At 46.0% G+C, this 144,179-nt stretch overlaps 1 protein-coding gene across 2 annotated transcripts; it reads left to right on the forward strand.

Annotated features, from left to right (window-relative positions):
• The first annotated feature begins 8,684 nt into the window (after positions 1–8,684).
• On the forward strand, positions 8,685–120,705 carry LOC137323067 (uncharacterized). 2 transcript variants are annotated; one of them, XM_067986467.1, is made up of 9 exons: positions 8,685–8,766; positions 8,894–8,976; positions 25,045–25,347; positions 26,825–27,088; positions 59,911–60,055; positions 65,540–65,706; positions 93,860–93,938; positions 117,372–117,405; positions 119,821–120,705. In XM_067986467.1, the coding sequence occupies exons 1-9, from the start codon at positions 8,762–8,764 to the stop codon at positions 120,097–120,099; spliced, it is 1,359 nt and encodes a 452-aa protein (XP_067842568.1). In that variant the 5' UTR covers positions 8,685–8,761; the 3' UTR covers positions 120,100–120,705. The 2 variants fall into 2 exon arrangements, with proteins under 2 accessions (XP_067842568.1, XP_067842569.1); XM_067986468.1 differs by lacking the exon at positions 26,825–27,088.
• Positions 120,706–144,179: the final 23,474 nt, after the last annotated feature.

Consider the following 144,179-nt stretch of genomic DNA (forward strand, 5'->3'; position numbering starts at 1 on the left):
CTCATTATTTCATGCTGTGGAACAGGGTCCGTGTGATGGCTGCTTTTATCCTGAAGGACAGAGCAGCTGTCTCTGGATTTAAAGTAACGTCTAAAACTTAAAAATGTTTAAATGTAATTTTCACCTTTAGAAAAAGGCAGCTACTTGTCTAAAGCACGTTAATTCAATAAAATAATTATGTAGAAATTACAACATGGAAACAGGCCGTTTGGCCCAACTGAACATGAGCAGCAGTCCTAATCTCATGTAACCACCCTGTTGCCATATCCCTTTATCTCCTTTTCCTTCAACCACCTGTCTAACCCGTTCTAAATCATTGACGTGGGAGGTGAATCTCCCCAGGGGTTCTGCTACTCTGCCGCCAAATCTTTCCTGGAAGTTCAGCGGAATCCCCATTTACGTGTGTAACAGGGTTTCTGTCGAACTTCTGCCAAAGTTAACAGCGGCAAAATGGAACAAGTCCCTCGAAAATTTACCGACCGGTCTCTGCTACAAAAACTACGCATTCCACAGCCTCATAACCCTCTGTGAAAAAAAGTTTCTACATTTTAGATTTTACTTCAAATCCAGAAACAGGGCAGCTGTTTAAATCTAATTTTCACTTTTAGAAAAAGACAGCTACTTGTGTAAACTCTTAAATGTGATTTCCTGTAATAAGTAAGGTGGAAGGATCAGCTTGAAAAACTGCAGGGATAGCTTTTGTAAACATCTCAAGTCGAAGCTGACCTACATGCATTGAGATCTAATGTGGTTGATGAGCTCTTACTGAGGTGCTCTAAAATGTGCTGTGGAGTGAGCTACAACTTATGCATCATTAATATGCAGCAGTCTGATTTTATTCATCTGCTTTGCTTTGGTCATGTTATCCCTGTGACAGGGCGATGACATCTAAGAGAAGCCTAGATTTTTCAATATTGGCACACAGTTGGCTCTGGAATGGCTTTTGGTTTTGGACAGACTCAATGGAAGTCAATCTTCTGGAGGTTAGCTCAGTTATATACAGGTAAATTTTCACCTTCACCGCCTGGACAGTAATGTGGCGAAGCAGATCGCCCGCCCTTTGTAGAACCCGCCTGACTTCAATGGGATGAGAATCAGTCGGGTTCTGTAACGGGCGGGTGGGCAATCCGCTCTACCACATTAACGCCCAGGCAGTGATGGTGAAAATTTACCCCACAGCTTTAAGTATGGATTTGAACAGGTGTAGGGGAGCACACTGGAGATGGGAATGGAAAACTGCATGTAAATGAAATTTAAAGGGAAAGAGACAATTTAAGGGGATTGTCAGAACAAGGTGAAAAAATTTTGAAAGATTTTGTAAAGGCTCTGACGGCATCTCAGCTCATTAGTCTCTCCGTGAAGGCTAAAGAGGAGGACTAAAATATAAGGAAAATGGAGCTCAAGCTCAAGGCATGAGTGTAGGCAAGTGTCAAAGTCATCCAGGACCCACCCCGTTTGACGTGGGTTGAGAGGACAGTAGTCCTAACTGCCAGGTTACTGCACTCTCCCCACACGACAGCTTTGCAGCATGCCTGGCAAGGAGGTGGAGCCAAGTTTCAGGCCAGAGCTGACCATTACTATCACTGGATGTGCCAGCCCGATGTGACAAGTGTGTAGCAGACGGAATAGCGCTGCATCTGGCTCTGCTCTGACTCTGATAATAAGCCTATTAGAAGAGGAAATGAAAGGTCATATGAAGTTTGTAATTTAAGCTATTGGTATACTCAACGGCCCCGACTTTAACTGCCCCCGTCCCGTGGAAATCGGTCAGGGCGGCAGTTAAAATAATACGAGACATTGACACCGTCCGAGATCGCTTCCTTCCCAGCATGTTGCTATGTTAACCTGTTCTTCTGAGCAGGACACCAAGCTCCTGATTTAAATATACAGATCAGATCCGATGATGTCATCAGGATCAACCTGAGGCCTGAGCAAGGAGGGGGTGGAGGGCAGTGTCGGCTCCCCCATCAGGCAAACCTCTCAGGAGCTGGATCCTGGGCCAGAAGGTAAGTTTTAAAGTTATATTTTGGGTTTCCTTGTGGGCTAGGAGGGGTCCGGGCCTCACGAGGAAGCTTTGCACCTCACCTGGGCTACCCCCATCCCAATCGTGGCCAGATCCACACCCCCGTCTCCTGATTGTTTCCACAGCCTTCTCCCTTCTCCCGTGCCCTTCCACATGCCTCGCTTCCCCCCTGATCATGGCCAGAGGCTTCCCCATTCCCAATAACTGCTGGGGATCATTTGCACAGGTCTCCGGTTGCAGCCTTCTGCTGCAAATTCCAGCTCCCACCCGCTGGCCAGGTAGTCAATCTGGTTGTGTGATGGGTGGGAGTCTGCAAACTTCTTTTTAATTAGGCCCTGCCTCTAAGATCTTGCTACCGGCACCCCTGCACCTTTCTCGCTACCCCGTTAATATCAAGGCCTACATGTCTTCAGTTGTATTGGAGGCAGAGAATATGATTCTGAAGTCTTAACGCGCATCAAGGTAGATAAATCTCCGGGACCTGATGAAATGTATCCCAGGACGTTATGGGAGGTTAGGGAGGAAATTGCGGGTCCCCTAGCAGAGATATTTGAATCATCCACCGCTACAGGTGAGGTGCCTGAAGATTGGAGGGTAGCAAATGTTGTGCCTTTGTTTAAGAAGGGCGGCAGGGAAAAGCCTGGGAACTACAGACCAGTGAGCCTGACATCTGTAGTGGGTAAGTTGTTAGAGGGTATTCTGAGGGACAGGATCTACAGACATTTGGAGAGGCAGGGACTGATTTGGAACAGTCAGCATGGTTTTGTGAGAGGAAAATCATGTCTCACGAATTTGATTGAGTTTTTTTAAGGGGTAACCAAGAAGATAGATGAGGGCTGTGCAGTAGACGTGGCCTACATGGACTTCAGCAAAGCATTTGACAAGGTACCGCATGGTAGGTTGTTACATAAGGTTAAATCTCATGGGATCCAAGGTGAGGTAGCCAATTGGATACAAAATTGGCTTGACGACAGAAGACAGAGGGTGGTTGTAGAGGGTTGTTTTTCAAACTGGATGCCTGTGTCCAGCGGTGTGCCTCAGGGATCGGTGCTGGGTCCGCTGTTATTTGTTATTTATATTAATGATTTGGATGAGAATTTAGGAGGCATGGTTAGTAAGTTTGCAGATGACACCAAGATTGGTGGCATTGTGGAAGTGAAGAAGGTTATCTAGGATTGCAACGGGATCTTGATCAATTGGGCCAGTGGGCCGATGAATGGCAGATGGAGTTTAATTTAGATAAATGTGAGGTGATGCATTTTGGTAGATCGAATCGGGCCAGGACCTACTCCGTTAATGGTAGGGCGTTGGGGAGAGTTATAGAACAAAGAGATCTAGGAGTACAGATTCATAGCTCCTTGAAAGTGGAGTCACAGGTGGATAGGGTGGTGAAGAAGGCATTCGGCATGCTTGGTTTCATTGGTCAGAACATTGAATGCAGGAGTTGGGATGTCTTGTTGAAGTTGTACAGGGCATTGGTGAGGCCACACTTGGAGTACTGTGTACAGTTCTGGTCACCCTATTATAGAAAGGATATTATTAAACTAGAAAGAGTGCAGAAAAGATTTACTAGGATGCTACCGGGACTTGATGGTTTGACTTACAGGGAGAGGTTAGACAGACTGGGACTTTTTTCCCTGGAGAGTAGGAGGTTAAGGAGTGATCTTATAGAAGTCTATAAAATCATGAGGGGCATAGATAAGGTCGATAGTCAAAATCATTTCCCAAAGGTAGGGGAGTCTATAACGAGGGGGCATAGATTTAAGGTGGGAGGGGAGAGATACAAAAGGGTCCAGAGGGGCAATTTTTTCACTCAAAGGATGGTGAGTGTCTGGAACGAGCTGCCAGAGGCAGTAGTAGAGGCGGGTACAATTTTGTCTTTTAAAAAGCATTTGGACAGTTACATGGGTAAGATGGGTATAGAGGGATATGGGCCAAGTGCAGGCAATTGGGACTAGCTTAGTGGTATAAACTGGGCGACATGGACATGTTGGGCCGAAGGGCCTGTTTCCATGTTGTAACTTCTATGATTCTATGATTCTATGAATGCGGATGGTATTTAACTTCTTATGTATTGTGATGGAATCACTAGAACTGGATAAAAATGTATACTCAGAACAATAATCTTTGAAACTGGGCATGATTTTAAATAATAATATGCATGCCACCTCAGCTCAGTTGGTGACACTCTTGTTTTGGTTTCAAGCCATAGTCCAGTTTATAATTCAGGATAACATTCAGTGCAATAGTGATGGAATGCTATATTGTTGGAGATGCTAACCTGTGGATAAGATATTAAACGAACACCCAACATCTGTTTCAGGCGGGATGTTAGAAATTTCTTGACAATATTTGAAGAGGCATCAGCCAACATTCCTCCCTAACCAACATCACTAAAACAGATTAACTGGCTATTCATCTAACTGCCATTGATGGGACCTTGCAGCTTGTAGAATGCTGTAGGGTTTGGCTCCAAAACAAAATATGTGAAGTACTTTGGGATGTTTCTGAGAGATGCGATAAGGTGCTAAATACATGCAAGTCTTGTTCTTTTCTACAATTGTAAACAATTTTACAACACCAAGTTATAGTCCAGCAATTTTATTTTAAATTCACAAGCTTTCGGAGGCTTCCTCCTTCCTCAGGTGAACGATTTGGAAATGAAATCCTCGAAATGAAATCGCATTTATAATTCACAGAACAATGCTCGGTGATTACAGACAGTTTTTTCAACTGCCCGTTGCCAAGGCAATCAGTGTGCAGACAGACAGGTGTTACCTGCCAGGTCTCACAGAATATACAAATCACCAAAAAAAACAACAAACAAAAAAAAAACAGAGATAGAGAGGTAGAAACATAGAAAAGACAGCAACTGACCCGTTATATTAAAAACAGATAACATTTGTTCGCTGGTGGGGTAACGTGTAGCGTGACATGAACCCAAGATCCCGGTTGAGGCCGTCCTCATGGGTGCGGAACTTGGCTATCAATTTCTGCTCGACGATTTTGCGTTGTCGTGTGTCTCGAAGGCTGCCTTGGAGTACGCTTACCCGAAGGTCGGTGGATGAATGTCCATGACTGCTGAAGTGTTCCCCGACTGGGAGGGAACCCTCCTGTTTGGCGATTGTTGCGCGGTGTCCGTTCATCCGTTGTCGCAGCGTCTGCATGGTCTCGCCAATGTACCATGCTCTGGGGCATCCTTTCCTGCAACGTATGAGGTAGACAACGTTGGCCGAGTCACAGGAGTATGAACCATGTACCTGGTGGGTGGTGTCCTCTCGTGTGATGGTGGTATCTGTGTCGATGATCTGGCATGTCTTGCAGAGGTTACCGTGGCAGGGTTGTGTGGTGTCGTGGACGCTGTTCTCTTGAAAGCTAGGTAATTTGCTGCGAACGATGGTCTGTTTGAGGTTGGGTGGCTGTTTAAAGGCGAGTAGTGGAGGTGTGGGGATGGCCATAGCGAGGTGTTCGTCGTCATTGATGACATGTTGAAGGCTGCGGAGAACATGGCGTAGTTTCTCCGCTCCGGGGAAGTACTGGACGACAAAGGGTACTCTGTTGGTTGCGTCCCGTGTTAGTCTCCTGAGGAGGTCTATGCGATTTTTTGCTGTGGCCCGTCGGAACTGTCGATCGATGAGTCGAGCGTCATATCCCGTTCTTACTAGGGTGTCTTTCAGCGTCTGTAGGTGTCCATCGCGTTCCTCCTCGTCTGAGCAGACCCTGTGTATTCGCAGGGCCTGTCCATAGGGGATGGCCTCTTTGACGTGGTTAGGGTGGAAGCTGGAAAAGTGGAGCATCGTGAGGTTGTCTGTGGGCTTGTGGTGGAGTGAGGTGCTGAGGTGCCCGTCTTTGATGGAGATTCGTGTGTCCAAGAAAGAAACTGATTCTGAGGAGTAGTCCATGGTGAGCTTGATGGTGGGATGGAACTTTTTGATGTTATCGTGTAGTCTCTTTAGTGATTCCTTGCCGTGGGTCCATAGAAAGAAAATGTCGTCGATATATCTGGTGTATAGTGTTGGTTGGAGGTCTTGTGCAGTGAAGAAGTCCTGCTCAAACTTGTGCATGAAAATGTTGGCGTACTGGGGTGCGAATTTGGTCCCCATGGCTGTTCCGTGTGTTTGGGTAAAGAACTGGTTATCGAAGGTGAAGACATTGTGATCCAGGATGAAGCGGATGAGTTGTAGGATGGCGTCCGGAGATTGGCTGTTGAGTATTGATGCTGTCGCAGCGATGCCGTCATCGTGGGGGATACTGGTGTATAGTGCCGAGACGTCCATCGTGGTGAGAAGTGTTCCTGGTTCAACTGGTCCGTGGGTACTGAGTTTTTGTAGGAAGTCTGTAGTGTCGCGACAGAAGCTGGGGGTTCCCTGTACGATGGGTTTCAGGATGCCCTCGATGTATCCAGAGAGGTTCTCACACAGGGTTCCGTTGCCTGATACGATAGGACGTCCGGGTGTGTTGGCTTTGTGTATCTTTGGGAGGCAGTAGAAGTCTCCCACGCGGGGAGTATGTGGGATGAGAGTGCGTAGGATGCTTTGAAGGTCTGGATCGAAGGTCTTGATCAGTTTGTTGAGCTGGTGGGTGTGTTCTTTGGTCGGATCTGCGGGTAACCGTCTGTAGTGTTCCTGGTTGTCCAGTTGTCGGTATGCTTCTTTGCAATAGTCCGTTCTGTTCTGTATGACTGTGGCTCCTCCTTTGTCCGCTGGTTTGATGACGATGTTGCGGTTGGTCTTGAGAGTTCATCACCGGCATCTCCACATCTTTTCTACAATGTAATACATGCCAATTTTTACAATTGCACGCTAGCATTGCATATCTGAAAATCACAGGCTCACTCCTTATGATTTTCTTACCATTAATTTTAGTGGACGGGAAAGCATCGAGAGTGTGCCTGCAATTTCATAATATATGCTCCCAGTGGGCGAGACTCCCTGCCTGCCATGTGCAACCATACAAATGGCCCTTATAGATGAATTATCCTGCATTATAATACATGTTTTATGAATTTGTTTTTTGAAAATTGCATTCAGATTTGATGTGTTATTGTTCTGAAAATATTCTTCAGAACATAGGAACAAAGGAACATGCAGCACTGAAATAGACTGCAATCCAGCTGGCTCATCATGAAAAAGTGTACATTTATGCTAAACCTTTGTAAATCACTGGTTAGGCCTCAGTTGGAGTACTGTGTCCAATTCTGGGCACCACACTTTCGGAAGGATGTCAAGGCCTTGGAGAGGATGTAGAGGAGATTTATTAGAATGGTGTCAAGGATGAGGGACTTCAGTTACGTGGAGAGACTGGAGAAGCTGGGGTTATTCTCCTTCGAGCAGAAAAGGTTAAGGGGAGATTTAATAGAGGTGTTCAAAATTATGAGGGGTTTTAATAGAGTACATAGGGAGAAATTGTTTCCAGTGGCAGATGGGTCAGTAACCAGAGGGCACAGATTTAAGATAATTGGCAAAAGAACTAGAGGGGAGATGAGGAGAATTTTTTTTACACAGCGAGTTGTTATGATCTGGAATGCACTGCCTGAAAGGGTGGTGAAGGCTGATTCAGTAGTAACTTTCAAAAGGGAATTGCATAAATACTTGAAATGAAAAAAATTGCAAGGCACTAGGGAAAGAGCAGGGGAGTGGAACTAATTGGATAGCTCTTTTAAAGAGCTGGCACAGGCACAATGGGTCGAATGGCCTCCTTCTATGCTGTACGATTCTATGATTCTATGATTTCAATTACTTATTCCCTCAGATATCTATCCAATCTTTCCTTAACTTTTTCTACACTATCTGCACCACTATCCATTCTACACGTTCACCACTCTCTGTTTAAAGATTAAAAATAAAACAGAAAATATTGGAGACACACAGAAACTCTGGCAGGATTTGAAAGAGGGAGACGGGTTAACATTTCAGGTACAGCTTTTCATCATCCCTTATTTCTATGTCAAACAATTACATTTCTGTGAAACTCAGGAGCCTATTGCAGAAGAGTTGTTAAAGTAGGTGCTGACTATAGAGGAATAATGCAAGTTTAATTAATCATTGGGGGGCAGAACTTGCTACCGAAATAACGGAGAGCTCAATAGAACTCTCCATTTTTAATGACGAATCGAAGGAGCAAGTTACCGCATTTGCTCATGGCCAGTAAAATGCGGAAGTCGTGAACTTGCTCCTATCGGTTCACCAGCGATTTGACAGTTGTGAATTAAAGGGCAATCACATGCTACAATCATAGAAATCACTGAAAAATCACCAACTTGCTCATCTGCCCAGCTGGAATGTAACTAATTATGCCACCAAAACGTATGCTGAAAAATACCAGGTGTAAACTACTTTCTAAAAGCACGATCACTCTTAAAGACTGCCAAACAACTAAAAATTAAATTTTAAAAATATGGGGTCTCATATTACTCCTTATTTTATTATTTTTTGGTCATTTAAAAAAAAATTAAAAATTAAAAAGTTTTTTTTTTACTTTTCACTTCTGTCTCGTTAATTTAATTCAATTACTTATTTGGCTTTTTATATATATAAAAAAATTATTTACAATGACTTGCAGAATATTACTTTAAATGAATGAAGCCTGCTTGTGGGCATGACTTCTCTTCCTGACAGATTCTGTGGGCGTGCCTTCTATTCTCACAGACATTTCCCTTGCAAATCAACCCACGCTGTTCAGAGGCTGGGTTGATCTCGTACATTTTTTAAAAACTGCATAATCACACAAGCCGACGCCATGCAGTAAGTACATTCGTAAATTTAATTCACAGGAGCTGCAGTGATCATTGCCATGCCGCTCTGCACAATTTCCGGCCCTTGGTTTTCTAACACCTGCCACTCAATTGCTTCCTTTCTGATCAAAACACAGATTGTATTCAGCTGTACGTATGACTGCTCAGAAAATGGAGGTTGTATTCTATCTGCTTATATGTCAGTTCCTCAGCACAAATGGTAAGTTTCCAAACATGCTTTGTTTCTAACAATTGTAAACAATTTTACAACACCAAGTTATAGTCCAGCAATTTTATTTTAAATTCACAAGCTTTCGGAGGCTTCCTCCTTCCTCAGGTGAACGTTTGTTAGAAATGCTTGTTTCTAACACTTAAAGCATTCAGATAGAAAAGAGAGAAAAGTTTTCTGGCTACGTCAATGGGCAGTTCAACTCTTTCATCTGAACAAGTTGGTTTGAACAAACTCTGCTGTAAACTAGTTGCACAGCTAAATTTACTTATCGTTTGAACAAAAAGCATTTCACAACCGACTGGTAATTTGTGAACGGAATGTATGCAATATGCTAATTATTTTTACATTGCCCTAAAATTCTTATTAGCAGTTACCAGACAGCAAACAAATTCAGAGACCTGTTTATAGCAATCAGACTCAATACTGTTCTGACAGCATCTGCCTGAGTAGAAGTAGACGGTTGGATGGTTGGAGGGACTATTCCATTCAAAAAGGAAAACCAAAGATGGCATTAGGATTAAATTCCTCTTTGTCGTACTTTTAACCAAAGGATCAATGTGAGATTAAAACAGAAAATTCTGTTTTGTACTTATACCGGCCGATCTTTTGACTAAAGTTACTGAATTGGAGACACACAGAGACTCTGGCAGGATTTGAAAGCGGGAGACGGGTTAACATTTCAGGTACAGCTTTTCATCATCCCTTATTTTTATGTCAAACAATTACATTTCTGTGAAACTCAGGAGGCTATTGCAGAAGAGTTGTTAAAGTAGGTGCTGACTATAGAGGAATAATGCAAGTTCAATTAATCATTTGGTTTTCTAACATCTGCCACCCAATTTTTTTTTTTTTATTCGTTCATGTGATGTGGGCGTCGCTGGCAAGGCCAGCATTTATTGCCCATCCCTAATTGCCCTTGAGAAGGTGATGGTGAGCCGCCTTCTTGAACAACCGAGTGGCTTGCTAGGCCATTTCAGAGGGCGATTAAGAATCAATCACATTGCTATGGGTCTGGAGTCACATATAGGCCAGACCGGGTAAGGACGGCAGGTTTCCTTCCCTAAAGGACATTAGTGAACCGGATGGGTTTTTATGACAATCCGGTAGTTTCATCGCCACCATTACTGATACTAGTTTTTTTTTAATTCCAGATTTTTATTGCTTCCTTTCTGATCAGAATAGAGATTATATTTTGTTCCTGAACTGATTCTCATCAGGAAGAAGTCCATGAATGTTTTCATTTATTTTGTTGTTAAGGATAGCACATCTTTTACAGGATTTTGTCTTCTTTTTTGGGTCCACTTCTATGTGCTATCCTACACTGAGAAGATGTTGACCTCCATTAGTCCTAATGGTTGTGTAACCCCAATGTTCTGTTTGGCCCTGAGCTGATGTCCTTTCCATTGTCAAGATCACCTATTTCCAACTGCGCAACATTTCCTGCCTCCACTCTTACCTCGCCCCACCCCTGCTGAAATCCTCATCCAAGTTTTTGTCACTTCCGAGCTCAACTTCCCCCATCTTCTCCTTGATAGTCTCCCACATTCCAATTCGTCCATACCTCCACTGATCTCATCCGATCCTGAACCAAGTCCTGTTCTTCTATTACTACAGTCTTCACTAAACGTTATTGGCTTCCTTTCTCCAGATGCATTAAACTCAAAATACTTGTCCTCAATTACAAAGCCTTCCATAGTCTCACCACATTCTACCTCTGCAATTTGCTCCAGTCACAGTTACCAGCACATACCCTCTGCTCTTCGAAATCTGACCTTCCTTGTATCCCACCTCTTCATTCAACCACTGGTCGTTTAGCCTCCAGCCATCTAGGCACATCACTGTAGAAGTCTCTCCCTAAACCCTTTTGCCTTGCTACCCTTCTCCCCATCATCAAAAGCCCCACAAAACCTACTTCTTCAACCATGTCTTCAACCAGCTCCCTTAACTCTTATTCTACAATTGTTTGACATCTGTTCTGCTTCTCTGAAGTGCTCTGGTGCTTTCATTATCTGAAAGGTACTGTATAAATACAAGCTGTAATTGGTCACTACTCACTGGGGGTAATTTTAACTTTTGGTTATAGTGTAAAAAGGGCGATATCGAATCGGCCACCTGTTATACATCTCTCTTGATTTTTGTTTCTATGTTTTATATTATCATCAAAAGTTACAATTACCCACACTGTGTGAGAGCCAAATTAGGTCACTGTCCCTTTGATTAACCCTTTTACAGTCGGGGAGGGGGTAGGGGAGGGAGAGGCAGTTGTCTGCACTCCTGAGATTAATGTTGAGAATAGTGGGCACAACTTCAGTGCTAGCATGTTTTTTGACATGGCATGGCATGGCACAATGTGCCATTCTTGATGTGGTGCAACGTGCTATGGTGTGACATGGTGTGGCGTGACTTGCCGTGGTGTGATGTTTTGTGGCATGCCAAGGTTCTGACATGTTAAATAAAATACATCTGTTTAGCAATGTTTGTTTGCTTGTTTGGCAATGATTGGTAGACCAGTTGCTTGGGAATGTTTAACAGACAGCAATCCAGCAATTGTTAAGTTCACTGGGTTTTAAATCTGACTTCTTGATTATCTATTTGCAAAATTCTCCATTCAGCACTCAAGAACACTTTATTTTACATGTCATGGAATAAACGAGAAATGCAAACAGGATGCTATTTCAGTCATTTAATCACGCTGCAACTGAGTAATATTTATCTACTTGTAGAATCTTTTCAAGGGGCGCCCACTTAATTTGATTAAGTCACAGTTTAGATAGAGCTGCACAGATTGTGCTATTTGGAATAATTGTCATTTGAGTGCTGGTTGATTTTAGTCCTCCCTAATGCATTTGTATTTTTATTGTAAATGCCTTTATAATGGGGTTGGTAAGAAGTTTGTTGTTCATTTGTTTGTTGAATAACATCTGATATTTTCAGCACTGCTGTGTTGTTTCCTGTTGGTTAGATACGTGTAACTTTGCTGCAGTGTGGAAATACTCTTCCAGTACTGCTTTATTTTTGCTTCCAAATATCTGGGGGTAAATTTTAACCCCGTGAACGGGTGGATTGGGGGTAGGTGGAAAGGTAAAAATCGTAAAAAAGTAAAACTGGCCTCCAAACCCGCCACTTCCGGTTTTAATGGAGGTGGGTCGAGGAGCGGGTCACCAACCCGTTCTCAGGAGGCGGGTCGATCAGTAAAATCATGCCTCCATTTCAATAGGTTTTTTATTTTTATCTCTTGGGGGCTGGGATTCCTGAGCCTTCTGCTTCATGCCACCTAAGAGGAGGCGAGAAGGCCCGGGTCAACAGGTAAGTGCTTTTATTGCACTGCTTGTGGGCCAGGATGACCAGGAATATTTCATCCAGGCCCAACAAGCTTACTTGCCACAATCGGCCGACCCCTCTCCCCCCCAATATCCGACCCCCCCCCCCCCCCCATGATATCTGATCCCCTCCATGATCTCCGACTTCCCCACGATCTCCAACACCCTTCCCATGATCTCCGACCCCCCCCCCCCCGATGACCGACCCTCTGATGACGGACCTCCCTGATGACTCCCAACATCTCCCCCGATGACCGACCTACCCTCCCCCCCAATGACCGAAGTTCCCCCTCCCCCCCACTCTAAGACTTACCTGCTAGCATCCACTCCCTGGCTGCTCTCCCATCCGACTGACAGCCAGCCTGTCAATCTGGCTGGCTGATGGGCAGAAAACACACAGAAAAGAATTGAAATTGCGTCAAAATCGTAAGGATATCTGGGAAACCCATATTTCCGGGTATCTGGACCATCTGAAGAATGGGAGATTGTATGGAGAATTGAAGAGAGAAGTACAAGACAGAGTGGTATGGAGAGGGGAGAATTGAGCCAGGAACTTTCTTAGGCAGACCACTGATGGTGATGAATCCCAATCAAACCATTGCTCTCTCTTGATTTGACACATTCATAAAAGCAGAAATGCTTCATCAATGACAGGGCTACCTTTTAGATGGAGCCACTGGTAAAAGGTTACCAGACTCAGAGACAAGACTGCATAGTAATCATTCTAGTCATAAGATTTATAAGCACTGTCCAAGGTGAGATGCAGATACTGCTGTCAGCCCCATGTCGTTAAGACTAAGTGCAGTCCTCTGTGTCTGTTAAGTGTGTTTACAGTATACACTCTGACAGCCAAATGGGTCAATTATTGTTCCCATAATGAAAATTCATGCTTTTCAAATCAAATTATATCATCTGAAAACACAGAATGATGCAATTAGTTCTGACATTGTTTGTGAATAATAAATATTGCCTTGAGTTCTATGCTGTTTCAGAATCATAGAATGTTTACAGCACAGAAGAGGGCCATTCGGCCCATCAAGCCTGTGCTGGCTCTTTGTAAGAGCAATCCAGTTAGTCCCATTCCCCCGCTCTTTCCCCGTAATTCTGCAAATTTATTCCCTTCAAGTATTTATCCAATTCCTATTTGAAAGCCACGATTGAATCTCCTTCCACCACCCTTTCAGGCAGTGCATTCCAGATCATAACTACTCGATGCCAAAAAAAGTTTTTCCTCACATCGCCTTTGATTGTTTTGCCAATCACCTTAAATCTGTGTCCTCTGGTTCTCAACCCTTCCGCCAATGGGAAGAGTTTCTCTTTATTTATTTTATTCAAAGCCTTCATGATTTTGAACACTTCTATCAAATCTCCTCTCAACCTTCTCTGCTGTAAGGAGAACAACCTTAACTTCTCTAGTCTATCCAAGTAACTGAAGTCCCTCATCCCTGGAACCATTCTAGTAAATCTTTTCTGCATCCTCTCTAAGGCCTTGACATCCTTCCTAAAATGCAGTGCCCAGAATTGAGGCCGAACCAGAGTTTTATAAAGGTTCAACATAACATCCTTGCTTTTATACTCTATGCCTCTATTTATAAAGCCCAGGATGCCGTATGGTTTTTTAACCGCTTTCTCAACCTGTCCTGCCACCTTCAAAGATTTGTGCACATACACCCGCAGGTCTCTTTGTTCTTGCACCCCTTTAGAATTGTACCATTTAGTTTATATTGCCTCTCCTCATTTTTCCTGCCAAAGTGTATTATTTCACAATTCTTGGCGTTAAATTTCATCTGCCATGTGTCCACCCATTCCACCAGGCTGCCAATGTCATCTTGAAGTCTATTACTATCCTCTTCACTGTTTACTACACTTCCAAGTTTTGTGTCATCTGCAAATTTTGAAATTGTGCCCTGTACACCCAAATAAAAGTCATTAATATAAATCAAAGAAAGCAGTGGTCCTAGTACTGACCCCTGGGGAACACCACTGTATGCCTTCCTCCAGGCTGAAAAATAACCATTCACGACTATTTTGTTTCCTATCACTTAGCTAATTTTGTATCCATGCTGCCACTGCCCCTTTTATTCCATGGACTTCAATTTTGCTGACAAGCCTATTATGTGGCACTTTATCAAATGCCTTTTGAAAGTCCATATACACAACATCAACTGCACTGCCCTCATCAATCCTCTCTGTACTTCATCAAGAAACTCAATCAAGTTAGTTAAATATGATTTGCCTTTAACAAATCATTGCTGGCTTTCCTTTATTAATCCACATTTGTCCAAATGACTGTTAATTTTGTCCCGGATTATCGTTTCTAAAAGCTTCCCCCCCACCGAGGTTAAACTGACTGGCCCGTAGTTGCTGGTTTTATCCTTACACCCTTTTTTGAACAAGAGTGTTACATTTACAATTCTCCAGTCCTCTGGCACCACCCCCATATCTAAGGAGGATTGGAAGATTATGGCCAGCACCTCTGCAATTTCTACCCTTACTTCCCTCGGCAACCTAGGATGCATCCCATCCAGACCGGGTGACTTATCTACTTTAAGTACAGCCAGCCTTTCTAGTACCTCCTCTTTATCAATTTTTAGCCCATCCAATATCTCCTCTTTTACTGTGAATTTGGCAGCATCTTCCTTGGTAAAGACTGATGCAAAGTACTTATTTAGTACCTCAACCATGTCCTCTGCCTCCATGCATGGATCTCCATTTTGGTCCCAAATTGGCCCCACCCATCCTCTTACTACCTGTTTACTATTTATATGACTATAGAAGATTTTTGGATTCCCTTTTATGTTAGCAGCCAGTCTATTCTCATATTCTCTCTTTGCCCCTCTTATTTCCTTTTTCACTTCTCCTCTGTATTTTCTATATTCAGCCTGGTTCTCACATGTATTATCAACCTGACAGCTATCATATGCTTTTACTGCTTCATCTTACTCTCTATCTCTTTCATCATCTAGGGTGCTCTGACTTTGGTTGCCCTACCTTTCTCCCTTGTGGGAATGTACCTAGATTGTACCCGAACCATCTCCTCTTTAAAGGCCGCTCATTGTTCGATTACAGTTTTGCCTGCCAATCTTTGATTCCACTTTACCCAGGCCAGATCCGTTCTCAACCCATTGAAATTGGCCCTCCTTCATTTACTCTAGATTGCTTCTTGACCTTTTTCATAACTAATCTAAACCTTATGATATTATGATCACTGTTCCCTAAATGTTTCCCTACTGACACTTGCTCCACTTGACCCACTTCAATCCCCAAACCAGATCCTGCAATGCCTCCTTCATCGTTGGGTTGGAAACATACTGATCAAGAAAGTTCTCTTGAACACACTTCAGAAGTTCCTCCCCTCTCTGCCCTTTACACTATTACTATCCCAGTCTATGTTAGGATAATTGAAATCCCCCATTATCATTACTATATAGTTCTTACACCTCTCTGTAATTTCCCTGCAAATTTGCTCCTCAACATCCTTCCCACCAGTTGGTGGCTTATAGAATACACCCAGTACTGTAATGGCACCTCTATTCTTGCTGAACTTTTAAAAAATTTGTTCATGGGATGTGGGCGTCACTGGCGAGGCCAGTGGTTGAGGTCGTGGGTTTGGAAGGTGCTGTCGAAGAAGCCTTGGTGAGTTGCTGCAGTGCATCCTGTGGATGGTACACACTGCAGCCCGGTGCGCCGGTGGTGGAGGGAGTGAATGTTTAGGGTGGTGGATGGGGTGCCAATCAAGCGGGCTGCTTTGTCCTGGATGGTGTCGAGCTTCTTGAGTGTTGTTGGAGCTGCACTCATCCAGGCAAGTGGAGAGTATTCCATCACACTCCTGACTTGTGCCTTGTAGATGGTGGAAAGGCTTTGGGGAGTCAGGAGGTGAGTCACTCGCCACAGAATACCCAGCCTCTGACCTGCTCTTGTAGCCACAGTATTTATATGGCTGGTCCAGTTATGTTTCTGGTCAATGGTGACCCCCAGGATGATGATGGTGGGGGATTCGGCAATGGTAATGCTGGTGAATGTCAAAGGGAGGTGGTTAGACTCTCTCTTGTTGGAGATGGTCATTGCCTGGCACTTGGCTGGCACGAATGTTACTTGCCACTTATCAGCCCAAGCCTGGATGTTGTCCAGGTCTTGCTGCATGTGGGCTCGGACTACTTCATTATCTGAGGGGTTGCGAATGGAACTCAACACTGTGCAATCATCAACAAACATCCCCATTTCTGACCTTATGATGGAGGGAAGGTCATTGATGAAGCAGCTGAAGATAGTTGGGCCTAGGACACTGCCCTGAGGAATTCCTGCAGCAATGCCCTGGGGCTCTAACCAAATAGATTCTGTCTTTGACCCCTCAAGGACTTGCTCTCTCTCCACACTGCAATATTCTCCTTAATCAATACTGCTACCCCCCTCCTTTTATTCCTTCCCCATTTTCCTGAACACCTTTTATCCAGGAATATTTAATACTCAATCCTGTCCTTTTTTGAGCCAGCTTTCCGTTATCACAACTATATCATATTCCCATGTGGCTATTTGCGCCTGCAGCTCACCAACCTTATTTACCATGCTTGGTGCATTTACACACATGCACTCTAAACCTTTTTTAGTCTTTCTCATATTCTATTAGTCTGATCCCACCTAATATTGTACTCTTTCTTACTCTAGTATTATCTGTCTCTCCCATTCGTTTGTGCACCTTGTTTCTCTTTTCTAATGCTATATCCTGGTGTCCATCCCCCTGCCAAATTAGCTTAAAGCCTCCTCCACAGCACAAGAGAACCTCCCTGCGAGGAGATTTTTTCCAGTTCTGTTGAGGTGCTACCCATTTCTCTTGAACAGGTCCCTCCTGCCCCAGAACTGGTCCCAGTGCCCCAAGAATCTGAAGCCCTCCCTCTTGCACCATGTCTCTAGCCACGCATTAACCTGCCTTATCTTTCTATTTCTGTACTCACTAGTACGTGGCACTGGGAGTAATCCAGAGATTACTACCTTTGTGGACCTGTTTTTTAACTTCCTCCCTCGCTCCTGAAACTCTAACCGCAGGACCTCATCCCTTTCCTTTCCTATGTTGTTGGTACCCACATGAACTGCAACTTCTGGCTGTTCCCATTCCCCCCACTGAATGTTTTGCACCCGCCCCGTGATATTCTTTACCCTGGCACCAGGGAGGCAACACACCATGCGGGGCTCACATCAGCGGTCACAGAAACACCTGTCTGCCCCCCGACAATCGAATCTCGTTTGACTACTGCATTTCTACACTTCACTGTGCCCCCCCACCCCGCCCCGTGCAGTCCTTTGCCCCATGGTGCCATGATCAGGACTGCATTCCTTCAAGGTATCATCACCCTCACTGGTATTCCATGCTAAATACTGGTTTGAGAGTGCCACACACCCAGAAAATTCCTTCACTGCCTGCCTCTTCCTACCCTTTCGGATGGCCACCCATTTGCTATCCTGAACTCTCTGAGGCTGCGGGGTGACCACCTCCTGGAACGTTCGATCCATGAAACTTTCAGCCTCCCTTGTGCTCTGCAGTGTGTCCAGCCGCCCCTCAAGCTCAGATACTCTCAGCTTGAACTCGAGCAACTGGAAGGCATTTCCTGCACGTGTGGCCCTCCATGAAGCGATCTGAAATTTCCACATGGCTCAGGAATTGCAGGCAATGGGTCTCAGCTGCCTGTCCGTTTTATTTAAGAACATAACAACATAAGAAATAGGAGCAGGAGTAGGCCAATCGGCCCCTTGAGCCTGCTCCGCCATTCAATAAGATCATGGCTGATCTGATCCTAACCTCAAATCTAAATTCATGTCCAATTTCCTGCCCGCTCCCCGTAACCCCTAATTCCCTTTACTTCCAGGAAACTGTCTATTTCTGTTTTAAATTTATTTAATGATGTAGATTCCACAGCTTCCTGGGGCAGCAAATTCCACAGACCTACTACCCTCTGATTGAAGAAGTTTCTCCTCATCTCAGTTTTGAAAGAGCAGCCCCTTATTCTAAGATTATGCCCCCTAGTTCTAGTTTCACCCATCCTTGGGAACATCCTTACCGCATCCACCCGATCAAGCCCCTTCACAATCTTATATGTTTCAATAAGATCGCCTCTCATTCTTCTGAACTCCAATGAGTAGAGTCCCAATCTACTCAACCTCTCCTCATATGTCCACCCCCTCATCCCTGGGATTAACCGAGTGAACCTTCTTTGTACTGCCTCGAGAGCAAATATGTCTTTTCTAATCTTTAGAAACCTTTTTTTCCTAAACTCCCTTTAGACACTTGATGATTTACTTACTGTTTACTTACCCCAATTAACCTACTCTTTTATTCCGGGTCTCTCAGAACTTCCCCTGTCAGTTCACTGTGACATCATGGTGATATCACTCTCTCTGTTCTTGGGGCTCCTCCCCTGGTGCTCAGCACTGCTTCTCTCAACTAAATAATCGATTTCTATATAGATAATTATTTTATAATCTGTTTTGTTTTTTTTTGCTTTTTAAAAAAAAATAGCACCTCTTTCCTCCTCTGCACCTAATTCCCACTCTCTCCAAATTTTCAAGTTTCCATTCGGTTCACCATCCACTCTGTTCATGATGTCCGCTCTGTTTACTGTGAGCATCGCAATGCATAACATTCTGCCCTGTTGCAATGGTCACCGACTTAGCATGCTGTTTACGATTATCGATAATCTTTGATCATTGATTCATTATACAGTATGATGCAAGTGAAGGTCAGGGATAAGTCCTTGTAACTGTTGGTTACTTACTGATATAAACCTGTAACAGTTTTGAATAGGTGTAATTTTTACATTGGGTAAAAGGCTGCACTAAAAACTGAAAGCTCAGTATGTAGAGATGTGAAATAAGGTAGTGATTTTCATAATTGACAGCTCCCAAAGCTGAGCTTCACAAATAGGTGCAAGGAAATGGGTGCCAAGCCAGGAAGTGAGAGATTAGGAGGGGTGACTGAAAGCTTGATCAAAGAAATGGGTTTTGACAAATTTTTAAAGGTGGGAGAGAGGTAGAGAACTTCAGAGAGGGACATCAAGAGAGCAAAATCAAGGAGGGTGAAAGTTGTGTCACCAATGGTGGGGCAAAGGGAGAGGGAATGAGTAGGGGACTGGAGTCAGAAGAACAGAATGTTTGGGAGGAGATATAGGGCTGAGGAGATGGCAGAGGGATGGTGGAGCATATTGTACATTTGAACATGGAGATCACCAGTCCAATGACTCGTAAAATTTACTCCTACATCTGCTGCAGTGCAAACTTATGCCCCATGTTTGCATTCTTTTTCCTTCTTGGTGAATTTTTTCACTTCCTCTCTCCTCCCCAGTCTTGAGGGTGCTTGCTGTATGGTGGGTTATGGCTCCATGGGAACTGTGTGTCCTCCAGCACTTCATCCAAGTAGCCTTTATGCACATGTGAGCCTTGATGATGGGGGTCAATACTCACTTCAACCAAAGAGTAGAGGAGGTGTCACAATTGGGCCTGATCCCGTCCTAACCTGACATACACCCAAGTACGTTTCCAGCAGGGATCACTAGATAGCGATCAGAAGTGAGAACCCTGGACAACTTTTATTCCTTCAAAAGGTGCTGACCTCAACGGTAGCATCTGTACTGTCATCCTGGCTGAGATCAACTATCATCATCTCCATCGGTCGACTATCGTTGGAGCTCCTGTCAGTATCCTCCAAACCCAGTCATTCAACATTCAACTGGCCTTTATATCTAGAGGACTAGAGTACAAGGGGGAAGAAGTTATGCTGCAGCTATACAAAACCCTGGTTAGACCGCACCTGGAGTACTGTGAGCAGTTCTGGGCACCGCACCTTCGGAAGGACATATTGGCCTTGGAGGGAGTGCAGCGTAGGTTTACTAGAATGATACCCGGACTTCAAGGGTTAAGTTACGAGGAGAGATTACACAAATTGGGGTTGTATTCTCTAGAGTTTCGAAGGTTAAGGGGTGATCTGATCGAAGTTTATAAGATATTAAGGGGAACAGATAGGGTGGATAGAGAGAAACTATTTCCGCTGGTTGGGGATTTTAGGAGTAGGGGGCACAGTCTGAAAAATTAGAGCCAGACCTTTCAGGAGCATGATTAGAAAACATTTCTACACACAAAGGGTGGTAGAAGTTTGGAACTCTTCTGCAAACGGCAATTGATACTAGCTCAATTACTAAATTTAAATCTGAGATAGATAGCTTTTTGGCAACCAAAGGTATTAAGGGATATGGGCCAAAGGCAGGTATATGGAGTTAGATCACAGATCAGCCGTGATCTTATCAAATGGCGGAGCAGGCACGAGGGGCTGAATGGCCTACTCCTGTTCCTATATTCCTATGTCTTAACATACATGATGGTAATTCTTCTATAAGAATTTCTGTACTTAATTCTCAGCCAACCTCTCTTTTTGTTTACATGTTTTGATTCCCAGAATAAAAGATCCACTTCCTCAGCACTCACTGTCTAACATGGGGAGCCGAGGTTTAAATTGTAATTTAATAGTCTTGAATACTTCTAATGTTAATGTGTACACGTTTGATTTCAAACCTGACAATATGCATGCATTATACCAGGGTACAATGCTCCTTTAGCTACTTTACATAAAGAGATCATTTCTTACAACAATCTATTGCAATTTCTATAATACCTTTACCGTAAAGAAACTTCCCAACCCAAATTGGCATAAGGAAACAGACGCTCAGCCAGGAAAGGAGGAATTAGGATGGGTGAGTGAAAGCTTGGTCGAAGAAATTGATCTTAAGAAGGTTTATACAGGTGTTGAGGGAGTTAGAGAGGTAGAGAGATCTAGGGAGGAAGTTCCAAAGAGTAGGATTGAGGTAGCTGAAGATCCCTGCCACCAATTTAGGGGCAGAGAGAGGGAGAATGCACAAGAGGCTGGATTCAGAGGAATGGGGTGTTCATAGGTCTGAGCAGATTGCACAGAGAGGGTGGAGTGAATCCATAGAGGGATTTAAAGATAAGACCAAGGATTTTAAATGTAATGCTTTGAGTGACTGGGAGCCAATGTAGGTCAGCAAGGGTGGCCGATGGTCTTAATGCAGGACAGGACATGAGTGGTAGAGAATTAATCTACTGTTAAAGAATTTTCTTAGTTTCATTGTTGAAGACGCAGTACTATAAGCCAAGAAGTTCTTACTATCAAAATTAACCTTCCGGAATCAACATTGATTTCAATAACTTCAGATCATAATGACTGCTCCCATTTTTTCGGTCAGCTAGTGCTGGGAATGGTTCTGCTTCTGCCATTTACAGTTAGTCCGGATCAATCTTTTGTTTCTTTACTTGTCCCATTTCCACCCTCCTTGCCTTGCACCATCAACCCTTTTGTCATTTAATCACTCGTGGCCTCCACCCTATCACAGACCTTCCCTTTTGTTCATTCCTTACCTCCCCCCTTTCCCTGGCTCTGTACTTGCTCAAATACTTTAGGGAAGGAAGCCTGCTGCCCTTACCCGGTCTGGCCCATATGTGACTCCAGACCCACAGCAATGTGGTTGATTCTTAATTGCCCTCTGAAATGGCCTAGCAAGCCACTCAGTTGTAAAATCTCGCTACGAAAAGTCATAATAAGAATAAAACCGGACGGACCACCCGACATCGGACCACTAGGCACCGGACACGACAACGGCAAAACACCAAGCCCAGTCGACCCTGCAAGGTCCTCCTTACTAACATCTGGGGACTTGTGCCAAAATTGGGAGAGCTGTCCCACAGACTAGTCAAGCAACAGCTTGACATAGCCATACTCACAGAATCATATCTTTCAGCCAACGTCCCAGACTCTTCCATCACCATCCCTGGGTATGTCCTGTCCCACCGGCAGGACAGACCCACCAGAGGTGGCGGTACAGTGATATACAGTCAGGAGGGAGTGGCCCTGGGAGTCCTCAACATTGACTCTGGACCCCATGAAATCTCATGGCATCAGGTCAAACATGGGCAAGGAAACCTCCTGCTGATTACCACCTACCGTCCGCCCTCAGCTGATGAATCAGTCCTCCTCCATGTTGAGCACCACTTGGAGGAAGCACTGAGGGTAGCAAGGGCACAAAATGTACTCTGGGTGGGGGACTTCAATGTCCATCACCAAGAGTGGCTCGGTAGCACCACTACTGACCGAGCTGGCCGAGTCCTGAAGGACATAGCTGCTAGACTGGGCCTGCGGCAGGTGGTGAGCGAACCAACACGAGGGAAAAACTTACTTGACCTCGTCCTCACCAATCTACCTGTCGCAAATGCATCTGTCCATGACAGTATTGGTAGGAGTGACCACCGCACAGTCCTCGTGGAGATGAAGTCCCGTCTTCGCACTGAGGACACCATCCAACGTGTCGTGTGGCACTACCACCGTGCTAAATGGGATAGAATCAGAACAGATCTAGCAGCTCAAAACTGGGCATCCATGAGGCGCTGTGGGCCATCAGCAGCAGCAGCAGAATTGTATTCCAGCACAATCTGTAACCTCATGGCCCGGCATATTCCTCACTCTACCATTACCAACAAGCCAGGGGATCAACCCTGGTTCAATGAGGAGTGTAGAAGAGCATGCCAGGAGCAGCACCAGGCGTACCTAAAAATGAGGTGCCAACCTGGTGAAGCTACAACTCAGGACTACATGCATGCTAAACAGCGGAAGCAACATGCTATAGACAGAGCTAAGCGATTCCACAACCAACGGATCAGATCAAAGCTCTGCAGTCCTGCCACATCCAGTCGTGAATGGTGGTGGACAATTAAACAACTAACGGGAGGAGGAGGCTCTGCAAACATCCCCATTCTCAATGATGGCGGAGTCCAGCATGTGAGTGCAAAAGACAAGGCTGAAGCGTTTGCAACCATCTTCAGCCAGAAGTGCCGAGTGGATGATCCATCTCAGCCTCCTCCCGATATCCCCACCATCACGGAAGCCAGTCTTCGGCCAATTCGATTCACTCCACGTGATATCAAGAAACGGCTGAGTGCACTGGATACAGCAAAGGCTATGGGCCCTGACAACATCCCAGCTGTAGTGCTGAAGACTTGTGCTCCAGAACTAGCTGCGCCTCTAGCCAAGCTGTTCCAGTACAGCTACAACACTGGCATCTACCCGACAATGTGGAAAATTGCCCAGGTATGTCCTGTCCACAAAAAGCAGGACAAATCCAATCCGTCCAATTACCGCCCCTTCAGTCTACTCTCAATCATCAGCAAAGTGATGGAAGGTGTCGTCGACAGTGCTATCAAGCAGCACTTACTCACTAATAACCTGCTCACCGATGCTCAGTTTGGGTTCCGCCAGGACCACTCGGCTCCAGACCTCATTACAGCCTTGGTCCAAACATGGACAAAAGAGCTGAATTCCAGAGGTGAGGTGAGAGTGACTGCCCTTGACATCAAGGCAGCATTTGACCGAGTGTGGCACCAAGGAGCCCTAGTAAAATTGAAGTCAATGGGAATCAGGGGGAAAACTCTCCAGTGGCTGGAGTCATACCTAGCACAAAGGAAAATGGTAGTGGTTGTTGGAGGCCAATCATCTCAGCCCCAGGACATTGCTGCAGGAGTTCCTCAGGGCAGTGTCCTAGGCCCAACTATCTTCAGCTGCTTCATCAATGACCTTCCCTCCATCATAAGGTCAGAAATGGGGATGTTCACTGATGACTGCACAGTGTTCAGTTCCATTCGCAACCCCTCAGATAATGAAGCAGTCCGAGCCTGCATGCAGCAAGACCTGGACAACATCCAGGCTTGGGCTCATAAGTGGCAAGTAACATTCGCACCAGATAAGTGCCAGGCAATGACCATCTCCAACAAGTGAGAGTCTAACCACCTCCCCTTGACATTCAACGTCATTACCATCGCCGAATCCCCCACCATCAACATCCTGGGGGTCACCATTGACCAGAAACTTAACTGGACCAGCCATATAAATACTGTGGCTACGAGAGCAGGTCAGAGGCTGGGTATTCTGCGGCGAGTGACTCACCTCCTGACTCCCCAAAGCCTTTCCACCATCTACAAGGCACAAGTCAGGAGTGTGATGGAATACTCTCCACTTGCCTGGATGAGTTCAGCTCCAACAACACTCAAGAAGCTCGACACCATCCAAGATAAAGCAGCCCGCTTTATTGGCACCCCATCCACCACCCTAAACATTCACTCCCTTCACCACCGGAGCACAGTGGCTGCAGTGTGCACCATCCACAGGATGCACTGCAGCAACTCGCCAAGGCTTCTTCGACAGCACCTCCCAAACCCGCGACCTCTACCACCTAGAAGGACAAGAGCAGCAGGCGCATGGGAACAACACCACCTGCACGTTCCCCTCCAAGTCACACACCATCCCGACTTGGAAATATATCGCCGTTCCTTCATTGTCGCTGGGTCAAAATCCTGGAACTCCCTTCCTAACAGCACTGTGGGAGAACCGTCACCACACGGACTGCAGCGGTTCAAGAAGGCGGCTCACCACCACCTTCTCGAGGGCAATTAGGGATGGGCAATAAATGCCGGCCTTGCCAGCGACGCCCACATCCCGTGAACGAATAAAAAAAAAACTTTAACATCTTCCAGTTCTGACGAAAGGTCTTCGACCAGAAATGTTCACTCTGTTTCTTTCTCCACAGATGCTGCCTGACTTGCTGAGATCTTCTCCAGCATTTTCTGTTTTTATTTATTATATTTACATGACTTTAAGATTTTTGGTATTAATGTTAAATTATTTCTGCAGGGAAACAAACGCATAAAAATCTTCGACCTGGACTTGGAAATGGTGTGGGCTCAGGTTGTGAATTAACTGAAAAATCAGCAATCAGGCAGCCTCGATGGCAGGTGGAACACAAGGGAACGGTGCATTTCCTTGGTGTAATCTTAAATGACAGCACTTTAGAAAATGCTACCTGTTTGAAACTCATCAATGCCTCATTAACCAACAGAGCCAGTAATAACCAGCTTTCTGCTGAAAAGCCAAACACACGTGTATTTACAAACTCCTGCGCAACCACAGAAAAGCGAGTAATGCTGACAGTTCTGAGTAAGTTGACTGTAATAAAACTTTTCATTACCCCTTGTCATTGTATTATGTTAGGCGGTGAGAAGATAAGACTTTTGAGTGGTTTTCAAACAATGGGCCAGAAATCATGCAGAGCGGCGAGGCAACGCTCACCGCAGCTCCTGCAAATTAAATTAACGAAAATATTTACTGCGGGCTCTGTGATGTTGAATTGTTTGAATTTGAACTTCAAAAAATGTGCGTTATCAACCCAGCCACTGAGCAGCGTGAGTTGCTGCATGGCTGGAGAGGTTTGTGAGGAGAAGATACGCCCACAAAATCTGTCAGGAAGGGAAGTCATGCCCATGGATTTAGGCTGCATTGCTCAAGCAGGCGAGCAGACTTCATTCATTTAAAGTTAGTATTCTGTATGTCATTGTAAATAAAAACTTTTTTTAATAAAAAGCCAAAGAAATAATTGAATTAAATTAAAGAGAAAGAAGGGAAAAGTAAAAAAAAATTTTTTAATTTAAAAAAGTGTTTTTAATGACCAAAACTATTAAAATATGGAGTAATGAGACTCCACATTTTTAAAAGTTAATTTTTAGTTGTTTGACAGACATTAAGACTATTAAAACTTAGTTTAGACCTAGTATTTTTAAGCGTACCTGTTTGGTGATGTAATTAATTTCCAGCTAGGCAGATAAGCAAGTTTGCACTTTGTCAATGATTTCTCTGATTGCAGCGTGCGATGGCCCTTTAACTCGAAGCTGTCATATCGCCGGTGAACCACTAGGAGCAAGTTCCGGATTTTCACGTTTCGCTGCGAATGTGCAAACGTGGGAACTTGTTCCTTCGATTCATCACTAAAAATGGATTGAGCTCCTCTGTTATTTTGGGAGCAATTTCTGGCCCAATATCTTGAATATTGACTGGCCCATTGAGCCTAACTTCATGTCCATTTATGATTATTGAGGGTGATAATGGAAGCGTCATGGCTGCGATAACCTGACCTTAAACTTCTTAAAGCACACTACAAGCAATACTTGGAGTTATGGGTTTGCTGTGAGCCATTTTCACTCTACATCAACATTTTTAGGAAGTTTGGTCCACTTATAAATTCTTTGCAAGTAGTAAGCAGGGGCCTGAAGGATTGGGAGCCTTCTGGGCTTCAGTAGCATAATCCAGTGTATAATGCTCATGGCAGGACTTTATTTGCTGGTCATCTTCCTCGCTATGTAAACCATGGCCTAGCTGTATCATAAAAAATCTTCTAAATATTTTTAAGTTTAGAGAAGACAATCAGTGTGCATATTCCTGGATAGTATGATTTTGTCAAGATAAATCAGATCACTGAAAATGTGCATTTAAATGGATTTTAAGATGCTTAGAAATTAAGAAATACTATTGTCAGAAAATTGAATCCAATGATGTAATGAGATGCTTAATCCCTGAATGATATTGCAGTCTTCATTTGTTCTAAATGGCAAATAATGTCCTAATTTGTTGCCCTCTCTAGTCCCTCCTGTTATTACTACAAAACATCACAGTGGCTTTAAAGATTACCTTGTGTGCAGAGCTGCTAACGGTGGCCTAGTACCCAATATTGTATGGGTGCCATCAAACAGCTCAATGAGAGGAAGAAATAGGGCCAAACATCAAAATGCAACCAGAACTGTTACCAGCAACTACAAGCCAACACAACTTCGAAACAGCTCGGAGAACGTAACCTCTCTGAAAAATCATCCAACCCTTTCTGCACCAATGGAACTGTTTGTAAGATGTAAGTATGTATTTTTAAAATCTGTTACCTTTTATTGTATGGTAGGATGGGAGGGCTTTAGATAGCAGTCTGGCTGAGAAATGTGCAAACTCACCATCCGTATCAATCGGCTGGCTGGACCGTGTGATTCTAACCTCACATCAAAGTAATGTGATCATTGACTTCATTGCTCTGTAGCAACCTGCACAGCTGCCACAATTATTTACTGCCACAACACCAAAAAGAACAAACACTTTTGTTTAAAATTATTATCTTATTTTAATTGTCAGTCGAGGCTCAGTGGTGGCACTCTCGCCTTTGAGTCAGGAGGTTGTGGGTTCAAGTCCTACTCCAGAGACTTGAGCACAGAATCTAGGCTGGCACTTCAGTTCAGTACTGAGGGAGATCTATACTGTCAGATGAAACTTTAAACTGAGGTCCTGACTGTCCTCTCAGGTGGAAGTAAAAGATCCCATGGCATTATTTTGAAGGAGAGCTGGGGAGTTCTCCCCGGTCGGTCCTGGGCAATATTTATCCCTCAACCAGCAACACTAAAAACAGATTATTTGGCCATTATCATGTTGCTGTTTGTGAGACCTTGCTGTGCGCAAATTGGCCGCCGCATTTCCTACATTACAGCAGTGACTACACTTCAAAAGTACTTCATTGGCTGTAAAGTGCTTTGGGATGTGCTGAGGTCATGGAAGGTGCTTTATAATTGCTAGTCATTCTTTCATTTTCTTTTATACTTTGTTGAAAGCATTTCTTCAAACTCCACTACTACAAAGAAATTTTAAACTGAAATATATCCAATTAAAAGCCTTTTTCTGGTTTGCAGAGTGTCACAAAGGCATTGTGTATGTCACACTTACCTGATTGGCTCAAATGGCCAATATCTGTTCAATTAATCATGCTGATTTGCTCAAATATAGACAGGGAGGAAAGGCTGACTGGTGGACAGGTGTGAAAGTTACCAGTCACAAGACACCAAACCACACATAACCAACCCATAGTTGTTCTTTGGATGTGGCAAAGCAGTAATTATTACCCATCCCTAGTTGCCATGAGGGAATTGAGAATCAAGGACATAGAATGGGATTAGAGTCATGTTAGGCCAGTAAGGGTGGCAGGTTCCCTTCCATAGTCATTTTCTGGTGCTAGCCTACAAATGACCAGATTTCTTGAATTCACCTTCACAACCTACCATAGTGGGATTTGAAGTCATGGGAGTAAATTTTAACCCCACGAATGGGTGGGTGGGAAGGTAAAAAAATCATAAAAATGTAAAACCTCGCCTCCAATGTGCCCACTTCCAGTTATAACGGAGGTGGGTTGAGGGGCGGGCGATCAACCCGCTCTCAAGTGACATCTTTTAAGGAGGCTGTGGTCCTCCGTTTTGACAGGTTATTTATTTTTAACTCCTGGGGGCCAGGATTCCCAGGCCTTCCACTTCACGCCACGTAAGAGGAGGCGAAAAGACTCAGTCAGCAGGTAAGTGCCTTTATTGCACTGCTTGTGGGCCAGGAGGAGCAGGAGTGTTTCCTCCAGGCTGAATAAGCCTACCTGTCGTGATCCCACACATGCGATCTTCCAATCCCCTCCCCATGTCCGACCCTCCCCACCAAATCTCCAAACACCCCACGATCTCCAACCCCCCGATGTCTGGCCACCCCCCCCCCCCCCGATATCCGACCCTCCGTGACCGAGCCCCTGATGACCCCCCAATGACCACTGATCCCAATGACTCCCCGATGACCCCATACCCGATCTGCCTGGTGACCAACCACCAGATGGCTGACCTCCAAATGACTGACCCCCATGATGACTCGGGAATCGGAAGTACAATTTGAAAATTTGTGGATGACACCAAATTACGGGGCATAGTTAATACTAAAGAAGAATGCGCCAAAATACATGAAGACATTATTAAACTTGCAGAATGGGCATGTAATTGGCAGATAAATTTCAATATAAATAAGTATGAGGTGGTGCATTTTGGTAGGAAGAATAAGGAGACCATGTAGTTCTTGGAAAATAAAAGTCTAAATGGGGTAGGGATATAGAGATACAGATGCACAAATCACTAAAAGGAGCGACGCAGGTTAATAAGGCCATAAGAAAATCAAACAAAGCACTGGAATTCATTTCTATAGAATTGAAAAGCAGAGAAGTTAGAGTATGGAGAAGGTGCAAAAAAGCATGATACGAGAACTGAGAGGTTATACCTATCAGGAAAGATTGAACAGGCTGGAGCTCTTTGGTCTCAAAAAGTGGAGGCTGAGGGGTGACCTGATAGAGGTCTTTAAGATTATGAAGGGGTGTGTTAGGGTAGAGGTAGAGAAGATGTTTCCACTTGTGGGGGAGACTAAAACGAGGGGCCATAAATATAAGATAGTCACTAATAAATCCAATAGGGAATTCAGGAGAAACTTTTCTACCCAGAGAGTGGTTAGAACGTGGAGCTCGCTACCAGAAGGCAAATAGCATAGGGGTATTTAAGGGGAAGCTAGATAAACAATTGAGGGAGAAAGGAATAGAAGGATATGCTGATAGAGTTAGATGAAGAGGGGTGGGAGGAAGCTCGTGTGGAGCATAAATACCGGCAGAGACTGGTTGGGCTGAATGGCCAGTTTCTATGCTGTATATTCTATGTAATTCTATGTAATAGGAACATCGGAACAGGAGGAGGCCATTCAGCCCCTCATGCCTGCTCTGCCATTTGATAAGATCATGGCTGATCTGTGATCTAACTCCATATACCTGCCTTTGGCCCATATCCCTTAATACCTTTGGTTGCCAAAAAGCTATCTATCTCAGATTTAAATTTAGCAATTGAGCTAGTATCAATTGCCGTTTGCGGAAGAGAGTTCCAAACTTCTACCACCCTTTGTGTGTAGAAATGTTTTCTAATCTTGCTCCTGAAAGGTCTGGCTCTAATTTTTAGACTGTGCCCCCGACTCCTAAAATCCCCAACCAGCGGAAATAGTTTCTCTCTATCCACCCTATCTGTTCCCCTTAATATCTTATAAACTTCGATCAGATCACCTCTTAACCTTCGAAACTCTAGAGAATACAACCCCAATTTGTGTAATCTCTCCTCGTAACTTAACCCTTGAAGTCCGGGTATCATTCTAGTAAACCTACGCTGCACTCCCTCCAAGGCCAATATGTCCTTCCAAAGGTGCGGTGCCCAGAACTGCTCACAGTACTCCAGGTGCGGTCTAACCAGGGTTTTGTATAGCTGCAGCATAACTTCTGCCCCCTTGTATTCTATTCCTCTAGATATAAAGGCCAACATTCCATTAGCCTTATTGATTATTTTCTGCACCTGTTCATGACACTTCAATGATCTATGTACATGAACCCCTAAGTCCCTTTGGACATCCACTGTTTTTAACTTTTTACCATTTAGAAAGTACCCTGTTCTATCCTTTTTTGATCCAAAGTGGATGACCTCACATTTGTCTACATTGAATTCCATTTGCCACAGTTTTGCCCATTCACCTAATCTATCAATATTGCTTTGTAATTTTATGTTTTCATCTACACTGCCAATTTTATGTTTTCATCTACACTACAATGCCACCAATCTTTGTGTCATCAGCAAACTTAGATATGAAACTTTCTATGTCTTCATCTAAGTCGTTAATAAATATTGTGAATAGTTGAGGCCCAAGACAGATCCCTGCGGGACTCCACTAGTCACATCCTGCCAATGTGAGTACCTACCCATTATCCCTACTCTCTGTCGCCTTTCGCTCAGCCAACTTCCTAACCAAGTCCGTACTTTTCCCTCGATTCCATCTTATCTAACAGTCTCTTATGTGGGACCTTATCAAATGCCTTCTGGAAGTCCATATAAATAACATCCATTGACATTCCCCTGTCCACTACTTTAGTCACCTCTTCAAAAAATTCAATCAGGTTTGTCAGGCACGACCTACCTTTCACAAATCCATGCTGGCTCTCTCTGATTAACTGAAAATTCTCGAGGTGTTCAGTCACCCTATCCTTAATTATAGACTCCAGCATTTTCCCCACAACAAATGTCCATAGTTCCCCGCTTTTCCTCTCTCTCCTTTCTTAAAAAGCGGAGTATCATGTGCAATTTTCCAATCTAGAGGGACAGTTCCTGAATCTAGAGAACTTTGAAAAATTATAGTTAGGACATCTTCAATGTGCTCAACTACTTCCTTTAAAACCCTGGGATGGAAACCATCTGGTCCTGGGGATTTGTCATTCTTTAGTGCTATTATTTTCTTCATTACTGTTGCTTTACTTATGTTAATTTTATCAAGTCCCTGTCCCTGATTCAATATTAGTTTTCTTGGGATTTCCATGTGGTCAATGCGTTCACACAGAGATGTACCATCATATTAAACAGACACCATGCATTTTAGAGTGTTTCAGCATCTTCATACTGAAGGAGCTTATACAAATAGTTTTGATAAGACTATTCACAAATTTTACTGAGGATGCCATGTTACCAATCTACCAGGCCAGGAGACAAATCTAAGGGAGCCTACTAGCATTCAATTGACCAGATGGTACCACAGGGATCGGTGCTGGGTCCCTTGCTGTTTGTGGTCTACATTAATGACTTGGATATGAATGTAAAAGGTATGATCAGTAAGTTCGCTGATGATACAAAAATTGGTAGGGTGGTAAATAGCGAGGAGGATAGCCTCAGTCTGCAGGACGATATAGATGGGTTGGTCAGATGGGTGGAACAGTGGCAAATGGAATTTAACCCGGAAAAGTGCGAGGTGATGCACTTTGGAGGGACTAACAAGGCAAGGGAATACACAATGAATGGGAGGACCCTAGGCAAGACAGAGGGTCAGAGGGATCTTGGTGTGCAAGTTCACAGATCCCTGAAGGCGGCGGAACAGGTAGATAAGGTGGTAAAGAAGGCATATGGGATACTTGCCTTTATTAGCCGAGGCATAGAATATAAGAGCAAGGAGGTTATGATGGAGCTGTATAAAACACTGGTTAGGCCACAGCTGGAGTACTGTGTGCAGTTCTGGTCGCCACACTACAGGAAGGATGTGATCGCTTTGGAGAGGGTGCACAGGAGATTCACCAGGATGTTACCAGGGCTGGAGCGCTTCAGCTATGAAGAGAGACTGGGAAGATTGGGTTTGTTTTCCTTGGAGCAGAGGAGGCTGAGGGGGGACATGATTGAGGTGTACAAAATTATGAGGGGCACAGATAGGATGGATACTAAGGAGCTTTTTCCCTTTGTTGAGGGTTCTATAACAAGGGGACATAGATTCAAGGTAAAAGGCGGGAGGTTTAGAGGGGATTTGAGAAAGAACTTTTTCACCCAGAGGGTGGTTGGAGTCTGGAACTCACTGCCTGAAAGGGTTGTGGAGGCAGGAACCCTCACAACATTCAAGAAGCATTTGGATGAGCACTTGAAATGCCATAGCATACAAGGCTATGGACCAAATGCTGGAATATGGGATTAGATTAGACAGGGCTTGATGGCCGGCGCGGACACGATGGGCCGAAGGGCCTCTATCCGTGCTGTATAACTCTATGACTCTATGGACTAAGAAATGATTTTAATGTTGATTGTGTAGTGTGCATTGGAACAGGAAACAGCAAACATCTACACAATGAAGTGCACTTGTCAAAGTAGATTGGAGTGTAATTACTGATCCAGTAAAAATGAAACTGATATCTAAAAAGGTCATCAAATATTAAGAGGAGGCAGTGATCTGTGAATGGTGTCCAACTACGGATGAATGGTCGAGATGAGCAGTAAAGGCAGATGAATGTTTTTGAGTATGCTTGATAGCACAAAACTGCTCGTAATTCAAAGCAAATTGACACAAATTAATTTAATTTCTTCTGTATCTCGCACAGAAGAAATGAAATACATAAATTGGAAGTCTCATACAGAAAGGTTTATGTGAAAGATTCATTCACAGCTTATCGCTCCAAAAACATAGCTAGGATCCGGTGTTGTCATTTATCTCGAATAGTGCAGTGTATCGGGCAATGTTCAAGTATTTGCTTTGGCTCTCCACATTCACATCTTGGATCGTTTCTCAGCTTCCACTTGGTTATATTGTCACCAGTCTTTGCCACCCCAGCTCTCGCTCAATTTCGGGTACACCACTTCTTTCTGGAGGGAATTGTTCTGAAGAAATCTAGTTCTGCAAGATCATTAGCATTTACTGCCATTTTATTACTCTGTAACCTTTCACAGTGGTATTTTGAGGTAAGGGATTTTCAGAGTCAAAGCTCTATGTAAGAGATAGTAAATCACACTGGTGCTGTGGGGTAATCTTTAAAGTGAGACTAAGGCAGAAGGAGGAGTAGAAGGACCTTTACACCACACATAATCTGTACATGTGATATCACTCACCTTGAAGAACTTAAAACTCATAAAAATTTGACATGAAGCATGGGAAATAGATCCCCTAGCCATGGTATATGAAACGTCATTCAATTAAGAAAAGGTCACAAACCAACAACAGCAGTTCGTACAAAGACTAATGCCTGAAGGTATGGGAACCAATATAGACTGTACTGGGCCCTGACTTCCTCTTGGGTTTTGGGATGAGGCGCAGATACTCAAATTTTATTAAATCAGTGCTGATGACGTTACTATCTCCTACAACTGGCATTCCTCTGGTGGCACATCAACGGCAGGCAGCCCTCATATAAACATGGGCTCTATCATTTCAGTGTCCACCAACTCTAAATGGGTAAGCTGAAAGTTGCAAATAAATTTGCTCTGCTGCCTTTGGGCATTGATTTAGCTGATTTTGGCAAATTCTGCTATTGCCCAAGGTGCGTTCTGTGGGCAGGAGAGTTAAGGAAGTCCTGGAGATTTCTTTCAGACCACTATCCTCTTGCATTATGGAGGCTCCATTTAGAGTACCTTTATACTTGGCCGATTTGAAGGAAGAGGAGCATGATGAACAGCAGGCCATTTTGGAAGCCAGGAAGGTGAGGCATCATTGGAGGATGAGGGGACCTATCCTGTCTTACCTAGAAGGACAAATTTATCACCCCGCAGGACTATTTTTAACTGACAGAAGATCAATACCTTTGAAGACCTGTTTCCTCAGGAAGATGGTCCAAGAACTCTGTGAGCTGTTGCAGGAGAACCTGCAGTCATGCGGAGAGATGGGTACAGTGCTGCCAATGCCAGTCAAAGTCCTGCTCCCTTAATTATTTGTGCTTTGGGTCTCTACACTGGGGACATTAGTGACATCAGTCAGTCAGTAGTGCATCATTGCATTCAACAATTGACTGATGCCTTGTTCAAAAGATCCAATAATCACATTAAGTTCCCCCGGACTATAGGGAGCAACAGATTTGAGCCCTGAGCTTCTTCAGAGTGACAGAATTCCCCAAAGTCCAGCGGTATTATCGATATCACCAATGTAGTCCTTTTTGTTCCATGAACCACAAGGACATCTATTCATCAACGTCCAGCTTGTATGTGTTCATCTGCACTGCGTCATGCAAGTCACTGACAAATTCCAAGGCAGCACTCATAATACCTTCATGTACGGGGAGTCTGTGCTGATGTCAAGCAAGTGGAGGGCTAGCACCTGGGGGATCAAATACACCCACTGTAGCTTTGGCATCCTCCAGCAGTGCTTCCAATGCCTTGACAGATCGGGGGCATCCTACAGTACAACCCAGCAAAAGTTTCCTGGATCACCCTGATGTGCTACATTCTCCACAACCTGAGTGGTACTTGCCTGGAAGAGCTGCAGCAGAGACCTCAGAAGAACAACTGTAAAAAGATGGTAGAATAGGTTGAAGGAGCACCACAAGGATCTTTGAGGGCTGGCTGAGACATTCAATAGGTCCTGATTCAAGGCATTTTCTCCTGAGCAACACCACAACCCTTTCTTTCCCCCACCAAATAAAGTCTTCCCCCATCCCTTCAATAAAAGCGAAACCTCAACAGATCCCACTACACCTTCCTTCTTTTCCACCAATGCCATTCTGACCATGTCCTAACCCCTCACTTCTGGTATGAAACTCTGCTAACTCAGCTAGTGATGCACACAAATCATTTATTAATGAAAATGTAAAAGTGTTTCTGTACCTACCGTCTGCCACCACGGTTCTTCCCTTTCCTAATACTTGGCTCATGCTGTGCTTGGTTCCCTATTCTAGTGATTCTTCGTGGGATTCCACTAGTGGGGAGGGGATGGGTGGAGTACTGTGGAAGTGTTGCCATTTGGAGAGACAGCAACAACACCCATTGGTAGCACCAGCTGGCCCTTGCTGTAAGCCTCCATGTCACTTGTGCCTGTTGATCTGTGGGTGAAAAGACTCCATTGCAGAGCCTGTTCCAATCCGTTACCTCATTTGGGTAATCTCTTCAACTATGCTGCCCAGATCAGATTCCATGACTTGACTGAGCCATGCATGAGGTGGGCTGTAAACTCCTCTGCACTTGCTGTCATGGGTCAAAGGCTCCTTGGCACATCCCCCTAGTGATTCCATCAACTTCTCATAGAATTATAGAAAGATACAGCACAGAAGGAAGCCATCTTGCCTCTATGAAAGAGCTATCCAATTAGTCCCACTCCCCAGCTCTTTCCCAATAGCCCTGCAAATTTCTCCTTTTCAAGTATGTATTCAATTCCCTTTTGAAAGTTACTATTGAATCTACTTCCACCATACTTTCAGGCAGTGCATTCCAAATCATAACAACTCATTGAGTAAAAAAAATCTTCTCCTCATCTCCCCTCTGGCTTTTTTGCCAATTATCTTAAATCTGTGTCCTCTGGTTAATGACCCTCCTGCCAGTGGAAACAGTTTCTCCATATCTACTCTATCAAATCCCCTCATTATTTTGAACACCTCTGTTAAATCTCCCCTTAACCGTCTCTGCTCTCACGGGGAGGTTCACTAGTGCTGTGGGGGAGGGTTTAAACTAATTTGGCAGGGGGATGGGCACCAGGATGTAGCATTAAAATGGAGAAACAAGGTGCACAAAGGATTGGGAGAGACAGATCGCACTAGAGTAAAAAATAGTACAGTAATAGGTGGGATCAGACTAAGATAGAATATGAGAAAGTCTAAGATAGGTTTAGAGTGTATGTGTGTAAATGCATGAAGTGTGGTAAATAAGGTTGGTGAGCTGCAGGTGCAAATAGCCACATGGGAATATGGTGTAATGGCAATAATGGACATCTGGATCAAAAAAAGGCAGAATTGGGTATTAAATATTCCTGGAAACAAGGGGCTTGATTTTAAATGTAAATTGTGGGGGCGGGGGGGAGGGGGGGGCTGCGAAAATTGCAGAAATACAAAGTGGGTTCGGAAGCCGGCTCCAACCCGCCAACTTCCGAGTTCCCCACAGATGCACCTGTGTGCGGCGGGCGTCCCGAATCCGGAAGACCGGCGGGATGATAGTTAAAGAACCAAATGTACCTCATTGAGGTACTTAAGGAACTTTACTTGTGAAATATTAGGTAGTTAGAACGATTTTTAACTAACCTGGGCGGCTTGCCCAACACTTCTGATTCACGCCTGGTGAAACCAGACGTGAAGGGCCGGATCAGATAGAAAGAAACTAAATAAATTAAATAACATTGCACAAAGTGCTTTCCGGGTTTCGAGCCCGGCAGCCAGCCTTATTGACAGGCCGGCTGCCAACAGGAGCTACAACGTGACGTGGGAGAGAAAGAGAGAGAGCAAGACATCATCCAGTGCTAGAACAGAAGATCAGGGGTCGGGGGGGGGAGAGAATGGAAGATCGGGGGGAGAGTGGAAGATCGGGGGGAGAGTGGAAGATCGGGGGGAGAGTGGAAGATCGGGGGGAGAGTGGAAGATCGGGGGGAGAGTGGAAGATCGGCGGGGGGGGGGGGGGGGAACCTACCTTTCCACCCTGCTCCGATGTCCAATGCCTCCCTCTCCGATCTCCCCCTCTTCCCCCCGCCGAATGTCCCCTCTGATCTTCCACTTTCCCCCCCCAGATTTTCCACTCTCCCCCCCCCGCCCCCGATCTTCCGCACTCCCCCCCCCGAATGTCCCCACCGATCTTCCACTCCCCCCCCGATCTTCCGCTCTCCCCCCCGAATGTCCCCACCGATCTTCCACTCCCCCCCCCGATCTTCCACTCTCCCCCCCCCCCCCCCCGAATGTCCCCACCGATCTTCCACTCTCCTCCTGATCTTCCACTTTCCCCCCCAGATCTTCCACTCTCCCCCACCCCCCCCCCGAATGTCCCCACCGATCATCCACTCTCCTCCTGATCTTCCACTTCCCCCCCCAGATCTTCCACTCTCCCCCCCCCACGATCTTCCACTCTCCCCCCCACCGAATGTCCCCCACCGATCTTCCACTTCCCCCCCCAGATCTTCCACTCCCCCCCCCCGATCTTCCACTCTCCCCCCCCCCCCCCCCCCACCGAATGTCCCCACCGATCTTCCACTTCCCCCCCCAGATCTTCCACTCCCCCCCCCCCCCGATCTTCCACTCTCCCCCCCCCCCCCCACCGAATGTCCCTACCGATCTTCCACTCTCCCCCTGATCTTCCATTCTCCCCCCCCACCCCCGATCTTCTGTTCTAGCACCGGATGATGTCTTGCTCTCTCTCTTTCTCTCCCACCTCGTGTTGTAGCTCCTGTTGGCAGCCGGCCTGTCAATAAGGCTGGCTGCCGGGCTCGAAACCCGGAAGAACTTTAATCACTATCAATTACATTGCGATCGCGTTAGAAATGGTAAGTTTTGTTTTATCGGGTTTGCCACACGCACCTTCAACACCCCCCCTCCCCCAGGCTGCCAACCCACCATTTCAAAATTGAGCCCAAGATGTTCAGGAAAAAAAAGGGAAGGAAAAAAAGGAGGGAGGTGGTGGCAGTATTGATTAAGGAGAATATTGCAGTGCTGGAGAGAGAGGATGTCATTGAGGGGTCAAGCACAGTATCTATTTCGTTAGAGTTAAGAAACAATAGAGGTGCCATTACACTACTGGGTGTATTCTATAGGCCACCAGTGGGAAGGATATAGAGGAGCAAATTTGCAGGGAAATTACAGAGAGGTGCAAGATCTATGGAGCCGTGATAATGGGGGACTTCAACTATCGTAATATAGACTGGGATAGTAATAGCGTAAGGCAAAGAGGGGGAGGAATTTCTGAAGTGTGTTCAGCAGAATTTTCTTGATCAGTAAGTTTCCGGCCCAACGAGGAAGGAGGGATTGATGGATTTGGTTCTGGGGAAAGAGGTGGGTCAAGTGGAGTAAGTGTCAGTGGGGGAACATTTAGGGAACAGTGATCATAGTATTATAAGGTTTAGATTAGTTGTGGAAAAGCACAAGGAGCAATCTAGAGTAAAAATATTTAATTGGAGGAGGGCAAATTTCAATGGATTGAAAACGGATCCGACCAGGCAAAACTGTAATTGAACAATGGGCAGTCTTTAAAGAGGAGATGGTTTGGGAACGGTCGAGGCACATTCCCACGAGGGGGCAAGGTAGGGCAACTAAAGCCAGAGCTCCCCGGATGACAAAAGAGATAGTGAGTAAGATTAAGCACAGAAAAGGGGCATAAGACAGATGTCAGGTTGATAATACAAGTGAGAACCAGGCTGAACATAGAAAGTTCAGAGGGGAAGTGAAAAAGGAAATAAGGGGGACAAAGAGAGAGTATGAGAATAGATTAGCGGGCAACATAAAAGGGAATCCAAAAGTCTTCTATAGGTATATAAATAGCAAACGGATAGTAAGAGGAGGGGTGGGGCCGATTAGGGACCAAAAAGGTGAACCACGCATGGAGGCAGAGGGCATGGCCGAGGTACTAAATGAGTACATTGCATCTGTCTTTACTAAGGAAGAATATGCTGCCAAAGTCACAGTAAAAGAGGAGATATTTGAGATACTGGATGGGCTAAGAATTGATAGAGGAGGTACTAGAAAGACTGGCTGTACTTAAAGTAGATAAGTCACCTGGTTCAGATGGGATGCATCCTATGTTGCTGAGGGAAGTAAGGGTGGAAATTGCAGAGGTGCTGACCATAATCTTCCAATCCTCCTTTGATATGGGGGGTGGTGCCAGAGGACTGGAGAATTGCAAATGTTACACCCTTGTTCAAAAAGGGTGTAAGGATAAACCCGGCAACTACAGACCACAGACCAGTCAGTTTAACCTTGGAGGTGGGGAAGCTTTTAGAAAAGATAATCCAGGACAAAATTAATAGTCATTTGGACATGTGTGGATTAATAAAGGAAAGCCAGCACTGATTTGTTAAAGGCAAATCGTGTTTAGCTAACTTGATTGAGTTTTTTGATGAGGTAACAGAGAAAGTTGATGAGGGCATTGCGATTGATGTTGTGCATATGGACTTTCAAAAGGCTTTTGATACAATGGCACATAATAGGCTTGTCAGCCCATTGGATAAAAGCGGCAATGGCAGCATGAATACAAAATTGGCTAAGTGACAGGAAACAGAGAGTAGTGGTGAACAGTTGATTTTCAGACTGGAGGAAGGTATACAGTGGTATTCCCCAGGGGTCCGTACTCAGACCACTGCTTTTTTAGATATATATTAATGACTTGGACTTGGGTGTAAGGGGCACAATTTCAAAATTTGCAGATGACACAAAACTTGGAAGTGTAGTGAACAGTGAGGTGGATGGTAATAGACTTCAAAGAGGACATAGACTAGCTGGTGGAATAGGTGGACACATGGCAGATGACATTTAATGCAGAGAAATGCAAAGTGATACATTTTGTCAGGAATAATGAGGAGAGGCAATATAAACTAAATGTTACCTAAAGGGTGTGCAGGAACAGAGAGACCTGGGGGTTTCTGTGTGCAAATCTTTGAAGGTGGCACGACAGTTTGAGAAAGCGGTTAAAAAAGCATACAGGATCCTGGGCTTTTTAAATAGAGTACAAAAGCAAGGAGATTATGTTGAAACTTTATAAAACACTGGTTCAACCACATTGGAGTATTGTGTCCAATTCTGGGCACCCACTTTAGGAAGGATGTGAAGGCCTTAGAGAGGATGCAGACAAGATTTATTAGAATGGTTCTAGGGTTGAGGGACTTCAGTTATGTGGATAGACCGGAGAAGCTGGGCTTGTTCTACATAGAGCAGAGAAGGTTGAGTGAAGATTTGATAGAGGAGTCCAAAATCATGAAGGGTTTAGATAAAGTAAATAAAGAGAAACTGTTTCCATTGGCGGCAGTGTCGAGAACCAAAGGATTTAAGATGATTGGCAAAAGAACCAAAGGCGACATGAGGAAAAACTTTATTATACACTGAGTAGTTGTGATCTCGAATGTGCTGCCTGAAAGGTTGGTGGAAGCAAATTGAATCGTGGCTTTCAAAAAGGAATTGGATAAATACTTGAAGGGAAAAAATTTGCAGGGCTACGGGGAAAGAGCGGGGGAATGGGACAAAGAGCCGGCATGGGCTCGATAGGCTGAATGGCCTCCTGTGCTCTAGCCAGTGTTGGCTCCCCCATCAGACACAATCTACTGATTGTGCCTGATCCTGGCCGGATCCTGGGCCCAGAAGGTAAGTCTTAAATTTATTTTTCAAATTTCCTTGTGGGTCAGGAGGCTCCTCCAGGTCTCACAAGGAAGTCTTGTGCCTCCCTTGCACTGCGCTACCCTGATCTCCAGATCGTGGCCTGACCTCTTGGCCTCGCCCACCTCCTCCCGATTGCAGCCCTAAGATTTGAAATGCTCCCCCATTCCCAATCCTTGCCAGGCTCCCTCTCCCCTCCGATCGTGGCCAGATCTGTCCTCCCCACAATCACGGATAGACCCCCCTCCCTTTGATCACAGCCAGACGCCCCCCTCCCCTTGATCGCAGCGAGGTGTCCCCCTTCCCAATCATGGTCAGCCCCCCTCTCCCCCTCATCATGGCCAGACACCCCCTCCCCTCGATCGCGGCCAGACTCCCCCTCCCCCGGATTGCGGCCAGATGCTCCCCTTTCACAGACCCCCACCACCCCCCAATTGCAGCCAGAGCACCCTTCCCTCAGATCGTAGCCAGACCCCCACCACCCCCAATCATAGCCAGAACACCCCTCCCTCGGATCGCGGCCAGGCCCCCCACTAGCTGACGGCTGCGACCTTCTGCCACTTCTCTGTGCTCCCGCCTGCCGACTAGGCTGTCAATCTGGTCGGCTGTTGGGCGGGAGTCTTCAGCACATTATTTAAATGAGGTCCTGCCGTTAAGATCGGTAGGGCCTCCATATCCCTGGCCTTGCTGGGTTTTTCCCGTGCTCCCCCTTCCCTGCCTCCTCATTAATGTCGGGCCCATTATTTCAGGGACGAATGTGTCAATCTAAAGAAGAGGCTCCCTAGAGCGATGGTGGAATCAGTTAGTAGTAATTCATTCAAATGCAAATTAAACAGATTACTTTGAGAGAATATAATTTTGGGATGCATGACAAATGGTAAGTATGGCATGTTTGGGAGAAACGGGTGACTTTGGACTTATGTTCTACAAGCTCTCCACCACTTGGATTTTCCTCACCTCACATCTGGGTCTGTTGTAGACTAATTGATAGAGATTGATTGCTACAATTAGACAACAACTCCATCATCGTGTATCAGGCGACTACCAGGATGGCAGAAGGTAAACTAGATGTACCTTGGTTTTTTATTAATCTAGCAATTCCTATGTTCCTGAGTCCTGGTTCTTGCCAGAGTGAGATTCCATGATGCTGGACCAGGTGAAGTGCTGGGTGACTGCTCATGGGAAGGCCTTGCTTCATCCGCAGAGGCAGAAAGAAGAGAAGTAACTGAGACTAAATTTGTACGGAGCTGCCCTGGGCAGGTGGCTGGCATGTTACTGGACGTGTACATCATCTTTTGTGTCAGTATTTGTGGGAGATTATACGATTTAGAGTGAAGGAGACATCTATTATCATAACAACACTGTGCTGGGGCATGAATTCCTGTTTCCCAATATCCAGCCACCTCCTGCAACCTCTGGCCCTGAATTTGCAGGGCTCACTCCTCAAGTAGGGTGAGGTCACAAATTAAAATTTGGCCTGCTCTAATTGCAGACACTTCTCTTCTGTTGTGGGCTGCCTTCTCCTGGAAGGGAAGAATCAGGGATAGAGAAGATTGCAATGTGTGCTTGGAATCTGCCCAGCCTCATGTATGAAGATTGACTGCATAAGGATACTAAACATTGATGTCTAGCATATAGGTAAGGAATCTTACAACACCAGGTTATAGTCCAACAATTTTATTTTAAAATCACAAGCTTTCGGAGATTATCTCCTTCGTCAGGTGAGTGAGTGAAAGGTTCTCAAATCGCATATCTTATATTAGGCTGGGACACCATCACACCAATCAAAGGTGTCGTTGGTGTTCAGACAGGTTAGCCACGGAAAACAGTAGGTCCCAGTATGCTGAATACACATTGTGTCAAATTACACAGACAGAGAGAAAGAGACCCGAAAGGCAGAGAGAGAGAGAGAGAGAGAGAATATTAAAAACGGATAACTTTTTTTTCCCTTGCTGGTGGGGTTACGTGCAGCATGACATGAACCCAAGATCCCGGTTGAGGCCGTCCTCATGGGTGCGGAACTTGGCTATCAATTTCTGCTCGACGATTTTGCGTTGTCGTGTGTCTCGAAGGCCGCCTCATACGTTGCAGGAAAGGATGCCCCGGAGCATGGTACATTGGCGAGACCATGCAGACACTGCGACAACGGATGAACGGACACCGCGCAACAATTGCCAGACAGGAGGGTTCCCTCCCAGTCGGGGAACACTTCAGCAGTCAAGGACATTCAGCCACCGATCTTCGGGTAAGCGTTCTCCAAGGCGGCCTTCGAGACACACGACAACGCAAAATCGTCGAGCAGAAATTGATAGCCAAGTTCCGCACCCATGAGGACGGCCTCAACCGGGATCTTGGGTTCATGTCACGCTGCACGTAACCCCACCAGCAAGGGAAAAAAAAGTTATCTGTTTTTAATATTCTCTCTCTCTCTCTCTCTCTCTGCCTTTCGGGTCTCTTTCTCTCTGTCTGTGTAATTTGACACAATGTGTATTCAGCATACTGGGACCTACTGTTTTCCGTGGCTAACCTGTCTGAATACCAACGACACCTTTGATTGGTGTGATGGTGTCCCAGCCTAATATAAGATATGCGATTTGAGAACCTTTCACTCACTCACCTGACGAAGGAGATAATCTCCAAAAGCTTGTGATTTTAAAATAAAATTGTTGGACTATAACCTGGTGTTGTGAGATTCCTTACATTTGTCTACCCCAGTCCATCACCGGCATCTCCACATCATAGCATTTAGGTGATTCGCATGGAAAGCTCACCAATGGGATGCTTGTGCTGAAGGGAGGAGTGTTGGGCAAGGTATTTGATAAAGTACCATGTAAGAGACTTGTTCGCCAAATTAAAGTGCATGGGATTAAAGGGACAGTGGCAGTGTGGATACAAAATTGGCTAAGGGACAGAAAGCAGAGAGCAGTGGTGATCGGTTGTTTTTCAGACTGGAGGGAAGTATACATTGGTCTTCCCCACGTCTCAATATTAGGACCACTGCTTTTTTTGATATGTATTAATGACCTGGACTTGGGTATAGAGGGATATTTTCAAAGTTTGCAGATGACTCAAAACTTGAAAATATAGTAAACACTTTGGAGGATAGTGATGGACTTTAGGAGGACATAGACAGACTGGTGAAATGGGCAGACACATAGCAGATGAAATTTAACGCAGAGAATTGTGAAGTGATGTATTTTGGTAGGAAGAATGAGGAGAGGCAATATAAACTAAATGGTACAATTTAAAAGGGGGTGCACATAAACAAATCTTTGAAGGTGACAGGACAAGTTAAAAAAGCATACGGGATTGTGGGCTTTATTAATAGAGGCATAGAGTACAAAAGCAAGGAAGTTATGCTAAACCTTTATAAAACACTGGTTAGGCCTCAGCTGGAATATTGTGTTCAATTCTGGTCATCACACTTTAGGAAGGATGTCATGGCCTTAGAGAGAGTGCAGAAGAGATTTATTAGAATGGTACCAGGGATGAAGGATTTCAGTTATGTGGTGAGATTGGGGAAGCTGGGATTCTTCTCCTTCGAACAGGGAAGGTTAAGGGGAGATTTAATAGAGGTGTTCAAAATGATGAATGGTTTTGATAGAGTAAATAAGGAGAATCCGTTTCCAGTGGCAGAAGGGTCGGTAACCAGAGGACACAGATTTAAGGTGATTGGCAAAAGAGCCAGGGGCGACATGAGGAAACATTTTTTAACGCAGCGAGTTGTAATGATCTGGAATACACTGACTAAAAGGGTGGTGGAAGCAGATTCAAAAGTAACTTTCAAAAGGGAATAGGATAAATACTTGAAGGAAATAATTAACTGGGCTATGAGGAAAGAGCTGGGGAATGGGACTAATTGGATAGCTCTTTCGAAGAGCCGGCACAGCCACGATAGGCCGAATGGCCTCCTCCTATGTTGTACTTACTATGATACTATGATACTATGACGTACTACTGTGCCCCTCCTGGTGAGGCCATTGAGTATTTTTCTGCACTGGAACCAGGTCCTCTACATAGTGCAGCTGGAAATGATTCTGTTGGCAGCCTACTACCATGCTCTTTGGGCTACAGCTTTGTTGCATCTTGGCCATGATGAGGAAAGAGGATAGTCTAACTCTCCTGAACTCCTTGCAGCAACATCTCTATGGAGTTGACTTCAAAGGAGGGTACCCTGCTTCTTCCTGCACTGCAGTCAAATATGAAAGGCTTTCTCAACAAGAAACCAAGAGTTAAGGTAACCAGATGATGTATGACCAAGCTATGAGATGCCCAAAGACAACCCAAGGAATAAATGCAACCTGACCTCAGCCCAAAAAATAATCCCATTGCTGCAAGACATAAACGCAGAGCAAATAATGGCAGAACAAAAAAGTCAGTTGCCAGGCTCAAAGCTACTGCCTCTGAATTTCTTTCCAGTAGAAGGACACCAAGCCTGCCTTGCGCATACTGACTACACGGCTTCAGACGGAAAGCGTGAATGCACTGGGGAAGGTCCAGGCAGACAACACTTCCTGTGTCCTCTGCTTGCTCTTCGCATGTCTGAGAGCAAATTGGCCCAATTGATTCTTTGATAGGATGAGGATAAATTCACCAAAGATATCATCTTAAGAAGCCATTCAATTACTAGCAACTTACATTTTCACTGCTGTATGGGAGAATTGATATATAGTTAGCATATTCAAGGTTTTATGGAGAAACAGATATCATTTGAGGTAAATATTTGTCCTGGTCCCAACACACAAAGCCAGGAATGTTGAAGACAGAAATTTTTCCCAATACTTTGTTGACTATGTCATGTGATGAAGTTAGGTTGCCAAGGGGACTCTGTCTTCCACAACTGCTTATCTCACAGCAGTTCATTAACCGAACGCTTGAAGGATTTCTCAATGAACCTTGCAGAGAAAATCCAAAAGAGGAAGAGAAGTTCTTCCATTGAACGACTTTACCACTTGTTCAATTGAGATATTGTAAACTCCTGACTGGGTGAAATGAACAGACCGGTAGCCTGGAAATAATTGAGGTCAAATTACAACCATTCTTGAGCTAAGTTTCTTCAGGCCTTTTCTGCGCCAGGTAAAAAAAATTGTCTGTCATCTGATTTATACTCTATCTCCAACAGAGCTTGTATGTGACCTGTGGTGGTCTTAAATATATGAAACATATCTGAAGCAATGAAGGTTAACAAGAAGCTTCAGCTACCTGTCCAATGTAAGAGTGAGTAATTATCAGAATAAAATTTGCAATGAAAGCTAATTTATTTTTAATTAATATTTTATTGAGCTTCAAAACCAAAATGGATTCAGTGGAAAATAAATTGCAACAATCAAATGGTACTAAAATCCAGCAGGGAAATAAAACAGTAGAGAGATGTAGAATGCCCTGTAACTATAGTACTTTACAACTATAGAGACAGACATGTAAAAGCCAAATTTAAATATCAAACTGCAGCTATTTAAGGCCACAAAATTTCTCATATGTTACAGTTATTCCATGAACAAAATCATCTTTGCCTCTGTGATATAAATTTAACGCACAAGGTCATTTCTAGTGATTAAAGCCCAAAAGATAGAAAACAAAAAAAAATAATGCCTTGGTGTCAAATAACCCACAGGAAATTCTAATTTATATTTCAACAAGATAGAAAAACAAACTTAATTGTATCAGGGAGCGAGGCACTTTGCTCCCGAAGGAATACTGAAGTTTTCAGGAGTTCTGGATAACAGAAATATTTGATTTCTGGGAAGGCTGGGAAAAAAGCATTGTTGATCTACAAGAACTGCCTGTGCAATCCTGAGCTACATAACAGAGACTAAATTCAAGAAGTCCACAGCAAAGTAAATGTCTGAGGCTGTTGATCACCACCTCATATAAAGAAAGTCTGAAATTACCCCGTTTGGGGGTTAAATTTGTGACCTAGTGGTCCCAGCACAGAGCTTCATACAATAGAAGCACACTGAGAATTTGGGCCTGGATGTCAGCACTAATGGGAGGCCGCAAATCAGGCACACTAAATATGATTCCTGATTCTCGGATTTCAGAGCCTTGTCTTACATAATTTACCCTCCAGTGTGTAACTTAATATTATTAGGAACATAGGAACAGGAATGGGCTATTTAGTCCCTTGAGCCTGTTCGCCATTCAATTAGATTATTGCTGATCTGTATCTTAACTCCATCTAACTGCCTTGGCACTGGAACTCTTAATACCCTTGCCTAACAAAAAATTATCAATCTCAGTTTTAAAATTTTCAATTGACCTAGCCTCAAGGTCTAGTCAAACCTAGTCTATGCAACCTGTCCTCATAATTTAACCCTTTTAGCCCAGGTATCATTCTGGTGAATATGCGGTGCACCCATTCCAAGGCCAATATATCATTCCTGAAGTGTGGTACCCAGAACTGATGCAGTACTCTAAATGGAGTCTAATCAGACCTTTATATAACTGTAACATAACTTCCACCCATGGAATACTGTGCACAGTTCTGGTCTCCATATTATAAAAAGGATATAGAGGCATTGGAGAAGGTACATAAAATGATTCACAAGCTTGATATCAGAACTGTGAGGATATCCTTATCAGGAAAGACTGAACAGGCTGGGGTTCTTTTCTCTAGAGAAAAGAAGGCTGAGGGGTGACTTGGTAGAGGTCTTTAAGATAATGAAAGGGTTTGCTAGGGTAGATGTAGAGAAAATGTTTCTACTTGTGGGGGAGTCCAAAACTAGAGGTCATCAATATGAAATAGTCACTAATAAATCCAGTAGGGAACTCAGGAGAAACTTCTTTACCCAAAGAGTGGTAAGAATGTGGAATGCGCTGCCACAAGGAATAGTTGAGGCAAATGCATCTTTCTCCACACCTTATGCACGAAGGGGCAGTCGACCAGGAGGTGGATGACGGTCTCATCCCCTTTGCAGCCTCGAGGGCAGCTCGCAGTGGCGCTGAGATTCCGTGCCTGTAGGAAAGACTGTACTGGGAGGGCCCTTCTCATCACCATCCAAGCTACATCCTGGTGCCTGTTGGTCAGTTCCGGCGACAAGGCAGTCTGCCAAATGGCTTTGACTGTCCGGTTGGGGGACTGCCTGATCGGATCCACCTTCTCCCTTCCCTGCAGGACACCCAGAATGTTCTGCACCGACCACTGTCTGATGGCCTTGTGGTCGAAAAGGTTCCTTTTCAGGAACTTTTCCATCTGGGGAAGGTGGTGGGGTACAGTCCAGCTGGACGGCACGTCCTGCATCTGCTCAGGCACCTCTCCACTCTCAGAAAGCCAAGGCCAGCTGCTCAATATGGACCCAAAACTCTGCTCTATCACTGTGTGGCACTGCATGCTTGTGTTGTAGTGAGCTGTGTCATAGGACTACCTAAAAATGTTTCCAGTTGCCCTGGTCATACATTTCTTCTGTTAAAAGCAAGTTCTTTCTTACTTAAAAGTTCTTTTAGTCTCATTCATACTATGTATAAGGTTTCTTTCATGCTTATTAAAAGGAATTATGTTTATGACATGGCCATGAGATGACCAAAGACTAGAAAGATCCCTCAAGAGCATCACATAAAATCCAGGGTATTATTCTATTGCATTTAGGCTGAATTTTAGTTCTGTACAGAAGTGATTCTATTTGGCATCATGAAAGGCAGTTTTGTGGTGCTGAATTTATATTTAAATTCAAAAAATTGATAGCAAAGCAGCAGGGGGTGAAATGGTTGCCCAGCGCACAGGAAAGTTAACAAGGTCATTTCCTTAATGGTCACGGAGTTCGCACAAAGCAATCAAAATGCTGAAGCTTATGGGAATGCTTTTGGAAACTCCCAACCCACAGGGGATGGGGGGAGGCTCTGTAAGTATCAGTGCTTCTTCATGAAAATTTACCACCTTGTAGTGCTCCAAGTTAGTGGAATGGATGGTGTGATGTCTAAACTTCTGCAATAATTCATGGTGGGACATCATTAATATGACAAGAAACATCACTCACTGCCACAAATTGGCAGGGTCAGTCACTTCAGGTACAGATCACAAAATCACATGTATGCTGCAGACCATTTTGTAAGCACAGTGCAGCCTCATTGGAATGGCTGCAAGATATAGGCCCCAGTTATAATGCAACCTGCCTGATGGGAATGGGGCAGATGAGTGGTTAAAATCACAACAATCGAATTATTGCCCCGTTCCTGCCAGAAACCACCAACCGCCATTTTAACTCCAGAGCTGACTTGGATCAGAAACGCACCCGCCAGAAAGAAGCGGGTGCCTCATCAATAAATTCAAATAGTGGTCAGTTGGAACCCATGTTAACTAGGTGGGTCACAAGTCCCATCCTGTGGCAAACCAGTTAGCTAAAGCTTAGTGGCGATGCCTTCACAAACTGACCAATATGAGCTGTGGCCCGATTTTAACTCCAGCTAGTTTTCAGTGTGACTTAGAAACTCACCCACTGCTCCAGAAATGAAGCCCAGGGTATTTTAATTCCTGAGCCTCATTTAAATCCCATCGGCCGTCTTCCCAAAGTCGGTGGGAAGTGGCAGAGCATCGCATGGCCTGGTGGCCGCCTGCCAAGACCAAGTAAGTAGTGGCATCGGCTATCGATGCCATCCTGTGGTGGTGTGTGATTGGGAGGGGGGTGGGTCCTTGTTTTGGCCTTCTTCTGCCCCCGATCCGCTTCCCTGCTGTTTGGCCTGGCGGGAAACTCACCACAGCTTCCTGCTCAGGCCGCTGAGTTAAATTACAGCTGGGTCCTGGTGATGTAATCAGACCCCAATCTGCATATTTAAAGAAGGACACCATCGGCTTTGGACCGCCTGCTTAGCTGTCCAAAAGCTCTTCCAAAGAGAGAGCACAGGCACGATGGGACGAATGGGGAAAGAGCATGGGAATCGGACTAAGGGGATAGCTCTTTCAGAGAGAGAGCTTCGGTGTCATGTGCTGAATCCTCCTATGCTGCACACCTCCACGATTGTAGAAGCCTACACTTTCAGAATACATACCAACAGCAAGAAACCTCACCTACTGCCTGTATCAGAAAACCACAGCTAATAGATCCACGGCTTTCCAACATGTGCTAGCAGCGGGGATGGCATTGTATCTATCCCAATATAGGAACATTAGAATTGCTAGACAAAAAAAGACCAAGGTCCATCTAGTTCACCTTTTACCATCCTGGCAGTAGCATGAAGCAATGATAATGGAGTATTTCAACCTTCCTTTTGAAGGCGGCTTAAACTGGTGGTGTCATTACTTTCCCCAGGGTCTTTTGTGAATTTATACTGTCAGGAAACTTCACAAAGGCTGATTTAGAAAATATGACCGTAGAGAAGCATAGTCGTCACAACAACAACAACAACAACAATTTGAATTTCTATAGCGCCTTTAGCATAATAAAATGTCCAAGGTACTTCACAGGAGTGTTATCAAAGAAAATTTGACACCAAGCCACATAAGGAGGTATTAGGGCAGGTGAGCAAAAGCTTGGTCAAAGGGGTAGGTTTTAAGGAGTGTCTTAAAGGAGGAGAGAGAAATAGAGAGGCGGAGAGGTTTAGGGAGGGAATTCCAGAACTTAGGACCCACGCATCCGAAGGCAAGGCAGCAAATGGTGGAGCGATTAAAATCAGGGATGCGCAAGGGGCAAGAATTGGAGGAGTGCAGAGATCTCTGAGGTATGTAGGGCTGAAGGAGGTTACAGAGATAGGAAGGGGTGAGGCCATGGGGGGATTTGAAAACAAGGATGAGAATTTTAAAATTGAGGCATCCGGGACCGGGAGCCAGTGTAGGTCAGTGAGCACAGGGGTGATGGGTGAACGGGACTTGGTGCGAGTTAGGTTACGGGCAGCAGAGTTTTGGATGAGCTCAAGTTTATGGAGGGTGGAAGATGGGAAGCCAGCCAGGAAAACATTGGAATAGTCCAGTCTGGAGGTAACAAAGGCATGGATGAGGGTTTCAGCAGCAGATGAACTGAGGCAGAGGCGGAGATGGGCGATGTTATAAAGGTGGAAGTAGGCGGTCTTGGTGATGGAGAGGATATGTGTTCAGAAGCTCATCTCAGGTTCAAGTAGAACGCCACGGTTACAAAAGGTCTGGTTTAGCCTCAGACAGTGGTCAGGGAGAGAGATATAGTCGGCGGCTAGGGAATGGAGTTTGCGGCGGGGTCCAAAGACAATGGCTTCGGTCTTCCCAATATTTAGTTGGAGGAAATTTTTGCTCATCCAGTACTGGATGTCGGACAAGTAATGTGACAAATGAGAGACAGTGTAGGGGTCAAGGAAGGTGGTTGTGAGGTAGAGCTGGGTGTCGTCAGCATACACGTGGAATTTGATGTGTTTTCGGATGCTGTCACCAAGAGTAGCATGTAGATGAGAAATATGAGGGGCCAAGGATAGATCCTTGGGGGACTCCAGAGGTAACAGTGTGGGAGCGGGAAGAGTGGCCATTGCAGGTGATTCTCTGGCTACGACTGGATGGATAAGAACGGAACCAATCGAGCTCAATCCCTGGACGACGGAGGAGAGGCATTGGAGGAGGATGGTGTGGTCAACCGTGTCAAAAGCTGCAGACAGGTTGAGAAGAACAGAAAATGGAAAGCTGATCTGGAACTGTGAATGGTTGAAGTTCTGAAGGTGCAGATGACAATGAATGAGCGAGAAGCTCTGTACACAGCCTGTAGATTATATATACTTTTTTATTTATTCATGGGATGTGGGCGTCGTTGGCAAGGCCAGCATTTATTGCCCTTGAGAAGGTGGTGGTGAGCCACCTTCTTCAACCGCTGCAGTCCATGTGGTGAAGGTTCTCCCACTGTGCTGTTAGGTGGGGAGTTCCAGGATTTTGACCCAGCGATGATGAAGGAATTGCGATATATTTCCAAGTCAGGATGGTATGTGACTTGGAAGGGAACGTGCAGGTGGTGTTGTTCCCATGTACCTGCTGCCCTTGTCCTTCTAGGTGGTAGAGGTCATGAGTTTGGGAGGTGCTGTCGAAGAAGCCTTGGCGAGTTGCTGCAGTGCATCCTGTAGATGGTACACACTGCAGCCACAGTGCACCGGTGGTGAAGGGAGTGAATGTTTAAGGTGGTGGATGGGGTACCAATCAAGCGGGCTGCTTTGCCCTGGATGGTGTCGAGTCTCTTGAGTGTTGTTGGAGCTGCACTCATCCAGGCAAGTGGAAAGTATTCCATCACACTCCTGACTTGTGCCTTGTAGATGGTGGAAAGGCTTTGGGGAGTCAAGAGGTGAGTCACTCACAGCAGAATACCTAGCCTCTGACCTGCTCTTGTAGCCACAGTATTTATTTGGCTGGTCCAGTTTAGTTTCTGGTCAATGGTGACCCCCAGGTTGTTGATGGTAATGCCGTTGGATGTCAAGGGGAGGTGGTTAGACTCTCTCTTGTTGGAGATGGTCATTGCCTGGCACTTGTCTGGCGCGAATGTTACTTACCACTTATCAGCACAAGCCTGGATGTTGTCCAGGTCTTGCTGCATGTGGGCACGGACTGCTTCATTATCTGAGGGGTTGTGAATGGAACCGAACACTGAGCAATCATCAGCGAACATCCCCACTTCTGACTTTATGATGGAGGGAAGGTCATTGATGAAGCTGCTGAAGATGGTTGGGCCTAGGACACTGCCCTGAGGAACTCCTGCAGCAATGTATTGGGACCAGGGATCGTTGGCCTCCAATAACCACTACCATCTTCCTTTGTGCTAGGTATGACTCCAGCCACTGGAGAGATTTCCCCTGACTCCCATTGACTTCAGTTCTATTAGGGCTCCTTGATGCCACATTCAGTCAAATGCTGCCTTGATGTCAAGGGCAGTCACTCTCACCTCACCTCTGGAATTCAGCTCTTTTTTTTCCATGTTTGGACCAAGGCTGTAATGAGGTCTGGAGGCGAGTGGTCCTGGCGGAACCCAAACTGAGCATTGGTGAGCTGGTTATTAGTGAGTAAGTGCCTCTTGATAGCACTTATTTGCCGCAGTAAACATCAAATGTTTGCAGCAAGATTTGACACAGGTGAGGTCATCTTAAAGTACACACAAATGGTTCAATATAGTTGGCCCCTAAAGAGATAATAGTGTCTAGCGTCAGAATCAGTTCTTGTTTAGCTTTGTGCGTCAGAGCTTTTTGACCATGTATCATTGTGAGTTATGTAAGATAGTTACAGATTTTTAATCCTTTAAGTTTTCTGATTATTTTTGCAGACAAATTCATTTGAAAAGCAGGCCATCTTTGGTGAATCGTGTTTTGGTTGTTATTAGAATTTTAGTGACAGAAATTATAGGGACAGATTTCTGTATGTCAGTAATATCTCAGACAGCAGAACGAGTGGAAACTGCCATGCTGCTTACGTCCACGTGTTCATCTGCTGGAGACAGAGGTTACAGATTTACCACACCTGCCAAAGCTATCGGAATATAACACCAATTCATTGAGTGAGGATGTTCCTGTTAAGGACACCACATAGCAGGGGCCTGTAGAGCTGTTGTCTTTAAGCCCAGCTAACAACAGGCGCTAAAAAAAAAGTAGTTGCATTTATAAACTGTCTTTCACAACCTCAGAATATCTCAAAGTGCTTCACAGCCAATGAAGTGTAGTCACTATAATAATGTACGGTAACATGCAGTCAATTTGCAAACAGCAAGGTCCCACAAACAGCAATGAGATTAACAACTGGATAATCTGCTTTAGTGGTGTGGATTGAGGGATAAATATTGGCCTGGACATCAGCAGAACTCCCTTGCTCTTCAAATAGTGCTGTGGGATCTTTTACATCCACCTGGGAGGGCAAACAGGGTCTCTGTTTAATGTTTCATCCAAAAGATAGCACCTCCCTCAGTACTGCACTGAAGTATCAGCCTAGATAATGTGTTGAAGTCTCTGGAGTGGGGCATGAACCCCCGACCACCTGACTTAGAGGCAAAAGAGGCACTGAGCCAAGGTTGACAACTGCTAAGGGTGTGAAATTTTCACTGAGCTCAGTAGCAGCACAGCGTAAATGACATTTGTCCTGTGTCAGCTGCCATCATCCTTTCAGATGATGAGTGGAACAAATGGAAAGTTCATAGAAGTCTTATTACTGCCCATCTCTTTAAAGGAGTCTCCTACAGCAACTGGAATTACATTGTAGAGCAAGTCAAAAGTACTCATCTATCAGAACAATCCAGCACCCAGAGCAAATGTTGACAACAACAATGGCTTACATTTCTATATCGATCCTCACCTACAGAGAGATGTCTCAGAAGGGCAGGGGAGTGCATTTCAGGGGAGAAAGGGAAAAGTAGGGTTAGGGAGCAAAGCAGATAAGAGAAGGGTTTTTAGAAGGCAGGGAGGGAGGTGGCAAGGTTGAGGGAGGGAGTTCTAGAATTTGGGGGAATGGAGTGGCTAAAAGATGTGCTATTGTTAGTGGAAAGGAGGGAACAGGGAATGAATAGAAACGTAGAAAATAGGAGCAAGAGTAGCCTGCTCCACCATTCAAAATGATAATGGCTGATCGTCTAACTCAGTACCCTGTTCCCGCTTTTTCCCTATATCACTTGATGCCTTTAGCATTAAGAAATATATCTATCTCCTTCTTGAATACATCTAATGACTTGGCCTCCACTGCCTTCTGTGGTAGAGAATTCCACAGGTTCACCACCCCCTGAGTGAAGACATTTCTCCTCATCTCCGTTCTAAATCGCATACCCCGTATCCTGAGACTGTGACCCCTGGTTATGGACTCCCCAGCCATCGGGAACATCCTCCCTGCATCTAGACTGTCTAGTCCTGTTAGATATGTTTTGATGAGATCACCTCTCATTCTTCTAAACTCTAGTGAATATAGGCCTAGTCGACCCAATCTCTCCTCAGACATCAGTCCTGCCATCCAAGGAATCAGCCTGGTAAACCTTTGTTGCACTCCCTCCATGGCAAGGATATCCGTCCTCAGATAAGGAGACCAAGAATAACTAGCTGGCATTGGTAGAGGAGTCCTAGGCCCAACCATCTTCAGCTGCTTCATCAATGACCTTCCCTCCATCATAAGGTCAGAAATGGGGATGTTCGCTGATGACTGCACAGTGTTCAGTTCCATTCGCAACCCCTCAGATAATGAAGCAGTCCGAGCCCGCATGCAGCAAGACCTGGACAACATCCAGGCTTGGGCTCATAAGTGGCAAGTAACATTCGCGCCAGATAAGTGACAGGCAATGACCATCTCCAACAAGAGAAAGTCTAACCACCTCCTCTTGACATTCAACGGCATTACCATCGCCGAATCCCCCACCATCAACATCCTGGGGGTCACCATTGACCAGAAACTGAACTGGACCAGCCATATAAATACTGTGGCTACGAGAGCAGGTCAGAGGCTGGGTGTTCTGCGGCGAGTGACTCACCTCCTGACTCCCCAAAGCCTTTCCACCATCTACAAGGCACAAGTCAGGAGTGTGATGGAATACTCTCCACTTGCCTGGATGAGTGCAGCTCCAACAACACTCAAGAAGCTCGACACCATCCAAGATAAAGCAGCCCGCTTGATTGGCACCCCATCCATCACCCTAAACATTCACTCCCTTCACCACCGGCGCACTGTGGCTGCAGTGTGTACCATCCACAGGATGCACTGCAGCAACTCGCCAAGGCTTCTTCGACAGCACCTCCCAAACCCGTGACCTCTACCACCTAGAAGGACAAGAGCAGCAGGCACATGGGAACAACACCACCTGCACGTTCCCCTCCAAGTCACACACCATCCCGACTTGGAAATATATCGCCGTTCCTTCATCGTCGCTGGGTCAAAATCCTGGAACTCCCTTCCTAACAGCACTGTGGGAGAACCGTCACCACACGGACTGCAGCGGTTCAAGAAGGCGGCTCACCACCACCTTCTCGAGGGCAATTAGGGATGGGCAATAAATGCTGGCCTCGCCAGCGACGCCCATATCCCGTGAACGAATAAAAAAAAAAAGAATGTGCACAAAGAGATACAGTCGGAGGCATGTCAGGTCTTTCCCCAAAGGTCAATAGTGAACTAGTTGGGTTATTGCAACATGGTGAGAGTGCAGGAGCCTCAGTCCTTGCACTTGTCCAATAGATTCGAAGTTCTTGCAACACTTGTGGACAAGTGCGGGGACTGTGGGGAGGACGAGCAAACTGACCACGGCGCTGTGGTACAGGAAGCCGTTCAAGTGGGGGGAGTAAAAAGGAAGGTGGTTGTTGTAGGCGACAGTATCGTTAGGGTGATAGATACTGTTCTGTACAGCCAGGAACTATAGTCCTGAAGGCAATGTTGCCTACTTGGTGCCAGGGTTAAGGACATCTCCTCTGGGCTGGAGAAGAACTTGGAGTGGGAGGGGGAGGATCCAGTTGTCGTGGTCCACGTAGGTACCAACGACATAGGTAGGACTAAGAAAAAGGTTCTGCTGACAGAGTTTGAGCAGCTAGGGACTAAATTAAAAAAGCAGAACCACAAAGGTAATAATCTCTGGATGATTACCTGAGCCACGAGCAAATTGGCACAGGGTCAATAGGATCAGAGAGATGAATGTGTGGCTCAAAGATTGGTGTGGGAGAAGTGGGTTTCGATTCGTGGGGCACTGACACCAGTACTGGTGAAAGATGGAGCTGTTCCATTGGGACAGACTACACCTGAACCATGCTGGGACCAGAGTTCTAGCGAATCGAATAACTAGGGAGGTAGATAGGGCTTTAAACTAAATGGTGGGGGGGGGGGGGTGGGGAGGGACTCGGTGGAGAGAAATCCGCAAGAGTAAATTTGCAAGGATCATAAAAGTGGACTGTAAAAGCTTCAACAGGTTTGTAAAAAAAAAGATTAGTGAAGACAAATGTAGGTCCCTTACAGTCAGAAATGGGAGAATTTCTAATGGGGAGCAAGGAAATGCTAAAGAGAAAAGACAAGGAAGCAGTACAGGAAAGTGACTGGGGTAAGGATAACCAGATTGTGTCAAGAAGGGACAGAGTGTACAAACAAAAGAGTGCACTAACAAATAGGGTCCGGGTAAGAAAAAATGGTAATAAGACAAATAGGTCATAGCACAAAAAAATGTTAAGATGTCTAAAAATGTTAAAAAGACAAATCTAAAGGCACTGTATCTGAATGCACGAAGCATTCGTAATAAGGCAGACAAATTAACAGCGCAAATAGATGTAAACGGATACGATATAATTGTGATTACGGAGATATGGCTGCAGGGTGACCAAGGCTGGGAGCTGAATATCCAAGGCTATTCGATATTTAGGAAGGACAGGCAAAAACACAAAAGGAAAAGCGGCCCAACCATGGCTAACAAAACAAATTAAGGATAGTATTAGATTCAAAAAGGAGTCATATAAAGTCGCTAGACAAAGTAGCAAACCTGAGGATTGGGAGCAGTTTAGAATTCAGCAAAAAAGGACCAAGAGATTGATTAAGAGGGGAAAAATAGAGTATGAGAGTAAATTTGCAAGGATCATAAAAGTGGACTGTAAAAGCTTCTACAGGTTTGTAAAAAAAAAGATTAGTGAAGACAAATGTAGGTCCCTTACAGTCAGAAATGGGAGAATTTCTAATGGGGAGCAAGGAAATAGCAGAGCAATCAAACAAATACTTTGGTTCTGTCTTCACGGAAGAGGACACAAATAACTTCCAAGAAATGCTAGGGAACCAAAGGAGAAGGAGGAATTAAAGGAAATTAGTATCAGTAAAAAAAATAGAGTTGGAGAAATTAATGGGACTGAAAGCCGATAAATCCCCAGGGCCTGATAATCTGCATCCCAGAATACTAAAAGAGGTAGCCATGGAAATAGTGGATGCATTGATTGTCATTTCCAAAATTCTATAGATTATGGAACAGTTCCTGCAGATTGGAAGGCGGCAAATGTAACCTCACTATTTATAAATGAAGGGAGAGAGAAAACAGGGAATCCAGACTGGTTAGCCTAACATCAGTAGTAGGGAAAATGCTGGAGTCTATTATAAAGGATGTGATAACAGGACACTTAGAAAATATCAACGGGATTAGACAAAGTCAACATCGATTTATGAAAGGGAAATCGTGTTTGACAAACCTACTGGAGTTTTTTGAGGATGTAACTGGTAGAATAGATAAGGGAGAACCAGTGGATGTGGTTTATTTGGATTTTCAGAAGGCCTTTGATAAAGTCCCACATAAGAAGTTAGTGTGCAAACTTAAAGCACATGGGATTGGGGGTAATATATTGGCATGGATTGAAAATTGGTTAACAGACAGGAAACAGAGAGTAGGAATAAATGAGTCTTTTTTGGGGTGGCAGGCGGTGACTAGTGGGGTACCACAAGGATCAGTGCTTGGGCCCCAGCTATTCACAATATATATCAATGATTTGGATGAGGGAACTAAATGTAACATTGTGCTGATGACACAAAACTAGGTGGGATTGTGAGTTATAAGGAGGATGCAAAGAGGCTTCAAGGCGATTTAGACAAGTTGAGTGAGTGGGCAAATACATGGCAGATGCAGTATAATGTGGATAAATGTGAAGTTATCCACTTCGGAAGGAAAAACAGAAAGGCAGAGTATTATTTAAATGGTGATAGGTTGGGAAATGTTGATGTACAAAGGGACCTGGGTGTCCTTGTACACCAGTCACTGAAAGCAAACATGCAGGTGCAGCAAGCAGTTAGGAAGACAAATGATATGTTGGCCTTCATTGCAAGAGGATTTGAATACAGGAGCAAGGATGTCTTATTGCAGTTATACAGGGCCTTGGTGAGACCACACCTGGAGTATTGTGTGCAGTTTTGGTCTCCTTACCTAATAAAGGATATACTTGCCATAGAGGGAGTGCAGTGAAGGTTCACCAGACTGATTCCTGGGATGGCAGGACTGTCGTATGAGGAGAGATTGGGTCGACTCGGACTGTATTCAGTGGAGTTTAGAAGAATGAGAGGGGATCTCATTGAAACTTATAAAATCCTGACAGGGCTGGACAGACTGGATGCAGGAGGCTGTTTCCCCTGGCTGGGGGGTCCAGAACGAGGGGTCATAGTCTCAGGATACGGGGTAGGACATTTAGGACTGAGGTGAGGAGAAATTTCTTCACTCAGAGGGTGGTGAACCTATGGAATTCTCTACCACAGAAGGCTGTGGAGGCCAAGTCACTGAATATATTTAAGAAGGAGATAGATAGATTTCTAGACACAAAAGGCATCAAGGGATATGGGGAGAGCGGGAACATGGTATTGAGATAGAGGATCAACCATGATCATATTGAATGGCGGAGCACGCTCGCAGGCCAAATGGCCTACTCCTGCTTCTATTTTCTATGTTTTTAGATTTGAACTTACAGCCGATAGGTTGCTAGTACAGTGCCATAACCGCTAGGCTACTGAATCCACTGGTGAAGGTCTCACTCCCTCATACTGCACTGATGTATTAATGACTCACTAAGATGTGGAGGTGTAGGTGGACCTGTTTCTCTGCTGGTAATTTGTGACATTCATAATTTCTGGTGAGGGGCTCTGTTGTCAAGGTACACAACGCTTAGACAATATTTGATGGTTGTACCACTATGGCATAGTCCGAAGTATTGCATGTTAAAATCTATTTCAAGACAGATAATATTATTCATTAAGAGAGGTAACTCTTATGCAGTAGGATATGAGAGATAAGAAGCAAATCAATCACTGGACTCATTGGCTATTTTGACTTTTGTCACTCTCTGCAGACGTTCTGGACCGAACAATTCCATGGTCCCTTCTTTAGGTAGTATCAACACTTTGCTCCCCCATGGCTCTCCACCTGCAGTCTTCTAGTGCCGATCAATTAAAATCTAGACTTTGCTTGGTTCTTCACTTTAAATCATTGAACCCCTTCCCAACCTCCAGCAACATTCCAAGGATGGCACACCATATTGAGATGGCTGTTGATGTTTCTTGAATGTCGATTGGAGGGTGTGTACCAGAGCTGCACATCACTGTATTCCTGGCCTGGACAATCTTACAGCCCTCCTGACAGTTTTTACATCTGGCTCTAATGTTTCTTCTCAGACTATCTATGATGATGAAACATTCATTTCTTACTGGGGTCAAGAGTCTCATGTTGTGCTTATTCAATTCTATGTGCTTGTGCTTGTGCTCTTCTACAATTGGTTCCAAAATGTTTGTTAAACTTGATAAATAGTGAGCAGCATAGGGGAGACTTGGATGGAATTTCAACTTTCTCATCTAGTCTTAAAGTTTTGTTTAATGAAAAATTTATGCATTTTTTTCTGACAAAGAGTTTCATCACCCTTCCCTATATGTTTTGTTGGTTATTTCTTAGTTCTGTTTGGAGCTATTTGTATTAACTGATAAACCTTTTCTTTCACAGGTCCTTTCATAATTGAAATTAAAGAAAACAATGACAGTGTTAAAGGGAAGAGAGAGAAATTTATATTCAACACTATCGACAGCAAGGGAATCATTCAGTTGAAAATAACCGGCGTTGTGGAGCAGGTTGACTTAAACTGTTCAAAGTAAGTGAAAATAGTTATTTGATACATTGTAAGTATGAAGCGTTACCTCATTTTATCGCACAAAAACTGAATTTAGCAAGATTAAAACATTATTTGTAAAGTGAATGACGAATAATATAGTTTGCAAACTGAAAGCTAAATACATCAAAGTAATGGGCACTGCACGCCCGCATTTCCGATATGCACTGCTGGTACATATCACTGCTAAAAGATCCTGCCAGTCGATACTTGCTGGATGGTGTCTGTGCACTATCACTGACTGAGCATTAACAACCTGTACTGGCAACAATTTGATTTTTCTTTCTGCTCCATTTTCAGCCTAGAATGAAAGCTCACTGATGTTTTTTAGTGGAGCCTTTCATATTCAGTACAGCTTTAGGTTATTAATCTTCTGTTCCACAGAGGGAGAAGGGAGAGAGAGAGAGATTTATATTCTATTGATCTCTTTATCTGCATGTAAATAATTTCTCACCTCAATAATCTAAAAAATCTTCACTATGGTGTTATTTTAAAAAGTAGTCTTCGATTAATGAAAAAAATTGTTCTGCAGATCTTCCCCCCCCCCTCATCCGCATGTTCTAAACCAAATGCAATTCTCCACTCGAGAGGGGAGAAGGCAACCCAGAGCTCTATTGATATTATTGGAAACAATTTTACAACACCAAGTTATAGTCCAGCAATTTTATTTTAAATTCACAAGCTTTCGGAGGCTACCTCCTTCCTCAGGTGAACGATGCGGAAGGAGGTAGCCTCCTAAAGCTTGTGAATTTAAAATAAAATTGCTGGACTATAACTTGGTGTTGTAAAATTGTTTACAATTGTCAACCCCAGTCCATCACCGGCATCTCCACATCATCGATATTATTGGAGATACATAACACTAGCGTCTGATTTTCAAGCCGTCAGGAGAGCCAGTAACAGAGGCTAAGTGCTTGTTTGCTGCTGCTCGCTGCCTCTCCTGGTCAAGATCAGGAACTTGCTGTGTGAAGAATCAAGGTTGTTGACCCACAACCTGCCACTACATAGTCCGTTGTAACCCCAGTTAAATATTCAGTAAATCCCAAATCACTGCTGATCACCCACTTCCCTCCTGCCCACACAAGTTACTGTTGCTTCCCACGTGCTCCTGGTGGATAGCGGTGGTAGAGCTGGGGTAGCAGCGCTCATGCTCCCAAAGTTCAGTAATAGAGGAAGAGGGTCGATCAAAGGGCCGTCAATCTGGCCCCCAAGCACTTACCTTTGGAGATCTCAGTCTCTACCGAGGCCTACAATAAAGCACCTCCTTCCTTCCTACAGAGTACTAAAGTAAGTGGCCCTGGAAATAGTGGATGCATTGATGGTCACCTTCCAAAATTCTATCGACTCTGGAACAATTCCTACAGATTGGAGGGTGGCAAATGTAACCCCACTATTTAAAAAAGGAGGGAGAGAAAAAACAGGGAATTAAAGACCAGTTAGCCTAACATCAGTAGTGGGGAAAATGCTCGAGTCTATTATAAAGGAAGTGATAACAGAACACTTGGAAGGCATTAACAGGATTGGACAAAGTCAGCATGGGATTATGAAAGGGAAATCATGCTTAACAAATCTACTGGAGTTTTTTGAGTATGTAACTAGTAGCATAGATGGGGAGAACGAGTGGATGTGGTGTATTTGGATTTTCAGAAGGCTTTTGATAAGGTCCCACACAAGAGGTTAGTGTGCAAAATTAAAGCACATGGGATTGGGGGGAATATATTGGCATGGATTGAGAATTGGTTGACAGATAGGAAACAGAGAGTAGGAATAAACGGATCTTTTTCGGGTGGCAGGCAGTGACTAGTGGCGTACCGCAGAGATCAGTGCTTGGGCCCCAGCTATTCACAATATATATCAATGATTTGGATGAGGGAACTGAATGTAACATTTCCAAGTTTACAAACGACACAAAGCTGGGGTGGAATGTGAGCTGTGAGGAGGATGCAAAGAGGCTCCAATGTGATTTAGACAAGTTGGGTGAGTGGGCAAGAACATGGCAGATGCAGTATAATGTGGATAAATCGGAGATTATCCACTTTGGTTGTAAAAACAGAAAGGTAGTTTATTATCTGAATGGTGATAGGTTGGGAAAAGGGGAGGTGCAATGAGACCTGGGTGTCCTTGTACACCAGTCGCTGAAAGCGAGCATTCAGGTGCAGCAAGCAGTTAGGAAGGCGAATGGTATGTTGGCCTTCATTGCAAGAGGATTTGAGTACAGGAACAGGGATGTCTTACTGCAGTTGTACAGGGCCTTGGTGAGACCACATCTGGGGTATTGTGTACAGTTTTGGTTTCCTTATCTGAGGAAGGATGTCCTTGCCATGGAGGGAGTGCAACGAAGGTTTACCAGACTGATTCCTGGGAAGGCAGGACTAACGTATGGGGAACGATTGGGTTGACTAGGCCTATATTCACTAGAGTTTAGAAGAATGAGAGGTGATCTCATCGAAACATATAAAATTCTAACAGGACTAGACAGACTAGATGCAGGGAGGATGTTCCCGATGGCTGGGGAGTCCAGAAGCAGGGGTCACAGTCTCAGGATACGGGGTATGCTATTTAGAACCGAGATGAGAAGAAATTTCTTCACTCAGAGGGAATTCTCTACCACAGAAGGCAGCAGAGGCTAATTCATTAGATGTATTCAAGAAGGAGATTGATATATTTCTTAATGCTAAAACGATCAAGGGATATGGGGAAAAAGCGGGAACAGGGTACTGAGTTAGACGATCAACCATGATCATTTTGAATGGCGTAGCAGGCCTGAAGGGCCGAATGGCCTACTCTTGCCCCAATTTTCTATGTTTCCATGTTTCTTCAGGGCTCTTCAGCCTCTTTAAGATCTCTCGGTGCCTCTTATGCTGTTGCAGCACTGGTTGAGTTTCCTCTTCAGCACTGGTGGGCTTCCTCTTGGCGACAGGGGTCCAGCTAGGAGCCTGCTTTGCATGGCTAATAAACGCAGACCCAGGAAAATTAGGCTGGACTTGCAGCGAGGTCGGAGGGGCAGTCAGAAACCACGCCCAAAAGCTATCCTGCTGCTAGAAGAATAATCCAGCTCGGGAGGGTGAAAGTTACTTCATATTTACAATCCTGTTATAGACTTCTTCATTTCTCTCTTTGTACTGAGTGTGTCTCTGTATGTGTGTCTGCATGTGTGTGTGTGCGCACATGTGCACGCATGTATGCATACGTGTGTGAGAAAAAGAAAATGAAGAGGAGTACAGTTCCTTTCAAACTAATACAAGGTCAATCATACCAACAATACTAACTGGCAAAGAGTTAATCATCGCAAAGGTTGTTTGGCATTTGGACTGAGAGAAATAATTAATTATAGCAAGGGCTAATGTGATCCTTTGAGGTTAATTATTTAATTTAAATAATCTCAATTTGCATTCCTAAACTTGCTTTCAATAAAGGGCACCTTGGAATTTCATGGCAGTTTGCTCCCTTGTAGAGGACATTCCAAGTAATGCTAATCTTTTTGAGAAACATGGGGCCAAATTTAACTGTGGTGCTCAGTGTAAGCAGGGCGGTAGTGGCCTGAAAATGGCATTGAGTCACTACTGTGATACTCCACCTGCTGCCATCTTGGTAGGGGCCATTGGATGGGTGGCTGGAACACCCGTCTGTTTCAGGGAGGCCAATTTTTAATATACAAATCATGTTCATAGGCCCCGAATTGCAATTTTGAGGTACAAATGGGTGGAACGTACACCACTCCATCCACTTGTACCGGCGTTGAGCAGCCTGACCAACAGTCTTAAAGGGACCATTGAAGTTCGCTCAAACAATGTCCCAAAACCATTTTCACCTGTTATTTTTGTAAATGCTCCTCCTGGCCCAATGCCAACTCATGCTGCCGCTCCCCCCACCCACCTCATGGATCGCCTTCACCCCCCCACCCTTTCAGTTCTGGACTGTTGGCCTGCTCCACGTAGGAGCTGACCAATTTTCCACCCTCCCCAGCCGGCAAGCTCTATCAGAGCATGTGTTTGGCGCCCGTGGTTCACAGGATCCATTCAAATGAGGCCTGGTCCTCAAAATGGATTGGGCTTCATGGCAGCAACAATGGGCGTGTGGCTGGTGTACTCCACTCACTGACCGTTTTGTGCCATATGTTAAAATCAACTCCATGGATTCAACTAAGGATAGTCTAAGTATTGAGTACGGCTATGATTTGTACTATTTGAGTAATACTTGCTTCACAGTAAGAGTAATTATCTTTTTATATGTTTTTGCGAAATAGTATAACTTAAGGGCTGCCAAAACTGTAGTGTAAGATCAGGTCAAAATCAAATCAAAGGCCTGCACTGTTTGGGTTGTGGGTATCCTTAGCGGGATATTCATTGTGCTGCTTTTTCAAGGCATTGACAAGGCATCCTGTTGAATCTCCATACAGCAGCCCAGACTTTTCCCTGCAACCTACAAAGGCCTGGAAGATTCTTTGCTCTGAATTTTAAGTTAAGTCTAAGCCTGTTGAGATGAGGCATTAGAGTATGGAATTACATCGTCAAACCAATAGATTATGTCAGAGGAAGTTGAGCTCTGGTCAAACCGCACCTTGAACACTGTGTCCTGTTTTGCTTGTCAAAACACAAAAAAGTCATTCAAGCGCTGGAGGAAATGAAGACAGGACAATCACTAGTGTCAAAGATCTGAATTATGAGGAAAGAAAGACTTGCATTTATATAGCACCTTTCGTGACCTCAGGATGTCCCAAAGTGCTTCACAGCCAATGAAGTACTTTTGAAGTGTAGTCACTGTTATAATGTAGGAAAGGCTGCAGCCAATTTGTGCACAGCAAGATCCCGAAAACAGCAATGTCTCTGGAGTGCGACTTGAACCCATGACCTTCTAACACAGAGATGAAAGTGCTACCGCTAAGCCAAGGCTGGCAGGCTAGAGAAATCTAGACTTTAAAGGAGGTGTCTGAGAGGTATATAAAGTACTTAAGGTAATGGAAGATGTAAATCTGGATCACTACTTTAAATTAAATTGTGAATTTAGCACAAGCAGTACCAGGTACAAACTAGTAAAAGGTATATTTAGGACTGATATCTGGAACTTCGTCACATAAAGGCTGATCAACACTTGGAATGGGCTCCCAGAAAGAGTTGTGGAGGTGAAAATCCTGGAATCATTTAAGAATGAATTGGATACTACAATGGTAGTATTATAGGGTCTTTCTGGATGGAAGACCTACGATGGCCGAATGGCCTTCCTTATCCGTAATAATCTTGTGGTCTTCTGAGCCTGGGACTTACGATGTGACTCTTACAATCTTATTGACTGACACTGACAGGCCGAAAGCAAATCATTTTTCCACAACTGTCCATGGCTGGAATTACTAGCAAATATAACCGCAGCATTCATCAAAATATGTACGTTCAAAATGACCTCAAATGTTGCGTTTGCCATGTACATTTAATTTAAAGTGATTTGAATTGTTATTTGTTCTTTTCCAAGGCAAAATGACTCACTTCCTGAAGGCACTGAACTGATCAAAATTAACTTCACATTCAAAGTGCCCATGAAGGAAAGTTATGCTGGCATGTATGTGTGTGTAGTATCCGATCAACACTGGAAGGTGCCAGCACAGAGTGACATTGAGATTACTTCAGATGAAAATCAATGTATGTATTTATATTTTACTAAAATCAATTTTGTTTTGGTCAAAGATGGCTTAGGTGAACATTACAGGCTTTGGGACACTGACGTGAATTGATTTGTTTTTATAAACCAGGTTGACATTGCAATTACGGCATCATTGTTAAAAAAACCTAAGTCGTATATATACTGGAAAAAACTTGGCAATAATCCCAGATGCAAAGGTGAAAATGTTAGAGAATTTCAAGAAGATTTGAACCTTGGCAGATTTGGTTTCTTGATAGATTTTGCATTCTGTTTGATAGTTCTTTTACACTAATGTTGTGAGATAACAACATTGGAATGTTGCAAACCATAATGCCAGTAATTTAATTGCAGTGTGGATTGTTCTTAACTTAAGACGTGGGTTACGACCAAAATAGCACCTCTGCAAATGCTTGCTGCAGCACATTTTGAATGAGATGTTCAATGTTATCTTGCTACCATAATGTGGCTCAGACACACTTTAGTCAGAGTTCCAGATGCAGGGAGAATGTTCCCGAATGCTGGGGTCACAGATGAAACCAGATGTAAAGGGCCGGATCAGGGAGAAATAAATTAAATAAATTAAATAAAAAACCATGCAATGAAGTGAAAACATTAAAGGCACCTACCTTTGAAACCTGCTCCGATGTTCGTCTCCCGCTCCAATGTCCCCCTCTTCACCCTCCCGATGTTCCCCCGATGTCCCCCCGATCTCACCCTCCCGATCTTCCCCCGATCTCCGCCGATCTTCCCCTCTCCCCACCCTGGTCTTCCCCTCTCCCCACCCGATCTTCCCCTCCCCCCCAATCTTCCCCTCTACCTGTCCGATTTTCCCCTCCCCCCCAATCTTCCCCTCTACCCATCTGATTTTCCCCTCCCCCCAATCTTCCCCTCCCCCCCCAGTCTTCCCCTCTACCTGCCCGATCTTCCCCTCTCCCCACCAATCTTCCCCTCTCCTCCCCGGTCTTCCAGTCCAGTGCCGGATGACGTCTGGCCCTCTCTCTTTCCCGCCCCCACCTCCCGTTGCAGCTCCTGATGGCAGTCAGCCTGTCAATCAGGCTAGCTGCTGGGCACGAAACCAGAGAGGACGTTAATCATTATCAATCAACATGCGATCGCATCGGAAACGGTAAGTTTGGTTCATGCGGGTTTGCCACGCACCCAATCGCCCCCCGCTGCCAACTCGCCTCCCCGCTAATATTGGGGCCCATGTATCCCAGGAGTGATGCATCACTCACCTTGGCTTCCTTGATTGATTCAACTGGCTGCAGGCATGGACAAGCCATGGACTGTCATCGGCAGATTTTAGCATCATGTCTGCTCCGCTGGCCTTTGTCATGTTTACAAGCGGTTGAAAATATCCATCCGAGAGAAAGCCGATCCCTTTCCCCTTCTACCTCACACTCTATAACCCTATCACTGTGTTTTATAAAAGGATGGAGGCTGCTGTTAACTCTCAAATGATCAAATTAACCATCACCTGTCCATGATTGGCAGCATGGCTGCTGGTGATTTGTATGCCCAGGAAATAGCTTGGCTCTCGAACGCTGCTTTTGATCAGTTTCTCAGTCTTGCAGTTTTTGTGAAAGGCCAAAAGTTTATCCACTTCAAATTAGAAAATATCTGACTTTAACTGTTTCACACAAACTCCAGTTTCACACTGGTAGTCAATTCATATCGCTTTTCCAAACCTGTAGTTTAGAGAGGGATACTGTGCTTGGCACTAGAATGTGTTGGTTGAACTTTATTAACTTCTGGCTCTCTCTTCCTCTGACTCATGCTACTGAAAATATTCCTTTATTCCCTTTTCATAGTATCATAGTAGCTACAGTGCAGGAGGAGGCCATTCGGCCCATTGTACTTGTGATTGTTCTTTGAAAGAGCTATACAATTAGTTCCATTCCCCTGCTCTTTCCCCATAGCCCTGTAATTTTTTTCCCTTCAAGAATTTAACTAATTCCCTTTTGAAAGTTACTATTGAATCTGCTTCCACTACCCTTTCAGGCAGTGCATTCCAGACCTGCGTAAAATAATGTTTCCTCATGTCGCCTCTGGCTCTTTTGCCGATCACCTTTAAATCTGTGTCCTCTGGTGACTGACCCATCTGCCACTGGAAACAGTTTCTCTTTGTTTACTCTGGTCAAAATCATTCATGAATAACTCTATCAAATCTCCCCTTAACCTTCTCTGCTCTAAGGAGAACGACCCCAGCTTCTCCAGTCTATCCACATAACTGAAGTCCCTCATCCCTGGAACCATTCCAGTAAACCTCTTCTGCACCCTCTCTAAGGCCTTGACATCCTTCCTAAAGTGTGGTGCCCAGAATTGAACACAATACTCCTGCTGAGGCCGAACCAGTGTTTTATAAAGGTTTAGCATAACATCCTTGCTTTTGTACTCTATGCCTCTATCATGCCTGTTATCTGTTTTTAATATAACGGGTCAGTTGCTGTCTTTTCTATGTTTCTACCTCTCTATCTCTGTTTTTATTTGTTTGTTGTTTTTTTTTTTGTGATTTGTATATTCTGTGAGACCTGGCAGGTAACACCTGTCTGTCTGCACACTGATTGCCTTGGCAACGGGCAGTTGAAAAAACTGTCTGTACTCACCAAGCATTGTTCTGTGAATTATAAATGCGATTTCATCTCGAGGATTTCATTTTCACATCGTTCACCTGACGAAGGAGGTAGCCTCCGAAAGCTTGTGAATTTAAAATAAAATTGCTGGACTATAACTTGGTGTTGTAAAATTGTTTACAATTGTCAACCCCAGTCCATCACCGGCATCTCCACATCATGTCTATCAATAAAGCCCAGGATCCCATATGCTTTTTTTAACAGCCTTCTCAACTTGCCACCTTCAAAGATTTGTGTATGTGCACCCCCAGGTCTTTCTGTTCCCCTATAAAATTGTACTATTTAGTTTATATTGCCTCTCCTCATTCTTCCTAACAAAATGTATCACTTCACACTTCTCTGTGTTAAATTTCATCTGCCATGTCTCTGCCCATTTCACCAGTCTGTCTATGTCCTCCTGAAGTCTATTACTATCCTCCACATTGTTTACTACATATCCGAGTTTTGTGTCATCTGCAGATTTTGAAATCATACCGTGTATACCCAAGTCCAGGTCATTAACATATATCAAAAAGAGCAGTGGTCCTAATACTGAGCCCTGGGGAACACCACTGTATACTTCCCTCCAATCTGAGAAACAACTGATCAGCACTACTCTCTGCTTTCTGTCCCTTAGCCAATTTTGTATCAATCTTGCCACTGTCCCTTTAATCTCATGAGCTTTAATTTTGCTAACAAGTCTATTATGTGGTATTTTATCAAATGCCTTTTGAAAGTCCATATATACAACATCAACTGCCTTACCTTCATCAACCCTCACCGTTACTTCATCAAAGAACTCAATCAAGTTATTCAAACATGATTTTCCTTTAACAAATCCATGCTGACTTTCATTACTTACCCCATTTCTCCCTCCTTTCTTTCCTTCCCTATCTTTGAATACCTCATAGCCAGGAATATTAAGTACCCAATCCTCCCCTTCTTCGAGCCAGGTCTCTGTTATTGCCATTATATCATAGTCCCATTTGGCAATGTGAGCCTGCAGCTCACCTTATTTACCACATTATGTGCATTTAAGCACATGCACTCTAAACTCATCCTAGATTGCCTCGCATTTGCTCCCTGTCTGATCCCTCCTATTTCTAAACTCTAGTGCTATTTGTCCCTCCCAGTTTTCTGTGCACTTTGTTTCTTCTCTCTAATGTTTCATCCTGCTGCCCATCCCCCTGCCAAATTAGTTTGAACCCTTCCCCACAGCACAAGTTATCCTCTTCATCTAAACCCTTCATGATTTTGAACAACCCCAGCTTCTTCAGTCTCTCCACATAACTGAAGTCTCTCATCCTTGGTACCATTCCAGTAAATCTTTTCTGCACCATCTCTAAGACCTTTACATCCTTCCTAAAGTGTGATGCCCAGAATTGGAAACAATACTCCAGTTGTGGCTGAAACAGTTTTTTATAAAGGTTCAACATAGCTTCCTTGCTAGTGTACTCTATGCCTCTTTATAAAGCCCAGGATCCTGTACACTTTTTTAAACGCTTTCTCCACCTGTCCTGCCACCTTCAAAGATTTGTGCGTATATAACCCCAGGTCTCTTTGTTCCTGCACCCACTTTAGAATTGTACCATTTAGTTTATATTGCCTCTCCTCATTCTTACTGACAAAATGTATCACTTCGCACTTGTGTTAAATTTCATCTGCCGTGCGTCCACCCATTCCACCAGCCTGTCTATACCCTCTTGAAGTCTATCGTTATCCTCCTTACTGTTTACTACACTTCCAAGTTTTGTGTCATCTGCAAATTTTGAAACTGTGCCCTGTACATCCAAGTCCAAGTCATTAATATATATCAAATAAAGCAGTGGTCCGAGTGCCGACCCCTGGGGAACACCACTGTATACCTCCTTCCAGTCCGAATAACAACAGTTCACCACTACTCTCTGTTTCCTGTCACTTAGCCAATTTCGTATCCATGCTGCCACTGCCCCTTTTATTCTTTAGGGCTTCAATTTTGCTGACAAGCCTATTATGTGGCACTTTATCAATCGTCTTTTGAAAGTCCAGTTATACAACATCAACCCATTGCCCTCATCAACCCTTTCTGTACCTCATCAAAGAACGCAATCAAGTTAGTTAAAAACGATTTGCCTTTAACAAATCCGTGCTGGCTTTCCTTTATTAATCCACACTTGTCCAAGTGACTATTAATTTTGTCCCGGATTATCATTTCTAAAAGCTTTCCCATCACCGAGGTTAAACTGACTGGCCTGTAGTTGTTGGGTTTATCCTTACATCCTTTTTTGAACAAGGGTGTAACATTTACAATTCTCCAGTCCTCTGACACCACCCCCATATCTAAGGAGGATTGGAAGATTATGGCCAGCACCTCTGCAATTCCCACCCTTACTTCCCTCAGAAATCTAAGATGCATCCCATCCGGACCGGGTGACTACATAGAATCATAGAATCATAGAAAGTTACAGCACAGGAGTAAGTTACAGCCTTGGTCCAAAAATACGAGAAGGGCTAAGATAGGTTTAGAGTGCATGTACCTAAACGCACAAAGTGTGGTAAATAAGGTTGGTGAGCTGCAGGCGCAAATAGCCACATGGGAATGTGATATAATGGTGATAACAGAGGCCTGGCTCAAAAAAGGGCAGGGGTGGGTACTAAATATTCCTGGATACATGGGGGTCCATTTTAGCACCCGCTGTCGGGTGCGTTCCTGGTGGGGGGGCTCCGAAAATCGGGGAATCCCGGAGCGGGTCAGGAGCCTGGCTCCAACCCGCCCACTTCCGGGTTCCCCACAGACGCGCCGACGTGCGCGCGCAGCCCCCGCATGTGGGACTCCCGCAGGCAATTAAAGCCGGCGGGGTGCCACTTAACAGTATTTATTCATTAACAGACCTGATTAAGGGATTATGTGAGGAGGGGTGGGATTTTAGAAACAACTGTGGCAGCTGCAAAGGTCCATTTGACAGGTGGAGGGGGGAGACCCTCACTCATTGCAGGAGGCCACTCTGTCACTTGGGACAAAGTTTGGCCTCCACCACCCTCCTCCTGACAATCAAAGTCACCAACTTGCACACTTACCCCGGGGTCCAGAGACATGTACCTACCTTGCGGACCCCCTCAGATGTACATCTTCCGGATGGGAGCCACCGTAGCTGCAGTCATGACCTCCTCACCAGCCTCGCCGGCCAAGCCGTCCACCTCTGACATGTGGAGCTCCACAACACAGTGCTGTGACACATCCACCTGTACAGCAGGAGGGAGGGCAACTGCAGAGAGAGATGCGTTGCAGGGGGCACTACCCTCGCCACAGGGTACACAGACAGAGGCTCAGCTTCCTGGACCACTCTAAGCAGCAGTGCACACGGAGGCTCAGAGTCACTCGACATGTAGTCGTGGACATCTGCAGCCTCCTTCATGCCGAGCTGCTCCCGGCTGGCCCGAGCACCATCTCCTTACCTGTCGCTGTCAAAGTCACCACTGCCCTCAACAACTTCTCCTCCGCATCCTTCCAGGGTGCCACCGGGGACATCGCTGACGTCTCTCAGTTGTCTGCGCAAAAGAGCCCTGCAAATACACCTACACCCACTTTGCAGTGACACAATGGGTGGCATCAGTTGTGGGTCTTCATTGTGATCCTCAGGAAAGGGCATTATTGCACAAACCAGACAAGATTCACAAAGACGTGGCAGTAGTGGTGCCAATATAATATGTAATGTGAGTTGGTCAGAAATCAATAGAAGTGAAAACCATGACAAACCCTCAAACACCCTTGTGCATCCCCTTCATGCTCACAACACGTTTGCCTTATGCTGCCTACTGTACATATGTGATGCATGCCCTGTGGCTGCAGCACAGGTAGTGGCAGGTTGAGTGAGGCTGACTGTGAAAGAGATGCACGAGAGGGTGAGTATGAGATAGAGCCATGAGATTGTATGAGGATTGGGTTGAGTGGTAGTGGCGGGATGAGTACTGGCGAGGTGGGTAAGTGCAGGTAAGATGAGGATGAGGTTTGAGTGGGTGTGAGGGGTGATGTGACAGAGTAGTTTTGGCAGTGCAGAAGGAGATGTGGGGTGGGGGCAGTGATGTGGCAGACGGAGTGTCGGGGAAAGAGTAAGTGTACTCACTTTGGCTGACCTACTGAGGTCATTGGAGCGCCTCCTGCTCTGTATGCAAGTGGGCGATATGTTGGTGGTGCAGGTGACCTTCTCTGCCACCTCGAGCCAGGCCTTCCTGGTGGCAGAGGCAGGCCGCTTCCTCCCACCCGCCGGGGGGAAGATCTCTCTCCTCCCCCTCCTTCTCACCCCATCTAATGATACCTGGAGTGAGGCATCATTAAACTGGGAGCAGCCTTCCCCCTGGGCTGCTCCATGCTGTAATTTTTTCTATTTGTTGCAGCATCTGTCAGTGGAGGACTGCCCCTTTAAATAGAGCTCCTCCAGCTGACAGACCTTACTGCGCATGCGCAGTCCGCCCGACGCGCAGATCAGCAGTGGGGAACCCGGAAGACCAGGTAAGTGGATCCAATTAGGCTGCGATCGGGCGCGGGGCAGACTGATTTTGCCTGGCGCATTACCCACGCGCCCAATAGCCCCCCCCGCCGCGAACCCGCAGCCCTGGCAATATCGAGCCCAAGGTGTTCAGGAAAGATAGGATAGGAAAAAAAGGAGGGGTTGGTCAGTTTTGCTTAAGGAGAATGTTGCAGTGCTGGAGAGAGAGGATGTTCTTGAGGAGTCAAGGACAGAATCTATTTGGTTCGAGTTAAGAAACAATAGAGGCGCCATTACACTACTGGGTGTATTCTATAGGCCATCAACTAGTGAGAAGGACATAGAGGAACAATTTTGCAGGGAACTTACAGAGGGGTGCAAGAACTATGGAGCAGTCATTCTCACCTCACCTCTGGAATTCAGCTCTTTTGTCCATGTTTGGACCAAGGCTGTAACTTACTGTTACTTACCCCAATTAACCTATACCTTTATTCCCCATCGCTCAGAGCTCCCCTTCTGTTCACTGTGACGTCGCTGTGATGCCACTCTCTCTGTTCTTAATGAATGGGAACGGGCTCCTCCCCTGGTGCTCAGCGCCACCCCTCTCGACTCCGCTCCATTCCCACTACTGATACCTGGGGCTCCTCCCCGGTGCTCAGTGCCAATTATGTTGACTAAATTATCAAATTCTCAAGTTCCCACTTGGTTCACGATTCACTCTCTTCATGATGCTGGCTCTGTGCTTCAGCAGATAACCTTCTTCTTTATACACCTTTTGAGAACCTTGTATTGGAGAACATTTATTCTGGAGAATGGCTAATTTTTAAATTAATTCTTAGGATGTGGGCATCACTGGCAGGGCTGGCATTTATTGTCCATCCTTTGATGCCATGAGAAGGTGATGGTTGGCCTTCTTGAGCTGCAGTAGAACATAAGAACAAAAGAACATAAGAAGTAGGAGCAGGAGTCGGCCATATGATCCCTCGAGCCTGCTGCGCCATTCAGTAACATCATGACTAATCTTCTACCTCAACTCCACTTTCCCACCTTATCCCTTTATCCCTTAGTGTCCAAACATCTATCCATTTCAGCCTTGAATATACTCAATGACTGAGCGTCCACAGCCCTCTGGGATAGAGAATTCCAAAGATTCACAACCCTCTGAGTGAAGAAATGTTTCCTTATCTCGGTGATAAATGGCCGGCCCCTTATCTTGAGACTATGGCCCCTAATTCTAGAGTCTCCAACCAGGGGAAACAGCCTCTCCACATCTACCCTGTCAAGCCCTCTAAGAATTTTATATGTTTCAATGAAATCACCTCTCATTCTTCTAAACTCTGGAGAATATAGTACCAGTCTGGTTGCAGGAGCTAGCAAAGTCAAAGATCCACATTGAAGCACAACTTCCATGTGCAATATTCCTTGCTGAAATCTGGGTAGTGGCACATCTGCTGTACTGAGGCTGCATTGCGTAATGGCGAGTCCTGAAAATCGGCTCTTGTATTCTCAAATCTCCCAGGTCGTTGTCTCCCACCTTGAGGACGAGTTCATGGAATGCAGTTTCCTAGAACAATATACCATGGAACCAACTAGGGAACAGGCTATTTTAGATCTTGTCTTGTGTAATTAGGCAGGGTTAATTAGTAATCTCATAGTAAGGGAGCCTCGGGGAAGAGTGATCATAATATGATAGAATTTCATATTGAGTTTGAGAGTGACGTATTTAAGTCTGAAACTACAGTCTTAAACTTAAATAAAGCCAATTACATAGGTTTGAGGGGTGAGTTGGTGAAGGTAGACTGGGAAATTAGATTAAAAGGTATGACAGTTGATAAGCAATGGCAAATATTTAAAGAAATATTTCATAATTCCCAACAAATACCCATTCCATTGATAAATAAAAACTCCATGGGAAAAGTGATCCATCCATGACTAACTAAAGAAGTTAAGGATAGTATTAGATTAAAATAAAAGGCTTATAATGTTGCCCAGAAGAGTAATAAGCCTGAAGATTGGGAGAGTTACAGAAACTAATAAAGGATGACCAAAAAATTGATAAAGAGAGAAAAAAAGAATATGAGAGTAAACTAGCAAGAAATATAAAAACAGATTTTAAGAGCTTTTACAAGTATGTAAAAGGGAAGAGATTAGCAAAAGTAAATGTGGGTCACTTAGAGACTGAGGCAGGAGAGATTATAATGGGGAATAAGGAAATGGCAGAGATGTTAAATATTTTGTATCTGTCTTCACAGTAGAAGACACAAAGAAACATACAAGAAATAATGGGGAACCAAGGATCTAATGAGAGTGAGGAACTTAAAGTAATTAATATTAGTAAAGAAAAAGTACTGGAGAAATTAATGGGACTAAAAGCCAACAAATCCCTGGACCTGATGGCCTACATCTTAGGTTTCTAAAAGAGGTGGCTGCAGAGATAGTGGATGCATCGGTTGTGATCTTAAGAAGTTCCCAAGATTCTTGAACGGTCCCAGTGGATTGGCAAGTAGCAAATGTAAAACTGCTATTCAAGAAAGGAGGGAGAGAGAAAACAAGGAACTACAGACCAGTTAGCCTGACATCAGTCATAAGGAAACTGCTTGAATTCACTATTAAGGAAGTGGTAACAGGGCACTTAGAAAATCATAATATGATTAGGCAGAGTCAACATGGTTTTATGAAAGGGAAATTGTGTTTGACAAATGTATTAGAGTTTTTTGAGGATGTAACTAGCAGGGTAGATAAAGAGGAACCAGTGGTTGTAGTATATTTGGATCTTCAAAAGGCATTTGATAAGCCACAAAAAGGTTGTTACACAAGATAAAGGGTTTGGGTAATATATTAGCATGGATAGAGGATTGGTTAATGGACAGAAAACAGAGAGTAGGGATAAATGGGTCATTTTCGGGTTGGCAGACTGTAACTAGTGGGGTGCCACAAGGATCAGTGTTTGGGCCTCAGCTATTTACAATCTACATCAATGACTTAGATGAAGGGACCGAGTGTAATGTATCCAAATTTGCTGATGATACAAAGCTAGGTGGGAAAGTAAGCTGTGACGAAAACACAAAGGGCTCGATTTTAAAACAGAACTGCGGGTGCATTGGAGACGGCGGGGGGCGGGGGTGAAGAAAATCGGGATTTCCTGGAGCGGGCAGAAATCCTGGCTCCAACACGTCTAAGAACGCGCACGACCCAGAGTCATCCGGGTGCGCGTGCCGTTCCTGAACCCGCAAGTCCCACCGGCCATTAAAGCCGGCAGGACAATATTTAAACAAGGAATTCAAGTACTTAACGTACTTGAAATGTGCATAAATCTAATTAAGAGTGAAGGCAATAGATTTCAATGTTAATTCAGTGTGTTTCCTGTGCTGTGTGAAACACACCATGGGGAACGAGTCGTGTTTTAGTGTGCAGCCATTTGGACATTTAAATCCCTGTTTGACAGATAAGGGCTGAGTTATTGTAGCAGGGCACCTAGTTCTCTCAGACAAACTTTTGGCTGGAAGATCTTTGTGTTTAGACTGAAAATTCTTGGTTTCCACTCAGAATTGTTCTGTTTACATTTAATTACCAACTTTCCGGACCCCCTCAAAGTGACACCATCAGGATGGGGGGCACGATGGCTGCATTCACCAGTACATCTGAGGACGAGCAACATCACCATCCTCGCCAGGCACGGCATGCACTTTCGCCACTTGGAGCTCCACAACACGGTGCTGCACCACAGGCACCTGCACAAGAGCTCAGAGGGAAACAACAGAGGGAGTGATATCGCAGGAGGCACTACCCTCGCCAGAGGGTCTACAACCAAGGCTGAGCTTCCTGGACCTCTCTGAGGAGCAGTGCATACGGAGGCTGAGAGTGAGTCACCAGGTGGTCACAGACATCTGCAGCCTCCTTCATGCCGAGCTGCTCCCGGCTGGGCCTGGCGGCATCTCATTACTCGTCGCAGTTAAAGTGACCATTGCCCTCAACTTCTTCACCTCTGGATCATTTCAGGGTGCCACCAGGGACATTGCCGTTGTCTGCACACAAGTACATATGGCAGGTCACTAAATGCTTGTTTCGCAGGGCCTTGAAATAGGCCAATTTCCCCATGGATGACCTCAGCCAGACGGAGAGGGCAGTGGGATTTCACTCTGTGGCTGGCTTCCCACGTGTACAGGGTGCAATCGATTGCAACCATATAGCAATCCGAGCACCTCCACACGAGCCAGGACTGTTCATCAACAGAAAGGGGTATCACTCCTTCAATGCTCAGCTCATTTGCGACCACCGCAAAAGATTTCTTCACGTGTGCGCCAGATTCTCTGGCAGCTGCCATGATTCGTTCAGTCTGAGGGAATCCAACTTCCTGGGCCTCTTCCACGCACTGAAAACCCATAAGGGCTGGCTCCTTGGGGACAAGGGATACCCCCTGCACACGTGGCCCTTGACACCTCTGAGGAATCCCATCAGCAAGCAACAGCGTCGACAGCCACATCACCACCAGGTCTATAATTGCAATAGGGCTGCTGAAGATGTGATTTCGGTGCCTTAATTGTTCTGGGGGAGCGCTTCAATATGCACCAGAGAGAGTGGGTCAAATTATAGTCATGTGTTCTGTACTTCACAACATGGCACAACAGAGAGGGGTACCGGTTGATGAGGTCCCATGCCCTCATTCACTATCTACATCTCCCATCCACATTGAGGAGGAGCAGGTGCAGAAGGAGGAGGAGGAGGAGGAGAAACCCATGGGCAGAGCAACGGCTCACCTGGCTGCTCGTGAGGCCACGGAGTCACTCGTATGTGAACGGTTCTCATAAGATCAGAAAGTGAGAAGAGTCCAGTCCTCACACCACCTGGAAAGAGCAACACCAACACAAGTTACCCACCCCTGCACAAAACAGTCCTGCAGCTACACATAGACCCACTGTAAAGTGACCCAATGGGTGGCATCAAGTGTCATTGTTCACGATGAAGCACATGAAAGGGCCCTATCACAAAAGCCAGTCAAGAATGGGTAAGACGCGGCAGTAGTGGTGAGAATGATAACATTTAATGTGACTTTAACAAAAAATAAATATAAATGAAAAACATGACAGTCTGTCAGACACCCTTGTGCATACCCTTTGTGATCACAAATCCTTCGCCTTTCTCGTCCAACTACTTCTACGTGGTGCATCCCCTGTGGCTGCAGCAGAGGTAGTGGCAGGTTGCTCATGTCCATGGCCAGACTGCTGAGATGCTTTGGGCTTACCCCCTCTGGGTTTTGGAGCCCGTGAGGGCCCCTGCAAAGACTGTTCCACCTGCACCTGCACCTGTGCAGGGGCAGACTCGGCCACCTGGAGAGGAGGCAGCATTGCGGGTACTGGTTGAATGGGGGGCAACGGGTGAAACGTGGGAACGCTTTGAGTGGCGTCCCCACTTCCATGTCCCATTTCACCATCATCCCTCTCCTGGATCAGGCCCACATCACTCCTACCACCCTGCTGGAGAACAATTTGGAGGACATGTATGATGCCTTGGAAGCCCAGTAGTAAAGTTTCTGACTGCCCGTTTAAGGTGGCAGAACGTTGTTCACCCTGAGTCCAAATGACCGTTGTCAGGGCCTGAATGGACTCATCTGTGAGACGTGCTTGAAGCTCAATGGAGGCTAGCCTTCTCTTTGTCGCAGACATTCCTGCACTTACCTGCGGCACTATCTCAGACATTTCCACAGTTACCTGCGACACTATCTCAGACAGTTGCTCATGTCCCTGTGACACTATCTCAGAGATTCCCTCATGTCCCTGTGACACTATCTCAGAGATTCCCTCACGTACCTGTGCCACCATTCCAGTGATGTAAGACTTGGACTCCTCCAGCCTCTGCGCTATTGTGGAGAGTGTGTGTAGCATCTGTTCCAGCACCTCACAAATGTGCTGTTATCCCTCGATCATTTTCCTTCTAATGGATGGCCCCTGGGGTTCAGCATCTGCGTCCAGCTGAGCAGAGCCTGGAGAGGAGTGTGCCCACTGACGCGGACTCTCCGCAGCTGCCCCTGCCACCAGTGTCTGTTCGTGCTCACTTGAATGTGGTGACTCATCAGGTGCCAAACCAACTAACTGACTACTAGGAACCACCGAGGTGTGAGTATCTGCGCCGGTGGATGATTCGCTAAGATGTGACAGTGCACTCTCAGAGGCCGGGAGCTCCTCTGAGGAATCGCCCTCTGCCATCACTGCGGTCGTTGAAGGGCCTGTAAGAAAACAGAAGGCAATATTAAGCATCATCACAGATGTGTCATGTTGCGATGATCATACTGAGGCATTCAACATGCCAATCATTGTTAACATCAATTCATGTTGTGTGTGATGAATGTTAAAGTTGTGTCACCAGACGTTTGTGGGGTGCCAGTCTCGGCGTCCCTGGACAGGCATTCAAGGGGACGGCTGATCTGCAGGGCTCCTCTTCCGCCTCTGTGGGGACCACTATTTGTTGTGGCTGCCCTCCAGTCTTCACCCTCTCGCATGCATTTTGCGCTCTCTTCTAGAAGGGGAGAAAGCACAGACGTGTGAATGAGTGATGGTGAAGTGGCCAACTATTGAATGCATTGCTTTGGGAAGGGCTGTCCGTGAAAGAGGTGCATCAGAGGGTGAGCATGAGATAAAGATATCACATTGGATCAGGTTTGGGGTGAGTGGTAGTGGTGGGGTCACAAATGGGGAGGTGAGGATGTACTCAGGAAGTTGAGGATGAGCCTTACGTGGGTGTGAGGAGTGATGTGATAGAGTTGTGTTGGCAGTGCAGAATGAGTTGGTGGGGGGGGTGATGTGGAACATGGAATGCAGGAGAATCAGTAAGTGTACTTACTTTTGCTGACCTAGTTAGGTCATTGAAATGCTTCCTGCACCAGATCCAGGTGTGACAGATGTTGCTGCTGCTGGTGACCTCCTCCTCCACCTCGAGCCAGGCCTTCTTGATAGCAGAGGCAGGATGTTTCCTCCTGTCGGCCGGGTAAAATTGTTCCCTCCTCCTCCTCACCCCGGCCAGTAGCACCTGAAGTGAGGCATCGCTGAATCTTCGAGCAGCCTCGCCCCTGTGCTGCTCCATAGGGTCTTCTTGCTCTCTGCTCCAGCAAAATCCATTGGAGCAATAGCCCTTTAAATGTAGATGCTCCAGCTAACAGCCTGTCATGCGGGTGCGCAGTCCACCCACTGCGCAGCTTTCGGATGGCAAACCTGAAAACAAGGATAAGAGACAGTGATTGCATGGGGAACGGTAACTTTTTATTATGCAGGTTTGCCGCCCAACCATTGATGCCCCGGCAACCACCCCCCCACCCCGCCCGCTGACATCCTGCTGGCCTTTTAAAATCAAGCCCAAAGAGTCTGAGATCCCCAAAGGGATATAGACAGGTTAAGTGAGTAGGCAGAAGGTGACAGATGGAGTTTAATGTGGGGAATTGTAAGGTTATTCACTTTGGTAGGAAGAATAGAAAAACAGAAAAAGAGAATATTTTTTAAATGATGAGGAACTAATAAATGTTGGTGTTCAGAGAGATGTTGATGTCCTTGTACATGAAACATAGAAAGTTAGCATATAGGTACAGTAATCAATTAAAAAGGCAAATGGTATGTTGGCCTTTATTGCAAAGGGGTTGGAGTACAAGAGTAAAGAAGTTTTGCTGCAACTGTACAGGGCTTTGGTGAGACCACACCTGGAGGACTGTGTACAGTCTTGGTCTCCTTACCTAAGGAAGGATATACTTGTCTTACAGATGGTGAAACCAAGATTCATTGGATTGATTCCTGGGATGAGAGGGTTGTCCTATGAGGAGAGATTGAGTAAAATGAGCCTATACTCTGTATAAAATTCTTAGAGGGCTTGACAGGGTAGATGCTGAGAGGCTGCTTCCCCTGGCTGAAAAGTCTAGAACTAGGAGTCATAGTCTCAGGATAAGGGGTCGGCCATTTACGACAGAGATGAGGAGGAATTTCTTCACTCGGAGGGTTGTGAATCTTTGGAATGCTCTACCCCAGAGGGCTGTGGATGCTCAGTCGTTGAGTATATTCAAAGTTGAGATCAATAGACTTTTGGAATCTAAGGGAATCAAGGGATATGGGGATCGGGCGGGAAAGTGGAGTTGAGGTCGAAGATCAGCCATGATCTTATTGAATGGCGGAGTATGGCCTACTCCTGCTCCTATTTCTTATGTTCTTATGTTCTCCTTGCCAGTGTTTGCTGCTGCAGCTGGGAAAGGGGCGGCCAGCGATATTCCAGTGGGGATAGAGGGAAGAAAATTCAGGTCTGGGAGGGAAAGCATTGTTTTCCTTTGCCATTGAAATTTCCCCAATGTTTCCACTGCTGTCCTGCCTGATTTGGAATACGACAGCCAAAGAAAATCCAGGTCAATGTCTTCTGTATGTGTTGAAGGCTCTTAGGCCCCGATATTAATGGGGAACCGGGGATGGTGCGGGGGAGCGCATAATTGACTGAATAACCCGGGAAGGCCCGGGGACGTGGAGGTCCTGATGATCATTACAGTATTGTTAGGCCATCTCCTCCCTAGGTACGGTCCAATGCATCAGCTATAGGCTTGTGATCGGGCGGTGGGGAAAGCTCGCGATCGGGAGGTGTCGGGGGAGGCTCACAATTGGGACGGGTTTGGGGGAGGTCCGCGGTTGGGAGTGGTTTGGGGGAGGCTCGCGATTGGGAGGGGTTTGGGGGAGGCCCGTGATCGGGAGGGGTTTGGGGGAGGCCCGTGATCGGGAGGGGTTTGGGGGAGGTCCGTGATCGGGAGGGGTTTGGGGGAGGCCCGTGATCGGGAGGGGTTTGGCGGAGGCCCGTGATCGGGAGGGATTTGGGGGAGGCCCGTGATCGGGAGGGGTTTGGGGGAGGCTCATGATTGGGAGGGGTTTGGGGTAGGTCCGTGATTGGGAGGGGTTTGGGGGAGGCTCATGATTGGGAGGGGTTTGGGGGAGGTCCGTGATTGGGAGGGATTTGGGGGAGGTCCGTGATTGGGAGTGGTTTGGGGTAGGTCCATGATCGGGAGGGGTTTGGGGGAGGACCGTGATTGGGAGGGATTTGGGGGAGGCTCATGATCGGGAGGGGTTTGGGGGAGGTCCGTGATCGGGAGGGGTTTGGGGGAGGCCCGTGATTGGGAGGGATTTGGGGGAGGCTCACGATCGGGAGGGGTTTGGGGGAGGCTCACGATCGGGAGTGGTCTCTGGGAGGCTCGCGATCGGGAGGGGTTTGGGGGAGGCTCGCGATCGGGAGTGGTCTCTGGGAGGCTCGCGATCGGGAGAGGTTTGGGGGAGGCTCGCGATCGGGAGGGGTTTGGGGGAGGCCCGTGATTGGGAGGGATTTGGGGGAGGCTCGCGATCGGGAGGGATTTGGGGGAAGCTCACGATCGGGAGGGGTTTGGGGGAGGCTCACGATCGGGAGTGGTCTCTGGGAGGCTCGCGATCGGGAGGGGTTTGGGGGAGGCTCGCGATCGGGAGTGGTCTCTGGGAGGCTCGCGATCGGGAGGGGTTTGGGGGAGGCTCGCGATCGGGAGTGGTCTCTGGGAGGCTCGCGATCGGGAGAGGTTTGGGGGAGGCTCGCGATCGGGAGGGGTTTGGGGGAGGTCCATGATTGGGAGGGGTTTGGGGGAGGCTCATGATTGGGAGTGGTTTGGGGGAGGCCCATGATCGGGAGGGGTTTGGGGGAGGCCCATGATTGGGAGGGATTTGGGGGAGGCTCATGATCGGGAGTGGTTTGGGGGAGGCCCATGATCGGGAGGGGTTTGGGGGAGGCTCGCGATCGGGAGGGGTTTGGGGGAGGCTCGCGATCGGGAGGGGTTTGAGGGAGGCTCGCGATCGGGAGGGGTTTGGGGGAGGCTCGCGATCGGGAGGGGTTTGGGGGAGGCTCGCGATCGGGAGGGGTTTGGGGGAGGCTCGCGATCGGGAGGTGTTGCGGAGGCTTGCGATCAGGATTAGGGAGGCTCATGATTGCGAGAGGTTGGGGAGGCTGCAAATTGGGGCCTGGGGGTGACCGAGGGGGGAGCAGAAGGCAGTGATTGGTTGCGGGGGGGTGGTTACTGCCACGATCAGGGCCAAGGGATTTCTGTCTGCGATCGGGGGGGGCGGGTAGCCTGGTTCAAGAGAGGCCCAAGGCTTCCTTGCGAGGTCTGGAGGAGCACTCCTGCCCCTCCTAGCCCACAACAAAGCCTGAAAAATAAATTTTAAATTTACATGCTCGGCCTTTTCTGGCCCAGGACGAAGCTCCCGGCAGGTTTTGCCTGACGGGGGAGCCGACACTGTGCACTTCCCCCTCCCCCCCCACTCCGCTCAGGCCTCCCTCTGGTTGATATTGCAGGTCGGGTCCAGATTACATCAATAGACCCAATCTGCATATTTGAAACAGGACTCCACTTCCTTCCTGCGTGTGTCCTGCTTGCCGGCCGAAAACAGCAGGTTAATGTGAGGACACACCGGGAAGGAGGAGAGATCAGTGGGGGTAACTGACACCCCAGCTTTTACAAGCCCTCCTTATTTCCTGATTTATATTTTGCCCTACAGTGTATCTACTGTTTGAAGGAATTTGAAGGAATTCACCACACAAGCCGCGTAAGTCGGCTGCATGTTCCAATGGTTCATTATTCTCTGGGAAAAGAATTAGCTCCTGACATATAATCTAGTTCTAGCCTTACATAACTTGAGATTGTGACCCCTGGTCCTCCCCAACCTATTTAGTTGAAACAAACAACACCCACAAACACAATCTATTCCCTTCATCATCTTATAAACCTCGATCAAATCACCCCTAAGTCTATGCTTCTCTACAGTGTACAGTCCCAGCTCTTTGAGCCTATCTTGATAACTAAGATTCTTCAAACTGGGAATTAATCTAGTGGTTCTCCTCTGCACCCTTTCCAAAGCCTCAATATCAGCCACTAGGTGAGGAGACCAAAACCAGACACAGTATTCTAACTGAGGCCTGACCAAGGTCTTGAACAAGGACAAAATAGTACGCTTTGTTTGATAGTGAATTGTTGTATATATACACCCTAGCACCCTATTTGATCTGCATAGAATGTACAGCACAGAAACAAGCCATTCGGCCTAACAGGTCCATGCTGGTGTTTATGCTCCACACGAGCCTCTTCCTTCCCTACTTCATCTAATCAGCATATCCTTCTATTCCTTTCTCTCTAGCTCCAGCTATCATCTCAAGGCATTCATCATGAACTTTTAGAGATCTATGCACTACAACGCCCAGATATCTTTCTTTCTCCATCGGCTTTAATACTTTTCTTCGAAGGGTATGCATGTTCAGCATTCACCCTGCCCACATGCATAACACTGCACTTTTGTAAGTTAAACATAATTTGCCAATCAAGAGCCCAATCCCTCAGCATATCTAAAGGTTCTGGTAGTAGTTGAGCATCGTCTGCAGTCCTGACTCTCACACGTATCTTAGTATCATCTGCAAACTTGCAAATTGTTCCCTCATCACCTACATCTAGAGCTGTAGAGGAGCAAAGTGATTTTGAAGTACATAAATCATTAAAACACAGTAGGCAGGTACAAAAAACAATTATAAAGGTTAATGGAATGTTGGCTTTTATCTCAAGGGGGCTGGAATACAAAGGGGAGGATGTTATGCTTCAGTTGTGCAGAGCCTTGGTCAGACCCCATCAAAGTACTGCGTTCAGTATTGAGCACCACAACTCAGGATATATTTGCCTTAAAGGGAGTGCAGCGCACATTCACCAGAATAATATTGAGGTTTAGAGGGTTAAATTATGAGGCAAGGTTGCATAAACTTGGTTTGTATTCCCTTGTATAGAAGATTGAGGGTGATCTAAGCGAGGTGTTTAAATGCAAAAGGATTTGATGGGTAGATGTGGAGAAACTAATGCCTCTGGTGGGGGAATCAAGAACAAGGGGACATCATCTTAAAATTAGAACTAGGCTATTCAGGGGCGAAATCAGGAAGCATTTTTTCACACAATGTTCCTATGTTCCTTGGGTCCCCGGCAGCATTCGGTTCCCACCTCAATTCCTGCCCCCAACTGCCGGTGTTGACACCAGCTTCGGGCGGCAGACAATACTATTTAAATAAGGTCTGGGAAGCAGAGAAAAAGTTGCGAGACTGGGACTACAGAAACATCTGGTGCTGAGGTTGGAAGAGAATAGAGAGGCTATCATTTTAGAGAGGCTGAGAACAGTTGGAATGGGCTAGAAGTAGCAAGAGGCTAAGGATATTGAGAAATTCCCGGGAAGGGGACACTAGGTGCAGGCAGTAGTGAGAGCTAGCATTTGGCAGCACTTGGGAAGGATGTGGGGATCTGGAAGTACTCGGTTACCGATGCACTTGTGCTTTTTTGCAGGTGTGATTATGTCAGATCGCAGCTGTAAAATCAGGAGGCTGTGCCTGAGGTCAGGATCTTCCCAGGGCCTAATGGGATGTTTCAGGTTGTGCAGGGGAAAGTTGAAGGAGTGATTTGTTAATTGGATGGATAAGTTTATGCTCGAGTTCATGATTTTCATTCTGAATTGTAAAATTTTTTAATATGTTTATTATGTTAAAAATGTTTCGGATATATGGTAGAGTGAGTGTAGAACTGTCATGACAGTTGTATGTCACAAAATAGTTTCTATGATTATAATGTAGCAAATCATAATTTTTGTGAGTGAAATAATCAAAAATAACATTGCAGAGATGTTTCTAGTATTTGATTACTCCCTGGTTACATATTTGTAAGGACTGATTGGGCCATATTTTGCCATAGCAAGGCATCTATCCGCATCTGCTGTTGGTTAGATTTGCCCCTGCACCCTTCAGCTCAAAAACATGTTTTCCTACTAAGTAGCTGAAAGTGCGAGCTGATAACATCGCAACGAGGGAAACAAGGCATCTCGGACCTGAGTGAACAGGGCAACCAATAGGGTATCCCATCAACCAAAGAGATTTAAGGATTGGGAAATAAACAGCAGAAGGACTGAGAAGGAATTGCAAATTAGAGTGAGTGAATTCAATGTCAAATCAGGTACAGAAAGAAAAATAAAGAGAGGGAAAGTAAAATTGGATTAAGAGAGAGAGAAAAAAGAGACAGAAAAGAAAAGTAAAAAAAAAATTTTAAAGTTTAAATTTGACATTTTAAAAACCTCCATAAACAATGAATAATACCTGAAGGAATGAGACGCCACACTTGCAATAGTTAATTTTCAGTGCCAGAAAGGTTGCTTGGTAGTAATTAACAATTATCAAGATTGTTAAAAGGATTCTTACGCTTGTGATGACAAGACTCAACTTTCGGTGGCGAGTTTAGTTCGTATCTATCGCACATATACAGCAACTTCACGCCATTCAATGCATTTCTGAGCTTTATAAATAGAGGCATAGAGTACAAAAGTATGGAAGTCATGTTGAACCTTTATAAAACACTGGTTCGGCCACAACTGGAGTATTGTGTTCAGTTCTGGGCACCACATTTTAGGAAAGATGTGAAGGCCTTAGGGAGGGTGCAGAAAAGATTTACTAGAATAATTCCAGGGATGAGGGACTTAAGTTATGTGGATAGACTGGAGAAGCTGGGTTTGTTCTCCTTGGAACAGAGACGATTGCGAGGAGATTTGATTGAAGTATTCAAAATCATGAAGGGTCTACAATTGTAAACAATTTTACAACACCAAGTTACAGTCCAGCAATTTTATTTTAAATTCACAAGCTTTCGGAGGCTTCCCCCTTCGTCAGGTGAACGATGTGAAATGAGATCCTCGAAATGAAATCGCATTTATAATTCACAGAACAATGCTTGGTGAGTACAGACAGTTTTTTCAACTGCCCGTTGCCAAGGCAATCAGTGTGCAGACAGACAGGTGTTACCTGCCAGGTCTCACAGAATATACAAATCACCAAAAAAAAACAACAAACAAAAAAAAACAGAGATAGAGAGGTAGAAACATAGAAAAGACAGCAACTGACCCATTATATTAAAAACAGATAACATTTGTTCGCTGGTGGGGTAACGTGTAGCGTGACATGAACCCAAGATCCCGGTTGAGGCCGTCCTCATGGGTGCAGAATTTGGCTATCAATTTCTGCTCGACGATTTTGCGTTGTCGTGTGTCTCGAAGGCCGCCTTGGAGAACGCTTACCCGAAGGTCGGTGGATGAATGTCCATGACTGCTGAAGTGTTCCCCGACTGGGAGGGAACCCTCCTGTTTGGCGATTGTTGCGCGGTGTCCGTTCATCCGTTGTCGCAGCGTCTGCATGGTCTCGCCAATGTACCATGCTCTGGGGCATCCTTTCCTGCAACGTATGAGGTAGACAACGTTGGCCGAGTCACAGGAGTATGAACCATGCACCTGGTGGGTGGTGTCCTCTCGTGTGATGGTGGTATCTGTGTCAATGATCTGGCATGTCTTGCAGAGGTTACCGTGGCAGGGTTGTGTGGTGTCGTGGACGCTGTTCTCTTGAAAGCTAGGTAATTTGCTGCGAACGATGGTCTGTTTGAGGTTGGGTGGCTGTTTGAAGGCGAGTAGTGGAGGTGTGGGGATGGCCATAGCGAGGTGTTTGTCCTCATTGATGACATGTTGAAGGCTGCGGAGAACATGGCGTAGTTTCTCCGCTCCGGGGAAGTACTGGACGACAAAGGGTACTCTGTTGGTTGCGTCCCGTGTTAGTCTCCTGAGGAGGTCTATGCGATTTTTTGCTGTGGCCCGTCGGAACTGTCGATCGATGAGTCGAGCGTCATATCCCGTTCTTACGAGGGCGTCTTTCAGCGTCGGTAGGTGTCCATCGCGTTCCTCCTCGTCTGAGCAGACCCTGTGTATTCGCAGGGCCTGTCCATAGGGGATGGCCTCTTTGACGTGGTTAGGGTGGAAGCTGGAAAAGTGGAGCATCGTGAGGTTGTCCGTGGGCTTACGGTCGAGTGAGGTGCTGAGGTGCCCGTCTTTGATGGAGATTCGTGTGTCCAAGAAAGAAACTGATTCTGAGGAGTAGTCCATGGTGAGCTTGATGGTGGGATGGAACTTGTTGATGTTATCGTGTAGTCTCTTTAGTGATTCCTTGCCGTGGGTCCATAGAAAGAAAATGTCGTCGATGTATCTGGTGTATAGTGTTGGTTGGAGGTCTTGTGCAGTGAAGAAGTCCTGCTCGAACTTGTGCATGAAAATGTTGGCGTATTGGGGTGCGAATTTGGTCCCCATGGCTGTTCCGTGTGTTTGGGTAAAGAACTGGTTATCGAAGGTGAAGACATTGTGATCCAGGATGAAACGGATGAGTTGTAGGATGGCGTCTGGAGATTGGCTGTTGTTGGTGTTGAGTATTGATGCTGTCGCAGCGATCCCGTCATCGTGGGGGATACTGGTGTAGAGTGCCGAGACGTCCATTGTGGTGAGAAGTGTTCCTGGTTCAACTGGTCCGTGGGTACTGAGTTTTTGTAGGAAGTCTGTAGTGTCGCGACAGAAGCTGGGGGTTCCCTGTACGATGGGTTTCAGGATGCCCTCGATGTATCCAGAGAGGTTCTCACACAGGGTTCCGTTGCCTGATACGATAGGACGTCCGGGTGTATTGGCTTTGTGTATCTTTGGGAGGCAGTAGAAGTCTCCCACGCGGGGAGTACGTGGGATGAGAGTGCGTAGGATGCTTTGAAGTTCTGGACTATAACTTGGTGTTGTAAAATTGTTTACAATTGTCAACCCCAGTCCATCACCGGCATCTCCACATCATGAAGGGTCCAGACAGAGTAGGTAGAGGGAAACTGTTCCCATTGGCGGAAGGGTCATGAACCAGAGGACATAGATTTAAAATGATTGGCAAAAGAACCAAAGGTGACATGAGGAAAAACATTTTTACACAGCGAGTGGTTAGGATCTGTGATACAGGCTGGCAGTGGGTGAGGTACTGTGATACAGGCTGGCAGTGGGTGAGGTACTGTGATACAGGCTAGCAGTGGGTGAGGTACTGTGATACAGGCTGGCAGTGGGTGAGGTACTGTGATACAGGCTGGCAGTGGGTGAAATACTGTGATACAGGCTGGCAGTGGGTGAGGTACTGTGATACAGGCTGGCAGTGGGTGAGGAACTGTGATACAGGCTGGCAGTGGGTGAGGTACTGTGATACAGGCTGGCAGTGGGTGAGGTATCTTGACACAGGCTGGCAATAGATGGGGTACCTTGAAACAGGCTGGCAATATTTTGTGGTACCTTGATACAGGCTGGCAGTGGGTGAGGTACTGTGATACAGGCTGGCAGTGGGTGAGGTACAGTGATACAGGCTGGCAGTGGGTGAGGTACTGTGATACAGGCTGGCAGTGGGTGAGGTACCGTGATACAGGCTGGCAGTGGGTGAGGTACTGTGATACAGGCTGGCAGTGGGTGAGGTACCGTGATACAGGCTGGCAGTGGGTGAGGTACTGTGATACAGGCTGGCAGTGGGTGAGGTACTGTGATACAGGCTGGCAGTGGGTGATGTACTTTGATACAGGCTGGCAGTGGGTGAGGTACCGTGATACAGGCTGGCAGTGGGTGAGGTACTGTGATACAGGCTGGCAGTGGGTGAGGTACCGTGATACAGGCTGGCAGTGGGTGAGGTACTGTGATACAGGCTGGCAGTGGGTGAGGTACTGTGATACAGGCTGGCAGTGGGTGAAATACTGTGATACAGGCTGGCAGTGGGTGATGTACTTTGATACAGGCTGGCAGTGGGTGAGGTACTGTGATACAGGCTGGCAGTGGGTGAGGTACCGTGATACAGGCTGGCAGGGGGTGAGGCACTGTGATACAGGCTGGCAGTGCGTGAGGTACTGTGATACAGGCTGGCAGTGGGTGAGGTACTTGGATACAGGCTGGCAGTGGGTGAGGTACCGTGATACAGGCTGGCAGTGGGTGAGGTACTGTGATACAGGCTGGCAGTGGGTGAGGTACTGTGATACAGGCTGGCAGTGGGTGAGGTACCGTGATACAGGCTGGCAGTGGGTGAGGTACCGTGATACAGGCTGGCAGTGGGTGAGGTACTGTGATACAGGCTGGCAGTGGGTGAGGTACTGTGATACAGGCTGGCAGTGGGTGAGGTACTGTGATACAGGCTGGCAGTGGGTGAGGTACCGTGTTACAGGCTGGCAGTGGGTGAGGTACCGTGATACAGGCTGGCAGGGGGTGAGGTACTGTGATACAGGCTGGCAGTGGGTGAGGTACTGTGATACAGGCTGGCAGTGGGTGAGGTACTGTGATACAGGCTGGCAGTGGGTGAGGTACTGTGATACAGGCTGGCAGTGGGTGAGGTACTGTGATACAGGCTGGCAGTGGGTGAGGTACTGTGATACAGGCTGGCAGTGGGTGAGGTACTGTGATACAGGCTGGCAGTGGGTGAGGTACCGTGATACAGGCTGGCAGGGGGTGAGGCACTGTGATACAGGCTGGCAGTGCGTGAGGTACTGTGATACAGGCTGGCAGTGGGTGAGGTACTTGGATACAGGCTGGCAGTGGGTGAGGTACCGTGATACAGGCTGGCAGTGGGTGAGGTACTGTGATACAGGCTGGCAGTGGGTGAGGTACTGTGATACAGGCTGGCAGTGGGTGAGGTACCGTGATACAGGCTGGCAGTGGGTGAGGTACCGTGATACAGGCTGGCAGTGGGTGAGGTACTGTGATACAGGCTGGCAGTGGGTGAGGTACTGTGATACAGGCTGGCAGTGGGTGAGGTACTGTGATACAGGCTGGCAGTGGGTGAGGTACCGTGTTACAGGCTGGCAGTGGGTGAGGTACCGTGATACAGGCTGGCAGGGGGTGAGGTACTGTGATACAGGCTGGCAGTGGGTGAGGTACTGTGATACAGGCTGGCAGTGGGTGAGGTACTGTGATACAGGCTGGCAGTGGGTGAGGTACTGTGATACAGGCTGGCAGTGGGTGAGGTACTGTGATACAGGCTGGCAGTGGGTGAGGTACTGTGATACAGGCTGGCAGTGGGTGAGGTACTGTGATACAGGCTGGCAGTGGGTGAGGTACTGTGATACAGGCTGGCAGTGGGTGAGGTACTTTGATACAGGCTCAAAGTGGGAAATGTATATTGATACACACTGGTAGTGCCGTTACCTAAAGTGAGCCATTTCATGTCTATCCAAAATTACACAAATTCACCGCCATACAGACTATTTCAGTCAGGATAATAAATACAACAGCATCAGTATGTCATAGAGTCATAGAGTTATACAGCACGGATAGAGGCCCTTCGGCCCATCGTGTCCGCGCCGGCCATCAAGCCCAGTCTCATCTAATCCCATATTCCAGCATTTGGTCCATAGCCTTGTATGCTATGGCATTTCAAGTGCTCATCCAAATGCTTCTTGAATGTTGTGAGGGTTCCTGCCTCCACAACCCTCTCAGGCAGTGAGTTCCAGACTCCAACCACCCTCTGGGTGAAAAAGTTCTTTCTCAAATCCCCTCTAAACCTCCCGCCTTTTACCTTAAATCTATGCCCCCTTGTTATAGAACCCTCAACGAAGGGAAAAAGCTCCTTAGTATCCATCCTATCTATGCCCCTCATAATTTTGTACACCTCAATCATGTCCCCCCTCAGCCTCCTCTGCTCCAAGGAAAACAAACCCAATCTTCCCAGTCTCTCTTCATAGCTGAAGCGCTCCAGCCCTGGTAACATCCTGGTGAATCTCCTCTGCACCCTCTCCAAAGTGATCACATCCTTCCTGTAGTGCGGCAACCAGAACTGCACACAGTACTCCAGCTGTGGCCTAACCAGTGTTTTATACAGCTCCATCATAACCTCCTTGCTCTTATATTCTATGCCTCGGCTAATAAAGGCAAGTATCCCATATGCCTTCTTTACCACCTTATCTACCTGTTCCGCTGCCTTCAGGGATCTGTGAACTTGCACACCAAGATCCCTCTGACCCTCTGTCTTGCCTAGGGTCTTCCCATTCATTGTGTATTCCCTTGCCTTGTTAGTCCCTCCAAAGTGCATCACCTCGCACTTTTCCGGGTTAAATTCCATTTGCCACTGTTCCGCCCATCTGACCAACCCATCTATATCATCCTGCAGACTGAGGCTATCCTCCTCGCTATTTACCACCCTACCAATTTTTGTATCATCAGCGAACTTACTGATCATACCTTTTACATTCATATCCAAGTCGTTAATGTAGACCACAAACAGCAAGGGCCCCAACACAGATCCCTGTGGTACCCCACTGGCCACAGGCTTCCAGTCACAAAAACAACCTTCGACCATCACCCTCTGCCTTCTGCCACTAAGCCAGTTTTGTATCCAAAGTGCCAAGGCACCCTGGACTCCATGGGCTCGTACCTTCTTGACCAGTCTCCTGTGCGGTCTTTATCGAAGGCCTTACTGAAATCCATGTATACCACATCCACTGCGTTACCCTCATCCACACGCCTCGTCACCCCCTCAAAAAATTAAATCAAATTAGTCAGACATGATCTTCCCTTGACAAAGCCATGTTGACTATCCCTGATTAATCCTTGCTTCTCCAAGTGGAGACTAATTTTGTCCTTCAGAATTTTTTCCAATAATTTTCCTACCACTGATGTTAGGCTCACTGGCCTGTAGTTCCCCGGTTTTTCCCTACTCCCCTTCTTGAATAATGGTACTACATTAGCGGTTCTCCAGTCCTCTGGCACATCCCCTGTGGCCAGAGAGGTTCTGAATATATGTGTTAGAGCCCCCGCAATCTCCTCCTTTGCCTCACACAGTAGCCTGGGATACATTTCGTCCGGGCCTGGGGATTTATCCATTTTTAGGCTTGCTAAAACCACCAATACCTCCTCCCGCTCGATGTTAATATGTTCGAGTATATCACAGTCCCCCTGTCGTATTTCTATGTCTACGTCGTCCTTCTCCTTTGTGAAAACAGATGCAAAAAATTCATTTAGAACCCCTCCTACATCTTCCGGCTCCACACACAGATTGCCATTTTTGTCCCTAATGGGCCCTATTTTTTCCCTAGTTATCCTCTTACCCTTAATATACTTATAAAACATCTTAGGATTTTCCTTTATTTTGCTCGCCAGTGTTTTTTCATGGCCCCTCCTTGATCTCCTAATTTCCTTTTTAAGTATTCCCCATCACTTTTTGTACTCCTCTAGGGCTTCCTCCGTCCTTATGTGTCCATGCATCAATATTTTCCTTTCCACCATTGCTGTCTGCATGTTCAGAGGGGTGTTTTGTCCCACAACACAGATTCTTGGCCCTTACTGGGTATCTTGCTGTAGTACCCTGATCTGTCCAGCCATCAAAGTGGGCATTGAGCAAGGAACAATGGTGATAATTTTGTGTAATGTTGACCTGCCTTATAAAAAGAAGTCAACGGGGGAATTTTAACACCCTCCGCCAGGTTGTGGGGAGCAGTTATAATGGAGTGAAAGACTAACTCACTGGCCTGCCACTCCGATCTGCAGGCGCCAAGGATACCCGCCCGTAGCCGGCAGGGTCCTTCTTTAAATATGCAGATTGGGTCCTGATGATGTCATCCAGGCCCTACAGCAATCTTAACCCCAGGTCTGCATGTGGGGAGGGAGGGAGGGAGTCCTGGAGGCTTCCTCGCCAGGCCAAACCTTTCTGGAAATGGATCCAGCGCCAGAAGAGGTCCTGAAAGGTAAGTTTTTTTAAATTTTGTGTGTGTTTCCTTGTGGACCAGGTGGAGCAGGAATGTATCTATTTTCAGGCAGCTCACCACCACCTTCTAAAGGGCAATTAGGGATGGGCAGTAACTGCTGGTCTTGCCAGCGATGCCCATATCCCATGAATGAATTAAAAAATTTTGTGGTGCTGGTGAGGAGAGGACAGTAGAAAGTGTGTGATCCCATTGGAAACGGTGAATGTTACAACCTAAAAATTAGGAAAAAAACTCACAGAGCAGAAAGCTGTGCACATGTGCCTCTTGCCCTCCATATGTTAGTTGAATGGACAATCAGAAAAGACAATTTTGCTCTTTAAGTGACGCTTCGTGTGTTTTACAGTGATAAATGGGACAAAAGGGAGATTTTAATTTTTGTGTTACTAAAAAAAGGAAATAGCAATCAATCATAGCGAATAAATGAAGTGCTTTGGATGAAAGAATTAGTGATTGTGATTTCTTATTTCAGGGACTCCTACAAGAGCTGCACTAATGGTGATATGTGTGGCCTTCGCAGCAAGTGCCTGTTTTTGCTATGTTTTGAGGTGGTAAGTAGGAATAAATTCTGGTTTATAGAACCAATGGCAATCTGACATGTCACACAGTTATTCCTTTAACTTGTTTGAACATTCCTTTCTTTTAAAAAAATTCCTCTTAGAATTGAGGATTATTGGACTGACTTGTAGTGCCCACAACACACCATCTCCCTCTGCAGTCCTGCACCACATGGGCAATTTTCTGGATGAGCTCCTCGAGCAGGGCCTAGTGGCTGCCCATATCAGGAAATCCCCCTGAGCTCCCCGGGATTTTCTATCCTTTCATTGTAATTTGTAATTGGGGAAGGAAAATCACAGTGAGTCCGCCTACGATTTCCAAATATGTGTAAAATCAGCTCTTATGTCTAAAAACATAAGAGTTAGTCTCAGCCCTGTGACATGGAGTGCTGCTTCAGTGAGGGCACTGACACACATCAGAGATAAATGATGAAGCTGTAAACTAAAAGATTGATTCATAGTTCCTGAGCTCCCAAAAGGGAGCAGCACTCAGAGGGAGCGAGGGAAATTGCAGGCGTGCAGCCAATGACTACATCCTTAGAATTTAATGAGCTGAAAATCACAGGCTGTGAAGCTGCGAATTCCCACCACGTGCTTCCTGCCGTCCCTTGCTGGTGGTGCAAGAGTGTGGACTTGGCCCTTAAAGCTACTGGAAATGTTGATGGCCTTTGTGTGCTCTGAAGTATAACCACTAACGTACGCCAAATTCCAAAGCAGGCCAATCTAAGATCAAAGAGAAGAATAATAACAGGAGCAGCTTACTGCAGACTGTGTTTGCTTGTTAACAGCAGGTGTGCAGAGTTGTTCCACAAGCACTGAGCTTCAACGTGTCACATCTGCAAGTTGAAATGCAACTGTTTGTACTAACTATTGAAGCATGTGTATGTTACACATGTGGAAAAACAAATTGTTGACATTCAATTGACACACACATTCTACCAGAAGTTCAGAAAGGTGATATTTCAGGGTAAGTTTGCTGAATCCTCAGGTGGAGCCTCGCCTGTTAGGAGGGCATATCAGGAACCTGCACACTCGCGTAGCACATGATTACCTGGCAACGTTAACTTTTTTAAAAATTCGTTCACGGGATGTGGGAGTCGCTGGCAAGGCCAGCATTTATTGCCCATCCCTAATTGCCCTTGAGAAGGTGGTGGTGAGCCACTGCAGTCTGTGTGGTGAAGGTTCTCCAACAGTGCTGTTAGGAAGGGAGTTCCAGGATTTTGACCCAGCGACGATGAAGGAACGGCGATATATTTCCAAGTCGGGATGCTGTGTGACTTGGAGGAGAACGTGCAGGTGGTGTTGCTCCCATGTACCTGCTGCCCTTGTCCTTCTCGGTGGTAGAGGTCATGAGTTTGGGAGGTGCTGTCGAAGAAGCCTTGGCGAGTTGCTGCAACGCATCCAGTGAATGGTACACACTGCAGCCACGGTGCGCCGGTGGTGGAGGGAGTGAATGTTTAGGGTGGTAGATGGGGTGCCAATCAAATGGGCTGCTTTGTCCTGGATGGTGTCGAGCTTCTTGAGTGTTGTTGGAGCTGCACTCATCCAGGCAAGTGGAGAGTATTCCATCACACTCCTGATTTGTGCCTTGTAGATGGTGGAAAGGCTTTGTGGAGTCAGGAGGTGAGTCACTCGCCGCAGAATACCCAGCCTCTGACCTGCTCTTGTAGCCACAGTATTTATGTGGCTGGTCCAGTTAAGTTTCTGGTCAATGGTGACCCCCAGGATGTTGATGGTGGGGGATTCGGCGATGGTAATGCCGTTGAATGTCAAGGGGAGGTGGTTAGACTCTCTCTTGTTGTAGATGGTCATTGCCTGGCACTTGTCTGGCGCGAATGTTACTTGCTACTTATCAGCCCAATTTCTGACCTTGTAATGGTCATTGATGAAGCAGCTGAAGATGGTTGGGCCTAGGACACTACCCTGAGGAACTCCTGCAGCAATGTCCTGGGGCTGAGATGATTGGCCTCCAACAACCACTACCATCTTCCTTTGTGCTAGGTATGACTCCAGCCACTGGAGAGTTTTCCCCCTGATTCCCATTGACTTCAATTTTACTAGGGCTCATTGGAGCCACACTTGGTCAAATGCTGACTTCATGTTAAGAGCAGTTACTCTCACCTCTGGAATTCAGCTCTTTTGTCCATGTTTGGACCAAGGCTGTAATGAGGTCTGGAGCCGAGTGGTCCTGGCGGAACCCAAACTGAGCATCAATGAGCAGGTTATTGGTGAGTAAGTGCTTATTAACTGACAGAACGTCAGTTGCATGTGCCTGATTTCCACATGGGGACATTTTCTGTGTTTGCTCTCCCACTGTTGGAATTGTTCCCATTTTCCTACCATTTTGATTAACGGTGAATTTACCGCAATATGAACTCCTGGTGGGCATGGCTCCACACTGGAACTGTGCAATCAGAAAGTTTACTCTCTGAGATATGCGGTTAAATAATTGACCCAAAGTATTTCATACAACATAACAGGAGCTCACACTATTTGCATTAAAGAGAACCTTGAAGTATACAATTAAAGGAGGCAGTTTCTTACCCCCTGGATGGAACTCATTAGGCGTCGAGCATTTTTAATTGCAAGAGATCATGGGATAGATTTTCTCTCTGAATGAACTTCAGGTGGCCTCTCATTATCCAAGCAATATGTGGCCTCCTTATTCTTCAAAATGTAAAACCTCACACTTATCTACATTGAAAAGCATTTGCCAATTACACCACCATTCTGCAAGTTTATCAATGACTTATGCCAGTCTGAGTAGCTACCCTTAACCCCTACTTTCTGTTTTCTGTTCTGTAGCCAACTTGCTATCCATTCTGCTATTGTCCCCTGATTCCACATGCTCTGACCTTAGTCATGAGTCTATCATGCGGTGAATTAGGCTATAGTTCCATGGACATGGACTTGTTTTATCTTTCTTTTTAAATATAATAATAACATTAGCTGTCTGCCAGTCTTCTGGTACTATTCCTTTCTCTAATGAATTTTTACATATGTGTAATAGTGCCTCTGCTATCTCTTCCCTAATTTCTTTTAATATACACGGATGCAATACAGGGATTTTATCCTTCCTAAGTTTGATTAGTTTGTCAATTATCTCCCCCCTTTCTATCTATGTCTTTATGCATTTTTTGATCTCTTCTTCTAATGTTGTTAGTCTCCTTGTTAGTCTCCCTGGTAAATACTCTGAAATACATAATTTTGAATACTTTTACATTTAACCCGGACTATTACACAATCTGTGGCATTTCATAAATGGGTGATGATGCAAAAACCAAACTCTCTGCCCACCATTTGAACCTCATCTCAACAGCTGGCACAGCAGAGACAGGCAAACTCACCCCCCAAGAGGAGCCAGGCCAAAACTGGAACAAGCTCCCACTCATGGCTTCATTATTTTGATGATTCTTAAATAATAATTTCATCCTGTAACAGTCAGTCCATTGCCCAGTGAGTCAGTATTATGTTAACGTTAAATCTTGCTGTCAACACATCCTTGAAATCCGGCGTTATTGCCATAAATCATTGGCTTCAAAGTAAAATTACTGATTATAATACTGTTTTAATACTTCAGTGTTCCAGAGTGGTCGATTGTCCAACATGTTGATTGTTAACACACTGTGCTGTTGAGAGCAGGGCAACAGGCAGCAACAATCTCCCTCCCCTGCAATTCTCAGAGACATCCCCTCCCTCTAATAATCTCTCCCAATGTACAGAGAAAATCCATCCCTCCAACGCTCTTCCTACGATTTACAGGCACTCCTCTCTATTCACATCTCCCCAAATCACAGAGAAGGTCCTTCCCTCTAACCTTCTACCTGCATTCAGAGAGGAACTCCTTCCCTTTAACCATCTCCCTCTATTCAGATGTGGAGATGCCGGTGATGGACTGGGGTTGAGAATTGTAAACAATTTTACAACACCAAGTTATAGTCCAGCAATTTTATTTTAAATGCCTCTATTCAGAGGCATTTCCTCCTTAAAACCATCCTCACCCATTCAGAGAGACACTCCTTCCTTCGAATCATACTCCCCCATTCAGAGACATTCCCTCATTCTAACCATTCTCCCCCATTCACAGAGACACTCCTTCCTTCTCACCATCCTCCCCCATGCACAGAGAAACTCCTTCCTTCTCACCATCCTCCCCCATTCAGAGAAACTCCTTCCTTCTAACCAACCTCCCCCATGCACAGAGAAACTCCTTCCTTCTCACCATCCTCCCCCATTCACAGAGACACTCCTTCCTTCTCACCATCCTCCCCCATGCACAGAGAAACTCCTTCCTTCTCACCATCCTCCCCCATTCACAGAGACACTCCCTCCTTCTCACCATCCTCCCCCATTCACAGAGACACTCCTTCCTTCTAACATTCCTTCACCATTCACAAAGACATTCCTTCCTTCTAATCATCCTTCCCCATTCACAGAGACACTCCTTCATTCTCACCAGCCTTCCCCATTCAGAGACACTCCTTCCTTCTCACCAGCCTTCCCCATTCAGAGGCACACCTTCCATCTAACCACCCTTCCCCATTCACAGACACTTCCACCTTCTCACCATCCTCCCTCATTCATAGATACACTCCATCCTTCTCAGCATCCTCCCCCATTCAGAGACACTCCCTCCTTCTCACCAGCCTTCCCCATTCAGAGACACTCCCTCCTTCTCACCAGCCTTCCCCATTCACAGAGACACTGCTTCCTTCGAACCACCCTTCTCCATTCACAGACACTGCTTCCTTCTAACCACCCGTCCCCATTCACAGAGACACTACCTCCTTCTCACCATCCTCCCCCCATTTAAAGAGACACTCCCTCCTTCTTACCATCCTTCCCCATTCAGAGACACTCCCTCCTTCTCATCATCTTTCCCCATTCAGAGACACTCCTTCCTTCTAACATTCCTTTCCCATTCACAGAGACACTCCTTCCTTCTCACCATCCTCCCCCCATTTAAAGAGACACTCCCTCCTTCTCACCATCCTTCCCCATTCAGAGACACTCCCTCCTTCTCACCATCCTTCCCCATTCACAGAGACACTACCTCCTTCTCACCATCCTCCCCCCATTTAAAGAGACACTCCCTCCTTCTCACCATCCTTCCCCATTCAGAGACACTCCCTCCTTCTCACCATCCTTCCCCATTCACTGAGACACTCCTTCCTTCTAACCACACTCCCCCATTCACAGAGACACTCCTTCCTTCTGAACATCCTCCTCCAGAGACATTCCCTCCTTCGAACCATCCTCCTCCATTCACAGAGATATTCCTTCATTCTCACCATCCACCCCCATTCAGAGAGACACTCCTTCCTTCTAACATTCCTTTCCCATTCAGAGAGACACTCCTTCCTTCCAACCACCCTTCCCCATTCACAGAGACACTCCTTCCTTTTCACCAGCCTTCCCCATTCAGAGACATTCCTTCCTTCCAAACCGCCTTCCCCATTCACAGAGACACTCCTTCCTTTTAAGCACCCTCCCCCAATCGCAGAGACACTCATTCCTTCTAATCATCCTTCCCCATTCACAGAGACACTCCCTCCTTCGCACCATCCGCCCCCATCACCGAGACACTCATTCCTTCCAACCATCCTTCCCCAATCACAGAGACACCCCTTCCTTCTCACCAGCCTTCCCCATTCAGAGAGACACTCCTTCATTCTCACCATCTTTCCCCATTCAGAGACACTCCTTCCTTCCAACCATCCTTCCCCATTCACAGAAACACTCCTTCCTTCTAACCACCATTCCCCATTCACAGAGACACTCCTTCCTTCTAACCACCCTTCCCCATTCACAGAGACACTCCTTCCTTCTCAACATTCTCCCACATTCACAGAGACACTCGCTCCTTCTCACCATCCTCCCCCATTCACAGAGACACTCCTTCCTTCTAACCACCATTCCCCAGAGACACTCCTTCCTTCTAACCACCCTCCCTCATTCACAGAGACACTCCTTCCTTCTAATCATCCTCTCCCATTCACAGAGACACTCCTTCCTTCTAACCACCATTCCCCATTCACAGAGACACTCCTTCCTTCTCAACATTCTCCCACATTCAGAGACACTCCTTCCTTCTCGCTACCGTCCCTCATTCACAGAGACACTCCTTCCTTCTAACCACCCTTCCCCATTTACAGAGAAACTCCCTCCTTCTCACCATCCTCCCCCATTCACAGAGACATTTCTTCCTTCTGCACATCCTCCCCCAGAGACATTCCTTCATTCTCACCATCCGCCCCCATTCACAGAGACACTCCTTCCTGCTAACATTCCTTTCCCATTCACAGAGACACTCCTTCCTTCTCATCATCCATCCCCATTCACAGAAACACGCCATCCTTCTAACCATTCTCCCCCATTCAGAGAGACACTCCTTCCTTCTCACCATCCTTCCCCATTCACAGAGACACTCCTTCCTTCTCACCAGCCTTCTCCAATCACAGACACTCCTTCCTTCTCACCAGCCTTCCCCATTCACAGAGACACTCCTTCCTTCTAACCATCCTCCCCCAATCACAGAGACACTCCTTCCTTCTAACCACCCATCCCCATTCACAGAGACACTCCCTCCTTCTCATCATCCTCCCCAATTAACAGAGACACTCCTTCCTTCTCACCAGCCTTCCCCATTCAGAGAGACACTCCTTCCTTCTCACCAGTCTTCCCCATTCAGAGACATTCTTTCCTTCAAACCCACATTCCCCATTCACAGAGACACTTCTTCATTTTAAGCACCCTCCCCAATTAACAGAGACACTCCTTCCTTCCAACCATCCTCCCCCAATCACAGAGACACTCCTTCCTTCCAATCATCCATTCCCAATCACAGAGACACTCCCTCCTTCTCACCATCCTTCCCCATTCACAGAGACACTCCCTCCTTCTCACCATCCTTCCCCATTCACAGAGACATTCCTTCCTTCTCACCATCCTTCCCCATTCACAGAGACACTCCTTCCTTCTCACCATCCTTCCCCATTCACAGAGACATTCCTTCCTTCTCACCATCCTTCCCCATTCACAGAGACACTCCCTCCTTCTAATCATCCTCTCCAATTAACAGAGACATTCCTTCCTTCAAACCATCCTCCTCCATTCACAGAGATATTCCTTCATTCTCACCATCAGCCCCCATTCACAGAGACACTCCTTCCTTCTCACCATCCTCCCCCATTCACAGAGACACTCCATCCTTCCAAACATCCTCACCCATTCAGAGACACTCCTTCCTTCTCACCATCCTTCCCCATTCAGAAAGACACTCCTTCCTACTCCCCAGCCTTCCCCATTCAGAGAGACACTCCTTCCTTCTCACCATCCATCCCAATTCACAGAGACACTCCCTCCTTCTAACAATCCTTCCCCATTCACAGAGACACACCCTCCGTCTAACCATTTTTGCCCATTCACAGAGACATTCCTTCCTTCTCACCATCCTTCCCAATTCACAGTGACACTTCTTCCTTCTGATCATCCTCCTCCATTCACAGAGACACTCCTTCCTTCCAAACATCGTCCCCCATTCCCAGAGACACTCCTTCCTTCCAACCATCCACCCCCATTCACAGAGAAACTCCTTCCTTCCAACTATCCTTCCCCATTCACAGAGAAACTCCTTCCTTCTAACCACCCTCCCCCATTCACAGAGACACTCCTTCCTTCTCACCAGCCTTCCCCATTCACAGAGACACTCCTTCCTTCCAACCATCCGCCCCCATTCACAGAGACACTCCTTCCTTCTCACCATCCTTCCCCATTCACAGAGACACTCCTTCCTTCTAACCACCCTCCCCCATTCAGTGAGAAACTCCTTCCTTCTCACCATCCTTCCCCATTCAGAGATACCCTCCTTCCTTCTCACCATCCTTCCCCATTCACAGAGAGACTCCTTCCTTCTCACCATCCTTCCCCATTCAGAGATACACTCCTTCCTTCTCACCATCCTTCCCCATTCAGAGATACACTCCTTCCTTCTCACCATCCTTCCCCATTCAGAGAGACACTCCTTCCTTCTCACCAGCCTTCCCCATTCAGAGCGACACTCCTTCCTTCTAATCATCCTTCCCCATTCACAGAGACACTCCTTCATTCTCACCATCCTCCCCCATTCACAGAGACTCTCCATCCTTCTAACCACCAAATCCCATTCAGAGAGACACTCCTTCCTTCCAACCATCCGCCCCCATTCACAGAGACACTCCTTCCTTCTCACCAACCTTCCCCATTTCCAGAGACACTCCTTCCTTCTCACCATCCTTCCCCATTCTGAGATACACTCCTTCCTTCTCACCAGCCTTCCCCATTCAGAGAGACACTCCTTCCATCTCACCAGCCTTCCCCATTCAGAGAGACACTCCTTCATTCTCCCCATCCTCCCCCATTCACAGAGACACTCCCTCCTTCTAACCATCTTTGCCCATTCACAGAGACACTCCTTCCTTCCAACCAGTCTTCCCCATTCACAGAGACACTCATTCCTTCTCACCAGCCTTCCGCATTCACAAACACTCCTTCCTTCTGCACATTCTCCCCCAGAGACATTAATTCCTTCGAAACATCCTCCTCCATTCACAGAGATATTTCTTCATTCTCACCATTTGCCCCCATTCACCTAGACACTCCTTCCTTCTGCACATTCTCCCCCAGAGACATTCCTTCCTTCGAGCCATCCTCCTCCATTCACAGACACTCCTTCCTTCTCCCCATCCTTCCCCATTCAGAGATACACTCCTTCCTTCTCACCATCCTTCCCCATTCAGAGAGACACTCCTTCCTTCAAACCATCCTTCCCCATTCAGAGAGACACTCCTTCCTTCTCACCATCCTTCCCCATTCACAGAGACACTCCTTCCTTCTCACCAGCCTTCCCCATTCAGAGAGACACTCCTTCCTTCAAACATTCCTTTCCCATTCAGAGAGACACTCCTTCCTTCCAACCATGCTTCCCCAATCACAGAGAAACTCCTTCCTTCTCACCATCCTTCCCCATTCACAGAGAGACTCCTTCCTTCCAACCATCCTCCCCTAATCACAGAGACACTCCTTCCTTCTCACCAGCCTTCCACATTCACAGAGAAACTCCTTCCTTCTCACCATCCTTCCCCATTCACAGAGAGACTCCTTCCTTCCAACCATCCGCCCCCTTTCACAGAGACAATCCTTCCTTCTCATCATCCTTTCCCATTCAGAGACACTCCTTCCTTGTAACCACCCTCCCTCAATCAGAGACATTCCTTCCTTCTAATCATCCTCCCCCATTCACAAAAACACTCCTTCCTTCTCACCAACGTCCCCCATTCACAGAGACACTCCTTCCTACTCACCATCCTTCCCCATTCACAGAGACACTACTTCCTTCTCACCATCCTCCCCCATTCACCGAGACACTCCTTCCATCTAACCACCCTCCCCCATTCACAGAGACATTACTTCCTTCCAACCATCCTCCCCCATTCACAGTGACACTCCTTCCTTCTTACCATACTTCCCATTCAGAGACACTCCTTCCTTCCAACCATCCTCCCCTAATCACAGAGACACTCCTTCCTTCTCACCAGCCTTCCCCATTAACAGAGACACTCCTTCCTTCCAACCATCCGCCCCCTTTCACGGAGACAATCCTTCCTTCTCACCATCGTTCCCCAACCACAGAGACACTCCTTCCTTCTCACCATCCTTCCACATTCAAATAGACACTCCCTCCTACTCACCAGCCTTTCACATTCAATGAGACACTCCTTCCTTCCAACCATCCGCCCCCTTTCACGGAGACAATCCTTCCTTCTCACCACCCTTCCCCAATCACAGAGACACTCCTTCCTTCTCACCACCCTTCCCCAATCACAGAGACACTCCTTCCTTCTCACCAGCCTTCCCCATTCACAGGGAGACTCCTTCCTTCCAACCATCCTCCCCGAATCACAGAGACACTCCTTCCTTCTCACCAGCCTTCCCCATTAACAGAGACGCTCCTTCCTTCCAACCATCCGCCCCCTTTCACGGAGACAATCCTTCCTTCTCATCATCCTTTCCCATTTACAGAGACACTCCTTCCTTGTAACCACCCTCCCTCAATCAGAGACACTCCTTCCTTCTAATCATCCTCCCCCATTCACAAAAACATTCCTTCCTTCTAACCAACGTCCCCCATTCATAGAGACACTCCTTCCTTCTCACCATCCCCCCCCATTCACCGAGACACTCCTTCCTTCTCACCATCCTTCCCCATTCACAGAGACACTCCTTCCTTCTAACCTGCCTTCCCCATTCAAAGAGACACTCCTTCCTTCTCATCATCCTCCCCCATTCACAGAGACACTCCTTTCTTCCAACTATCCTCCCCCATTCACAGAGAGACTCCTTCCTTCTCACCATCCTTCCCCATTCACAGAGACACTCCTTCCTTCTCACCATCCTTCCCCATTCACAGAGACACTCCTTCCTTCTCACTATCGTTCCCCAATCACAGAGACACTCCTTCCTTCTCAGCAGCCTTCCACATTCACAGAGAGACTCCTTCCTTCCAACCATCCTCCCCTAATCACAGAGACACTCCTTCCTTCTCACCAGCCTTCCCCATTAACAGAGACGCTCCTTCCTTCCAACCATCCGCCCCCTTTCACAGAGACAATCCTTCCTTCTCATCATCCTTTCCCATTCAGAGACACTCCTTCCTTGTAACCACCCTCCCTCAATCAGAGACACTCCTTCCTTCTAATCATCCTCCCCCATTCACAAAAACACTCCTTCCTTCTCACCAACGTCCCCCATTCACAGAGACACTCCTTCCTACTCACCATCCTTCCCCATTCACAGAGACACTACTTCCTTCTCACCATCCTCCCCCATTCACCGAGACACTCCTTCCATCTAACCACCCTCCCCCATTCACAGAGACATTACTTCCTTCGAACCTGCCTTCCCCATTCACAGAGACACTCCTTCCTTCTCACCATACTTCCCATTCAGAGACACTCCTTCCTTCCAACCATCCTCCCCCATTCACAGTGACACTCCTTCCTTCTCACCATACTTCCCATTCAGAGAGACTCCTTCCTTCCAACCATCCTCCCCTAATCACAGGGACACTCCTTCCTTCTCACCAGCCTTCCCCATTAACAGAGACACTCCTTCCTTCCAACCATCCTCCCCTAATCACAGAGACACTCCTTCCTTCTCACCAGCCTTCCCCATTAACAGAGACACTCCTTACTTCCAACCATCCGCCCCCTTTCACGGAGACAATCCTTCCTTCTCACCATCCTTCCCCATTCACAGAGACACTCCTTCCTTCTCACCATCCTTCCCCATTCACAGAGACACTCCTTCCTTCCAACCATGAACCCCATTCACAGAGACACTCCTTCCTTCTCACCATCCTCCCCCATTCACAGAGACACTCCTTCCTTCTCACCATCGTTCCCCAATCACAGAGACACTCCTTCCTTCTCACCATCCTTCCACATTCAAATAGACATTCCCTCCTACTCACCAGCCTTCCCCATTCAAAGAGACACTCCTTCCTTCTCTCCAGCCTTCCACATTCAGACAGACACTCCTTCCTTCTCACCAGCCTTCCACATTCAGAGAGACACTCCTTCCTTCTCACCAGCCTTCCCCATTCACAGAGAGGCTCCTTCCTTCCAACCATCCTCCCCTAATCACAGAGACACTCCTTCCTTCTCACCAGCCTTCCCCATTAACAGAGACGCTCCGTCCTTCCAACCATCCGCCCCCTTTCACAGAGACAATCCTTCCTTCTCATCATCCTTTCCCATTCACAGAGACAATCCTTCCTTCTCATCATCCTTTCCCATTCACAGAGACACTCCTTCCTTGTAACCACCCTCCCTCAATCAGAGACACTCCTTCCTTCTAATCATCCACCCCCATTCACAAAAACACTCCTTCCTTCTCACCATCCTTCCCTATTCACAGAGACACTACTACCTTCTCACCTCCCCCCCCATTCACCGAGACAATCCTTCCTTCTCCCCATCATTCCCTATTCAGATAGACACTCCTTCCTTCTCATCATCCTCTCCCATTCACAGAGACACTCCTTCCTTCCAACCATCCTCCCCCATTCACAGAGACACTCCTTCCTTCCAACCATGAACCCCATTCACAGAGAGACTCCTTCCTTCTAACCCGCCTTCCCCATTCACAGAGACACTCCTTCCTTCTCACCATCCTTCCCCATTCACAGAGACACTCCTTCCTTCTCACCATCCTTCCCCATTCACAGAGACACTCCTTCCTTCTCACCAGCCTTCCCCATTCACAGAGAGACTCCTTCCTTCCAACCATCCTCCCCTAATCACAGAGACACTCCTTCCTTCTCACCAGCCTTCCCCATGAACAGAGACGCTCCTTCCTTCCAACCATCCTTCCCCATTCACAGAGACAATCCTTCCTTCTCAGCAGCCTTCCCCATTCAGAGTCAATCCTTCCTTCTAACCCGCCTTCCCCATTCACAGAGACACTCCTTCCTTCTCACCAGCCTTCCCCATGAACAGAGACGCTCCTTCCTTCCAACCATCCTCACCCATTCACAGAGACACTCCTTCATTCCAACCATCCTCCCCCATTCACAGAGACACTCCTTTATTCCAATCATCCTTCCCCATTCAGAGACACTCCTTCCGTCCAACCATCCTTCCCCATTCACAGAGACACTCCTTCCAACCATCTTCCCCCATTCAGAGAGACCCTCCTTCCTTCTAACCATCCTTCCCCATTCACAGAGATACTCCTTCCAACCATCTTCCCCCATTCAGAGAGACCCTCCTTCCTTCTAACCATCCTCCCCCATCCTCATTGACACTCCTTCCTTCGAACCAGCCTCCCCCATTCAGAGAGACGCTCCCTCCATCTCACCATCCTTCCCCATTCACAGAGACACTCCTTCATTCAAACCATCCTTCCCCATTCACAGAGACACTCCTTCCTTCCAACCATGAACCCCATTCACAGAGACACTCCTTCCTTCTAACCATCCTTCCCCATTCACAGAGACACTCCTTCCTTCCAACCATCCGCCCCCTTTCACAGAGACAATCCTTCCTTCTCATCATCCTTTCCCATTCAGAGACACTCCTTCCTTGTAACCACCCTCCCTCAATCAGAGACATTCCTTCCTTCTAATCATCCTCCCCCATTCACAAAAACACTCCTTCCTTCTAACCAACGTCCCCCATTCATAGAGACACTCCTTCCTACTCACCATCCTTCGCCATTCACAGAGACACTACTTCCTTCTCACCATCCTCCCCCATTCACCGAGACACTCCTTCCATCTAACCACCCTCCCCCATTCACAGAGACATTCCTTCCTTCGAACCTGCCTTCCCCATTCACAGAGACCACTCCTTCCTTCTCACCATACTTCCCATTCAGATACACTCCTTCCTTCCAACCATCCTCCCTCATTCACAGAGACACTCCTTCATTCTCCCCATCCTTCCCCATTCAGATAGACACTCCTTCCTTCTCACCATCCTCCCCCATTCACAGTGACACTCCTTCCTTCTCACCAGCCTTCCCCATTCAGAGTCATTCCTTCCTTCTAACCCGCCTTCCCCATTCACAGAGACACTCCTTCCTTCCAACCATCCTTCCCCATTCACAGAGACACTCCTTCCTTCTAACCCGCCTTCCCCATTCACAGAGACACTCCTTCCTTCTCACCATCCTTCCCCATTCGGAGACACTCCTTCTTTCTAACCCGCCTTCCCCATTCACAGAGACACTCCTTCCTTCCAACCATCCTCCCCCATTCACAGAGACACTCCTTCCTTCTCACCATCCTTCCCCATTCGGAGACACTCCTTCATTCCAACCATCCTTCCGCATTCACAGAGACACTCCTTCCTTCTCACCATCCTTCCACATTCAAATAGACATTCCCTCCTTCTCATCATCCTTCCCCATTCACAGAGAAACTCCTTCCTTCTCACCATCCTTCCCCATTCAGATTGACACTCCTTCCTTCTCACCAGCCTTCCCCATTCATAGAGACATTCCTTCCTTCTAACCCGCCTTCCCCATTCACAGAGACACTCCTTCCTTCTCACCAGCCTTCCCCATTCATAGAGACATTCCTTCCTTCTAACCCGCCTTCCCCATTCAGAGACACTCCTTCCTACCAACCATCTTTCCCCATTCACAGAGACACTCCTTCGTTCTCACCATACTCCCCCATCCTCATTGACACTCCTTCCTTCGAACCAGCCTCCCCCATTCACAGAGACACACCCTCCTTCTCACCATCCTCCCCCATTCACAGAGACCCTCCTTCCTTTTCACCAGCCTTCCCCATTCAGAGACATTCCTTCCTTCTGACCCGGCTTCCCCATTCACAGAGACACTCCATCCTTTTAAGCACCCTCCCCCATTCACAGAGACACTCCTTCCTTCTCACCAGCCTTCCCCATTCACACAGACACTCCTTCCTTCCAACCATCTGCCCCCATTCACAGAGACACTCGTTCCTTCCAACCATCCACCCCCATTCACAGAGACACTCCCTCCTTCTCATCTTCCTTCCCCATTCAGAGAGACACTCCTTCCTTCTCAACAGCCTTCCCCATTCAGAGAGACATCCTTCCTTCTAACCATCTTTGCCCATTCACAGAGACACTCCTTCCTTCTCACCACCCTTCCCCATTCACAGAGACACTCTTTCATTCTCCCCATCCACCCACATTCACAGAGACACTCCTTCCTTCAAACCAGCCTCCCCCATTCAAAGAGACATTCCTTCCTTCTCACCATCCATCCCCATCCACAATGACACTCCTTCCTTCTAACCACCCTTCCCCATCCAAAATGACACTCCTTCCTTCTCACCAGCCTTCCCCATTCACAGAGACACTCCTTCCTTCTCACCATCCTTCCCCATTCACAGAGACACACCTTCCTTCTCACCATCCTTCCCCATTCACTGAGACACTCCTTCCTTCTCACCAGCTTTCCCCATCCACAATGACACTCCTTCCTGCAAACCAGCCTCCCCCATTCACAGAGACACTCCTTCCTTCTCACCACCCTTCCCCATTCACAGAGACACTCTTTCATTCTCCCCATCCACCCACATTCACAGAGACACTCCTTCCTTCAAACCAGCCTCCCCATTCACAGAGACATTCCTTCCTTCTCACCATCCATCCCCATTCACAGAGACACTCCTTCCTTCAAACCACCCTTCCCCATCCACAATGACACTCCTTCCTTCTCATCATCCTTCCCCATTCACAGAGACACTCCTTCCTTCTCACCATCCATCCCCATTCACAGAGACACTCCTTCCTTCTCACCATCCTTCCCCATTCACAGAGACACTCCTTCCTTCCAACCATCTGCCCCCATTCACAGAGACACTCCTTCCTTCCAACCATCCTCCCCCATTCAGAGAGACATTCATTCCTTCTCACCAGCCTTCCCCATTCACAGAGAAACTCCTTCCTTCCAACCATCCTTCCCCATTCACAGAGACACTCCTTCTTTCTCTCCAGCCTTCCCCATCCACAGAGACACTCCTTCCTTCTCACCAGCCTTCCCCATCCACAGAGACACTCCTTCCTTCTAATCATCCTTCCCCATTCAGAGAGACACTCCTTCCTTCTCACCACCCTTCCCCATTCACAGAGACACACTTTCATTCTCCCCATCCACCCACATTCACAGAGACACTCCTTCCTTCAAACCAGCCTCCCCCATTCGGAGAGACATTCCTTCCTTCTCACCAGCCTTCCCCATTCACAGAGACACTCCTTCCTTCTCACCATCCATCCCCATTCACAGAGACACTCCTTCCTTCAAACCACCCTTCCCCATCCACAATGACACTCCTTCCTTCTCACCATCCTTCCCCATTCACAGAGACACTCCTTCCTTCTCACCAGCCTTCCCCATCCACAATGACACTCCTTCCTTCAAACCACCCTTCCCCATTCAGATGGACACTCCTTCCTTCTCACCAGCCTTCCCCATTCACAGAGACACTCCTTCCTTCCAACCATCCTCCCCCATTCACAGAGACACTCCTTCCTTCAAACCACCCTTCCCCATCCACAATGACACTCCTTCCTTCTCACCAGCCTTCCCCATCCACAATGACACTCCTTCCTTCTCACCATCCTTCCCCATTCACAGAGACACTCCTTCCTTCTCACCATCCTTCCCCATTCACAGAGACACTCCTTCCTTCTCACCATCCTTCCCCATTCACAGAGACACTCCTTCCTTCTCACCACCCTTCCCCATCCACAATGACACTCCTTCCTTCAAACCACCCTTCCCCATTCAAATGGACACTCCTTCCTTCTCACCAGCCTTCCCCATTCACAGAGACACTCCTTCCTTCCAACCATCTGCCCCCATTCACAGAGACATTCCTTCCTTCCAACCATCTGCCCCCATTCACAGAGACACTCCTTCCTTCCAACCATCCTCCCCCATTCAGAGAGACATTCATTCCTTCTCACCAGCCTTCCCCATTCACAGAGAAACTCCTTCCTTCCAACCATCCTTCCCCATTCACAGAGACACTCCTTCCTTCTCTCCAGCCTTCCCCATCCACAGAGACACTCCTTCCTTCTCACCAGCCTTCCCCATTCACAGAGACACTCCTTCCTTCCAACCATCCTCCCCCATTCACAGAGACACTCCTTCCTTCTCACCAGCCTTCCCCATTCACAGAGACACCCCTTCCTTCCAACCATCTGCCCCCATTCACAGAGACACTCCTTCCTTCCAACAATCCTCCCCCATTCAGAGAGACATTCATTCCTTCTCACCAGCCTTCCCCATTCACAGAGAAACTCCTTCCTTCCAACCATCCTTCCCCATTCACAGAGACACTCCTTCCTTCTCACCAGCCTTCCCCATCCACAGAGACACTCCTTCCTTCTAATCATCCTTCCCCATTCAGAGAGACACTCCTTCCTTCTCACCACCCTTCCCCATTCACAGAGACACTCTTTCATTCTCCCCATCCACCCACATTCACAGAGACACTCCTTCCTTCTCACCAGCCTTCCCCATCCACAGAGACACTCCTTCCTTCTAATCATCCTTCCCCATTCAGAGAGACACTCCTTCCTTCTCACCATCCATCCCCATTCACAGAAACACTCCTTCCTTCTCACCAGCCTTCCCCATTCACAGAGACACTCCTTCCTTCTCACCATCCATCCCCATTCACAGAGACACTCCTTCCTTCAAACCACCCTTCCCCATCCACAATGACACTCCTTCCTTCTCACCATCCTTCCCCATTCACAGAGACACTCCTTCCTTCCAACCATCCTCCCCCATTCAGAGAGACATTCATTCCTTCTCACCAGCCTTCCCCATCCACAATGACACTCCTTCCTTCAAACCACCCTTCCCCATTCAAATGGACACTCCTTCCTTCCAACCATCTGCCCCCATTCACAGAGACACTCCTTCCTTCCAACCATCTGCCCCCATTCACAGAGACATTCCTTCCTTCCAACCATCTGCCCCCATTCACAGAGACACTCCTTCCTTCTCACCAGCCTTCCCCATCCACAGAGACACTCCTTCCTTCTAATCATCCTTCCCCATTCAGAGAGACACTCCTTCCTTCTCACCAGCCTTCCCCATCCACAGAGACACTCCTTCCTTCTCACCAGCCTTCCCCATCCACAGAGACACTCCTTCCTTCTCACCAGCCTTCCCCATTCACAGAGACACTCCTTCCTTCCAACCATCCTCCCCCATTCACAGAGACACTCCTTCCTTCTCACCATCCTTCCCCATTCACAGAGACATTCATTCCTTCCAACCATCCTCCCCCATTCAGAGAGACATTCATTCCTTCTCACCAGCCTTCCCCATTCACAGAGACACTCCTTCCTTCCAACCATCCTCCCCCATTCACAGAGACACTCCTTCCTTCTCACCATCCTTCCCCATTCACAGAGACATTCATTCCTTCCAACCATCCTCCCCCATTCAGAGAGACATTCATTCCTTCTCACCAGCCTTCCCCATTCACAGAGACACTCCTTCCTTCCAACCATCCTCCCCCATTCAGAGAGACATTCATTCCTTCTCACCAGCCTTCCCCATCCACAATGACACTCCTTCCTTCTCACCAGCCTTCCCCATTCACAGAGACACTCCTTCCTTCTCACCAGCCTTCCCCATCCACAATGACACTCCTTCCTTCAAACCACCCTTCCCCATTCAGATGGACACTCCTTCCTTCTCACCAGCCTTCCCCATTCACAGAGACACTCCTTCCTTCCAACCATCTGCCCCCATTCACAGAGACACTCCTTCCTTCCAACCATCTGCCCCCATTCACAGAGACACTCCTTCCTTCCAACCATCCTTCCCCATTCACAGAGACACTCCTTCCTTCTCTCCAGCCTTCCCCATCCACAGAGACACTCCTTCCTTCTCACCAGCCTTCCCCATCCACAGAGACACTCCTTCCTTCTAATCATCCTTCCCCATTCAGAGAGACACTCCTTCCTTCTCACCATCCTTCCCCATTCACAGAGACACTCCTTCCTTCTCACCAGCCTTCCGCAGCCACAGAGACACTCCTTCCTTCTAATCATCCTTCCCCAGCCACAGAGACACTCCCTCCTTCTCACCCTCCTTCCCCATTCACAGAGACACTCCTTCCTTCTAACCACTTCCCCCATTCACAGAGACACTCCTTCCTGCTCACCCTCCCCCATTCACAGACACTCCTTCCTTCTAACCATCCTCCCCTGTTCACAGAGACACTCCTTCCTTCTAACCCTCCTTCCCCGATCACAGAGACACTCTTTCCTTCTAACCATCCTCCCTCATTCAGAAACACACTTCATCTCTCTTACCATCTCCCCCATTTAGAGACACACACTCCCTCTAATCCTTTCCCCCAATTCACAGACTTTTCACCCTTTCCTGTAATTGTCTCCTCCCAATTCATATAGACGCTCCCTCCCTCCAACCATCTCCTCTCAATTCACAGACAGACTTCCTCCCTCTCATTCTCTCCCCCAATTCAGAGGCAGTCCCTCCCTCTCACCATCTCCCCCATTCACAGAGACACTCCCTCCCACTAACTCTCCCCCCAATTCACAGAATCCCTCTTGTTTACCATCTCCCCCATTCATAGAGGCACTCCCTCCCTCTAATTCTCTCCCCAATTCACCGACTCCCTCCCTTTCACCATCTCCTCAATTCACAGAGAAACTTCCACACTCCCTCCCTCTAACATTCTATCCTCACTCACAGAGACACTACCTCCCTGTAACCATTACTTCAAGTTGGCACCTTTCGCCCTCTCTTTTGCCCACTTCATATTAGTACTTTTCACCCTTTCCTTCCTCCAGTTAATTCTGATACATTTTGCATCCTCTCCCTCAGTTCATGTTGGCACCTTCCAAACTCTTTCCCTCAGCTGGCGCTGACACTGTCCTTCTCTCCGTGTCACTCTCGCTGCTCCCTTGCTGCTGTGGGTGTGAATTGTCGTGATATTTTTGTGAGATCGGAGCAGGGAAGGGAGATAGCTAACCAGTTGAAGTGTGTACATGAGGGTACAAACTACACATGCCTGGCTAGGCCCATGCTCTGGAATGTTCTCAACCTCAGCATGACTCAAGGGCAGCAGGAGAGGCCTCGGAGCAGGTTTCGTGTCCTCTCAGGAAAGGAAGAACAAATGAATGGTAGTGTTAAAAACTCTACGGCCAGTTTTGCCAATGTGCATTACCTGCTGGGAGCCTCACCCATTGGTCGCAAATATCAGGAAATCAAGGGTGGCTGCCCATGAATGGACGATAAATCCTGGGTAGCATGCCTGATTTCCTGATAGGGCGGCGGGCGAGGCTCCCTGTGGGTAGCATTACATTCCTAAAATTGGCCCGAGTATTCATTCTTTTTATTCTTATGAGCACTGAATATTCTGCTAAAATCACTGGCATGTGCCTTGCTATTTTGCAAATTACATGAAGCAATCAGCCAGGCATTACCAATGTAGTGTCCATCTACTGATGTGGAGAACATAAATCAAACTGAAATTCACAATGACATAAATGGGAACTTTATCAGAGCAGCAGCTAAGCTATCAATAAATCTGAAGCTGAAACTTCAAAACGTTTGCACCCATCTTCAGACAGAAGTGCCGAGTGGATGATCCATCTCGGCCTCCTCCTAATATCCCCACCATCACAGAAGGCAGTCTTCAGCCAATTCGATTCACTCCACGTGATATCAAGAAACGGCTGAGTGCACTGGATACACCAAAGGCTATGGGTCCCAACAACATCCCGGCTGTAGTGCTGAAGACTTGTGCTCCAGAACTAGCTGTGCCTCTAGCCAAACTGTTCCAGTACAGCTACAATACTGGCATCTACCCGACAATGTGGAAAATTGCCCAGGTATGTCCTGTCCACAGAAAGCAGGACAAATCCAATCTGACCAATTACTGCCCCATCAGTCTACTCTCAATCATCCGCAAAGTGATGGAAGGTGTTGTCAACAGTGCTGTCAAGCGACACTTACTCACCAATAACCTGCTCACCGATGCTCAGTTTGGGTTCCGCCAGGACCACTCGGCTCCAGACCTCATTACAGCCTTGGTCCAAACATGGACAAAGGAGCTGAATTCCAGAGGTGAGGTGAGAGTGACTACCCTTGACATTAAGGCAGCATTTGACCGAGTGTGGCACCAAGGAGCACTAGTAAAATTGAAGTCAATGGGAATCAGAGGGAAAACTCTCCAGTGACTGGAATCATACCTAGCACAAAGGAAGATGGTAGTGGTTGTTGGAGGCCAATCATTTCAGCCCCAGGACATTGGTGCAGGAGTTCCTCAAGGCAGTATCCTAGGCCCCACCATCTTCAGCTGCTTCATCAATGACCTTCCCTCCATCATAATGTCCGAAATGGGGATGTTTGCTGATGATTGCACAATGTTCAGTTCCATTTGCAACCCCTCAGATAATGAAGCAGTCCGTGCCCGGAAGCAGCAAGACCTGGACAACATCCAGGCTTGGGCTGATAAGTCGCAAGTAACATTTGCGCCAGACAAGTGCCAGGCAATGACCATCTCCAACAAGTGAGAGTCTAACCACCTCCCCTTGACATTCTACGGCATTACCATCGCCGAATCCACCACCATCAACATCCCGGGGATCACCATTGACCAGAAACTTAACTGGACCAGCCACATAAATACTGTGGCTACAAGAGCAGGTCAGAGGCTGGGTATTCTGCGGCGAGTGACTCACTTCCTGACTCCCCAAAGCTTTTCCACTATTTACAAGGCACAAGTCAGGAGTGTGATGGAATACTCTCCACTTGCCTGGATGAGTGCAGCTCCAACAACACTCAAGAAGCTCGACACCATCCAGGACAAAGCAGCCGGCTTGATTGGCACCCCATCCACCACCCTAAACATTCACTCCCTTCACCACCAGCGCAACGTGGCTGCAGTGTGTACCGTCTACAAGAAGGACATGCATCAACTTGCCAAGGCTTCTTCGACAGAACTTCCCAAACCCGCGACCTCTACCACCTAGAAGGGCAGCAGGCACAATGGAACAACACCACCTGCACATTCCCCTCCAAGTCACACACCATCCCGACTTGGAAATATATCGCCGTTCCTTCATCGTTGCTGGGTCAAAATCCTGGAACTCCCTACCTAACAGCACTGTGGGAGAACCTTCAGCACATGGACTGCAGCGGTTCAAGAAGGGGGCTCACGACCACCTTCTCAAGGGCAATTAGGAATGGGCAATAAATGCTGGCCTTTCCAGCGATGCCCACATCCCATGAACAAATAAAAAAATGTTCGTCCCATCAAGGAGTGACTGCATCTCACTCAAGCACAGTGAGTTTGAGATGAGATAATGCCTCCAACTTTCTTACCCCATATGGATGAGTATTTCTGGCCCTCCGCAGGGTCGGTAGATGAAGTGTTGCACTGGGTAGAAGTGTTTTGCCTGGTCTGATAGAAACCAGCTCTCCCTGCTTCAAAACACACTAGTCAGTGTCAGAGGAACCCAGAAAGCTTTCGGCTCAGGCTACTCAAACTCTCAGGCTGGGGAGCAATATTGAGGAGCACCACTGGAAATAGAATAGAGGGGTATTTATAAAGGGGAAAATTATCTCCCAGATGCCCTGCCATGGAGCTGAGGGGAGGGAAGGGAAACACATAGGAACAGAAGAAGGCCATTTCGCCTTTTGAGCCTGTTCTGCTATTTTGTTAGCAATGGCACTCCTATCATTTTAATCCCAATTCCCTGCCCTTTCGACATAACCCTTCCCAAGTCAGTAACTATCTTTCGTTTATATATCTCTGCTTACTTTGCACTTTTGCCCTTTTGGGACTGTGTACTCCATATTCTCACAACCCTTTGTCTGAAGAAATCTTCTTTTGTTCACTTTCAACCAGCTCAGCTTGAGGTCTAAGATTATGTGCCCTTGTTCTGGATTCCCTCACTGGAGGGGAACCTCGCCAATTCCTTTCATTAGTTTCAACACCTTGGTCAGATCAGCCTGTAACCCACCCGTCTCCAGCCAATAGAACCCAAGTTTACCCAGTGCCTTATTACAGTCCCTTCATTCCAGGTATCAACCTGGTGAATCACTACTGGACTTTTTCCAGTATATCATTCCCAGATGGGGTGCCCAAAACTAAGCATGATTAGGCTGACTCCACAGTCGAACACGCCTGGTGTGGAGTGTCACTCACAGGGAGCACTAACCGGGAAATCGGAGGTGGGCCATAGTGCCATATTTTCCATACATTGACTTCAAGGAAAGTAAAATTGGGTGAGGTGTTAAACTCTCTTGTGGTGAAACCCAGAATCCCATTTGATTTTTTGATCACTTTTCTGCACCTGTGAGCTAGCTCTTAATGATTTACATACCTGGACTACTAATTCCTTTTTTTTTATCTCCCACCCCGTGCTTCCCCATTTGCATTGTACTTGAACCTGCCATTCTCTGCTGCAACATTGCCTGGACCTGCTCTTTTGTCTGCACACTCACCCGGCAGGAGAGAGCAACACAGGCAATCCAAACTGTGATGAGGGAAGTTGATGACTAGTAAGAGCAGCGGATAACCTTTGTGATTTATTATTGTTAAAAACTGATTTATTGATACCCAGTCCTGTTCCCTAATCAAATCCACATAATCCATATATTTGGGGCGGTGATGTATTAAAGGAAATAGTTCAATGGAGAGCTGGGAAAATTCTGCAGATTTACCTTACTGGTCAAGATTATTCATTGAGATAAAGGTTTAATCAAAGTTTGACTTCATACCAAAAAGAAAATTCGATATAAAAAAAAGACAATAAGTCATAAGTTGTGACAAGTTTGAAATCATGTAGCTGATAAAGTATATTAAAGAGTTGAAACATTGCATTTCAGGCAAAGAAGGAAGCAACTGGTTGTCATTCCCCAGGTGAGAATGCATTACTCTTTATTCATAGGTATTTGATGGTTATTTTTGTTGCAGAAATCAGGCCTAAGCTATTTTAATTCCCGGAGTTCATTAACAGACCCTCAGTCTACTTCCTGTCTGGAATGGTGGGAAGTGGCTGTCAGCCTGCAGAAAATTGGACGGCCCATGGTTGGCATGCAGGTAGGTGTGGGGAAGGGGTTCTGGGAGGATCTCAGGGGAAGGAATGGGGGGAATCTGGGGCAAGGGAGGCCTATGGTTTCCTTATAGGGTCAGGAAGAGCACTCCTGCTCCTTTTGGTCCCATAAAGAAAAGTGAAAGACTTAGCTTTCAGGGACTCTTCACATACCAATCCTCTTCCGACCTGGTTCAGCCTGGCAAGAAAACCAAAGCTGCTTCCTCGCTTAGGCCAGAGTTAAAATTGCAGTGGAGGCCCGATGACGTCATTGAATCCCAATCTGCATATATAAAGAAGAACCTGGTCAACTTTGGGCGGGCAGCTAAGCCGCCTTTCCAGAAGCCTGTGTAAAAATTGTGATTGGAGGGATCTGGGCAACCCGAGGGCAGGTAAGTAACCTGGATGATTTTAACTGCCATCTCGCCTGGTTTCTGCTGCGGGGTGGGGGGGGGGTCTGGAATTGGTGGTTATGATTAAAATTGGACCCTGATTGATTGAAAGAAAATCTAATTATTGCAACAGTTTGATTCAGTTATGTTCACATTTGCTAAAGACATCAGAAATATGTTGCTCTCTGAACTATTAAAGCTAAAATATTTTACATTAGTAGACAAATTGGATATCAATGGCCCTGTCAGTGAAGTTGTACTGAATCTATTAGGAATATAATTGCAAACAGATAAATGACCCTATAGTTGTTGCTGAAGCAAACACCCCATGACATTGAATCCGAGCGTATCTCCAGTGAGATGGAAGCTCCGCCTGCCACAAGGATGTGTCGTTGACCTTGGCCAAATTTCCCAGGGTCAGGTCAATTTGTATTTTTTAGGCCAGGACAAGTGGCGAGGAGAGGGAAATACGTATATCAGCTGCAGCAGGCAGCCTCTTCACTGCGGGCTCAACTTTGGAATAACAATTAAATAGATAGAAGATCGGGTTGGCTCCATTATGGGTTAGCAATTCTCTCCACCTGATATCCTTTGTGCGCTCTGACTAGATGATCTTTTATGCTCAAGTGCTGGAAGAGGAAATTCTGCTCTAGTATCTGCTGGTCTATATTTACTAATTAAAATGATTTAATCATAGAATCATAGAAAGGTTACAGCACGGAAGGAGGCCATTCGGCCCATACGAATTAAGAGCAGGAGTAGGCCATTCGGCCCCTCGAGTCTGCTCTGCCATTTGATAAGATTATGGCTGATCTGATTGTGACCTCAACCCTACTTTCCTGTCTACCTACAATAACCTTTGACTCCCTTGTTAATCAGGAATCTATCTAACTCAGCCTTAAAAATATTCAATGACTCTGCCTCCACCGCTCTCTAGGGAAGGGAGTTCCACAGACTCACGACCCTCTGAGAGAAAAAAATTCTCCTCATCTCCGTCTTAAATGGGAGACCCCTTATTTTTAAACTGTATCCCCTAGTTCTAGTCTCTCCCACAAGGGGAAACATCCTCTCAGCATCTACCCCTTCTAGTCCCCTCAGGATCTTATATGTTTCAATAAGATCACATCTCATTCTTCTAAACTCCAATGTGTGCAGGCCCAACTTGTCTAACCTTTCCTCATAAGATAACCCCCTCATCCCAGGAATCAGGCGAGTGAACCTTCTCTGAAGTGCCTCTAAAGCAATTATGTCCTTTCTTAAATAAGGAGACTAAAACTGCACACAGTATTCTAGATGTGGTCTCACCAATGCCCTGTGCAACTGTAGTAAAACATCTCTACTTTTATATTCCATTCCCCTTGCAATAAATGACAACATTCCATTTGCCTTCCTAATCACTTGCTCTACCTGCATACTAACTTTTTGTGAATCATGTAGTAGGATACCCAGATCCCTCTGTACCTCAGAGTTCTACAATCTCTCTCCATTTAACTAATAGACTGCCCATCGAGTCCACGCCGATGGGGGAGTTTGCTCAAACAGTGGGGTAAATTTTCATCTTCGCCACCAGGGAGGTAACCTGGCAGATTGGATTGCTTGCTCTTTATGGAATCTGCCTGATTTTTATTCCATTAAAATCAATGGAATGAAAATCAGGTGGATTCTATAAAGGGTGGGCGATCCGCCCAGGCAGATTACTGCCCAGGTGGTGAAGACAAAGATCTACCCTAAAATCTCCATGGCTGGAAGATTTATTTATTAGTGTTGTTACTCATGAGTACAGCTGCCCTACTTACTGTTATAGATACCTGCTGAAAGGACTAAAATGAGTATATAATTTATATTTTTCAGCAATATTCAATTCAGAACTATGGATACCAGACTACCAAAGATGGTGTTCGCTGCATTAAAACACAACAGGATCCTAGAGATGGTGCCAGCTGTGTTAATATACCACAGGATTCCCAAACAAACACTGACCCTACAAATGCGACACAGGAGTCTATGGGAGATGTTGATCGCACCTGTGTATTCCTTGCTTCTAAACAGGATGGCGACGCACCTGAAGAATCTAAACAGAATGTTAAATGTCTCAAGCTTGATACAAATGATCAGGAATCTATAATTTAAAGCAACGTCAATAATGCAGTAAATTCCATTTCTTCAGCCATAAAAGGCGTATACCCCAGCTTGTTTTGTTCCTATGTCAGCCCCAAGTTAAGGCAAGGCACTTTCCCACGCTGAGGGAAGGAAATTTAGATAAAAACTGAACCTGAGCCACTCTTGCACAACTCCTAGTAGCTAGTTTCAGAGTGGCATGGTTACTTTGAGGCTTGGGAGAATGTTATCCAGTGACCCTATCTGCCTGGAATGGCTTGTGCTTGGGGCACCGAAGAAACCAGGGGAATACTTTTTTTGACTTTACTTTATTTTGTTTTATTTTCTCCATGGAGCCTCCCAAAGTCAGGCAGGGAGATTGGGATAGTCTGTAAACTTTTCTCTGTCAGCAGCAAATGCCATTCCTTAATTGCCCCTTGGGAGAATTCACTCTAGCTTGGCTAAACTTGTAGCTTAGACGGGATTTACATCAAATGCAAAACTGAAGATATATTTCTGCGATGAAACCAATATTATATATTTGATAGCTTAATGTGCGAGATATTGTTGATAGTTTCCACTTTATTTTTATACTTTGGGAGACAATTAGCATTTTTGTATTAAAATGCATCATCGATATACTGCAAAGCATGAACTTGGTGTTTAATGATCGTGATAACAATACCAAACTACTGTGCTTTGGTGGAAAATACCCCTGCAGCAAAGGTCACAAGGTAGGTACAGATGAAGAAGGTCAACAAATCCATCTTCGCTCATCCACTCAGAAAGTCCTGTTTCTTAAATGATTCTAAGGTTTTTGCCTCCAAAACCCACCTGCAAACCCACTCCAAGTGTTGATCACGCTCTGAGTGAAGAAGAGCTTCCAGATATCGGTCCTAAAGTTATCTTTTACTGGCGTGAGCTTCGGTCCCCTTGTCCTATTCTCGCAATTTAATCTAAAGTGGTATTCTGGATTTACTTTTCCACTCCCTTAATTATTTTATACATGTCTATAAGATCATTTCTCAGACGCTTCATTTCCGGGCTGAAAACCCCAATTTTCCAACCTTTCTTCATAATTCAGATCTTTGGCCATAAGGATCTCTTCATTTCCTCCAGAACTTGAATGATCCTTTTGTTTCTCAACGAGCAGAACAAGACACAGTACTCAAGATACGTTCTGACCAGAGCACTGCACAGTTTGATCACAATTTCCTTTGACTAATAATCTACTGTTCCGGCTATGTTTCACATTCGATTAGCTCATCTCAGCATGCTTAAGCTTAACTTCAAGTTCGAAGCACAGAATCTACCAGCCCTGCATAGGTTGCAGGAAAATGTCTAGGCTGCGGTATAGACAAAGCAAACCCCTTCGGCAGTAATATACTTTATTCATCATAAATAATTAAATATCTATCACAACTTGGCGAGCTTGGACACAATCACTGGGGAAGGGGAATGTGATTAGAGGGATATGTCCCCTTACCTAATTTTTTTGGCCTGGTTTATGTCCCCATCACTCTAAATCCCAGAACCAACCTGGATGTCCTCCTACCTTGCCCAACTCTTTACATGTGGTGGAACCTCTGTATGCAAGTTCTCAGCCTGTTCTATATAGTTTTGCTGGTTTGACATATTATAAATATACGGGCCTTTGGTTACAACAATAGTTGGGGTGCTTTTCTTAGATTGGGGTTGTCACATTGCTAGTGCAGATTGGGGAACTTTGCTCTCTACGTAATTGTGCCCTGCACTTGGACTGCCTGATCTTAGCACAGGGTGTCAAACATGGAAAGCTATTCCATCCCCCAGTACAAAAAAAGAGGAACAAACCTGCAAATCTCAGAAATCTGAAATAAAAACAAAAAATTCTGGGGATACAAAGCATGTCATATGAAAAGGACAGGTAAAGACCAGCTGGTCCAGACTGTCTGTCCTATACTGTCTGTCCTATACTGTCACAGTATAACTTCTGAACATTATCACCATATGAAATGAATCTAATCCTTTCATTATTTTAAAGATTTCATACAAGATTATTGTATGAAATTATTTTAAAGATTTCATAAAATCTCACACAAGTCTATGCTTTTCTAGAATAAAAAAACCCTACCTCTCTAAACCTATCGTGGTAACTAAGGGCCTTTAAACTAGATATCGGTAAAGAGAAAAGACAAGCTAACAGTTCAGGAGTGACCTGTCATCAGAACGGGTTTGTCGGTTCTGATGAAAAATCTACACTAAAATATTATCTGCCTGTCCTCCTACGAAAAGGCTGTGTGTTTCCAACGTTTTGTGTTTTTATTCCATCCCCCAATGTTGACATCGCTCAACTTGATAAATATAAAAACTCGGCAAAAATATTTTTAAAAATAACAGATAAATTGCAGATTAAAGACTGAAAATTACACTGAGCAATATTTTTGCAATAGTTGCTAATGCATTCTTGTTAAGTTCCTCTGTCATCTATTTTAAATGCTGTTTAAAACAATTAGCAACTCCATTAAAATAGTGGACAGAGGAATATGATATGAATGCGGTAAGTGTTTGTATGATAATACTACACAGCATTAATTTTCCATGCTTCAACGTCATTCAAGCCTAGTGTTAATTGCATTGCAGAATGATACTTGCTAGATTTTTGTTTCTGTTCTAAGTCAAAAGGATGGAAAATCGATCTCCAAATATGCAGAGAGTCCAATTATTGAGGTGAACTCTCTGGGGTTTAATTTTCCTGTGTATGAAAGGTACAGCATATGATATTGTGTGTTAAAGAGTAGTAATTGTACTATCTGGTGTCCATTGAATGGTGTTAGCTTTTGCCCACTTTCTTAAAATTACTCCTGGGTACAAGTTTTTCTAACACAAAGCTTTAGCATTAATGCTGAGCAGAGTAGTTTTTCAGTGAGTTCTCCTGCATGGGTGTTGCATCTAGTCAATGTTAGATGCTTAGGAAATGGAGGAGCAGCAATAGCATGTTCTAAGAGGTTCAAGGCTATCGGAGATAGACTTTCAGGACTTGACACTACCTGACCCCATATGAGTATCCCTAAAAATCCCTACTTGGACCTCAGTGAGGGCAAGTTGTAAGGATGTTGTGCCTCAGCATGGAAATGATTTCAAGCATGTATCAGCTCTTAGAACCATTCCTGCAGCCACAGAGAAGTCCCATTCCCCTGCTCTTTCCCCATAGCCCTGTATTTTTTTTCCTTTCAAGTATTTATTCAATTCCCTTTTTAAAGTTACTATTGAATCTGCTTCCACCACCCTTTCAGGCAGTGCATTACAGACCATTACAACTCGTTGAGTAAAGAAATGTTTCCTCATGTCGCCTCTGGCTCTTTTGCCGATCACCTTAAATCCTCTGATTACCGACCCATCTGCCAATGGAAACAGTTTCTCCTTGTTTACTCTGTCAAAACCGTTCATGATTTTGATCACCTCAATCAAACCTCCCCTTAACTTTCTCTGTTCTAAGGAGAACAACCCCAGCTTCTCCAGTCTCTCCACATAACTGAAGTCCCTCATCCCTGGTACCATTCTAGTAAATCTCTTCTGCACCCTCTCTAAGGCCTTGACATCCTTCCTAAAATGCAGTGCCCCAGAATTGAACATAGAATTCCAGCTGAAGCCTATCCAGTTATTTATAAAGGTTTAGCATAACTTCCTTGCTTTTGTACTCTATGCCTCTTTAATAATTGTAAACAATTTTACAACACCAAGTTATAGTCCAACAATTTTATTTTTAATCCCACAAGCTTTCGGGGGCTTCCCCCTTCCTCAGGCTCCACACCGCCTGAGGAAGGGGGAAGCCCCCGAAAGCTTGTGGGATTAAAAATAAAATTGTTGGACTATAACTTGGTGTTGTAAAATTGTTTACAATTGTCAACCCCAGTCCATCACCGGCATCTCCACATCATGGCTACCTCTTTAATAAAGCCCAGGATCCCATATGCTTTTTTAACAGCCTTCTCAACTTGTCCTGCCACCTTCAAAGATTTGTGTATGTGTACCCCCAGGTCCCTCTGTTCTGCACCCCCTTTAAAATTGTACCATTTAGTTTATATTGCCTCTCCTTATTCTTCCTACCAAAATGTATCGCTTCACACTTCTCTGCGTTAATTTTCATCTGCCATGTGTCTGCCCATTTCACCAGTCTGCCTATGTCCTCCTGAAGTCTGTTACTATCCTCCACTTACAACTTCTACACCACTAAGTGTTTCTAGGTGCCTACAAGTGCCATCACTGGGATCAGTCAGAGGATCACTGAGTATACAGTTGTTTACTTATGCAATTTGAGCTTCTTATAACAACCATTCTTTATATTCTATTACAGTTACAGATTCCTCCCACCTTCCCAATTAATTCCCCTCGTTGTCTCTCAGGAATAGTATTCTGTTTTTTTTGCTCCCAAACTGCAGGCCTGGGTTTAGGTGTCTGTGCCTCCCCCTATTCAGCATTTGAACAGGTTGCAGTGTTGTCCTAATCCGCTACAGTACTTTATTGGACAAAAGGATTATTTCAGCCAGATGAAGATAGAAGCCCTTTCTTTCCCCATGTTACATGCAAAGATTTATTTATTACACAAAGTTATCTTTTATTTATCTGACTGTATAAGAACATACGAAAATGCCGGGCAGGAAGATAAGAACATAAGTAATAGGAGCAGCAGTAGGCCATACAGTCCCTGGAGCCTGTTCCGCTATTCAATAAGATCATGGCTGATCTTCAACCTCAACTCCACTTTCCCGCCCTATCCCCATATCCATTGATTCTCTTAGTGTCCAAAAATCTATCGATTTCAGTCTTGAATATACTCAATGAATGAGCTTCCACAGCCCCCTGGGGCAGAGAATTCCAAAGATTCACAACCCTCTGAGTGAAGAAATTTTCCTCATCTCGGTCCTAAATGGCCGACCCCGTGTCTTGAGACTATGACTCCTAGTTCTAGACTCTTCAGCCAGGGGAAACAGCCTTTCAGCATCTACCCTGTCAAAGCACTTTAAGAATTTTATACGTTTCAATGAGATCACCTCTCATTCTTCTAAACTTTAGTGAATATTGGCCCATTCTACACAATCTCTCAAACCATCAAATCTACCCCACACAGTCATCATGCCTGAAGCACCAGGATTAGATATCCCCTACCCACCCCCTACCCACCAGCAGCTATAGAATCTCCTAGGAGAGGCAAAAAAATAAATAAATGCCCTATGTCAATAAGCAGGAACAAATCTGGAAAATTCATCTCTGACCCCCTTAGATGATCAAAACTGATGCAGGAGACCATGTTTATATTATCTGATATTTCACCTATCTTTTATAAGACATGATCTCCGCCCCAGCCAAGAACTGGTCCGGCTCTCTTTAGAAAGTATACAGAGAGTCAGCACTCACCACACGAGCCATTGACTGGTTTGAAAGGCCTACTATGTTCTGGCAAAAGAAGAACCGCCCAATATCTAATCTAGCTATACCCTTCCATAATTTATATGCATGACTCCTGGTCTTCTCCAATCTATCAAATTGAAATAATCAATTAGTAGGAACACAACCTAGTCCTTTAACTATTTTACATACCTGTGCCAAATCATCCCGAAGTCTACGCATCTCTAAAGTGAGTAGATCCAGATTTTTAATCCTATCTGAGTAAGTAAGATTGTTTAATTGGGGAATTATTCTACGCCTTATATTCATAATTCCCTTGTCAAGGGAGCTGCAATACAAAATATTTTTGAAAAAAATATCTGATTCCTCTTCAGGGGTCCGGCCTCGATCCCAGCCTAGATTCCAAGGTGGGCCTCACTTCCACCCTATTAGGAGGTTGACCTGATTTGACATGGGGACCTCCGCCAACTAAACACCGAGTCTCATTGAAGGCATGAGCATGTACACTCCCTACATAGGGAATCCCCACATAGGTGGCCCTTGTCTGAACCTTTTCCAAAGCCTCTGTATCACTCACCATATGAGGGGACCAAAACTGGATGCATTATTCTAAACGTCGTTTAACCAAGGTCTTGTATAAGGACTTTTTTTAATATATTGAATGGTTCTGTTAATACAACCCTTTACTTTGACTCTGGTTTCTCAGCATTGAACCTTTAGAGAATTACAAACATGAAGATTCTTTTCTCTTTCAATTCATTTCAATTTTGGTCTATGTAAAGTGTAAGTAAACTTGGTGTTGGTCCTGCCCCAGTACATAACTTATCTAGGTTAAATATGATTTATCTAGGTTAAATACCATTTCCCCAGCACATCTAAATCTGCTTGCAGAAATTTGTTCTCCTCCCACAGACCTAACACTTGCACAAATTGTTGCATCATCCGCAAACTTGCGGACCATTTCTGAAGATAATAAAAAGCAATGGCCCTAGCATCGATCCCTGTGGGACATCACTGGTAATGGACCTCCAAGCTGTTAATAATAACTTTCTGCCTACAGGAATGAAACTAATTATTGATCAATTGTAGCAACTTCCCATTGATTCCACAAGATTCTGTCTTGTAGAATAACTTTTTGTGAGGTACCTTATCAAAGGCTTTCTGAAAACCTGAGTACACAATGTCCTCTGGGATATTCACATCTACTAACCTAGTAACTGTAGTGGGTAAGAAAAAACAATATGGGGCCAAAAATCCACAGGCATTCTAGTGTACTCCTGCCATAACTAAGGATAAGAATGCTGGAATGGCTGGAAACTAGCTGGGACCCAGATATGCCAAGTCCCAACCTAGTGCTAAAGAATCCAAGGTGGTCTCTGGGTGCGGTGCCTCCAACTGCCGCTTACAAGGCCATTATCATAAGGAGGAGGAGGAAGAAACCGGGAAGTGGGGCATGGGGAATCCCTATGTAGAGAATGTACATGCCTGTGCCTTCAATGAGACCTGGTGTTTAGTTGGCAGAGGTACACCTGGTCAAACCAGGTCAACCTCCCAATGGGGTTGAGGTGGGGTCCATCTTGGAATCTAGGTTGGGATCGAGGCCTGGACCCCTGAAGAGGAATCAGATATTTTTTACAAAAATAATTTGTAATGCAGCCCCCTTGACAAGGGGCATATGAGTGAGAGCGCAGCATCCCCTGCCACTGCAGCTAGGTCACCTACACTGGACTTTCCGACCTTGCTGCAGTTGTGGGCAACCCAAATACACCGCGAGTGATGTAGGTGCCACTAATGGGAAAGAAATGAAGGGACCTCCTCCTACCCCTGGCAGGGTCAGCATTGGAGGCCCATGGTGGGCATGTCTTGGCACTTACATCAATACACCTTGCCCCACAGATTTTGGGGGCCTATTTATAAATTTGTTCACAATCAAAAATCAATTACTTCACTGTCCCCAAATATCTCTCACAAAATTCTTTCAAAATCTCTTCAGAAAAATGTGTTCTCTCCTCCCTTCCCCCCATGACCCCTTGTTATAAGCATCATCTCTATCTCACTATAAGTAATGCCACAGGTTAGTACCAAAAATGGGAGTGAACTACCTTTGATGTGATGTCTAGGCAATTTTTAGGGACCAAAAGGAATATCTTCTTTGTGACGTAAGTTCAGGCCAGAGTGTTCAGTAAAATTATGAAGAAATGGAACCTACATTGCAAAAAGTTATGATTTGCTGATTAAAGGAGAAAAAGCCCTTTGGTCTTTGGAGGTGAAAAGGAGGAAGATCAAACAACTTTTAAGATTTCAGAGAATTTACAATTCTACTGATCCAACCCCAAGTTGCTAAAACCCCTTTGAACAAAAGCAATTGAACTTAAATAGGCCCTGGAGTGTAAACCCATGACCATCAAGAGGTGCACCATCCTTTTCTACTACCAGCTCACAAACATCATAAAAGTTAAGAAATCATCTTCATGCTCCATACTGAAAGACTTTCTCAGCTCTCAAAATGTGCAAAGTTTTTATATGTAACATCAGCATAAATGATGGATTTTAAAGGCGAATGTTATAAAATAAAATTAGAGAAATGCACAGATCAAGGAGCATTCATTCATAATCTTCTAAAAATGAACTGGAATCTCATTCTATATTTGATTTTGGATGTTTGGAAGGTGCTGGATTATAGATGATCAGGAATAATCTAACAACATGGTTTGTCATTATCAAATACAGATGCTCAAGCCATCTTGTGTTACTAAGGGCACTAAAGACCTCAAGTAGTAAGTCTTTTTTGAACATTTGGTTGCCTTGGCAACACTGCAAAGGTTAAGAACCTATATAAAAACTGTTTTATAAGAGTGTGTGTTACTTGACATTATCAAGTAACCATAAGTTCACATTCTTTGGCTGTGAAGGACTCTGCTCTTTCATCCTCAAAGCTTCAGTGATGAATGAGGAACACATCAAGCCATTAGGTTCTTGTCTGAAGGCCTGGTTTCACATTTCAGTTGAATGCTGATCGCTGCTTATTGTGAGCTGACATTTTCAGACAGCTAGGAACTAACAATCTTAGAAAAAAAAAGTAGATGTGAGTTAGAAAATGGCAGCATATTGGGACAAATGTGTTAAGGACTTGTTAAAGGCCATTAATGATGAAATGGTGCAGCATTGCACTCATTGCTGCAGAATCACATCTGGGATTACTGATCTTAATGAAGATGAATATTTCAAAACCTTACCATGGCAGTGAGAAAAATGAACAGTACAAAAGGGTTTCCTGCCCTGTGAGTCTTTAAAAGGGGCATCACAGTACGGTCAGAGAAAGAGAAGGAGATGGAAGTGCCTTGGTGGCACAGCTATAGATCACACGACTGGTTGCATCCAATGCCCAGATTACCTGAGCAGGGTGGAGGAGCAGTGCACAAGGATACTCAGCCTCATGAGGGAGATTGTGACTGAGGTGCATTAACTGGTCGACAAAGAACTGCACGTAAAGCCAACCATCTACAACATACGAAAAATGACGGACAAGAAAAGACCTACTGGTCCATCTAGACTGTCCTATATAGTTGTAATGCCCTATGCATCAAAATACATACACTCCCCAGTCTCCACCTGGAGAGGCGAAAAAGAAGATAAAAATCCAGCCCAATTTAGGAAAAAAAAATCAGGAAAATTCCTCTCTGACCCCTTTAGATGATCGAAACTAGTCCAGGAGATCACATCGAACCATGGTTTATATTATAGAATATCTACCTCTGGTACAAGGCAACTTCCGCCCCAGCCAGAAACAGGTCGAGCTGTCTCCTGAAATCGCTGGCTACACCATGGGGGAGTCCATGCCAGGCAAGCTGCCTGGGTTCCCGAAGAAAAATACATCTTGTTTAAATATCTTGACTGGCTCCCTTACACAGAGGACCGAGTGGGTATATGGTTAGAGTTGAGGGTTGGGCCTGACCCATGATGGGCAGGCACTCGAATTTCCGGCTGCGTAGGGCAGGCTGGCGCTGGTGCTGTTCCTGTGGTGGCGTGAGCGCCATGCAAATTAGGTGTCATCGCACTGACCCACAAACTCCTGTGGAGTCAGTGTTGGCAGGTACTGGCAACATCCTACAGATTTACATTGCCGTGACTGGTGCCTGCAGCATGCCGGTAATGAGCAAGTGAGGCTGGCAGACCAATTTGCTGTTGTCTTGCCTCCAGCCTCATTGGCATGTGCACATGCACAGAACTGGGATCGGGTGCGATCCAATGTCTAGACCTGTGAATGGACATGTTGATGGGACAAGTCATGTAAAACATAGAGGCCCCAAAATTCCATGCCATTTTCGGCATTTCTGGGACTTAAAATTAGGGAAACTTCATTAACTGTCCAACAAATTGGGGTAGAATTCCGAATGAAATTTGGCCCTTCCTTTGAACCGCCCACTAAGTCCCGACGCACCTATTTGACACCATTCTTCCCCAGGGTGGCCATATATGCCTTTCTTTCTTGTCTTCTGGTACTTCTAGGTGTAACCCGAGGGCCAGGATCATGAGAGGTGGTTGGCTGCTCCTGTACTACAAATGGCTCATAGGACTGAGGTGGACCTCATATTTGGAAGCTTTTCCTTTGAGGGAGCCACTGCTGGCTCATGCTTGGGCGGCCTGGTACTACCTCCTATGTGCCACTTGTGTCGTGCTATGAGAGGGCAGCCGGATGCCTGGCACATTGCTGTTGTCCTGAGAGATGTCGGTAGCAGACAGGTTTGCCTCAGCCATCGCTATTGCACTGGGCCCTGGATCTGTGTCAGTACTAATCCTCAAGTTAGCTGGTCTAATGGCACCTATCAGATCTTGAAAGCCCTGAGAGACAGCAGCCTGCAATCCCATCCCCAAGGGTCTGAAAATGCAGGTTACTGTCTAATCTGTCCCCTATTGTCACTGAGCTGCAATCTCCGCTTCAATGATGGAGGAGACACCAACTGGACCCTGACCACTTCTGAGGTGGGAGTTTGCTGCAGATTCTCATGAAGCTACCAGGTCCTCCATTTATATCTTCAATGAAGAAAAATCTTTCCTGATCTTACCACAAATGATGGCCCCCTTAACCACAATGCAGAGTGAAGGGTTAGTTGTTAATTTTAGAGGGGAAAGACTGTGCTGGTGCCCAAAGAAGAAAAGGGAGAGTGGTAGGTTTGTTACCTTGCCAGCCCTTGCAGACTTTTTCAGACCTCCTGTCAGGTTTACAGAATAGCAGTCACAGCACTGACCCTGTCTATCACGCATTAAATGATGGATAATTACTGACCCTGTCTGCATTATTGACCCTATCTGTCATCCATTGAGGGACAAACATAACTTGACCCTGCCTGTTATTCATCGAATGATGGAAACAGCATTGACTCTGCTGGTCATTGCTTGAGCGAAGGACATAGCACTGATCCTGTCATAGAATAGAATCATAGAATCATAGAATGGTTATAGCACATAAGGAGACCATTCAGCCCATTGAGCCCGTGCCAGATCTTTGTAAAAGCAATCCAGTTAGTCCCATTTCCCTGCTCTTTACCTGTAGCCGTGCAAATTTTTCCTTTCAAGTATTTATCCAATTCCTTTTTGAAAGCCACGATTGAATCTGCTTCCACCACCCTTTCAGGCAGTGCAGTCCAGAAAATAACTACTCGTTGCTTAAGAAAAATTTCCTCATGTCAACTTCAGTTCTTTTACCAATCACCTTAAACCTGTGTCTGCTGGTTCTCGACCCCTATGCCAATGGGAACAGTTTCTCTTTATTTACTTTATCTAAACCCTTCATGATTTTGAACACTCCTATCAAATCTCCTCTTAACCTTCTCTGTCCTAAGGAGAACAACTCCAGCTTCTCCAGTCTAACCATGTAACTGAAGTCCATTATCCCTGGAACCATTCTAGTAAATGTTTTCTGCACCCTCTCTAAGGCCTTCACATCCTTCCTAAAGTGCGGTCCTCAGAATTGGACACAATACTCCAACTGTGACCGAACCAGTGTTTTACAAAGGTTCACCATAAATTTCTTGCTTTTGTACTCCATGCCTCTATTTATAATGCCCAGGATCCTGTATGCTTTTTAAACTGCTTTCTCAACCTGTCCTGCCACCTTCGAAGATTTGTGCACATATACCCCAGGTCTCTTTGTTCTTGCATCCCTTTTAGAATTGTACCCTGTAGTTTATATGGCGTCTCCTCATTCTTATTGCCAAAATGTACCACTCGGCACTTCTCTGCGTTAAATTTCATCTGCCATGTGTCCACCCATTTCACCAGCCTGACCCTGTCTGTTATTCAATGACGACGAACACCTCGCTATGGCCATCCCCACACCTCCACTACTCGCCTTTAAACAGCCACCCAACCTCAAACAGACTATCGTTCGCAGCAAATTACCTAGCTTTCAGGAGAACAGCGTCCACGACACCACACAACCCTGCCACGGTGACCTCTGCAAGACATGCCAGATCATCGACACAGATACCACCATCACACGAGAGGACACCACCCACCAGGTGCATGGTTCATACTCCTGTGACTCGGCCAACGTTGTCTACCTCATACGCTGCAGGAAAGGATGCCCCGGAGCATGGTACATTGGCGAGACCATGCAGACAACGGATGAACGGACACCGCGCAACAATCACCAAACAGGAGGGTTCCCTCCCAGTCGGGGAACACTTCAGCAGTCAGGGACATTCAGCCACCGATCTTCGGGTAAACGTTCTCCAAGGCGGCCTTCGAGACACACGACAACGCAAATTCGTCGAGCAGAAATTGATAGCCAAGTTCCGCACCCATGAGGATGGCCTCAACCGGGATCTTGGGTTCATGTCACGCTACACATTACCCCACCAGCGAACAAAAGCTATCTGTTTTTAATATAATGGGTCATTTGCTGGCTTTCTCTGCCTTCCGGATGTTTCTGCCTCTCTTTTTTTTTCCTGTTTGTTTTTTTGTTGTATGTGTATTCGGGGGTTCTGTAGGTGACACCTCTCTGTCTGAACATGGTGATTGCCTTGGCAATGGGCAGTTGCAGGAGCAGTCTGTAAACACCATGTATTGTTCTGTGATGTATAAATGCGTAGGCTTCAAGGAGCTCCTGAACATTTACCTGAGGAAGGAGGAAGCCTCCGAAAGCTTGTAGATTTCAAATAAAAATCGTTGGACTATAACTTGGTGTAAAATTGTTTACAATTGTCAACCCCAGTCCATCACCGGCATCTCCACATCATGTCATTCATTGAGTGATGGACGCAGCACTGACCCAGTCCGTCATTCATTGAGTGATGGACACAGTACTGACCTTTTCTTTCATTCATTGAATGATGATACAGTACTGACCCAGTCTGTCATCCATTAAGTGATGACACAGTACTGATCGTATCTGCCATTCAATGAGTGATGGACACAGCACTGACCTTAACTGTCATCCGTTGAGTGATGGACACAGCACTGAAACTGTTTATCATTCATTGAGTGATGGACACAGCATTGACCCTGTCTGTTATTCATTGAGCGAAGAACACAGCACTGATCCTTTCATAGAATAGAATCATAGAATGGTTACAGCGCCAAAGGAGGTTATTAGGCCCATCAAGCCTATGCCAGCTCTTTGTAAGGGCAATCCAGTTAGTCCCATTCCCCTGCTCTTTCTCCGTTGCCCTGAAAAGTTTTCCCTTCAAGTATTTATCCAATTCCTTTTTGAAAGTCATGATTGAATCTGCTTCCACCACACTGTCTGTCAATCATTGAGTGATGGACTCTACACTGACCCTGTCTGTCATTCATTAAGTGTTGAACACAGCACTAATACTGTCTGTCATTAATTGACTGATGGACACAGGACTGATCCTGTCTGCCATCCATTGAGTGATGACACAGCTCTGACCCTGCCAGTCAGTCACTGAGCGATGACACAGCACTCACCCTGTCTGTCATCCATTGAGTAATGGACACAGCACCCACCCTGTCTGTCATCCATGGAGTGATGGACACAATACTGATCTTGTCTTTATTCATTGAGTGATGGAAAAGCACTGACCCTTTCTGTCTTCCATTGTGTGATTAACAAAGCACTGAATCTGTCTATTATCCATTGAGTGATAGTTACAGCACTGAACCTGTCTACCATTCAATAAGTGATGGACACAGCACTGAATCTGTCTCTCATTCATTGTGTGATGGACACAGCACTGAACCTATCTGTCACTCATTGAATGATGGACAAGCATTGAGCCTGCCTGTCATTCACTGAGTGATAACACAGTACTGATCCTGTCTGTCACTCACTGAGGGATGGACACAGCACTGAACCTGTCTGTCATATGGACACAGTACTGATCCGATCTGTCACTCATTGAGTGGTGGAAACAGTATTGATCCTATCTGTCACTCATTGAGTGATGGACACAGTACTGATCCTATCTGTCACTCATTGAGTGATGGACACAGTACTGATCCTATCTGTCACTCATTGAGTGATGGACACAGTACTGATCCTATCTGTCACTCATTGAGTGATGGACACAGTACTGATCCTATCTGTCACTCATTGAGTGATGGACACAGTACTGATCCTATCTGTCACTCATTGAGTGATGGACACAGTACAGACCCTGTTGGCCATACGTTGAATGATAGACGCAGTACTGATCCTGTCTGTCATCTATTGAGTGATGGAAAAGCACAGACCCTTTCTGATTTCCATTGAGTGATGGACTCAGCACCGAACCTGTCTCTCATTCTTTGCATAATGGACACAGCACTGACCCTTTCTGTCTTCCATTGTGTGATTGACACAGTACTGAATCCATCTGATATCCATTGAGTGATGGACACAGCACTGAACCCGTCTCTCATTCATTGAGTAATGGACACAGCTCTGACCCTGTCTATCATCCATGGAGTGATGGACACAATACTAATCTTGACTGTCATTCATTGAGTGATGGAAAAGCACAGACCCTTTCTGATTTCCATTGTGTGATTGACATGATCTGAACGTTATTCATTGAATGAAGGACATAGTACCGATCCTGTCTCTCATTCATTGAGTGATGGACACAGCACTGACCCTTTCTAACTTCCATTATGTGATGGACACAACACTGAATCTGCCTGTTAACCATTGAATGATGGACACAGTACTAAATCTGTCTACCATTCAATAAGTGATGGTCCAGCAACGAGCCTGCCTGTCATTCATTGAATGATGAACACAGTACTGACCTTGTCTGTCATTCATTGAGTGACAGAAAAGCACAGAGTCCTTCTGATTTCCATTGTGTGATTGACACAACACTGAATCTGTCTGTTATCCATTGAGTGATGGGCATAGTACTAATCCTGTCTCTCATTCATTGAGTGACATACACAGCACTGAACCTGTCTCTCGTTCATTGAGGGATGCACATACCAATCACCCAGTATGTCATACATTGATTTATGGAAACAGCATTGACCCTTCCTTGCTTCCATTGTATGATGGACATAGCACTGAACCAGTCTCTCGTTCATTGAGTAATGGACACAGTACTGAGCCTGTCTGTCATTCGTTGAGTGAAGGACACAGTACTGACCCTTTGTGTTTACCATTGAGTGATGGACACAGCACTGAGCCTGCTTGTTAGTCATTGAATGATGATACAGTAATGACCCTCCATTTAGTGACGGACATACCACTGAACCTGTCTGTCATTCATTGAGTGATGGACACAGTACAGACCATGTCTGTCATCAATTGAGTGATGGACACAGCGCTGACCCCGTCTGTCACTCATTGATTTATGGACACAGTACTGACCTTGTTTGCCAATCATTGAGTGATGGACACAGCACTAATTTTTTTGTCTTCCATTGAGTAATGGACAAGCACTTAGCCTGTCTGTCTCTCAATGATTGATGGGCACAGCACTGATCCTGTCTGTCCTTCATTGAATAATGGACACAGTAATAACCTGTCTCTCATTCATTGTGTTGTGGACACTGCACTGACCCTGTCTGTCACCCAATGAGTGAGGGACACAGTACTGACCCTTTCTGTCTTCCATTGTGTGATTGACACAGCACTGAATCTGTCTGTTATCCATTGAGGGATGGACACAGCACTGGATCCATCTCTCAATCAATGAGTGATGGATACAGCGCTAACCTTATCGGTCATACATTGAGGGGTGGACACTGTACGGAACCTGTCATTTATTGTTTTGAGTGATGGACACAGCAACAAAACTGTCTGTTTTGCATTGAGTAATGGCCACAGCGCTGACCCTGTCTTTCATTCATTGAGTGATGGACACAGTATTGAATTGGCCTGTCACCCAATGAGTGATGCACACACCAATGAACCTGTCTCTCATTCACTGAGGGATGCACACAGCAATCACCCTGTCTGTTATACATTTTATGGAAACAACGCTGACCCTTCCATTCTTCCATTGTGTGATAGACATAGCACTGAACCTGTCTCTCATTCACTGAGGGGTGGACACAGTATTGATCCTGTCTGTCATTCATTGAGTAATAGACACAGCACTGACCCTGTCTGTCATCTATTGAGTGATGGGCACAGTACTGAACCTGTCTGTTATCCATTGAGTGTTGGCACATCACTGAACCTGTCTCTCAATCATTTTGTGATGGACACAGCACCGAACCTGTCTCTCATTTATTGAGTGATGGACACAGCACTGGCCCTGTCTGTCACAGTACTGAAGCCGTCTGCCAAATGTTGAATGATGCACACAGCACTGACCCTTCTGAATTCCACTGATGGACACATCTCTGAGCGTGCCTGTCATTCATTGATTAATGACACATTATTGACCCTTTCTGAGTTTTATTGAGTGATGGACATAGTACTGACCCTTTTGGGGGTGATTTTAAACCGCAAGAATGGGCGGGTTGGGGGCGGGTGGGTGTTGGAAATAGTTGTTTTTTTGGGTCGCAACCGCAAAATGTTCGGAGATTGCATTCCCAGTGGGAAGTCTGTACTTTTACGCCCTGACGTTAAACCCGGAAATAAAACCGGGTTCCGGTCGCGACCCAAAAAACAACTATTTTCAACTCCCACCCGCCCCCAACCCATCCATTCTTGGGGTTTAAAATCATCCTCTTTGTCTTCGATTGTGTGATTGACACAGCACTAAATCTGTCTCTTACCCATTGAATGATGGACCCAGCACTGACCCTCTCTGTCATTCGTTGAGTGATGGAGGCAGCACTGACCCTGTCTGTCATACATTGAGCTATGCACACAGCACTGAACCTGTCTCTCGTTCATTGAGTGATGGACACAGTACGGAACCTGTCTGTCATCTATTGAGAGATGGACACAGTACAGAACCTGTCTGACATCTATTGAGAGATGGACACAGTACAGAACCTGTCTGACATCTATTGAGAGATGGACACAGTACAGAACCTGTCTGACATCTATTGAGAGATGGACACAGCACTGAACCTGTCTGACATCTATTGAGTGATGGACACAGTACAGAACCTGTCTGACATCTATTGAGAGATGGACACAGCATTGAACCTGTCTGACATCTATTGAGTGATGGACACAGTACAGAACCTGTCTGACATCTATTGAGAGATGGACACAGCATTGAACCTGTCTGACATCTATTGAGAGATGGACACAGCATTGAACCTGTCTGACATCTATTGAGTGATGGACACAGTACAGAACCTGTCTGACATCTATTGAGAGATGGACACAGCATTGAACCTGTCTGACATCTATTGAGAGATGGACACAGCATTGAACCTATCTGACATCTATTGAGTGATGGGCACAGTACTGAGCCTGACTGTTATCCAATGAGTGATGGACACAGCACTGAGCCTGTCTCTGATTCATTGAATGATGGACACAGCACTGACCCTGTCTGTATTAAATTGAGTGATGGACACAGTATTGACACAGTACTGTCCCTGTCTATCATTCATTGAGTGATGGACACAGTACTGAATTTGTCTATTATCCACCAAGTGATGCACACAGCAATGAACCTGTCTCTCATTCATTGAGTGATGGACACAGCACTGTCCCTGTCTGTCATACACTGGGTGATGGAGACAGTACTGACCCTGTCATTCATTGAGAGATGGACACGGCACTGATCCTTTCTGTCTTACATGGTTTGATTGACACAGCACTGAATCTGTCTGCTTTCTATTGAGAGATGGACGGAGCACTGATCCTGTCTATCATTCATTGAGTGATGCACACAGCACTGATCCTGTCTCTCATTCATTGAGTGATGGACACAGCACTGAACCTGTCTGACATCTATTGAGTGATGGACACAGCACTGACCCTGTCTGACATCTATTGAGTGATGGACACAGTACTGAACCTGTCTCTCATTCATTGAATGATGGACACAGCACTGACCCTGTCTGACATCTATTGGGTGATGGACACAGTACTGAACCTGTTTGTTATCTAATGAGTGATGGACACAGCACTGAACCTGTTTGTTATCTAATGAGTGATGGACACAGCACTGAACCTGTCTCTCATTCATTGAGTGATGGACACAGCACTGACCTTGTCGGTCAAACATTGAATGATGGACACATTACTGATCTTGTCTGTCATTCATTGGATGATGGACACAGCACTGGCCCTGTCTGTCACACATTGATTAATGGACACATTACTGACGCGGTATGCCAATCGTTGAGTGATGGACACAGCACTGACCCTTTTGAGTTCCACTGAGTGATGGACACATCTCTGACCTTGCCTGTCATTCATTGATTAATGACACAGTACTGACCCTTTCAGAGTTCCATTGAGTGATGGGCACAGTACTGACCCTTTTTCTTCCATTGTGTAATTGACACAGCACTGAATCCGTCTGTTACCCATTGAATGATGGACACAGCACTAAAACTGACATTCATTTAGTGATGGACATAGTACGGACCCTGTCTGTCATCCATTGAGTGATAGACACAGCACTGAGCCTCTCTGTCAAACACTGAGTGATGGACACAGTACTGACGTCGTCTGCCAATCATTGAGTCATGGACGTAGCACTGACCCTTCTGAGTTCTACTGATTGATGGACACAGCTCTGAACCAGCCTGTCATTCATTGATTAATGACACAGTACTGATCCTTTCTGAGTTCCACTGAGTGTTGGACACAGCACTGATCCTGTCTGTCATTCATAAGAACATAAGAACATAAGAAGTAGGAGCAGGAGTAGGCCAATCGGCCCCTCGAGCCTGCTCCGCCATTCAATAAGATCATGGCTGATCTGATCCTAACCTCAAATCTAAATTCATGTCCAATTTCCTGCCCGCTCCCCGTAACCCCTAATTCCCTTTCAAGCAATGTGTCCATTATTCATTGAATAATGGACACAGCACTGACGCAGCAGACCCTTTCTGCCAAGCTTCACTCCTTTTCATTTTAAGACTCAGTCCTTCTCATCATTCCTTGCAGGGCTCTTTTCTTGCTGTTGTCATTTAGGCATTTCCTCCAACAACTGTGTGCTCCAAAGCTGCATTATCGATCGGTTTTCTATTAATGCTGGTCAAGTGGCTCATTAACACCTTGAGAATGTTAAAGGATCATTATTACAGGCACTTTGTGATCCATTAGTCCTTTTTGTTGAACTAAACAAAATTGTACTCTCACATCTTTGAAAGCTGTATATTCTCAAATTTATGAGCAGCGGTGGTATAAAGAGCGGCGGGGGTATAAAGAGAATTTATGTTACCCATTTGTTAAAAGTGGTGAAAAAGTCCCCCCATTTTAGAGAAAAATAGAATCTCAGGCCACCACTGATAAATTTGTGGGTGAGTTGGAGTTTACAATTAGATAATTAATTGTGAAAGTGATGCTGCATTATATGTAAAAGAACAATTGGAAGGTATACATCAACGAAGTCTCAAATAAATCATTCCAGCACTATGGAAGTGTAATCCCAGTTTGTTTATTTAGATGCTGCACATTAATTGTCTCATCGATTCATTGGCCCAGATTTTGCTGTTTCAGGACAACGAGCGGTGTCTGCCATTAGTTAGACTTGTCCGTTTAATCTCCAAAGTGTTTTGTGCCGCAAGTTGATGATTCTGCAAGATGGAAATGGGATCTGAGTGAACAGGAAAATCAGCTGTTTATATTCCTACAGAGTGGGACAAGCGATCGGGAGTGGCGGGGGTATAAAGAGTGGCGGGGGTAAAAAGAGAGGTGGGGGTATAAAGAGAGGCGGGGGTATAAAGCGTGGCGGGGGTATAAAGAGCGGCGGGGGTATAAAGAGAGGTGGGGGTATGAAGAGAGGCGGGGGTATAAAGAGTGGCGGGGGTATAAAGAGAGGCGGGGGCATAAAGAGTGGCGGGGGTATAAAGCGTGGCGGGGGTATAAAGAGAGGCGGGGGTATAAAGAGAGGCGGGGGTATAAAGAGAGGCGGGGGTATAAAGAGAGGTGGGGGTATAAAGAGCGGTGGGGGTATAAAGAGCGGCGGGGGTATAAAGAGCGGCGGGGGTATAAAGAGAGGCGGGGGTATAAAGAGTGGCGTGGGTATAAGGAGTGGCGGGGGTATAAAGAGAGGTGGGGGTATAAAGAGTGGTGGGGGTATAAGGAGTGGCGGGGGTATAAAGAGAGGTGGAGGTATAAAGAGTGGTGGGGGTATAAAGAGTGGCGGGGGTATAAAGAGTGGTGGGGGAATAAAGAGTGGTGGGGGAATAAAGAGTGGCGGGGGTATAAAGAGTGGTGGGGGAATAAAGAGTGGCGGGGGTATAAAGAGTGGTGGGGGAATAAAGAGTGGCGGGGGTATAAAGAGTGGTGGGGGTATAAAGAGTGGCGGGGGTATAAAGAGTGGTGGGGGAATAAAGAGTGGCGGGGGTATAAAGAGTGGTGGGGGTATAAAGAGTGGTGGGGGTATAAAGAGTGGTGGGGGTATAAAGAGAGGCGGGGGTATAAAGAGTGACGGGGGTATAAAGAGAGGCGGAGGTATAAAGAGTGATGGGGGTATAAAGAGAGGCGGAGGTATAAAGAGTGGCGGGGGTATAAAGAGTGATGGGGGTATAAAGATAGGTGGGGGTATAAAGAGTGGCGGGGGTATAAAGAGAGGCGGGGGTATAAAGAGTGACGGGGGTATAAAGAGAGGCGGAGGTATAAAGAGTGATGGGGGTATAAAGAGAGGCGGAGGTATAAAGAGTGACGGGGGTATAAAGAGAGGCGGAGGTATAAAGAGTGACGGGGGTATAAAGAGAGGCGGAGGTATAAAGAGTGATGGGGGTATAAAGATAGGTGGGGGTATAAAGAGTGGCGGGGGTATAAAGAGTGATGGGGGTATAAAGATAGGTGGGGGTATAAAGAGTGGCGGGGGTATAAAGAGAGGCGGGGGTATAAAGAGTGGTGGGGGTATAAAGAGAGGCGGGGGTATAAAGAGTGACGGGGGTATAAAGAGAGGCGGAGGTATAAAGAGTGACGTGGGTATAAAGAGAGGCGGAGGTATAAAGAGTGACGTGGGTATAAAGAGAGGCGGGGGTATAAAGAGTGGCGGGGGTATAAAGAGAGGCGGGGGTATAAAGAGAGGCGGGGGTATAAAGAGAGGCGGGGGTATAAAGAGTGGCGGGGATATAAAGAGTGGTGGGGGTATAAAGAGAGGCGGGGGTATAAAGAGAGGCGGGGGTATAAAGATTGGCGTGGGTATAAAGAGAGGCGGGGGTATAAAGAGTGGTGGGGGTATAAAGAGAGGCGGGGGTATAAAGAGTGGTGGGGGTATAAAGAGTGGTGGGGGTATAAAGAGAGGCGGGGGTATAAAGAGTGGCGTGGGTATAAAGAGCGGCGGGGGTATAAAGAGTGGCGGGGATATAAAGAGTGGCGTGGGTATAAAGAGTGGTGGGGGTATAAAGAGTGGTGGGGGTATAAAGAGAGGCGGGGGTATAAAGAGTGACGGGGGTATAAAGAGAGGCGGGGGTATAAAGAGAGGCGGGGGTATAAAGAGTGGCGTGGGTATAAAGAGTGGTGGGGGTATAAAGAGTGGTGGGGGTATAAAGAGAGGCGGGGGTATAAAGAGTGGCGGGGGTATAAAGAGTGGTGGGGGTATAAAGAGAGGCGGGGGTATAAAGAGAGGCGGGGGAATAAAGAGTGGCGTGGGTATAAAGAGAGGCGGGGGTATAAAGAGTGGTGGGGGTATAAAGAGTGGTGGGGGTTTAAAGAGAGGCGGGGGTATAAAGAGTGACGGGGGTATAAAGAGAGGCGGGGGTATAAAGAGTGACGGGGGTATTGATTAAGAAAGGGAAGATAGATTATGAAAATAAATTAGCAAAAAATATAAAAAGAGTTTCTATCGTGATATAAAAAAAAACGGTGGCTAAGGCAAACGTACGTCCCTTAGAGGATGAGACCGGGAAATTAATGGTGGGAAACACGGAGATGTTAAAAATGCTGAACAAATATTTTGTTTCAGTCTTTACGGTAGAGGACACTAAGAATATCCCAACACTGGACAAACAGGGGGCTCGAGGCGGGGAGGAGCTAAATACGATTAAAATCACTATGGAATTGGTACTCAGTAAAATAATGGGACTCAAGGCGGATAAATCCCCTGGACCTGATGGCTCACATCCGAGGGTCGTGAGGGAAGTGGCAGTAGGGATTGTGGATGCTTTGGTAATAATTTTCCAAAATTCTCTGGACTCGGCAAAGGTCCCGGCAGATTGGAAAACTGCTAATGTAACACCTTTATTTAAAAACGGTAGTAGGCAGAAGGCTGGAAATTATAGACCAGTTCGCCTAACATCTGTGATGGGTAAAATTTTGGAGTCTATTATTAAGGAGACAGTAGCGGAACATTTGGATAAACATAATTTAATAGGACAAAGTCAGCATGGCTTTACAAAGGGGAAGTCATGTCTGAAAAATTTGCTTGAGTTCTTTGAGGATATAACATACAGGGTGGATAAAGGGGAACCAGTGGACGTAGTGTATTTAGACTTCCAGAAGGCATTCGACAAGGTGCCACATAAAAGATTATTGCTCAAGATAAAGAATCACTGGATTGGGGGTAATATTCTGGCATGGGTGGAGGATTGGTTATCTAACAGGAAGCAGAGAGTTGGGATAAATGGTTCATTCTCGGACTGGCAACCAGTAGCCAGTGGTGTTCTGCAGGGGTCGGTGCTGGGTCCCCAACTCTTTACAATCTATCTTAACGATTTGTAGGAGGGGACCGAGTGTAACATATCAAAGTTTGCAGATGATGCAAAGTTGGGAGGGAAAATGGAGAGTGAGGAGTAAACAAAAAACCTACAGGGGGATGTAGACAGGCTGGGTGAGTGGGCGGAGATTTGGCAGATGCAATACAATATTGGAAAATGTGAGGTTATGCACTTTGGCAGGAAAAATCAGAGAGCAAGTTATTGTCTTAAAGGCGAGAAACTGGAAAGTACTGCAATACAAAGGGATCTGGGGGTCCTAGTGCAAGAAAATCAAAAGGTTAGTATGCAGGTGCAGCAGGTGATCAAGAAGGCCAACGGAATGTTAGCTTTTATTGCTCGGGGGATAAAATATATAAACAGGGAGGTATTGCTGCAGTTATATAAGGTATTGGTGAGACCACACCTGGAATACTGCATACAGTTTTGGTGTCCATACTTAAGAAAAGACAGACTTGCTCTCGAGGCAGTACAAAGAAGGTTCACTCGGTTAATCCCGGGGATGAGGGGGCGGACATATGAGGAGAGGTTGAGTAGATTGGGACTCTACTCATTGGAGTTCAGAAGAATGAGAGGCGATCTTATTGAAACATATAAGATTGTGAAGGGGCTTGATCGGGTGGATGCGGTAAGGATGTTCCCAAGGATGGGTGAAACTAGAACTAGGGGGCATAATCTTAGAATAAGGGGCTGCTCTTTCAAAACTGAGATGAGGAGAAACTTCTTCACTCAGAGGGTAGTAGGTCTGTGGAATTTGCTGCCCCAGGAAGCTGTGGAAGCGACATCATTAAATAAATTTAAAACAGAAATAGACAGTTTCCGAGAAGTAAAGGGAATTAGGGGTTACGGGGAGCGGGCAGGAAATTGGACGCGAATTTAGATTTGAGGTTAGGATCAGATCAGCCATGATGTAATTGAATGGCGGAGCAGGCTCGAGGGGCCGATTGGCCTACTCCTGCTCCTATTTCTTATGTTCTTCTGTTCTTAAAGAGTGGTGAGGGTATAACGAGCGCAGGGGGTATAAAGAGAGGCGGGGGTATAAAGAGAGGCGGGAGTATAAAGAGAGGCGGGGGTATAAAGAGAGGCGGGGGCATAAAGAATGGCGGGTGTATAAAGAGAGGCGGGGGTATAAAGAATGGCGGGGGTATAAAGAGAGGCGGGGGTATAAAGAATGGCGGTGTTATAAAGAGATGCGGGGGTATAAAGAATGGCGGCGGTATAATGAGAGGCAGGGTTATAAAGAGAGGCGGGGGTATAAAGAGAGGCGGGGGTATAAAGAATGGCGGGGGTATAATGAGAGGCGGGGGTATAAAGAGAGGCGGGGGTATAAAGAGAGGCGGGGGTATAAAGAATGGCGGGGGTATAATGAGAGGCAGGGGTATAAAGGGAGGCGGGGGTATAAAGAGAAGCGTGGGTATAAAGAATGGCGGGGGTATAATGAGAGGCGGGGTTATAAAGAATGGCGTGGGTACAAAGAGAGGCGGGGGTATAATGAGAGGCGGGGGTATAAAGAGAGGCGGGGGTAT

The sequence above is a fragment of the Heptranchias perlo genome, chromosome 6, assembly GCF_035084215.1.
Source record: "Heptranchias perlo isolate sHepPer1 chromosome 6, sHepPer1.hap1, whole genome shotgun sequence".
NCBI lineage: Eukaryota > Metazoa > Chordata > Chondrichthyes > Hexanchiformes > Hexanchidae > Heptranchias > Heptranchias perlo.

Excerpts from the sequence above, each read along its gene's own strand:
- LOC137323067 (XM_067986467.1), top strand. Across the intron at positions 8,977-25,044 it reads TCAGTTCCTCAGCACAAATG|GGAAACAAACGCATAAAAAT; the intron begins GTAAGTTTCCAA and ends TTATTTCTGCAG. Across the intron at positions 65,707-93,859 it reads TACTTCAGATGAAAATCAAT|GGACTCCTACAAGAGCTGCA; the intron begins GTATGTATTTAT and ends TTCTTATTTCAG.